We start from the raw sequence: 144,179 nt of genomic DNA, 5'->3' as shown, positions 1-144,179 counted from the left end.
CCTTAGATCGATCCGGTGTGCTTTGATCCGGGAGGAAACCGGGGATTTCACACAGTGATAGGATTTGTGCAATATATTTCTCAGTGTTGCTATATTTGTATTATTGGTGATTCTGCAGATCACCATACAATCAGATATAGTATCTGCATTATTTGGTGATACTGCAGATCACCAAATAATCAGAACTTTGTTATTGATGACACCAATCGTTACAATATCGTCCAAGTACACCAGAACGAACCGTCCCAGCACCTCTCTGAAGATCTCATTGACCAACTCCTGGAAGACAGCTGGAGCATTACACAACCCGAAGGGCATAACAAGGTACTCGTAGTGCCCGTCGGGTGTGTTAAACGCCGTCTTCCATTCGTCACCTTCCCTTATGCGTACCAGGTTGTATGCCCCTCTTAGATCAAGTTTAGAGAAGATACATGCATCCATAACCTGGGAGAACAAATCGTCAATCAAAGGGAGTATGTAACGATTTTTTATGGTAATTTTGTTCAGTTCTCGATAATCGATACGTGGGCGAAGCCCACCGTCCTTTTTCTGGACGAAAAAGAATCCTGCTCCGGCTGGAGACTTAGAAGGGCAAATGAACCTCTTGGCTAGGTTTTCTTTTATGTAATCTTGCATAGCAAGTTTTTCAGGACCGGAAAGGTTATACAAATGACCTCTAGGGGGCATACAACCTGGTCTTAATTCAATGGGACAATCAAAACTCCGGTGCGGAGGAAGTTTGTCTGCCGACTTGGGACAAAATACGTCAGCGAATTCCGCATATTGGGAGGGTAAGCCTTCCAACTGAACCTGGGTGGCAAAAATCGCAACTCTTTCTATGCAATGTTGATGGCAAAATGGAGACCAGCTTAACAACTGGCCAGAACTCCAATCTATCTGGGGAGAGTGTTTTTGTAGCCATGGCATCCCTAGAATCACGGTGGAAGTGGCCATCTTGAGTACAAAAAACTGTAAACTCTCTTTGTGTAATACTCCCACGTGACACCAGAGACTGGGTGTTTGTGAAAGGGCCTGTCTGCCCTGTAATGGTGAGTCGTCAACTGCTGTAACAAAATTTGCCTGTCTAAAGGAAGTAGAGGTATACCCCATTTCTTAACAAAATCATAATCAATAAAATTGGCGGCAGAACCTGAGTCTATAAATGCCTGGGTAGACAAAACTTGGTCTTCCCAGGTAATAGAACAAGGGACTAACAAACGATTATCGGTTAGAGGTAAAGCTGGCTCGCCTAGGGTAATACCTCTAGCTACACCTAGGCGGCAAAGTTTTCCAACTTCTTCGGGCAATTGTGTGCTACATGACCCTTTTCCGCACGGTATAAGCAGAGCCTCTCTGTTCGTCTCCGATTTTTCTCTGCCTCTGAAAGCTTTGAATGTCCGATCTGCATCGGCTCATCCTGAGGAGGAGAAGGAGAGGCGGTGGGAACGGATCCTCCGGAGTATCTACCGCGAGTTTGCTTCTGGTAGCGAAAGTGGCGATCAATCTTAACTGCTAATGAGATGGCCTCGTCAACGGTTTTAGGTTCCGGGTGACTCAGCATCACATCAGAGACGGGATCAGCCAAACCCAATAAAAAACTAATAAAGCAATGGGTCCCTATCTAGCCGACACAGACCACTTTCTGAATTCTGCGGCATAGGTTTCCACAGTGTTATGCCCCTGCCTGAGGGTCTTAAGCTTCCTTTCAGCAGTAACTGCAATGTCAGGATCGTCGTATATTATCGCCATGGCTTTGAAAAAATCCTGTACCGAAGACAAAGCCTCATGACCAGGGGGTAGACTATAAGGCCATGACTGAGAATCCCCTGATAACAGTGTCTTAATAAAAGTCACTCTCTGGCTCTCGGAACCAGAAAAAACGGGTCTTATTTCAAAATAAGAAAGACAGCAGTTCCTAAAATTCAGAAAATCAGATTTATGCTCGAAAATCTTTCGGGCATGGGCATTCTGGGTTCAACGACTTGAGGGGACTGCCCTGGTGCGCCCGCAGTCTCGAGGGTCCTCACAGCCTCAGACAGCTGGTTGATCTGAGCCTGTTGGTTATTGACCGTCTCGGTTAAAGTGTTAACCGCTGTGGTCAAGGCCTCAACCTGGCTGCACAAAGCATCCATAGACATATTGGTCTGTTGTTCAGTAACGATTGGTGTCAGCAATAACAAAGTTCTGATTATTTGGTGATCTGCAGTATCACCAAATAATGCAGATACTATATCTGATTATATGGTGATCTGCAGAATCACCAATAATACAAATATAGCAACACTGAGAAATACAGAGACCTTAGTCACACTTTATTGTACTGAGTGTAGTCATAAACAGATAATAAACAATATAATGCACAAATCCTATCACTGTGTGAAATCTCCGGTTTCCTCCCGGATCAAAGCACACCGGATATATCTAAGGTCTGAGCGCTAACACAATGTATTCGCAACAACAGACAGCGAGCTACTGGCAGCTCGCTGTCTTTATGCTGGCAGGGGACTCCCAGGCACGCCCCCGTCAGCCCGGCCAATCAGGGGCGAGGAGAGCTCCCTGTGACATCAGCCGACCCGCAGGTCAGCTGACGCGTCTCCGAGATGCGTAAAGGTCTCGCCGCTGGCCGCGCGTGCGCATAGCTCTGATGCTGTGCACGGGCGAGAGTCCCATGCGCGGCGTGCGCAGCTGAGCAGCGGGGATGGCGGCAGCCACACTGCTCTCCGTGACCGCCGTATCCCCGCCGCTCGTTACAAACAGTGAGTAGAGCTTAGAGAGCATAAAAAGCACACAAAAAATGAGAAACATGAAAAAAAACAATAATTACATCTCAATAATGAAAGATTTCTAAATAACAAAATATACTTATGCCTATAAAGACTAATATAGGCATAATATGAAAGAAAAGATGAATATCTAAAAAGGTGTAGCTACAACCCAATCCTAATCTCAACCCTGACCTTCGATGGAATTCAAATAAAGGTGAAAAATATTCTAAATAAATTCCGTACATAATAAGGAACCCTTAAGTAGTAAAAAATGAATGATTCAGAAAACATATGATAAAACATTTTTTTTATAAAAATACTAGCTGATTGCCCGGCGTTGCCCGGGAATGTATTTGGCTAGTGTTGGCTCCGCCCAGTTTTTCTAACCCTAACACACAATTACTCAATGACCAAGTTTGTGAGCTTTGCGGTCTTTGGAATCAATAATTTGCATTGAAATGAAAAAAAATCTAATTGGCTGTTTGTGGCTCCACCCCCTTTTCTGAATTTGAACCCCACTCACCCAATGACCAACTGTAGCAGGTTTGAGAACCCTGCCATTAACAGTGTAAGAATGGCTGCAGTATACTTTTTCCCAGTGAAATTTGTATTTGTCTCCGCCCACTAATGACCTGGAGCTGCCCGTGTATGTATTTGACCAGTTTTGGCTCTGCCCACTTTTTGTAACCCTAACGCACGAACACTCAATGACCACGTTTTTGAGCTTTGGGGTCTTTGGCATCAATAATTTGTATATTCCCATAGAAATTAAACAAATCAGATTGGCTGTTTGTGGCTGCGCCCCTCTCCAACATTTAAACCCCAGTCACCCAATGACCAACTGTAGCAGGTTTGAGGCATCTGCTATTAACAGTGTAAAAATGGCGGCAATTTAAATATTCCCCTTGAAAATCAACAGGTGAATTTTGATTGGCTATGATAGGCTCCACCCACTTCCCTGAATATTAATCTCAGTCACCCAGTGACCATCTTGGCAAAGTTTGAGATCCCTGCCATTAACAGTGTAAGAAGGGCTGCAGTTTACATTTTCCCAGTGAAATTTGTTTTTGGCTCCGCCCACTTTTTGTAACCTAGACACACAGTCACTCAATGACCATGTTTGTGAGCTTTGGGTCCTTGGCATCAATAATTTGTATTTTCCCAGTGAAATGAAACACATCTGATTGGCTGTTTGTGGCTCTATCCCAGGCATGGGCAAACTTGGCCCTCCAGCTGTTAAGGAACTACAAATCCCACAATGCATTTGTCTTAATGAGTCATGACTGTGGCTGTCAGACTCCTGCATGCATTGTGGGACTTGTAGTTCCTCAACAGCTGGAGGGCCAAGTTTGCCCATGCCTGCTCTATCCCCTTTTCTGAATTTGAACCCCAGTGACCCAATGACCAACTGTAGGTTTGAGGCTTGTGCCATTAACAGTGCAAGAATGACAGCGATTTTAATATTCCCCTTGAAAATCAACTGGTGAATTTTGATTGGCTTTTTTAGGCTCCACCCACTTATCTGTATAATAATCGGTGCCATTAACAGTGCAAGAATGGCAGCAATGTAAATATTCCCCCTGAAAATCAAAAGATGACTTTTGATTGGCTGCTGTACGCTCCACCCACTTTCCTGAATATTAATCCTAGTCACCCAGTGGCCAACTGTGTCAAGTTTGAGAACCCTGCCAATAACAGAATGGCTGAAATCAATCTAACAAACATGATTGGCTGTTTGTGGCTCTACCCCCTTTAGTGAATTTGGTCCCCAGTCACCCAATTACTGACTGTATCAGGTTTGCGGCCTCTGCCATGTAAGAATGGTAGCAATGTAAATATTCCCATGAAAATCAATAGGTGAATTTTGATTGGCTGTTGTAGGCTCCTCCCACTTTCCAAAATCTTAATCTCATTCACCCAATGACCAACTGTGCAAAGTTTGACAACCCTGCCATTAACATTGTAAGAATGGCTGCAGTTTATATTTTCCAGTGAAATTTGTTTTTAGCTCTGCCCACTTTTTGTAACTTTGACACACAGTCATCCAGTGACCAATTTTGTGAGCTTTCAGGTTCCTGGCATCAAAAATGTGTGAATGGAAGCAGTTTATCCAGCAAAGAAATCTGATTGGCTGTTTGTGGCCCCACCCCTTTAATTTGAACCCCAGTCACCCAATGACTGACTGCAGCAAGTCTGAAGCCTCTGCCATAAACAGTGTAAGAATGGCAGCAGTTTAAATATTCCCCTTTAAATGCAATAGGTGAATTTTGATTGGCTGTTGTAGGCTCCACCCACTTTCCTAAATCTTAATCTTATTCACCCAGTGACCAAGTGCGCCAAGTTTGAGAACCCTGCGATTAACAGTCTAAGAATGGCTGCAGTTTACATTTTCCCATTTAAAATGAACGGCTGAAATTTGATTGGCTGTTTTATGCTCCGCCCACTTTTCCTGGATTTGTAACCTCGGTCACCAAGTGACCAACTGTGCCAAGTGTGGGGACTCTGGCTTGATTACTGTGAGAATGGCAGCCTTTTACATTTTTTCCATTGACTTGAATGGGTGGAATCTGATTTGCTGTTTGTAGCTCCGCCCACGTGTGCAGGGGGGCCGCGAGACCCCCAGAACCTATCATCCCAGGTAGTAAGGGATCTGTGTACCAAGTTTCGTTCAAATCGGTCAAGGCTTTTTCGCGTGATCGCGGCACATACATACATACACACACACACACACACACACACACACACACACACACACACACACACACACACACACACACACACACACACACACACACACTGTACACACACACACACACACTGTACACACACACACACACACACTGTACACACACACACACACACACACACACACACACACACACACACACACACACACACACACACACATACACACACACACACACACACTGTACACACACACACACACACACACACATACATACATCCGATTTTATATATATAGATAATCAAAACAATAAAAAAGTATAAAAATGAAAAAAAAAATCCATGAGTAACTAACAAACAAGAATAGCATTTGTATTTTCTTGTAGGGGTCAAATGTGGCAGAAAGGAATTAAATACAGTCTTTACCTTAATGCAGGATATGCAAAGCCAGGAGCGCCAATAGGAGCTGCTCCCACTTGCCTCATGGTTGATATAGTTCAGGGACCATGATGACCTCTGACATCACTTCTGGTGGCAACTGGAAGTGCATCATCGGAATATGGCTGGAAATCCAAAAATATGTGGATACAAAGGAATGGTCTAAAATCCGAGGAATTGGCGGGCGTGTAGCCTGGGGTGGGCGGAAAAAATGGACGGAAGTCAGGGGGGTGGGCAGACGTGTATCTTGAGGTGGGAAAAAGATTATATTATGGGCAGAAGTGTATTTTGGGATGGGCGCAATGAGCAGAAGTGTGGGCACCAAGGAATTTGAGGGTGGAAATGCTGCCTAGGATGGTGGTGTATAGGTAAAACGTGCCATCCTAGATGGTGATGTATCAGCAAAGGTGTAAAGTGTAGTAGATGTGAGGGGTAGTAAAGTGCAATAGTGAAGTGGAAAAAATGTGACATGTGTAAGAAGTAGGGGAGGGGAGGGGAGGGTCCGAAATAAGGTCCACCTAGAATAGAGGGAGATTCAACCAACGTCCGGTCTCTGTAATGTGAAACCTAAAGTGTAAATAAATGAAGAAAAATAAAAAAGAATGATAAACATATTAATAAATAATTAGATATTAGTAGTAAAAATGCATGACAAATAATAAATAGGTCAAATACACAAAGGTGCCGGTTAAATATAAGCTAATTTTAGAAAACGTAGGCTATCAGAGATCAACAATAATAATGATCTTCTACTGTACTTCCAATTATTAATTATGTTCAGAGATATATATTGAAGGTACATTGAGACCTTCTGTTTGTTGTGGGTTCCTTAGAAGAAAGACCCAAAACTTTTCATGTGAATCATTCCACCAGGAAAACATTTCCACTATCAATCTCCATATAGTTACAAGTCATTTGAAACACTGTCCAGCTTTTTGAATAAGTCACTCCCGTGTTCCATGGGATGCAGTCCAGCACAAGAATACTTGCCACAGCCTCTAACTCCTCCTGCTATATCACACAGACGGGCCCATGGTAACGTCTGTCTGCCTAAAATTGTGTCTTTTTCATACAGTCTAAACTTTCCTCTGCGGGCGTCCCCACATAGCAGAACTCCATCCAACTCTCCGTTATGCTGAGATTAAGACCCACAGTTTGGTGTCTTTCGCAGGGCATGCGGGCGGCGGCTTTACAGACCAAACTTTATCAACGTATTTCATCAGTATTAACAAGGCTTCCTCAGGATTGTGTCTGTCATTGGAGTGACCTCTTGTGGATTTCTATTGGCATCACAAAATGAATATTTATTTCCATATTCCATAAAAATAAATTAAATCATCCAACACAAAATTATTGATTCAGCTTATCTATCCTATAGTTTTTAGTATTCACTGTCAGATTAAAGAGAAATGTGTTATAAAAAAACAGAATAGAATATTTCTTCTGGTTTTCATGTTAACAGTTTCTCTGTGATGCCAAAATCGACAACACTTCTGCCTCTTTCTTCATTTTTTCTTTAGCCCAACTCAGTTGGAGGGGGGAAGTGGGTTGGGCTGTAATTCAATTACCTTCTGGTCATAGTGTCAGTGTCTTATCTGAAATGGAAAGTTTCTGTTATTTGCAATTTTAGATAAGCTTGTTATTGTAGCTAAAAAAAATAATAAAGAAATAATCCCACAATACTGTAGGCACTGCACAGTTCACCAAAGGCTCACAGACCAGGTAAAAAATAGGGGGACATATAGGGACACATTTTAGAAAAAAATTTTTACATATATATTTGGGGCAATAACTATTTTTAGGCATTTTTTATTCTTTAAATTCCACATCACCATGGCTGTTTGGAACAGTATCTCCCTCAATGACATATCTACACATGCTACAATTTTGACTTTTGTACATGCCTTTCCTATGAATTATATTTAGTGGTTGTCTCTGAAATGTACTCTTAAAGTGAATGTTTACCATTATAAAAATAAAAACGTCAGATACTCACCTAAGGAGAGTCCTCGGTCCTAATGAGCCTTCCCTCTCCTCTCCCGGTGCCCGGTCCCGCGCAGGATCCCCCGTGACAGTATTCGACCAGTTCGGTCAAATACTGCCACTTCCGCAGCCGAAGGAAGCTTTCGGAAGCCTTCGGGAGCACTCGGGCTCCCGATGACGCGGCCGCTCCATACTACGCATGCGCAAGCGCCCTCTATGACGCACTCGCGCGTGCGTAGTATGGAGCAGCCCGCCTTCGGAAGCCCGAGTGCTCCCGAAGACCTCCGAAGTCCCTGCGGAGGCGGACGCGAACGGGGGATCCTGCGCGGGACCGGGCACCGGGAGAGGAGAGGGAAGGCTCATTAGGACCGAGCCTTCCCTCTCCTTAGGTGAGTATCTGACTTTTTGATTTTTAAATAGGTAACCACTGGCTTTAACTAATAAATCCAGAAAATGATTGCACCTCTGAGCCGCCAGATGTGGTTTGTCATCTATAATTTTAGCCATGGCCTCGTCCAAAGTCAAAATTCCCCATTTTTTGTTTCATGCTTCCATTAATTGATCCCAGTGATTGCCAAAACGTGTTATTAACCTCACTACATTCGGCTTTCCTTCTTGTAACTTTATCTTTTTCACCACAAGTCCCCCGTTTCTGTTTTTAAGCCCCATATATAGGTTTTTTAATTTATCATTCTGTAGGAGTATCCCCTAGCTTTCAACCTAATCCTTAATTGTGATGCTTCTTCTTTATACATTACAACTGTAGCACAATTTCTTCTTAATCTCAATGGGGACTGATTTTATCTGATAACCCATGTGGTGTTTAGTCGCATCGCATGCAGCAATGTATTTCCTGCAATTCTCTTTCTAAAACTGCGTCCCATTAGTTGCCTTCATTCCGAGTCCAGAAAGGGTATCCAACATTCATCAGCATTATATGTTACATTTACCACAGGTTTCAGCATATAAGATGCAAGTTTTCTTCACAAAAAGGGGACAAACAGGGGAAAGAAGGGGGCACATGGGGGACAGAAGGGGACACACTGGGGACACATGGGAAACAGAAGGGGACACACTGGGGACACATGGGAAACAGAAGGGGACACACTGGGGACACATGGGGACAGAAGGGGACACAGGAGGATACAATAATTGGGGGAGTACATAGTTACATAGTTATTTGGGTTGAAAAAAGACATACATCCATCGAGTTCAATCAGAACATCTACAGTACGCTCCTGGAACATGGACGCTCCAGTTTTAGTATATTATTTTCCTTGGTCTTTGCCCGCTATACCTAGTTACGTCTCACGTGTCGTCAATCTGTCTGAGAACGTGTGCAGTCCAGCTAGCTCCTGTCCTCACCTCCATCTTCAACAGGTCTCTAACAGAAGGCAAGATCCCCTCCTGCTTTAAGAGATCCACGATCATCTCAGTCCCCAAAAAACCGGGGAACACAGATCACAATAATTTCAGACCAGTAGCCCTAACTCCCACCATCATGAAGATCTTTGAGCGGCTCATTCTTGCCTCGCTGAAGCTATCCACGAACTCCCACCTGGACTCACATCAATTTGCCTACAGGGCCAATAGGTCGGTAGAGGACGCCATCAACAACAGTCTGGCATACATCACGGAGCACCTCGATAGACCTGACTCTTATGCTAGGCTCCTGTTCTTGGACTTCAGTTCTGCGTTCAATACCATCTGCCTAGACATCCTGCTTGCCAACCTTGCACAGCTGAGAGTAGCCCCCTACCTCTGCAGGTGGATTAGAGACTTCCTTTCAAACAGAGCGCAGAAAGTTAAGCTTGGCAATTGCTACTCCAGCGAGCGAACAACTAACACAGGAGCACCGCAGGGGTGTGTTTTGTCCCAGCTCCTGTTCTCATTATACACTAACAACTGCACCTCGACCGATGACTCTGTCAAGATCATTAAATTCGCAGATGACACAACAATCATTGGCCTCGTCAGCAGGAATAGCGAGCATGCCTATCGTTATGAGATAGACAGGATCTGCAACCGGTGCAAAGACAACAATCTCGTCCTCAATGCGGCAAAGACTGTTGAACTGATTGTGGACTATAGGAAGCGTCCGCCCCCCCTTCTTCCAGTTTACATTGGGGAGACCGAGGTCTCCAGGGTTCTGTGCGTTAGATTCCTCGGCACAACCATTACTAATGACCTAAGATGGTGGGAGAACTCCACTAAAATCCAAAAGAAGGCACAGCAACGGCTATTTTTCTTGCGCCAGCTGAAAAAATTCGGCATCCCGCGTGAACTGCTTAAGAGCTTTTACACGGCTACCGTGGAATCCATTCTGTGCTCCTCTCTCATCGTCTGGCATGCAGGGGCATCTGCCAGGGACAAGTACAAACTGCATAGAGTAATCAGCACCGCAGAAAAGATCATCGGAGTGCCCCTGCCGCCCCTCGATCTTCTCCACACTACCAGAATGAGGACAAGAGCCATCAAGATTTCGCAGGACCCCTCCCACCCCGGCAACCGCTTCTTCAAGCTTCTCCCACTGGGCCGCCGTTTCAGAGCCATCCCCTCCAGAACCACCAGACGCTGGAATACCTTCTTCCCTCAGGCGGTACACCTTCTGAACTCAACCTCGAGCCCCCATGACCAGTTCAGCCATCCCCTGGCCCTTGCCCTGATTGCATGTCCCCTAGGCTCTCCATGAGTTATTTTTGATGTAGTGCAATGCTATGTTGTATATGTTTGCTATGTTTGTATATGTTCGACTGCCATGCCATGTGTACCAAAAACAATTCCGGGTACGTCATTCCGCGTACTTGGCGAATAAAGCTGATTCTGATTCTGACATTCCGGAGTTTCCTATACGTCGAAAAAATATGGTGCATTTTTATTTATTTCTGTTTAATAATTTCTCAACAACCTGGTTAGGCTTTCTCTATCCCCCACACCATACCATGATGACATTATCCTTGAAACACAGCCAGAGGTGACCCCTTCCCCATATTCCCGCATGCCATACACCTCCTCCATCTTTTCCCCATTGTCCTAGGTGCAGACATGCGCAAGTAGGGGAAACGGGCAGCCCCCATGGCTACGCCTCGTAATTGCTGATAATATTGACCATCAAATTATCAAGTACTTCTTCCTCTTAACCATAATATGTGTCCAATCCCACCGCATGAGGTATTAAAGTAAATAATGATTCAAGATCCAGTGAAAATAAAAATTCTTGTAGCAATTCTATATTTTCAATTGATCTCAGCATTTGCATTGGGTCTCATACATATGAAGGGAGAGAGACCACTATAGGCTTTCATTTTTTATCGGCAAGTTGGGGTATTTTCTCAAGGGTTCTCTATTAGCTGAAATTTTGGGTCTTGCCGGGGGTTGACGATAAGCTTATGTGTTTTGGGTGATAATGTGGGAATATTATATTGTTTAACCTGTAAGAACAAATTCTTCTCCAGAATTACACCCTCCACATAACCCCAAGTTAACTTTGCATTGATATCTTCAACCAAATTCACAAAAGGATTCCCCAATACTCTTACATAACATTCTTGGCCAACAGTAGTCTTTCTACCTCCTGTACATAGTTTTCCGCTGTCAGCGGAAGTCATTCACTTCTTAATGACTTTTTTTAATTACAACATCATTCTTATTTTTAAGTTTTATCCATGCCAATGCTTGTTTTTTTGTCAAATTTTGTGACTATTGTTCCCTCTGATCATCTTTAAATCTTTTTTTGTTAATTCGACAAACACTGCAAAAGGAATAGAAAGAAGAATAACAAGAGACAGTGCAATAGAAAATCAAACAGTAAATAAAGAAAATAATCACCTTTTTGAGTTACAAATGGTATGGGAGGTACGTAGATGATCTGCTGTTGATATGGGGAGGTCCCCAAGATGTTCTGCCTGAGTTTTTGGCTTACTGTAATGATCATGCTCTCAGACTTTCCTTTACCATGTGCCACAGTTCTAACGAGATAGATTATCTCAATCTTACATTATGTGGCTCGGTAGCGGTAGAATTGAGACCAGAACATACAGGAAGACATGTGTGGTCAACTCACTTTTGTTGGCATGCAGCTGCCATTTAAAACACACCCTGAAGGCAATCCCGTTTGGGGGAAATTATTTGGGCAGCAAAAAACTGTTCAGATCCAGGTATGCTTGAACATGAACTGGATGCAGTGTAAAATAGACTTCTGGATAGAGGGTATCAAAAATATCATATGGAGAAAGCACGATTACAGGTCCTCGGTAGAAAACGTTGGCGTCTTTTAAGAGGTGGTTTTGACTGCAGACACACACAAAAAAGGGGTGTGACATTTGTCACAACTTATAGTTTGGAATTCAATAAAAGTATGGATTTTTTTTAGAAGTTTTTGCCTGTTCTGCATTAGGACCCCAAACTCCATGCAGTTCTTTCATAGGGTTGCAATTTTTCATCCTGTGTGGTCCGTACTCTTAGTACGAGCTTATCTCCTAGATTTTCAGAGTGGTAATAAACATATTCCAACCTGAGAGTAACTTCGGCGCCATCAGAAGATGGAGCTGAAGTTTCTTTTAAAACACTGTAATTCGACCGCCAGCAATAGCTGGAAGCTGAATTACATCATTCCCCACCATCCACCTGGACCTGGAGGGGGAATAGTAATTAACACCGCCGGGACTTGTGCAGGAGCAGGATAAGCCGTATATCGGCTCCTTTCAGCAGCTTTTGACACAGTAGATCATCCCTTACTCCTCCAGTCCCTCCAGTCCATGGGCATTCACGATCTCGCCCTGACCTGGCTTTTATCCTACCACTCCAACCGCTCCTTCACGACCGCCTTCAAAGAGCCCTCGTCCACCCCCAGCCACCTCTTGGTGGGAGTCACCCAAGGCTCGGTCCTTGGCCCCCTACTGTTCAACCTATCCTCCATTGGCAAGGTTATCTCCTCCATGGGTTTTAACTATCATCTGTATGCAGATGACACCCAGATCTACCTCCACACCCCTGACATATCCACCACTACCATGGACAAGGTCTCCTCCTGTCTATCAGCTATCTCCTCCTGGATGTCCGCTAGGTTCCTGAAACTAAATCTAGACAAAACGGAATTTATGATCTTCCCACCCTGGTCATCCATGAACCTCCCAGATGTGTATGTCACTGTTAACCACACTACCATTCGCCCTACCTCTCAAGCCCGCTGTCTGGGTGTCACCCTGTACTCTCCTTCACTCCCCACATCCACAAAGTCCTGCAACTTCCACCTTCGAAACATCTGTAAGATTCACCCTTTCCTGACCTCTGCCACCACCAAACTCCTCATCCATGCCCTCATAATTTCCCGCCTTGACTACTGCGATGCCCTTCTGTCTGGTCTCCCTATGACCCAAACAGCCCCACTGCAGTCCATCTTGAATGCGGCAGCCAGAATTATCCACTCCTCCCATCGCTCCACCAGGGCGACTCCCCTCCTTGAATATCTCCACTGGCGTCCTATCCAGTCCAGAATCAGATTCAAGATACTGTGTCTGACCTACAAATGTGTCCACAAAACCTGTCCAACCTGTCCAACCTACATTTCCGATCTTACTCAGAGGTACACACCTAGCCGCTCACTCCGCTCTTCCAATGAACTTCGCCTAACCGCCCGCCGCATCACCAAGTCCCATGCACGCCTCCAGGACTTCTCAAGAGCTGCTCCAACACTATGAAACTCCCTACCTCCACCCATTAGGGCAGCCCCCTCCTTCAACATCTTCAAGAAAGCCTTCAAAACTCACCTTTTCACTCTGGCCTACTACCCCTCTCAAGTGCTCTAAACCCACAGCTGAACTCTGGTCCCCTACCTTTCGTGTCCCTACCTCTCCCTCTAGATTGTAAGCCTTTGGGCAGGGTCCTCCTCATTTTGTGTCCTACCTGATCATGCACCTCCATTACTGTGCCCCCATGATATGCATCTGAGTGAACCTAACTTGCCTAATCTCCATGCTCCATCCAGTGACTAAGCATTACCTTGTACTCATACTGTGCTGTGTGACCTCCATGCTCCATCCAGTGACTAAGCATTACCTTGTACTCATACTGTGCTGTGTGATCTCCATGCTCCCATCCAGTGACTAAGCATTACCTTGTACTCATACTGTGCTGCGTGATCTCCATGCTCCATCCAGTGACTAAGCATTACCTTGTACTCATACTGTGCTGTGTGATCTCCATGCTCCATCCAGTGACTAAGCATTACCTTGTACTCATACTGTGCTGTGTGATCTCCATGCTCCATCCAGTGACTAAGCATTACCTTGTACTCATACTGTGCTGTGTGATCTCCATGCTCCCATCCAGTGACTAAGCATTACCTTGTACTCATACTGTGCTGTGTGATCTCCATGCTCCATCCAGTGACTAAGCATTACCTTGTACTCATACTGTGCTGTGTGATCTCCATGCTCCCATCCAGTGACTAAGCATTACCTTGTACTCATACTGTACTGTGTGATCTCCATGCTCCATCCAGTGACTAAGCATTACCTTGTACTCATACTGTGCTGTGTGATCTCCATGCTCCCATCCAGTGACTAAGCATTACCTTGTACTCATACTGTGCTGTGTGATCTCCATGCTCCATCCAGTGACTAAGCATTACCTTGTACTCATACTGTGCTGTGTGATCTCCATGCTCCATCCAGTGACTAAGCATTACCTGGTACTCATACTGTGCTGTGTGATCTCCATGCTCCATCCAGTGACTAAGCATTACCTTGTACTCATACTGTGCTGTGTGATCTCCATGCCCCATCCAATGACTAAGCATTACCTTGTACTCATACTGTGCTGTGTGATCTCCATGCCCCATCCAGTGACTAAGCATTACCTGGTACTCATACTGTGCTGTGTGATCTCCATGCTCCATCCAGTGACTAAGCATTACCTTGTACTCATACTGTGCTGTGTGATCTCCATGCCCCATCCAATGACTAAGCATTACCTTGTACTCATACTGTGCTGTGTGATCTCCATGCCCCATCCAGTGACTAAGCATTACCTGGTACTCATACTGTGCTGCATGACCTGGTCTTTCTTGTATTCCTGTATTGTCATATTGCTGTATCTCTCAGTGCTGGAACGCGGTGTGCTGGTTAGTGAGCCACATGCCCGCAGCCAGCACATGTGGCCCTTCCAGCACTTTGGGGGGCCCAGGACCCCCAGAAGCCATGGGCCCCTCACTGCAGTGTCAGTTGTCCCCCCCCCCCCCCTGATGGCTGCCCTGGCGGCGCCCAGTGAGTAACATGGGTGCCGTCAAAAGACGGAGCTCAAATTACTTTTAAAACACTGTAATTCAGCTGCCAGCAATAGCTGGAAGCTGAATTACATAATTCCCCACTATCCATGGCAGCCTGGAAGGGGGAATAGTAATTAGCACCGGATTTGTGCAGGAGCAGGGTAAGCCGTACATTGGCTTTATCCTGCGCCCAAGTCTCCCGGCGGCACATTCATAGGTATGCCATGGGAGTGACATTTACAACAAGCTGGCCAATGTTTCAAATGACTTGCAAGTATATGGTCAATGGAAGTATTTTTCTGGTGGAATGATGTTTTATGTCCTAAGCAAAGCAAAGGAGAATAAATATCTTGGAACCATTACGTTCTGGATCTTTTAGCCTAACCTGGAAAATAAGTTGCTCTATATTGGAACATAAGTCTAGTTTATGCGGTGCATAATGTTCATAACAATCCGAGACCAGGAACGTTCGAATTAGGGCCAGTACACTCCAAGTCTCAACTTTTTACAGGTGGGGAAGGTGCAATATTGGTGTTGCTTGAAATGGTTTTGTACACCAAAATATTAAGTGTATTTTGAGTAATGTTTGTTTCTTATGAATATGTTAAATAGCCGTGTGATGGATAGTATTGAAGGTTCATTTTTGATTACATAAGAACTGACAGCCAATAAAGCTCTAAAGTCATTTTTTAGATTACCAAGAAAAAAAAGAATTCAAAAGTGTTACTTGCCTACCGGTAATTTTCCTTTCCCGATGTCTACATGTCATCACACATCGGTAGTTGCCCTGCCCACTCTAAGGACCTTAGATACCATAAATGTTCCTACTTACCGTCCCCCTCCACCTCAGTCTAAGTAAGCCTCGACTTACTGAAGTGTATTGTGTATTGCGCAGGCCCAGTATGGTCTGTGGCTGTGCAGTACGGTTTTCTGACTTTAAAGTCTGAAATTGCAGAAGTGAACTGGAGGCGGGGCCGGAGTATCAGTGACTGGCTGCGCGGGCACAGGATGTCTGCGGGGGACCATTAGAAGCCCCGGGTAAGTTCAACTCATTTTCCCCCGACCCCCCTACAGTATTCCTTTAACTATAAAGTAATAAAGGGAGGGAGACAATATGATGTAAAATACAATCTTTACTTATTCACAACGGCCTGTTGCCCAAAACAGCTTTATTATATATATTGGCACATTAAACGTTTGGATCGTGGACCAGTTCGCCGCCTGACATATCTTGTCTGCTGGGACTCTGTTGAAAGATGCCCAAGTAGCCATACTGAGTGTGGAATGTGCGACACCTGTTGTGGAGGATCCAGGTTGATAGTCCTGTATGCTGTCTGTATTGTCTTCACAAGCCAAAACACTATGGTTCTTGCTAAAGCAATCTGGCCTCTCCTGTAACCTCTGGTATTACCCAAAGTCTAAAAGTCTTTAGTTCTTAATCAATAGTTAAACAATAGTTCTTAATCGCTTGAACCACATCTAAAGGGTTTATTTCTTGTGAATTCTCCTGTGTGAATGTAGGTAACGTCCAATCTTGATTAAGGTGATATGTAGGTTTTACCTTTAGAATGAACTGCTGCATCAATCTCAGAACTACCCTATCCGGGTAGAAGGTAAGGTAGGGTTCTTTACACCATAGCGCCGCCTGCAGTTTCGACACTCTTCTAGCCGAAGTTATGGCAACAAGGAACACTGTCCTCAGTGTCACATTCCAGACTGTACTGTCTTGCAGTGGGTGAAACAGATAGCTTGCCAACCCTTCTAGTACTAGTGGTAAGTCCCATTTAGGAAAGATAACCTTTCTGGGTGGTTTTCTTTTTTAATACTTCCTTTAGAAATTGTTTAACCAAAGGATGCAGAGCCCATGATGTTCCTGTCAGCACTGATGAAGCTGAGACATACATCTTTATCGTATGATAACCCAGTCCTTTAGTCAGCCCCCTCTCTAAGAAGTCTAACACTTGTTGAGGTTTAGCGCCTAAAGGTTCAAAAGTCGGGCAAATTCATCAAATCTCTTGTTCTTGGTTTCCTAGCACTGAGTATTGTGTTTATAACCTGAGAACATCCAGCTACTCTACTCCCCTTAAATTTCCAGGCCATTAGGTTCAGTTTTTGAGGGTTTGGGTGGTAAACTGTCCCCTGAGGTAAGAGATCCTTCTTGTACGGGAGAGGTAGTAATGACTGTAATTTAATTTCCCACAACAATGGAAACCACAGATGTCTCGGCCAATAGGAGATAATTGCTATCACTGTCACCCTCTCCTTGTAAAGTCTCAAAAATAGCTGATGTATCATTGGTACTGGGGGAAAGATGTAAGCCAGTTTTAAACTCCATTTCGCTGATAACGCATCCATTGCTGTTGCTTCCTTGCATTGGAAACTGGAGAAGAATTGGTTGGACTACATGTTGGACGGTGTAGCCATCAAGTCTATTTCCTGAAATCCTAGGTGACTGCAAATCCAGCTGTAAACTTCCTGACAGAGACTCCATTCATTGTTGAGTTTGTTTCTGTTCAAATAGTCTGAAATTACATTCTGTTTGCCAAGTTTATATACCGCCTTGATGTCCCAGATGTTTTCCTCTGCAAACTGGAAGATGTTTGCAGTCTCCTGTAGCAACCTTATGCTCCTCGTGCCTCCCCATCTACTTAGGGAGGATACAGCAGTCCTGTTGTCCATCCTCATAAGCACTGTCTTACCTTGACCAAGTGTTTGAATCTGACATGACTCTTAGCTGCAGGATGTTTGCTGGTGTGTAAGTTTGAGTGCCATTCCATCGGCCTTGTGCAGTGAGGCTCTCACAATGGACTCCCCAGCCTCAGAGACAGGCATCTGTGGTAATGGTGATCAAAGTGCCAGTTTGGATTAAATGATTCCTGGACAAGTTGTCTCTTGCAATCCAACATAAGACTGTTTTTCATTAAAGGTGTCAACTGTATGATCTGGTTCCAGTTCTCCTTGTCCCATTGAGAAAGGAAGCCCCACTGAAACGGTCTCACATGCCAAGGTGCCCAATGCACTATCTGTATAGTCGATGTTAGTGTCACCAGAAGACTGAGGGACTGCCTCGCTCGTAAAGTCCTCAATGACAGAACATACTGAACCTTTTGAATTATTGCCTCTAGCTTCTCTGGTGGCAGACTTACTGAATTCTCGTCAGTTTAAAAAAAGTGCTCTTAAGGATACCAGTAGGTTGCAACTGACTCTTTGTGTAGTTTATTTTCCACCCGAAATAAATGAGTGTCTCTAGGAGAATCTTCCTGTGTCCTATTAATGTCTTTCTGTCTGTAGCAAGCAGGAGTAGGTTGTCCAAGTAATGGAATACTCTCAGACCTTTCACTCGAAGTAGAGCCACCACTGCAAATAACACCTTCGTAAAGGTCCGAGGAGCTGTGCAAATTCCGAAAGACAGACAGGTAAACTAATAATGGTTCTGGCCTACTGCACACCTTACAAACATCTGGAACCTCGTAGGGATGGGAATATGCAAGTAGGCATCCTTGAGGTCCACAGAAAGCATCCAGTCTGACCTTCTTACCAACTATACAATTGACAGCAGGGCCTACATTTTGAAATTGCTGATTTGATGTCCTTGTTCAATCATAATGGGGAATAGAAACCTCTCTTGTCTTTCTTCTCTCGGTACTGAGACTATTGCTCTCTTCTGAAGAAGCACGTGTATATACTGTTCCAGTATCTGCGCCTTGTTTCTCATCATGGGTACACTTGTTGGAAGAAAACAATTTCTAGGTGGTCTGTTGAACTTCCAACAATGCACATGGGATACAGTTCTTATTACCCAAAAGTTGGGAATAACTTCCACCCACACATGTCTAAATTGTGCAAGCCTTCCCCTACTGGACAAGTCTGGACAGACCTACGGTCAAAAGGGCTTCTGCTGAGTGGAGGTGAAAGAAGCGGTCTTCTGCCCATTCATAAGTTGCAGGTTACTCTGGCTACTTTGACAATTTCTTCTGAATTCTCTACCAGGCTTATAAGATCTGGCTCACTTGAACTTGAACTGTTGGAATTGATTAACTTGTTGGGGGTTAGACCTCCTCAATCTCTTGTTTTGTGGTATCAGTCCTGACTACCCCATCACTCTTTGGATAGCACTATCCATCTCCTGTCCGAAAAGATACTTTCTGTCGTAAGGAATTTTGCAACAGTGTTGGCGGGACATTGGGTCTTCTGCCCATGCCTTCAACCATACGGCTCTCTTTAAGACCAGAGAGAAGGCCATAGCTCTTGCTCTAATGAGGTCTACCGCTGCTTCTGCCACATAATGTGCTGTTAAAGTCCTCAAGGGAGGAAATTATGGCCTCCTTGTCAGTGTCTGTATGGACCATCTCTTCAATGTTTGCAGTCCAGGCTCTTATGGCCTTTGCCACTGAAGTTAGTGCAATAGCTGGCCTAACTGCACTTCCTGTTATAGTATAAATCTTCTTTAGTTCTGAATCTAGCTTTCTGTCTCAAACATCCCTAAATGTTGCTGAATTCTCTTTGGGTAATGTTACAGGTCTTGTCAAACAAATAACTGAGGCATCCACTGTTGGTGGGTTATCAAGCGATCTTGCATCCTCTGACTCCAAAAGGATAAAGTTTCAGTATTCTATTGTTTAAAGGTGGTTTCTTTTCAAGTTCTTCCCATTCTTCTGTAATTACATCAACAATCTCCTCCATACGTGGGAATGTTGTGATCTTCTTCTTTAAATGAGCTCCTTATGCTTTTTAGAACTGGTTGCTGGTTCCTCTTCTTCCACTGTGTCCTGTTCAATAGCATCTTGTACTGCCCGCATGTATGGTTGGACCAGCGCAAAATCAAAACCTACTGCCAGATCCTCCATAGCTGCTGTAGTTGAAGGTTGTGACTGCTCCATTGCAGGAGTTCGTTGTGTAGGTAATGAAAATATAAAATCCTTCAATCATGCACTGCCCCTTTAGTCATCTGGGAAACATCGATCGTAGTCTGCTCAGATTCCTTTGCCATTTCTTTATAGCAGGCTCTGCAAATCGTCTTATTAGGTAATGCATCTCTTGCGCAGACCCAGCATCTTCTATGATGGCGATGGCATGATCTTGATCTGTCTCTTCTGTGAGATTCACTCCTGTTAGGTCTATGACGAGATGAAGAACTTCTCCTTCTTGAATGTGATCTTGACTTCTTGCGGTGTTTTCTAGGACTGTCCAAGATAAACCAAACTAAGGGCTGGTTCAGACGGACGTCTGCGTAGCGTCGCGTCTGGGGGCGTTGCGGCGGCTGCACGGTCAGGCTTTCAGTAGCCTTCGGTCGCGTCGTGATGCGGTTGCGTTTTTTTTTTTCCCGTAGGGGAACATTAGCCGTCGCGGTTGGCCGCTCCCTGGAAGCTACATGTTGCTTCCAGGGGCAGCCCGAACGCTTGCGAAAATCGTGACCCGAACGCCGCGTTCGGGTAAAAGCGCGCAAAAGCTTGGTGTAAACGCTCCCATTCACTTGAATGGGAGCGTTTACCGCGATGGTCCGAACGCTTGCGGTAAACGCTCCGCAAGCGTCCGTCTGAACCAGCCCTAAAGAGTTAGAAAAAAAAGTGCCTCATTAACATGGGCACCTCTCAACCCATACGCTGGTCTGCCTGTGGCACTAAGGAATCCAAAGCGGCAGCCAAAACAGCAGAAAGGAGAAAAAATAGACAGAATTTTAAAGCCAGTCTCCTTTAAGAACTCAAATCTATATATGTATAGCAAACAAAACATACCTACTTTCCGCCATCCTGTTTGAGGTCATTCTCTACTCAATCAAAGCTTTGTCAGGCACAGAATTGTCAGGTACACTCTGTTCAAAACATGGGATATTAGAACCAGCAATCACCAGACCGCGTCTGGTTTTTGAACTGTTAGCCCCCTTAATTTCCATCTCCCCGCTCGCTCTGCGTCTGCGCCAGTCCCTGCCAGCCAATCGGAAACAGGTGGAAGAATAGTGAGGTGCATAACATATATACTCCTCCCACCGCTGGAGGACGTGAGACGCCGACACAAGAGTAAGGATAAGCGCACACCAGCAGCAAAGAGCCATTAACTACCAAAACACCAGAAGCAAGGTATGAAAGATTCCACAGTGCCCAACAAAAACAGTCAGTACATTAAGGGCCCATTCACACTAGAAGCGCTTTTCTGAGCGTTTTGCATGAAATGTGTATACCATTTGTTTCACTAGCTGCACTGGAAATATTGTGTTTTTATCGCTAGATTAGCGTAGGGCTTCCCCAAGGGGGTACGTCACCTCCGGGGGGGTGGGTGGGAGTCTATTAGGTTATAATTTGTGCACATATTATCACTGAAGCTAACACCCCCCTTTGCCTGTAGTGAAAGCCAGGTGTGTATTTCAGTCCAGTAGTTATTGGAGCTCTGCACATTATGGCAGATAAATTATTCAGGTATAGGTGCACCCCACACTGAAGCTATGCTCCCACCCCCTCTTTGTGCCTGCAATGAGTGTTGGTGTGTACTTTAGTCCAGTAGTTATTCGAGCTTTGCACATCTATGCAAAAAAAATCATTCAGGTATGAGTTTTGAAAGCGCTGCCATTCCTCCTGCTGTATGAATTGAATGTAAGTATACTAGTGGCCAGCTGCATTCACTGCTTCAAAATCACTTCAAAAAGCTTTAGATTAGAATTAGTACACAATTTGCATCTGCTTTGCATTCAGGGCATGTATTTAGTTCCAGAGGGGCTCTGCATTGCCTCTGTAGGTTTGCAATCAGATGCATCCATGAGTGCTGTCGCCAGTCTGTGTTTGTGGTGTACACACACTGCCGCCGCCATCCTCCCTGGTTACAGCGTCCTCTGCACTTCCTGGTTACAGTGCCTCTATTGTGTGACATGACCCTGGTACATGTGCATAGCAGGTCACAGTATAGGCACTGTAACCAGGAAGTGCCAAGGACTCTGTAACCAGGGAGGATGGTGGAAACGCTTGTACACTGCAAGGCTGCAGTGTACATACAGAGACTATATCGAAGAGAATCGCAGTGGGTGCAGGGGAGGACTGGGACATTTTGGCCTGGGTGGAAAACCCAAACTAGAGGCCCGTGTTCATGGCAGCCTCAGCCCAAATGGCGTCACACACGCGTCCCACTTGCTATTTGCCGATAGTCACTTGGGGCGCCAATGCGGAAATACAGCAAGGACACTTGCAGGACAGCATTTGACACCCGGTGCTGGGTATTATACACCCCCCCCCCCCCCAAAAAAAAAGTAAAGGGGCAAAAAATGGGTGGTGCTATAACAGGCAAAAAAATGGCCGTGGCCATGACCGGATGAGGGCGGAGCTAACTGTAATTTAACGTGAGAGTGATATGGAGGCTGCCATATTTATTTCCTTTTAAACAATACTAGTTGCCCTGCTGATCTATTTGGCTGCAGTAGCGAACTGAATCACACCAGAAACAAGCATGCCTGTTCAGGGTCTATGGTTGAAAGAATTAGAGGCAGAGGACCAGCACGGCAGCCAGGCAACTGATATTGCTTAAAAGGAGATAAATATGGCAGCCTCAATATTATTCTCACCTCGGGTTCCCTTTAAAAGTGCAACGCAAAGACAGTGGACCCAAGTTTTGGTGACCCTTTCCCCAGAAAATTCACATACTTGTGCAGGTTTTCTCAAGAAAATAAACATAATGTGTGCAGATTTGCCCAGAGAATACGTTCAATCATGTCGGCAGATTTGCCCAGAAAATACATGCAATCATGTCGGCAGATTTTCCCAGAAAATACATGCAATCATGTCGGCAGATTTGCCCAGAAAATACATGGAATCATGTCGCCAGATTTGCCCAGAAAATACATGCAATCATGTCGGCAGATTTGCCCAGAAAATACATGCAATCATGTCGGCAGATTTGGCCAGAAAATACATGCAATCATGTCGGCAGATTTGCCCAGAAAATACATGCAATCATGTTGGCAGATTTGCCCAGAAAATACATGCAATCATGTTGGCAGATTTGCCCAGAAAATACATTCAAACGTGTGGCAGACCAGTCCAGAAAACACGTCAATCGCGTAGCAGACCTGGCCAGAACATAACCGCTACACCTGGCTGCTAATATAAATAAAAAAACAAACAAAAACATTTACTCACCTGCAGCAGAGCTCCTGTTCCGGCCTACGTCCGGTGCGCAGCACCCACGATGCTCTGCAGCCAGCAACTGAAACTCCCAAAGTCTCCAGAGCAGGGCTTCAGACATTTTACTATAGCCCTGCTCTGCCGCTGCGGTGAACTGACACGGCATCTATTAGATGCCGAAAGTCAGTTCACGCTGGGGGGTGCTTGGAGAATTTTAGGGGGTGCTTCAGCACCCAAAGCACCCCCCCCCCCCCCCGGTGCCACCACTGCCCCAAGTATAGGTAGCTAGCAGTTGCCCCCAGTATAGGTAGCTAGTTGCCCCCAGTGAAGGTAGTATAGTTGCCCCAATATAGCTAGTATAGTTGCCCCCAGGATAGGTAGCATAGCTGCTGCCCCCAGTGTAGCTAGTATAGTGGCCCCCGTACAGCTGCCCTCCAGTATAGGTAGTATAGTGGCCCACAGTTTAGATAGTATAGTTGCCCCCAGTGTAGCCTCCATTGTAGCTGGTATGGTGCCCCCCCCCAGTATAGGTAATATAGTGGCCCCCATAGTTGCCCCCAGTATAGCTAGTATAGTGACCCCCAGGCCCAGTGTAGCTAGTATAGTGGCCCCCCGTATAGTGGACCCAGTATAGCTAGTATAGTGGCCCCAAGTTTAGGTAGTATAGTGGCCCCCAGTTTAGGTAGTATAGTGGCCCCCCGTTTAGCTGCCCCCAGTATAGTGGCCCCCAGTTTAGGTAGTATAGTGGCCCCCAGTTTAGCTGCCCCCAGTATAGTGGCCCCCAGTTTAGGTAGTATAGTGGCCCCCCGTTTAGCTGCCCCCAGTATAGTGGCCCCAGTTTAGGTAGTATAGTGGCCCCCCGTTTAGCTGCCCCCAGTATAGTGGCCCCCAGTTTAGGTAGTATAGTGGACCCCAGTTTAGCTGCCCCCAGTATAGTGGCCCCCAGTTTAGGTAGTATAGTGGCCCCCAGTTTAGCTGCCCCCAGTTTAGGTAGTATAGTGGCCCCCAGTTTAGCTGCCCCCAGTATAGTGGCTCCCAGTTTAGGTAGTATAGTGGCCCCCAGTTTAGCTGCCCCCAGTATAGTGCCCCCCCTGTCCATGTAGCTAGAAGGAGGGGTGACAGCAGGGATAGCGGTGGGGAGGGGGGGACATATCTCCCCCCTCCCTCACCTGGGTCCCCTCCTTCTGCCTCTTCCCCCCCCCCCCCCAAAAATGTGGGCAGCGGGCAGCAAACAGGGCGAGCAGGCAGGCGCAGAGAATACTCAAGTTACTTCCGCGTATCAGCCTGGAACATGCGTCGCCGTCACGTGCCTCTACTGCGCCTCCAATGATTGGAGGCGCAGAAAGGCACGTGACGGCGACGCAGCTTTCCAGGCTGATACGCGGAAGTAACGTGAGTATTCTCCGCGCTCGCCTGCTCGCTGACCACTGCCCCGACCCGCTGCCCGCATTTTGAGGGGGGAGAAGAGAGGCAGAAGGAGGGGACCCAGGTGAGGGAGGGGGGGGAGATATGTCCCCCCTCCCCGCCGCTATCCCTGCTGTCACCCCTCCTCCTAGTGCTTCTCTTCCCCTCTTCAGTCCGGCATCTATGGGGGGTCGTGGCGACACCCCCCTGGCTGTCTGGCACCCGGTGCGCTGCGCCCCCCTGCGCCCTGTGGTAGAAACGACACTGTGCACAGGCATCGCCAATCGGGGGTCACCTAATGCATTTGACGGGATGACAGCCAGTGGTTTCCGTCATTCGTGATTATCGTATGCCGGTACCACTGTTCACCTGATCAACCACATCACCCTGAGCATCTCAGATTCAACCAATTTCCGCCCGTAATCTGTCAAATCGTCAATTGAGCATGCTTGTGGTGGCACCGACTTTCATCCAGTTCGATAGCAATTATCAAAACAGTTGATTGATCACCGAGTCCACAGATGTATGGCCACCTTTATTCCCCAAGGTTCAAAGCCCACACACACACACTTATGTCCAAAGAGGGACTATCCCTTAAAAAAATAGGGCAGTTGGGAGCTATGATTGTGAGAGAGAGGACAGAGTTTTTTTTTCTATGGACCCTCCAGGCAAGCCTCTGCTCTGCATTTTGCTGTTTACATTTACCAGCTTAAAGGGACTCCGAGCACCTCTCATGGGCATGCCTTTAAGACAGAAGACTTCCAATAAAGTCATGCTATGACCTCTCTGGAGGAGCCTCCTGCAATGGCCATGTGTGTCACTTCCTCTTCCTGCTTCATTCAGTGATGCACTTCTCTAACTGAGAAGACAGGGGTGACCCGGAAGTTATAACATAGCCAAGATGGCAGCTGCAATTTGAAATGGAACGAAAACTATTTGGTGTAGAATGGCATCAAATGAAAGAGGAGAGCACAAGCTACAGAATGGTATGCATCTTTAAGTACTTTGCAGTACTGGTCGGAGTCTTAAAGGCATGCCTATAAGAGGTGCTCGGAGTCCCTTTAACCCTCCTCTAATTGCTCTATAATTGCACTTTTATTTCCTTCAGCCAGCCTAGTGTTTCACCAGCCCTAATCATTTAATGAGAGGCAGCCTGGGGGGAAATCTACCCCCTTCCCCCCTGGCCAGTCCTCCCCTGAGTGGGTGGGACCCAGAAAAGCTTCATGATGGATGACGGGGCATACTTGGACTGCCACAGCGAGACGGAGGAGGAGAGGAGCGTGGCAGCAGGATCAAATGAAATGCAGTAGGGGTTAAGTGTAGTGTAGTAGGTGGTGACAGCAGCAGGGGTTAGTTAAAGGGGAACTTCATCCTAAACAAACATACTGTTATTAAGTTACATTAGTTATGTTAATTAGAATAGATTGGTAATATATTCTCTTACCCACCCTGTTTTAAAAGAACAGGCAAATGTTTGCGATTCATGGGGGCTGCCATCTTTGTCATGGGGGCAGCCATCTTTTTGGTTGAAAGAAGGTGACAGGGAGCATGAGACACAGTTCCAACTGTCCTGTGTCCTGATAACCCCTCCCAGCTGAACAAACTAGGCTTCAAATGTCAAATTCGAAATGTTAAAAAAAAAAAAAAATGCACCAAAACAGCAGAACGAGAACAACATCAGAAATCCCATCATGCTTTGCACGGCATAAGGGGAAAACTGCCCGGGCAGTTTTCTTCTGTGCAGCTAAAAATGAGGCTTGTATAAGAGAAACAAAGTTCTGTTGCTGTGAAACTGTTAAAGAAACACCAGGCCTTTTCAGTTCTGCTGAGTCGACTTTTAGTCCGGAGGCTCACTTTAAGTGTTGTGTAGTTTGTGGTGACAGCAATGGTTAGTGAAGTGTAGTGTAGTTGGTGGAAGCAGCAGGGGTTAGTAAAGTGTAATTGGCGAGGGCAGCAGGGGTAAGTGAAGAGTAATGTAGCAGGGGTTAGTAAAGTGTAGTGTGTGGAGGCAGCAGGGGGTAAGTGAAGTGTAGTGTAGTGTAGCAGGGTTAGTGTAGGTGGCCAGTGTAGCTTAAACAGAGACAGTTTAGAGGGGAAAAGTCCATAAGATACCCCTGCACCATAGACACACCTAGGTTTATTTTTTCTTGATTTTTGACCTCTAAACTAGGTGCGTTTTATATGCTGGAGCATCTTATATTCCGAAAAATGCTGTACATTAGTGATATATTTGCAGTAGACACCAGTTGCCTGGCATCCTGCTGATCTCTTTGGCTGCAGTAGTCTCTCAATCACACACCTGGAACAAGCATGCAGCTAATACAGACAATCAGGGGAGGACTGGGACCATTTGGCCTGGGGGTAAACACAAACCAGAGGCCCATTATCATGGCAGCCCCAGCCCAAATGACATCACACACGCACCCACGTCGTATATGCCAGTAGTCATGTGGAGCACCAATGCGGAAATACAGGCAACGGGTGCACATAATACATTTTGAGAGACAACGGCCGGGGTTTACGTCATGTCTATCATTCGTGGTTATCGCACCTGACAACCACATTGGCCCGAGATTTCCCAACATCTCAGATTGATACATTCAACCAATTTCCACCCAATTTTTTTTTTTATCCGATTCGATAATATCAAAACGGATGGTTGATCGTCTGTCAACAGATGTATGGCCACTTTAATTTTTCAAAGCTCATTCCTCCCCCCCACCCCACATACTCTTATGTCCTCCCCTTCGCCACCATCTCTACTAATCCCTCAAATATGCCCCTCTTCCACCTCGGATATCCCCTCTCCCATTACCAGACACATCCTTATTGACCTTCCTGTTGGCACAATGTTCCCTGCCTGGTTAATGCTAATTTCCAAAGTTTCAATACCCCTCCTTCCATCACTGTTCTCACTCCCCCCCAACATCCATGCCTTGCTTACCTGCTTTTAATTGGTGGTCAGTGGCAGTGAATCACTGCCTGCCCACGACCCACTTTACTATAGTATGAAACCCTATAGGCCACATCCATACTCAGTACTGCCAGGTGGAAAAGCCATTAGGAGTCGATCATAGTGAAAGAATCTGTCCGTAACAATTGATGCATGTATGGCCAGCTTTAGATTATGGTTTCTAACAACAAGATTGGAGAGAGGAGAGAGAAGGCAAAGCAGGTGGTTTTGGTGCACGGCGCTCAGCACCGGTTACCCAAATTAGGAGACCCATAGCAGCAATAATATGCTGCGCGGGGCGCGTAAGGGAAATTCGGGGCTCTGGTGATAGCCGTACCCCAAATTACACCTCCCTCAGAGTTGAGACGACTCGGAGGGGGAATAGTATTTAACACCGCCAGGGAGTTTAGTGGCAGCAGTTAGAGCCATCATTCGGCGCTCCTGGCACCCAACTTACCCGCAGCATACAAATACTAGGGGCTCAGACACACTATAAGCGCTTTTATTAGCCATCAGAACTTTCGGAGAGATTTTTAAAAAGGGCTTCCATTGACTTACATTAAAATCATGGTAAAATCATGATTGCGGTAAAATCGCTCAGAAAAGCGCTTATAGCGTGTCTGAGACCTTATGCAGAGAAGGGGAGAAACGGTGAGGAGAGAAAAGCTGAAAGAGAAGGAAGAAGATAGTTAAGTGACAAGACAATACGTTTTTTATAGCGCTGCGGAAGATGGTGGCGCTATATAAATACTAAATAATAATAATAATAATATCAATAATTTGCCTCACCAGGATTGCACTTTTATTTAGCTTTCCTGTATGACAAGAACACACAGCCAGCTCTAGGGAAAGAGGGAAACAAAGGTGAATGAAGGAGGCTGCTGCACACCAAGAGTGCTTCTGAGCGTTTTTCAAATCGACGGTGATTTGAAAAGCGCTTGGCTAATGTTACCCTATGACAGTGTTCTCACAGCAGCATTGTGATTTTTATTAAAAAAAAAAAAAAAAATCGCAAACACCCTGCATGTAGTATTTTTGGGAGCGATTCATTCAAAAATCGCTTCACAAAATCGCACTTGCAAATTGCTAGCGATTGCTATTGAGATTTTGGCGTGCACTAGCCCAGAGAGAGGAGGAGTGGAGAGAGACTGAGAATAGCCTGAGATGGAGCAGAGCTGTATTGCAGTCTCACATCACACAGAGGCTACTTGCCTATAATGACTCCTGTCCCCGCCAGTCTCGCACACAAGCCAGATAGCAGCTCTCCTGGAGTCCAGGGACTGTCAAAAACTTTTCAACTTGTTTAACGCCTTATCCACAAATGCAGTCATAACAATGGGGAGAAACAAGACAGATGTTTGCCCATGGACCCTCCAGGCAAGCTCTGCATCATGCTGTGTATATTTACCAGCTTGCCTGCCCTCTAATTGCACTTTTATCAGCTAGCCAAGTGTTTCACATTGTCTTACAACAACAAACCTGAATACACCAGACACTGCACCAGCCCTAAATCACTGAATGAAAGGCAGCCTGGGGGGAGATTGCTCCCCTTCCCCCCTGGCCAGTCCGCCCCTGCAGACAATCCAGAACACCTGATCTGCATGGTTGTTCAGGGTCTATGGCTAAAAGCTTTAGAGGCAGAGGATCAGCAAGACAGCCAGGCAACTGGTATTGTTTAAAGGGAAATAAATATGGCAGTCTTCATGTGCATCTCACGTCATGTGTCCTTTAAGAAAACTGTGATACAAAAGGAAAAAAAAGTAACCCATGCAAAAGAAAAATAGTCTGGGAAAGAAAATTTGAAGAGAAAACATAACAGGCCAATGGATGAGCACAAAATCCACCAGGAGTTAAGACACAAAGATCAGCATGTCATTCATTTAAATTAAACACCAAAAGAGCCACCTAAATAACATTGCCTAGGATGTAATCAACCACTAACATCAAAAGAGAAAAGCCATCCATATGGCAAACAATATGTAATCAATAACACAATTATCTCAAACTATCATAGAAATATAATCTTTATTAATGGAGAACAATACATATAAAAACAATTAAAAACACCAAGTTCAGCACATGTGGACAATATAATACACTGTAATATGAGTAGTAATACATAAATCTCACAATGATCAATACAAAAATATATATACACCTGGGGTCTAACGGAAAGAATATGGATATAATCACCTGGGCCACAAACACTAATGTCCTTAACAAACACACATAGGAAGTGATGACCTACTACAGGTAAATGGTGTAGAAAACTGTAGGTGTAATAAACATGTGTGGACAAGGAAGTTGGTGCCCAGCACCTCCGTAAAACTAATGCAATATGAAGACTATCTTACCAGAAAGACACCCCAGGAAATAAACGTCCACTGTGCTGTCCCTCACATGTATCGCAGCTGGACTGCTGCTTCTTCAGAGGAAGAAGCAGCAGTCCAGCTGCGATACATGTGAGGGACAGCACAGTGGACGTTTATTTCCTGGGGTGTCTTTCTGGTAAGATAGTCTTCATATTGCATTAGTTTTACGGAGGTGCTGGGCACCAACTTCCTTGTCCACACATGTTTATTACACCTACAGTTTTCTACACCATTTACCTGTAGTAGGTCATCACTTCCTATGTGTGTTTGTTAAGGACATTAGTGTTTGTGGCCCAGGTGATTATATCCATATTCTTTCCGTTAGACCCCAGGTGTATATATATTTTTGTATTGATCATTGTGAGATTTATGTATTACTACTCATATTACAGTGTATTATATTGTCCACATGTGCTGAACTTGGTGTTTTTAATTGTTTTTATATGTATTGTTCTCCATTAATAAAGATTATATTTCTATGATAGTTTGAGATAATTGTGTTATTGATTACATATTGTTTGCCACATGTCATTCATTTAGCCTGTGGGGAGAATAAGTACACATACTCACCCAACAGGAGGCTCTTTGGATCCACCCAGCTGAACGCATGATGTCTTGGTCTCCACCAGCTGTTCGCTCCCCAGTAGGGATGGCCCTGATTAGGAGAAGTCATGGAGAAGCATGCGATCAGTTTGATCAGCTGATAGATTTGTAAGCCTCTGATTTGCTGTGATGACTTCCTGGTGTAACATGATCAGGACCAGCAAATCAGGACCTTACAAATCTATCAGCTGATCAGACTGATCACATGCTTCTCCATAAGTCCTCCTAAGCAGGGCCATCCCTACTCCCCAGCACATTTCAGATTTGTGGCTTGCTGATAGCTATTGTTGTGCGAACACCTAGATGTTCGGGTTCGCGATGTTCGGGTGTTCGCGCCGAACTCCGAACATAATGGAAGTCAATGGGGACCCGAACTTTCGTGCTTTGTAAAGCTTCCTTACATGCTACATACCCCAAATTTGCAGGGTATGTGCACCTTGGGAGTGGGTACAAGAGGGAAAAAATATTGGAAAAAGAGCTTATACTTTGAGAAAATTGATTGTAAAGTTTCAAAGGAAAAACTGTCTTTTAAATGTGGAAAATGTCATGTTTCTTTGCACAGGTAACATGCTTTTTGTCGCCATGCAGTCATAAATGTAATACAGAGAAGAGGTTCCAGGAAAAGGGACCGGTAACGCTAACCCAGCACCAGCAGCAGCACACGTGATGGAACAGGAGGAGGAGGCGCAGGAGGAGAAGGCCACGCTTTTTGAGACACAACAACCCAGGCCTTGCATGAGGACAAGAAGCGTGCGGATAGCATGCTTTTTACCGCCATGCAGTCATAAATGTAATAAAGATGAGAGGTTCCATAAACAGGGACCGGCAACGCTAACCCAGCAGCAGCACACGTGATGGAACAGGAGGAGGCGCAGGAGGAGAAGGCCACGCTTTGAGACACAACAACCCAGGCCTTGCAGGACGACAAGAAGCGTGCGGATAGCATGCTTTTTACCGCTATGCAGTCATAAATGTAATAAAGATGAGAGGTTCCATAAACAGGGACCGGCAACGCTAACCCAGCAGCAGCACACGTGATGGAACAGGAGGAGGCGCAGGAGGAGAAGGCCACGCTTTCAGGTGCAACTCAGGCCTTGCATGAGGACAAGAAGCGTGCGGATAGCATGCTTTGTACCGCCATGCAGTCATAAATGTAATAAAGATAAGAGGTTCAATAAACAGGGACCGGGCGGCAACGCTAACCCAGCAGCAGCAGACGTGATGGAACAGGAGGCGGCGCAGGAGGAGAAGGCCACGCTTTCATGCGCAACTCAGGCCTTGCATGAGGACAAAAAAATGCGTGCGCAAAGCAATGCAATGAGTAGTTTTCAGGACACAATGGGCTATTCGGAGGAGCTATTCCCACCCCCACAATCTTCTACCTGTGAAAGGTCAATGGAACAGCCACAAATGTTGTGCCCGGATTCACAACCTTTTTCTGTGGAAAATGCACCTCGCACTGAAATGCAAGGCGAGGCCGAGGATGAACATGACGTCAACAACTCAACATGACGCAAAATGGGGGCGGAACAGAAAGCTGCTTTCAATGTTTTGAAGGCCTTAATTGCCTCTGGTGGCCAGTTAGATGCATCATTCATCACACCCAAATCCCAGAGCAATGTGTGCAGGAATTTGAATCGCAGGAGGTGCACCGAGATCATCTGGACAAGTGACCAAATGACAAGTGACAAAGTGACCAGTGACAAATGAGAGGTTGTTCTGGGGAGCTCTACTCCACTGCACACAGTCACATATGAGGAGAGGTCTCGTCGGGACTGCTGATCCTCCTCAGCTTGCTCAAAGCCTTGAGGGTTCCTGAAGATCCTCTGCTTGGAGTTCGCCGGGGTTCAGCTTGGTGTCGGGGTCGGCAGCGTCCTCCTCACTCCAATGTGGCAGATCTTCTGTTGAAGGAAAAAAAAAAGCAAACATTTTTTAAAGTCCAGTACCGCTTCTGAAGGACTCACCAAGAGATGCAGGAGCGCTTCAATGTAGCGCACCATCGCTCGCTGGGTGATGTCCCTCCCAACGCGCTGGAATTCTACGCTGCACATGTTAGCACGCTTTTGCGCAGTGCCGAGGCGCATTCCAGCAGCTAGCTACCAAGCTTCTGTGGATCTGATTGGGCCACCATGTTGGATCTCTGCCAAGTCCTCCAAAATTTTGAGCAATTCACGTTGCTTGTGACTGAGCAGTGACAACTCTACAGTCAGCATTACAATACCACTGCTGTGTTTACTGAAGAAATCAATGTTGAAGATGGAAACCGCTGGCATGATGCAAGTGGGGGAATCTGAAGATGAAAACGATCAGCGTGATGATACCAACATCAGGCAACCTGCCTCAGGAAACGCTGGTCCCAGCTATGACAAAGAACAGGACGAGGAACAGCTGGAGTTGGAGCAGGAATTGGATGCCCCCACTGCCGAGGGACAGAGCGGTGCACGTTGGACTTCCACAATTTAGCGGGAATGGACAGCAGAAGAGAAAGAAAGTGATGCTGGTGACGAATATGGTGCATCACAACAATCACAACGCTCACAAGAACATGAAGACAGAGGAGTCTGGCAGGATTCTCTGGCACACATGGCTCAATTCATGCTAGACTGCATTGAACGCGGCCCACGCATTATTCACTATTCATTATTATTCATTATTCTGGACAACACCAATTACTGGGTTTATACAAACACAATGTTAAAAAACTGATTGAAGAAAGTGTCAGACAGGTCAAAAATGGAACAATTCCAGCAGGCCCTTGAGGATGGAGACTTTAGAGAGGAGATTGACATCCTCCTCCTTCTCTAGCCAGTTGTACGTCGACAGACTGACTTCAGCAAACCCAGGAGGACCAGGAGGGCAGCAAAGAACACAAGCTGCTGCTAGTGCCCAAAAGGGAATGGTATTGGCAGTGTCCTTGGAGTGGGAACATTTTCTGACACCCATGCAGCAGCCCACAGAACAGCAATCGGGCAGTTCCACGTCCTCCAACACCAATGTGATCAGTGACTACATGTCAGATGGCGTAGCTGTGTTGAACAATCCATCTGCAGACAGACGGTGAGTGTGACAGCACAGAAGGACCATGGCAACTCACTCATAGTACCACAGTTTGATAGTGCTGCCCAAAAAATTATATGGATCCGTGGACCCGGGCAGTACTGGGAAGTGGGAACGCAGATTTTAGTACCTAAACACACGATACAACATGTTTTCCGGGGTCGGACTCTGAGGCACATACAGATGGTCCCGATCATCATACATCTCTTCTCCTGAGTCTGACCCACCCACCACCTCTGCCACCCCAACATCCCCAGACACAGGCCCCTCATCGTCCTCAACATTAACTTGGGATGCTGGCCTGAGCCCGACCTCCTCCTCCACATCAGGCCCCATCATCTCCTCAATGGCAGCCCTCAATAATCGCTCTGGCGCCGGACCGATGGACACAACGTTCTCCTCCGGGGAGGGCTGCTGCTGACCACTGGCTGCTGGGGTGGATGTTATAGCTTGCGTGGGGCGTTGGCTGTTGCTGTTGTTGGGAGTGCTGCTCACAGCGGAGGTCTCTGAGGAACTCATGGTGAGCTCATATAGTGGTTGACGTTGAGTGGAGTATTACTGATCCCAGCAATATACACACTGACTGGCAGAGTACGCAATGCTATATAGTGGTTGACGGTGAGGGAAGTACTACAGATCCCAGCAAAATACACAGTGACTGGCAGTACAATGGTATGGGTGGGTGAGCAGAGTACTACAGATCCCAGCAATGCTATATAGTAATGGGGTGACTGAGTGAGCGGCAGTGTACTACTGTTCCCAGCAGACACAGAGTGGCAGTAAACACAATGCTATATAGTGTGGCTGAGCGAGGTACACAGAGTGGCAGTAAACATAATGCTATATAGTGTGGCTGAGCGAGGTACACAGAGTGGCAGTAAACACAATGCTATATAGTGTGGCTGAGCGAGCGGTGTAGTACTGTTCCCAGCAGACACAGAGTGGCAGTAAACACAATGCTATATAGTGTGGCTGAGCGAGATACACAGAGTGGCAGTAAACAAAATGCTATATAGTGTGGCTGAGCGAGCGGTGTACTACTATTCCCAGCAGACACAGAGTGGCAATAAACAGAATGCTATATAGTGTGGCTGAGCGAGGTACACAGAGTGGCAGTAAACATAATGCTACATAGTGTGGCTGAGCGAGCGGTGTAGTACTGTTCCCAGCAGACACAGAGTGGCAGTAAACACAATGCTATATAGTGTGGCTGAGCGAGGTACACAGAGTGGCAGTAAACACAATGCTATATAGTGTGGGTGAGCTAGCGGTGTACTACTATTCCCAGCAGACACAAAGTGGCAGTAAACACAATGCTATATAGTGTGGCTGAGCGAGGTACAGAGAGTGGCAGTAAACAGAATGCTATATAGTGTGGCTGAGCGAGCGGTGTACTACTATTTCCAGCAGACACAGAGTGGCAGTAAACAGAATGCTATATAGTGTGGCTGAGCGAGGTACACAGAGTGGCAGTAAACACAATGCTATATAGTGTGGCTGAGCAAGCGGTGTGACCCTGGCTAGCGTGGCTGGAGCGCGAACTACCCTGCCTGCCTACCCAAAGCTAAACCCACAGACAAATGGCGGAGATATGACGTGACAGTTCGGCCAATCAGAGCGAGTTCGGGTCCGAACCACGTGACCCGTTCGGCCAATCACAGCGCTAGCCGAACGTTCGGCCATGCGCTCTTAGTTCGGCCATGTGGCCGAACGGTTTGGCCGAACACCATCAGGTGTTCGGCCGAACTCGAACATCACCCGAACAGGGTGATGTTCTGCAGAACCTGAACAGTGGCGAACACTGTTCCCCCAACACTACTGATAGCCCTTCTAGTTAGATTCATATGGTAGTCTGTAGTTGAATCACAAATGTGTTTGTTGGGAAGTTGTAAACGAGCAATGCAGCCAGAGGATGGGGAGAGATTGGGGGTTGTGTTCAAGGGTTGCCGGAGACCAGAGGCAGTGTAATTAGAATCAAGTGATTTCAGCAACATTTCAGCTACAGCCAATTTCATTTTCATCCCTGGGCGAGTATGGATAGAACAGCCGCACTAACTTCCACCCATACTGCAGTAAGATGCATCACACGTACTATCCCACTGCAATCCCCTTTGCTCCCTGGAGTTTTCCTAAAGGTGGCCACACATGATACAAATAAAATTATCCAATTTTACAGCAATTCAATAACACGATAAGCTGGACAGATTCATTCGAGAAATTGACCAAATTTCCCTTTTGTTTAAAAAAAAAAAAAAAAAAAGTAGATTGGGAGCAGCTGATTTTTCTGACCAACTTGTTTGGTAATTTGAATGGTGTATGACAGAATGTCAATTACTTTTCATAATTGGGTAAAAATGTTACAAATGTGTGAAACATTGTTCAGAAATTTCAACTGCTACAATTAAGAAAAATTGATTGTAATTCCCGAATTGAAAAGAAATATAAAAAAAATGTATTGTGTGTGGCCACCTTTAGACTGATAACCAATCCGAATGCGTTCCATGTTAAATCCACAAAAAGACAAAGAAAAACGGTGAAGAGTCTACAGTAAGAAGTTGTATTTTCCACAATTTCTCTGGGTCTGATGACTGACCCAATTTTTTTTTTTTTTTTTTAATTTTGACAAAAATGTATACATAACATAAGTTAAAACTGTAACTGAAAGTCATACTAAGCGCTATCCTCTAATAACTTTGCTTACTCTACAATAAAACAGAACAATTTTGTGCCGGGGGAACCTAAACTAAATCAGAGGAATAAAAAGTCTGCTTTACGATTAATCCAGAAAAGTTTCAGAAGAGGGGGAGGAGGGCTTCTTTAGGCGTCGCAGCACCTCCAAAGCCTGCTCACGCTCTTTCAGGACTTCTTTTAGGCGCTGGATTTTCTCATCTACGGTCGTTTCATCTGGGAATGCAGAGGACTCCATGTAAAACCTTGATCTTGGTAGGACAGCTTCGCTGAAATGTCCAGTGATGTCCTGCCCCATGTAGAAAGAGTCACTCTCTACAGGATCCGTGTACGCCTCTGCAGAGCTGTTCTGCACCAAGAGAGAAGTGCTGCCATTTTTGTTGGTCCCAGGCATCTCAGCAAATGTTGGAGAACTGCCGGAGAAGGACTCTGGAGCTGAGTAGTTCAGAATCCCATCTGCAACATTTCTCCTTTTTAAAGCTTCGCTCATTTCTGGATAAGAAGCCTTTCTTTTCAATGCAGCTTCAGCCTGTTTACAAAAAAGAAATTCAGTTATACTTTAAAGAGGAACTCCAATGAAAATAATGTATAAAAACAGTGCTTCATTTTTACAATAATTATGTATAAATTATTTAGTCAGCGTTTGCCCATTGTAAAATATTTTAAATCCCTGATTTACATTCTGACATTTATCACATGGTGACATTTTTACTGTTGGCAGGTGATGTAGCTGCTGCATGCTTTTTTGGCAGTTGGAAACAGCTGTAAACAGCTATTTCCCACAATGCAGCAAGGTTCACAGACAGGAAACTGCTAGGAGTACCACGGTCCTCAGAGTTTCTTGTGGGAGGGGTTTCACCACAATATCAGTCATACAGCACCCCCTGATGGTCTGTTTGTGAAAAGGAATAGATTTCTCATGGGAAAGGGGGTATTGGCTACTGATTGGGATAAAGTTCAATTCTTGGTCGGAGTGTCTTTTTAAGACAAACAGAAAAAAAAGGGCTTAGTTGGTACCAAAAAAACCTACCACAATGTGTCCATAAATACAAGTATTAAAATCTATCTCTAGACAAGAATCTACAAATAACAACCATCTTAGTAATTCGGGTTCTTGCTCAGTTGTTACCTTTGCAACATGTGAACTGAGGATTCTGCTGCTAAAAATCGTGTATAGAAATATGATAACATGGCCAGATGCTGAGCTAAGAGTCCATTTTAGGCCTTGCTGCTGCAGAAAATTGCAGCCTATAGCACAAAACCCCCACAGAAAATATGACTTTGTATATAAAAAAACAACAACAACAAAAAAACACTAGGGGAGGAGACTCACTAGTAAGCGTCATAAATTTATTAAAATATAACTTATTAGTTAAAGGACTTCCGAGGCCAAATTTAGAAAAAAAAAAAGTTAGATACCTGCATCAGTTTGGAAGACACGGAGGACGCCGTTCCCGCCGCTCAATAGCCCCCCGAATGTCTCTTGACCACACGGCCCGGGTCGGCTCTCCTGCCTGCACAAAGATGGCCGCCAGAGCTGGCCGCGGCTGCGCAATACGCATAGCCGCAAGTGCGGCTGCGCAGCTCTAGGTCCAACACCCCGATCCACGTTTCCTGTAGCGTGGAACGGGGGTTGGCCCTAGAGCTGCGCAGCCGCACTCGCGGCTATGCGGACTGCGCAGCCGCGGCCAGCTCCGGCGGCCATCTTTGTGCAGGCAGGAGAGCCGACCCAGGCCGTGCGGTCAGGAGCCGTTCGGGGGGCTATTAATTCAGTAGGAGACCTTTTGCAAGTCTCCCTTACACTGCTACTGCCAATAGAGCACGCCCTAGTGGCTGCTGCTCTGCTCTGGCGCTTTGAGTCCGCAAGGAGAAAAGCGCAATATAAATGTTATTTGTCTTGTCTTGTCTTGTCTATTAAGCGTCGGGGACCCGGTGGAACGGCGCAGATGGCATCCTCAGTGTCTTACAAACTGATGCAGGTATCTAACTTTTTTAATTTTTTTTTCTAAATTTGGCCTCGGAAGTCCTTTAAGGATAAAATGCATATACAGTACAGACCAAAAGTTTGGACACACCTCATTCAAAGAGTTTTCTTTATTTTCATGACATCCAAACTATGAATTAACACATGTGGAAGTACAGTACATAACCAAAAAGTGTGAAACAACTGAAAATATGTCATATTTTAGGTTCTTCAAAGTAGCCACCTTTTACTTTGATTACTGTTTTGCACACTGTTAGCGTTCTCTTGATGAGCTTCAAGAGGTAGTCACCTGAAATGGTTTTCACTTCACAGGTGTGCCCTGACAGTTTTAATAAGTGGGATTTCTTGCCTTATAAATGTGGTTGGGACGATCAGTTGCATTGTGGACAAGTCAGGTGGATACACAGCTGATAGTCCTACTGAATAGACTGTTAGAATTTGTATTATGGCAAGAAAAAAGCAGCTAAGTAAAGAAAAACGAGTGGCAATTAATACTTTAAGTAATGAAGGTCAGCCAGTCCGAAAAATTGGGAAAACTTTGAAAGTGTCCCCAAGTGCCTTCTCAAAAACCATCAAATGCTACAAAGAAACTGGCTCACATGCGGACCGGAAAGGAAGGAAAGGAAGACCAAGAGTCACCTCTGCTGCGGAGGATAAATTCATCTCAGTCACCAGCCTCAGAAATCGCAGGTTAACAGCAGCTCAGATTAGAGACCAGGTCAATGCCACACAGAGTTCTAGCAGCAGACACATCTGTAGAACAACTGTTAAGAGGAGACTGTGTGAATCAGGCAACAAGCAGAATAGACTTGTTTTGGCTAAAGAACACAAGGAATGGACATTAGACCAGTGGATATCTGTGCTTTGGTCTGATGAGTCCAAATTTGAGATTTTTGGTTCCAACCAGCGTGTCTTTGTTAGACGCAGAAAACGTGAATGGATGGTCTCTACATGCCTGGTTCCCACCGTGAAGCATGGAGGAGGAGGTATGATGGTGGGTGACACTGTTGGGGATTTATTCAAAGTTGAAGGCATACTGAACCAGCATGGCTACCACAGCAACTTGCAGCGGCATGCTATTCCATCCGGTTTGCGTTTAGTTGGACCATCTTTTTTTTTTTTTCAACAGGACAATGACCCCAAACACACCTCCAGGCTGTGTAAGGGCTATTTGACCAGGAAGAAGAGTGATGGGGTGCTGCCCCAGACCTGGCCTCCACAGTCACCAGAACTGAACCCAATCGAGATGGTTTGGGGTGAGCTGGACCGCAGAGTGAAGGCAAAAGGGAAAACAAGTGCTAAGCATCTCTGGGAACTCCTTCAAGACTGTTGGAAGACCATTTCAGGTGACTACCTCTTGAAGCTCATCAAGAGAATGCCAAGACTGTGCAAAGCAGTAATCAAAGCAAAAGGTGGCTACTTTGAAGAACCTAGAATATGACATATTTTCAGTTGTTTCACACTTTTTGGTTATGTACTATACTTCCACATATGTTAATTCATTGTTTGGATGCCTTCAGTGTGAATCTACAATGTCACAGACCGACGTAGATTCATATAGCTCTTAACTAAATGTGATATAACCCTAGTAGGTCTACATACCAAACACGGGTCCCACTGCATAATCCACATGAACCAGTACAGCTCTAGCACAAACACAAACTACGCATCCAAAAGTGACACTGCATGTTTTGCCCAAAGGGGAGCTTCATCGGGGATATAAAGTGCACAAAAAGTTCGGTGCATAAATTAATGCTCTACATTTAAATTGTGATTTATTTGATTGATTTTTTTAATCTATGCACTGGGCACTTTTTGCACTTTATACCCCAGATGATGAACACTTCGGGTGAAAAATGTAGGGTCACTTTTTGGGAGTTAGTTCATTTATATTTATGCGCTAGAGCCTTACTGGTCCATATAGCTTATGCAGTATAACCTGAGTTTGATATCTAGACATACTAGGGTTATAGCGCATTTAACAATATGTGCATCTAGGTCCATCTGTGATGTTCATATTTATATTTTTCCTTTACCAATAAAAGTTCTATTTTAACTAATTTGTGATACTTTCTAGGGTCATCTCCACCAACCTATAGCACAGGTAGTCTGTGGTGCAGTACGTAGACAGTCCTTAATGCTCCTCAGTTATTTTACAAGTTTCATTTATTTATTTAACATAAGTTAATCAAGAAGCTTCTAGATATATAAAAAGTCCTGCAATAAAGTGCTGAATAGGACTGTAAAGCAAATTTCCAGTTGTACTTTCAGGGTGTATTACAAAAAGATAAAAAGTTACTGTATATATCACAGCGGATATGCTGACTTGCGTGAAGTGTGTGTTGGCCTATCCGCAGGTGATATACAGCGGGTGTCGTGTGCGAGGGGGCCCCGATGCAGAGTGCACACTAGACAATGCTTCAGTAGGTAAAGCTTCCTTGTCCTTGCTGCAGCTTGCATCCTCTACTGTCCCGGGCAGCTTTCTGTACTCAACACTAGAGCTCCAGGCTCACTGCAGTCACATGACTGACTAGAGCTCTTATGGTAAGTTCAGAAGCTGCCCGGGACACTAGAGGATAAAAGCTGGAGCATGGGCAGCTAACCATACATGCTGAGGCACATTCCAATAGGTACTATGCAGCACCTGGCACGTTCCAATGTGTGCTCTGCATATGGGGGGCTATGGCACACTGGGAGGTTGGCCAATTGCTAGGTCATCAGTTTTGGCATATCTTTTAAGTCAAAACTGTGTACGTGGTGTGTGTGTGTGTGTGTGTGTGTGTGTGTGTGTGTGTGTGTGTGTGTGTGTGTGTGTGTATGGGAGAGCTTTTTACCTCTAATTATAATCCATCTACATCAGGAGATCCAATCTACAAAAGGCTACTAGTGAATGTACATTTCTACACTAGAAAGCTGACATTACAACATAATACTAATAATATTTGTATAGCACCTTTATCCTGTCGGACTCAAAGTGCTTTAACCACTTGACCACTGAGGGTTTTTTCACCTTGTGGACCAGAGCAATTTTCACCTGTCAGCGCTCCTCCCTGTCTTTCGCCAATAACTTAATTACTACTAATCACAGCGTAATGATCTACATCTTGTTTTTCTCGCCACCAATTAGGCTTTCTTTGGGAGGTACAGTATGCTAAGAATTATTTTATCCTAAATGCATTTTAACATGAATAATAAGAAAACATTTTTGAAAAAAATGCATTATTTCTCAGTTTTTGGCCATTATAGTGTTAAAATAAACCGTTCTACTGTGGATAAAAGCCACACATTTTATTTGCCCGTTTGTCCCGGTTATTGCAACGGTTAAAAAATTTCCTTAGTACAATGTATGGCGACAATATTTTATTTGGAAATAAAGGTGCATTTTTTCAGTTTTGCGTCCATCACTAATTACAAGCCCAAAAATAAAAAAAAAATTATTAGTAATATACCGCCTTGACATACATTTTAAAAAAGTTCAGTCCCTAAGGTAATTACTTTTTATTTTTTTGCACATTTTTCCCCCTATATATATATAAAAAAAAAAAAAAAGTTACTATCGGAGGGAAATAGTTAATTATAAAAGTCAGTGTGGGGATTTTTATTAAATAAAGAATTTTTGTGTAATTTACTATTTGGCCACCAGATGTCCTCAGTTATTATTTCAGATTCACTAACCTAAGCACGTGAATCGAAAGTAATGCATGGCAGTGTAACAACATGAAGATACAATGAATGCCGGCGTCTTGTAGATGCCGGAATTCACTGAATCAGGGACTTAGATTTATGAATGGGAATTGCGGTCCCATTCATTAATCTCCCCGCTAAGTGGTGGTAACGGCAGTGTGTGCGAACAGGAGCGAGCGTCGGCTGCACGCCGCTGCCAACTTGCTTTCACGGCCCTGGTGCATCCTGTAAACTTTGCAGGGTCGTGAATGTACTGCACGGCGTGCATCAAGTAGTTAAAGTTGCAGCCACTAGGGGCACGCTCATCACCCTGCAGGGTTCCTCTACTGTTCCCGGCAGCTTTCCGCACGGGCCACTAGAGCTCCAGGCCCGCTGCGGTCACATGACAGCACACGCCATGGCGCACTCTGCACCTGCCGGGACATTCAATTGCATGGGGGGAGGGTGTTGATGGGGGCACATGGGGGGAGTTGGAAAATTGGCAGATCATCGCTATTGGCCTATTTTTAAGGCCAAAAGTAAGTGTGTGTGTGTGTGTGTGTGTGTGTGTGTGTGTGTGTGTGTGTGTGTGTGTGTGTGTGTGTGTGTGTGTGTGTGTGTGTGTGTGTGTGTGTGTGTGTGTGTGTGTGTGTGTGTGTGTGTGTGTGTGTGTGTGTGTGTGTGTGTGTGTGTGTGTGTGTGTGTGTGATATCTGCCTTATCTGTGCTTATATATATTTAAGGTGGCCACACACACCATACAATTTTTTTTAATTCAATTTGAGCCTTCCGATCCAATTTTCTGATTGATTGGAAATGTTGATCATAATCTTAGAGGTACTACAAATGTATTTACTAGATTGCTGCAATTTTGGGATTAAAGATCGTAAACTCTGAAAAAAAATGGTTAGTTAGAAAAATCAAGCACATTTTTTGGAGTTGATACTTGTTTCAGTAATTACTTTATTTACTATGCATTTTTTTTCAGCTACGTTTGTTAGTTTCACTTTTAGGAATCGACATACATGCCTCATGACGGAGCAGTGCTTTTCAGCGCTGCTAGATTTGGGCGCAGCCGGCGCCTCCATAGACTACAATAGCAGCGCTCAGTGAGTAACGTCGGCTCCGTTAGAAGACGGCGCCGAGGTTGCTTAAAAGCATAATAATTCGGCCTCCAGCAATCGCTGGAAGCCGAATTATTTCATTCCCCCACTATCCATGTCGGCCTGGAGGGAGAATAGTAATTAAATCGACCCGGACTTGTGCAGAAGCAGGATCAGCCATATACCGGCTGTATCCTGCGCTCAAGTCTACCGGCGCCGATTTCAAATGTACTCGCCTCATGATTCGAGTCATGTTTCTTCATTCTAAGACACTTATTGGCTCAGGGAACACATGTTCCCCTTCACCAATCACTGACATTTAAATCACATCTTAAACAAGTGGCGGGCGCACACACAACCGCCGCAACACTGGACATGTATACATGTCCAGACTGATTGACCATGGCTCATGCTGTACACGGGTCAAGGTAGAATTAGGTGGTTAATGATTGTTTACATGCATATGTTGGATTATGCTAACCTGCACATCTTGCCCAAGCCCGAAGACCATGTTCCTTTCCTCAGTTATGGGTGTGGATCTTCTGGATGTGCTTGCCTGGAGGAGTGGGAGCCTCTTCAGGATAATCTTTTCTTTCTTACGCAAGCCAAATTCTCTCCTCAGAGTCCTGTCATCCTTTCTGATTCTTGCTGGTGTGTTTGTGACCTTCATGGTCTGGCCAGTCTGCACCTTGTCCTGCAGCTGTGAAACAGAAATAAAGTTAAACCGGGAAATCGCCCTACCATATAGCAAAGGCGCAGAAGTTTAAAAATCATCTGATGTGCCTAGAAAAAAAAAAAGAAGAGCAAGATACTTACCTCAGTAGTGGAAAGCATCTGGATAGATTAGAAGTTTCCTGGATCCTCATAAGTAGAGATGTTGCGAACTGTTCGCTCGGCGAACATCTCTGGGGCTTTTACTACTTCCGGGTCGCTCTGACCCGGAATAGTACGCCTGCGCTGCCCGGCGAAGCGCGTCCTAGATCGCGCTCCTGTTGCCGGGCACTCTCTGCGCATGTGCGTGACGTCGTTCATGACGTCACGCACATGCGCAGAGAGTGCCCGGCAACAGGAGCGCGATCTAGGACGCGCTTCGCCGGGCAGCGCAGGCGTACTACTCCGGGTCAGAGCGACCCGGAAGTAGTAAATGCCCCATGTATTCAGAGATGTTCGCCGGCGAACGGTTCGGGAACCGTTCGCTACATCTCTACTCATAAGCCCACCGTTTTAGTGCGGAGTCCTTCTACACTGAGTGTTTCAAAGGTTTCTTCTTGCCATGAGCATGGACAAGTGCATCTGGACTGGGCACAAGCAAGTAAGGTTTGCACATACCCGGTAGAACTAGGCACTCATGCATGGAGGACGAAGCCATGCACGAATGGCTTTGTATTACCGAGTATGAGTGGACCTTACTCATGCATGACCAATACGGATACACTTGTGCACAGCCAGGAGGATAGCTAGAAGATGAAGACAGATGGTGCGCTGGAACGCATAAGTTCTCAGGAAGGCTCTAGACTATTCCAAGTCTGACATATTGCACCCAACCTGAGCATAATTTCCCATCGATTTGTTACTGCAACATTTTTTGAGCCCTTAGGGCCATATGGAAATAAGAACGCAGCCAATGCTATAGACTACATCCACCTTCTCAGAAAATTGGACCATGATACTAGCGTAATCGAAGGTAAATGTATTGATATGGATGCTCCCATTCATCTCACTGAAGACCGCGGTGGACCCAAATGACAATTGGAAGCCGTTACATTCACCAAACAATTCACCATGGCCACAGTGAACCATAATTCAGGGCGTCTAACTGCCTGCAGACTGAACTGGAAAGCTAATTTTAATAATGTTAAAAAGGCACTATCAAAGAAACTGTCCTTCTGTAAACCCCTACCTATAAAGCTTTTAGCCAACAACAATAGAAAGCTTTTCAAATGTCTCTGATCACAGCCTGTGCGAGAAAAATTCTTTGTTTACAAGTTTTTATAACAGCTTGTGTCAGCATCGAAGCTAGAGCTGTACCATGTAGATAGGTTCCACTTCTCTGTCACTATTCACAGAGGAATGATTTACTGTTTGTTTCTGCCTTTCCCACACACACTGCTTTCTCACAGATCATATGAGAACAGCTGAGCGATTTCCAGGTACAGAGAAAGGATCTGAAGAAAAGGAGACTTACTGTATTCCTGTTTGTGCATGCTTACACCCCCTGATTTAGAATGAGTTCTTCCTGGCTGCAATTTCAGTTTACTTTATAGTGTGTAAGGTAGAGAGAGACACAGGGACAGTGGATGAGTTATTTACACACTATTTGAAGCTATATTTCTGCTTTCTATCATTCTGAAGAGATTCCAGTCACCGGATTACTGCTAGTGATGACTGTTTCTGTATGCTGGATGTGCTGAACACAGTCCTCCATAGAAATGCCCACAGTGAAAACTGTTCTCTGTAAATGTAATTTTCTTCATATAAATCATGAAAAGATGAAAAAAAGCCTTTGTACTGCTATTTGCTAGTAATTACTGGAAATATATGTGGCATTTAGAATGTAAGCTAATTTTGATAGTTGTCCTTTAAACTACAAAATAATTTGAGTTGAAGCTACTTGAAGACCACTGTTACAGCTCCAACAGATACCTTGCAAAAACCCAACATTATCACTGGCTGCATAGAAAATGGTCCTGCAGGCAAATAATTTGATCGTTTTACGCTTCTTTGGCTAATACTAATCACTTGGTAAAAACAAAACCCATGAAAATTGTAACTGTCCAATATCTACAGTTCTCAAGTGAATAGATATGCATAAATATCAACAAAAGAAAGTGAGATACCTGATCAGGTTTCCTGATTGAAGTAGAGTTCTGCGATGCCACAGCAGGGCTGGGTTTACTTGGTGGAATGTACAAAACGTCTGGAGGTCTCTGAATGACTCCAATTATATTTACATCATCATCATCGTCATCGTCATCATCAATATAAATTATCTCTGGTTCCTTCTTGATCAACTTAGAGGTCATGGAAGTAACTGCTTTCGCTGCACTTGCTGCAACCGTGCGAACAGGCAGCGGTGCTTTGGCTGCAACAATGTGAACAGGAGGAGCTTTAGCTGCAACAGTCAGAACAGGAGGTGCTTTAGCTGCAAAAGTCTGAACAGGCGCTGCCTTGATTACAACAGTCTGAAGAGGCTGTGCCTTGGCTGCAACAGTCTGAACAGGTGCTTTGGCTGCAACAGTCTGAACTGGCGGCGCCTTGGCTGCAACAGTCTGAATGGGTGGCGCCTTGGCTGCAACAGTCAGAACGGGTGGTGCCTTGGCTGCAACAGTCTGAACAGGCGGTGCCTTGGCTGCAACAGTCTGAACAGGTGGTGCCTTGGCTGCAACAGTCTGAACAGGCGGTGCCTTGGCTGCAACAGTCTGAACAGGCGGTGCACTGGTTGAAGCAGAGCGTGCAGATGGTGCATAGCCAGCACCGGAGTAAAGAGGCCGTGCAGTGCTTGGAATGGAATGAAAAGGTGGTGCAATACTTGCAGCAGAATGAACAGGTTGTGCACTAGTTGTTACAGCATAAGGAGGTGGTGCATAAGGAGGTGGTGCATAAGGAGGTGGTGCACTGCTGACAACAGACTGAACACGAGATGGACTGCTTGCAACAATGTTAGTTGATGGTGCACTGCTTACAACTGTATAAACAGGGGGTGCACTGCTAGCAACAGAAGGGACACTGCTTACAACAGAGTAAACAGGTGGTGGACGGCTTACAACAGAGTGACCAATTGGTACACCGCTTACAGCAGAGTAAGCACCGCTTGCAACAGAGTAAACAAGTGGCGCAGTACCCAAAAAAGAACCAACAAGTGATGCACTGCTTGCAATGGTCTGAACTGATGGGGTGCTACTAGGAGTCCCGGCTTGACTCGTGTTTTGTGATGCGTTACTTTTAGACAGAACTATTTCAACTACCTTATTTGATATGTCTTTACTTTGATTAGTCGATGTGAGAGGTTTCTCAGACACCTCTTGCTTAATGCCATCTGAGTTCCTCAATTCCGATCCTGGTTTCGTTAGAAGATAAATTTTATTGTTGCATAATACCAGAGCATTCTCCTTTAAATGCATCATACTTGAACTAGGAGAGCTGATCAAATTGATATCTTCAGTCTTTGTTCCCGCCATTATTTTAAGCAATTTTGATGCCGTGTCACTGGAGGACTTTACTGGAACAATACAAGATGAAGCCTCAGTGTTTTCATGCACAACCCATTTCATCGGACCCTTTGAAGGCTCTGTTCCGGTACTGGCCTTTGGTGATGCAATATATGGCAATAATGGGGTCAGTTTTGGTGTGGACACTGTAGTGGAGGGGGTAGCTTTAAGTGTTTTTACAGTATTTACTGGAGATACATATATGATCTTCGTTGAATCGTTACAGCTCACCTGGGGCAGAATCCTTTGCTGAATAGAAAAGGGCAGGGAAGAAGCAGGGACAGATTTAACCTCAGCATTAGCAGGTATCTGAAGACCATGTCCCGATGGTAGAAGTGGTACGGTCTTCACAGTAGATGCAGGCTTTGTGTTCACCATTATGAATGCTGGCGTCCCAGTTTGGGAGTTCGACGTTAAACCTAGTTGGGAATTATCCAGCAGAACAGCTCTACCCTGGGGTGCAGAAAGTGTGCTGTCAACACGGATAGTTTTTGAAACTTCGGTAGGACTTTTAGGTGTTGTAATGACGTAGCTTCCAGTTCCGAGCTGTTGTACTACCGGTGTACTCACTTGGGTAGTTAAAGGAATGTTTGGTATGGCTGAAGGCAGAGATAACCTGACCGGCTCCTGGACATTGAGTGTTGGTGTGTTAAGAATTACAGGCGAAGTGACCACAGAAGCTGAAGTATCCTTTGAGTTTAACACTGGGATGAGATTCAGAACATTTGTTCCTTGTTGCCCAGGACTTTGAATTACTTGATATAAGCACCCGGTAAGGCTGAAATGCAAAAGAAAAAAAATTAAGATCAGAAAAAAAAAATGTATTCAATAATTAACAAAAAAGTTGCATGCTTGATAAGTACATGGCATATTGTAATTTCACAGAAAGTTTCACTATGGTGTGACAACCAATTTTAATCGGTTTCAAATTTTAAGTAAAACTGCCAATCTGTAGTCAATGCATGGCCTCCAAATTCTTTCCTTTTTGGACAAAAACTAAAATACAGTACCATAAAACAGGACATGGATATGTATTCTCCACTGAATTCCTCTACCACTAGGAAGGTATTGTAAATTCTATTGGTTAAGTATTGGCAGGAGTTAGGTGAAGTACAGCCAACTTCTTAGTGTTAGAGATCCCGTGAAGTGATAATGATATGTTAGTTTTAAGAGTTTGTTAGAGAAAGACATGATGATAGATGCAAAATGAAGGCATGTGGGTGCAGGTGTAGGGGTTTAAAGAGGAGGTTATACTTATTAACAAGTACAGGCTATGGTTAGGCAGAAGAGAAAAGGTGGTTTGAATTATGGAAATGATAGGAAGAGGGGTTTTCAGGTTTAATCACAGAAGGAGATCCATTCTCAGGATATTGAAGTAATAAAAGTAATCCTTATATTTCTACTCTATCCAGGTCTCCAGATAGAATATACTGCCTACATCCTTTTTTTGAAATTGAACAAGGGATATTCTCAAAGCATTCATGATGATTAAGTATTACTGCTGGAATTTAACTTTTAGAGCAAAAAAATTCTTCCGTATAGTTGTGCACCTGTCCATATAAATTTGAGACCTCTTCTGTGATTATTTCTTGTCACGAGAGTTGAAGTCTTAAAAAAGCTCACATACCTACTTCCTGGGAAATAAAATGCCCCACCTCTTGTAGACACACGGCTTCTACTCTATTCTTGGAAACAGTTCAGCATCTATTACTCTTCTTACTTTGTGTGTCACATTGGTCCCACCTGCATGATCCTCCCCACATCAGATGACAGCACCAGTTGGTACCATAGTTCCAAGCACATTTGGCCCATGAAAGAGGTATTCTGTGCAATTTGTTTCTATACACGGTTTGTGTTCACTTATAAATTTGACAATTCGAATTTGCCTTGTTCAGCTTGGGCTTAAAAAAAAATGCCCATCTCAAGTAGAACTTTTTATGTTTTATTAAAACAAGAAAAAACAATAAGTCTTCTATTTACTGTAACCAGTCCCCAAATTCTAGTCTCAGAGCCAGGACTTTGAGTAAAGCTGCAGTTCTAAGTAATGGTTTGGATAGCTCTGGTTAAATTAAAGACTTGATTAGTAAACAAGCGTGTTACAAAGTGACAAATGCAAAAGTTAAATTACTTTTTGACATCATGACCTTTAAAATAGAAGAAATCAAAGTAATTTTGATATGTGCAAAATTCGGACATCCTTGTGAAAGCCAAGGTAAGGTTTAAAAGATGAGGAATCTTGCAGAGAGCCCAGCTCGAATGTGGACCAGAAAGGCAGATCCGCATATGACTGCATGGAACCAGCAGTATTGTGTGGCTTACACAGGAGTATAGAGCACACAATCTGCATGGTCAATAGAAAATCAGGAAGAAGGCCTACTTCAACCTCATCACAAAAGTCAACTCATGAGGCATGCAAAACCGCATCCAGGTAAGCCACAGGCCTTTGGAAACAAGTAAATATTGAAATATTTGGCCAGAATTACCAGTTTTTATTGGAAAAACAAAAAGCAGAAGCATTTTATTAAAAATACATTGCAAGCTGTTAAAACATGGAAATCCTATCCATTATACTTTGGAACTGTATGGCATCCAGTAGCATGTGAAAATGTTAAACAGTCAGGCAAGAAAGTGAAAATTGAACTGGGTGATGATATCTACAACAATACAATCTTACATATAACTCAAAATCCATCACCGAGTACACACCTCAAAACCTACCATGTGTTACATGTCCCTCAGACAGCACTCCGTGTTAATTGCTCTGACAGCTTGGGTTAGTCAAACTTAGTGTTGACAGTGTCTTTAGACCCACCTGCGCCTGATAGTCTTCCTGTTATCTTTAGATTTTCTGCATAAATTTTGTGGTAAAGTTACTATTCAGACTTAACAAGTGACCCCTTCAAAATATTTATGAGTGAGACACTCTTTATGGTGAGGCAGGAGGTGGTGTGTAGATGGCTTGTGCCTATAACCCCCCCCCCCCCACCACCACCATTTGCAAGCTGGATTAAGAGAATTGACAGCAGTCTGCCATACAGGAACTAGTCTACACTCACTGAGGACGTGTCTTAAAATTTCAACTTATCTGGGACAGGTGTAAAAAAAAAAAAAAAAAAAAAAAAAAAAAAAAATCGATAGGGACTACCCATCTGAGTTAATTATAATGAAAAGGGAGATGGAGCCAACCACAGGTTATTTTCCTGTTGAAGTCCAATTAGTACTTACAGTTGTACAACAAATGTTTGCCAAAATATATCTCTATTCAATTGCTTATCGTTTGGTCCTTTCCTCAGAGGTCAAATCCTCATATATTGACATAGTTAATAACAATATTGTGCACTGATCAGCCTATTCTTGCTGTAATATGTACGTAATTCAATGATTTTTGTAACGCTCATGTGTATTGTGTTTTCTTCAATAAAGCTTGATTTTTGTAAAAAAAAAAAAAAAAAAAAAAAAAAAAAGGGTGTGGGGGAATGTGTCAGAAACATGAATCTGGGTCAAAGTGAAGGAAATGTTCAGAATGTGGGAGAAAGATAGGATGAAAATCTTGTGTTGGACAGGCTATTAACAGTACTTGTGCAGAGTGTGAGAAAAAGGAATGGAGTGAAAAGAAACCTGAGTGTTGGGTAAATGGGAAATTGAACCAATGTGGTCCAAAACTTGGCACGTGAAGGTTCAGCGTGTGGGAAAAAAGGTAAGAGACAAAGTGATGCCCAAAGTACAAAAACTTGCATGTAAAGGCGTAAGGAGAGGGTGTCCCACACTGAGTGAGAATGAGTTCAGAGTGTGGGAAATGGTACAGGAGTGGTGGAAGCGGAAAATAGGTACCTAGTACTCCTATGTGGAGTATGGAAAGGAGAAACAGGAAAATAAATCCTGAAGTAAGGGAAGTGAACCTGATGGGAACGCGGGAAAAAAATATTCAGATGTGGGAAATGAGCATAGCAGTAAACAAACAACAACAACAAAAAAAACAAGTTTAAAAAAAAAAAAAAAGAGGCTTAGGAGAGGGCCCAATGCTGTCCATTTTCTTAAAAACTTATACATTTGTGTACAGAGCTCGGAATGAGTACAGTAGGGTCTCCGTAATCTGGCAGCAAAGGGGATTGGCTGATGCCGGATAAGTGTACTTTTTGGTAAAAACAGGCCAAAATAATACAGTACTAATCCCAGTCACCAACTGCACAAAAGTTTGAGAACCCTGCCATTAACAGTGCAAGAATGGCTGCAGTTTACATTTTCCCATTTATAAACGTGGTTGGTATTTACTGAGCCCACTTTTGTAACCATGACACACAGCCACTCAGTTCCCAAGTTTGTGAGCTTTGGAGTTCTTGGCATGAATATATGAGAATAGAAGCAGTTTATCAATCAAAAAAAAAAAAATGTGATTGGCTGTTTGTAGCTCTGCCCCCCTTACTGAATTTACACACTAGTTACCCAATGACCAACTGTAGCAGGTTTGAGGCCTCTGCCATTAACAGTGTAAAAATAGCAGCAATTTAATATTCCCCTAGAAAATCAATAGATGAATTCTGATTGGCTGTTGTAGGCTACACCCCTTTTTTGAATATTAATCCCAGTCACCCAGTGACTAACTGTGCAAAGTTTGAGAATCCTGTGATTAACAGTCTAAGAATGGCTGCAGTTTACATTTTCCCATTTACAATGAATGGCTGAAATTTGATTGGCTGTTATGCTCTGGCCACTTTCCCTGAATTTTAACCTCAGCTACCAAGTGACTAACTGTGCCAAGTTTGGGGACCCTGGCTTTATTACTGCGAGAATGTCAGCCTTCTAAATTTTCCTATTGGCGTCAATGGAATAAATTGGATTGGCGGTTTGTGGTTTCGTTTAGGTGTGCAGGGAGGGAACTGTATACTGTACCAAGTTTTGTTAAAATCGGTCAAGGCATTTTTGAGTGATGGCAGCACATACATACAAGTCCCCACACACTGTCTCATGCCTATTAGAACCCTGAATCACAGGGTCCTGAGTTAACAGGAAAATAAAAGTTTATATCGATTTACAAACATTTTCAATGAATGATCACTGCTATTGGCTGCAGCAGAGGCAATTCAAAAACAGGCACTTAGATTAGTGAATGGGAACATGTGTTCCCAAAGCCAATCACTGCTCTGCCGGGTGGCGTCGGGTGAGCGGGGCTCAATCACACTAATGTTTATTTACAGCCCTGGTTTGTAGACTGCAATTACGGATCTTGATTATGGTTATGAATAAAATTATGTTTTTTCCAAAATGTCACATTAAGATTTTGCTTAATAATTATCACGTAAAATTATGATGACGCAAATTCATGCTCAACATTACTCTCCCTCCTAGATCTGAATGAATTAAATATTCTTATTAAATACTTAGTTCTTTACATAGTTGAATGTGCTGACAATTAAATTACACAAAAAATTACAATGGAAATCAAATTTATCAACCCATGGAGGTCTGGATTTGGAGTAACACTCAAAATTAAAGGGGAAAAAACCCACTAAAGGCTGATCAAAATCAGATGTAATGCCCTTAAAACAAGACAAAATGAATTCCCCCCCCCCATACCCTCCTATGGACCATATATCCCAGCCCCCCATATTGTCCCTTACATCTTCCACACCCTAAGGACTACATACCCCAACCCCCTATACCTTTACCTTATTCCCATAACACCCTCCCCATGTTAATGCTTTGTTTTGCTTTGGCAATGCTAAATGTATTTGTTCCTGCCAATAGGGCTGTTTTGGATTTGGCTCAGTAGTGTGTGTGGCCTGCACGTGCCTGTATGACCTCCCTACAATGTCTGGGCATGCTCCTGATGAGGTGGCAGATGGTCTCCTGAGGGATCTCCACCCAGACCTGGACTAAAGCACCAACAAACTCCTGGACAGTCTGTGGTGCAACGTGGCGTTAGTGGATGGAGCGAGACATGTCTCAGATGTGTTCAATTGGATTCAGGTCTGGAGAATGGGAGGGCCAGTCAATGGAGTTACATTGTGTTGTTTAAGTGTCTTAATTTTTTTGAGCATTGTACTATGAAACATTTCTACCATGGTGCAGAAGTAAAATCTGTACACAAACACATGCCATTTGCCTGATTTTTCCATTTTCTCCTTTCCATATGGAAAATCTCAAAGTGGAAAGCATCCAACTGTTCCCTTGGTTAAAGGAATTACCCTATTGAAGAAAGTAATTGTAGTCAAGAGAGGTCCAGGTCAGAAGGCAGGCTGCAAGAATCAAACTAGTAACAGGCCACTACCCCCACTGCTATGTACCTGCTATTTTCCCCCACCGGAATAAAGGGATTTTAAAGAAGCGGTGCCTCGATCTTTGCCTTCTACTTCACTGGATAACAGGCCAGAGTTGGTCCATTTGAGAAAGGTTGTTTTCTCCTTTGGTGTCCATAATGGTCAATTCCTACTGTAATACTTTGGTAATCCACCTCTTCACTGTCCCACTGAGGCGAGTCTGACCAAGAGTGGGGAGTCTAAGTGACCAAGGTTCTTCGCTGTCTAGTGTCCCCCAGGTTGCACTCAAGGGAACTATAAAAGTGGTGGAGAGAATAGGCGACACCACGGTGAGGAGAGTAGTTGATGGAGGTCCGGGTCAGAAGGGAGGCTGCAAGTATCACGGGTAACAGGCCAAGACAGTTCAGATTGCAATCAATCTTGAGCAAGAAATATTTCAGGTTAGGGCAGGTGGCAGACAAACACAAAAACAGGCCGGGTCAATACCAAAAGATGCAGATCGAGAGTAGTCAAACAAGCCAGGTCAGGATCAATGGTCAAACAGAATATAAGTACTGGACTCAGTAACTAGCACCAAAAAGAACCAGCACCAAAAATCAGCACCAGGGCTCAGGGCAGGTTGCCTTTTATAGGTAAAGACTGACTGGCTTGGCATGCATTTCAAGAACTGCACATGCAGGGTTCTCCCCCAGGCTCATTTAGCTGGGTGCTCCACCCGGCTAGTTTTGGTGAGCACCCAGCTGTCATCAGCTTACCTCCTCCTCTGCTATAAGCAGAGTTGTGCAGAGAAGCATTCTCTCATCTCACCCCACCCGTCTACTTTTTCATGCCACCCGGCTGGAAAAACATTCTGGGGAGAACACTGACATGTACATATGACAAAGATAAATACAAGGTATGACATAAGGCAACGGGACGGATTCCCTCCGAGTTTCATTTTGTTCTCCTAGGTGATCAAGTTTAACTGAAATGTCCCATAACTGCTGCTCATGCATCTCTAATGCAAATAATTGCTTGAGAACCGCTAAATTAATGGCCTTCATCTCCCGAAACTCCATTGTTCTACATAGGGCCTCAACGGCCTCTTTTTTGGGTTCTATTTCCTGGGCCACTGCCTCCCTAATGGTGGTCTGCACTGTTGTAATCATTGCATTCTGGATGTCCTTGGAAAACTCTCCTAGAGTTTCTCTGAGTTTGCATTTATTTATAGAGTCACCAGAGTTCTTTTAAATGTACTACTTGTTTCCAGTGAGGATTTAATATCAAGTTCCCGATCACCACCTCCTCCATCATCCAATCCCATTTTCTTTTTCTTCAGTTCTTGTCCTACTTCTTATAAGTTTCCATTTCCTCTAACTACTGGGCTATTCATTTTGCAATAACATTTGTTTTTGGTAGTGAACATTCATCTCAGAAGGTATAATAGTGCCACATGCTCCTAAAATATTAGTATTTAGGGTTGCATATAATTTTGACCAATGGATCTGTTCTGCTCCCTCTTGTGATCTCTTAGGAGATTTGGCAGGTATATCAAATCTAAAGCCGAAGTTGGCAAGACCTCTTATATAAGGGGTGGTTACCCTTTACTCTTGGGAGTTCTCATAGTGGTTTGGACTTAAAGGGAACCAGAGATGAACGTTTCACACAAAATAAACATATCAGTTGATAGCTTGTAAGGAATAAATGCTCTACCTGATAATTTCGCCGCTCTGGTGGGCCTTTTTTAGTGTTTTTTATCCATTATTGCTCCAGGAAAAATCAAATATGGCCGTCGGCTCATATCCCTTCTCCTTCCGGGTTATGAGTTGTTCTGGATGTGCTGTCTAGGCTATATGAGACTATGCTGCTATCTAGGCTAAATGCAGCCTTTCATCTGTGTGCTTTCATTTTGGTATGATATCTGCCTGTAGGAAGTGTCTCATCGGAATGAAACTGCAGTCATCATCAGTATCTACAGTATGCAGACAGAGTGCACACAGGGATCATATTGCAGCCACAGAGCTTCTCTCTCAGCAGGAGCAGCCCCTCCCATGTCATCACAGCTCTCAGTATGCAAAGCAGGAAATCTAAGGCAGGAGGGGGAAGGCTTGGGCTTGAAAAGACTCCACAGAAGAGTGACTCAGCTATAATGATTCCAGGTCAAACCTCGACTGAATAGTCGGGGATTCTTATCACAGTTGCTAATAGACTAATTAAGCAGACAATGAAACCAAAAGCAGGGTAGGTGTTTACTGTCATGTTCCCACTGATAAATGTAATAAAATACATGAGGGTGCTTCTTCTCTGGTTCTCTTTAAGAAGTGTCAGTATAGTCTCAATCTTAAAAATCTGAATATAATAAAAGTTGCAAGGAGGAGAAAAGCAAATAAATAAATCACAGAAAGCAATGCAGTGTTCTCCCCAGACTCTTTTAGCCGGGTGCTCCACCCGGCTAGATTTGGTGACCACCCGGCTGTCATCGGCTCACCTCCTCACCTCCTCCTATGCTGTAAGCATAGTTGCCCCACATTTTCATCTCTCCCCACCCGGCTACTTTTTCATGCCACCCGGCTACTACTTCATGCCACCCAGCTGGAAAAAAATTCTGGGGAGAACACTGCAATGTATACAAATGTGCCCTACTGTCTTCCTCCTTTATGGTGTGGGAAGGGTGGAAAGTGAGACGGCAGCCAGATTTTTCTTCCTTTCTCTTCTGTTAGATTGACTGCAGATTGAGAAAGGCCAAAAAACAAAACAAAGAACAACAAGAGAGCAGGCCAAGGCTCAATCCAGAACCAATCTTCTCGTACTTTGTATACAACTATGAGCAGAGCTTATAAAGACATGCAAAAACTGTGGATATGGAGAAAGCTCCTAAGAGTTCCCTGGACTGCTTGAAGCTCTAACCAGACAATACTTAAAGAAATAAGATCAGTGTACACTAGAAGGGCTGATACTTCTATTAAAACTCATACTTTGGTCACATAAATGAGAAGACTGGATTCTTTGGAGAAATTCTTGATGCTTGGAAAAATTGAGGGCAAAAGAAAAAAAAAAAAAAAAAAAAAAAAAAAAAAAGGAGGACAGCCGAGGCTAAGATGTATAGATGGCTCCAGTTCTAACATGATGGGCATCTTATTCTTGAAGATCCTACTCCTCTGTTTAACTAAAAGCAAAGCCAAACTTAGGGTTAACCACCCTGGCGTTCTGATTATATCGCCAGGGTGGCTGCGGGAGGGTTTTTTTTGAATAAAAAAAAAACTATTTCATGCAGCCAACTGAAAGTTGGCTGCATGAAAGCCCACTAGAGGGCGCTCCGGAGGCGATCTTCCGATCGCCTCCGGCGCCCAGAATAAACAAGGAAGGCCGCAATAAGCGGCCTTCCTTGTTTTGCTTATATCGTCGCCATAGCGACGAGCGGAGTGACGTCATCGACGTCAGCCGACGTCCTGACGTCAGCCGCCTCCGATCCAGCCCTTAGCGCTGGCCGGAACTTTTTGTTCCGGCTACGCTGGGCTCAGGCGGCTGGGGGGACCCTCTTTCGCCGCTGCTCGCGGCGAATCGCCGCAGAGCGGCGGCGATCAGGCAGCACACGCGGCTGGCAAAGTGCCGGCTGCGTGTGCTGCTTTTTATTTGATTAAAATCGGCCCAGCAGGGCCTGAGCGGCGACCTCCGGCGGTGTTGGACGAGCTCAGCTCGTCCAGACCGCTCAGGTGGTTAAAAAAATTAAGTCGGCTGTAGGTTGGAGACAATTAGCGACATGTTGATACGATTGCTGCTCCTCAAGTCTCAATAAAAGTTTTAATACTTTTAGAGCTGTGTAAGCACATTGATGGGAGACAGCAGACCATTTTAATCTATTCTGGAGCAATAATGGAAATATATGGATCATTTTAGAAATTCTGCCCCTAGGGGCAGGCCTGCAGTGGCTTAGGTATGACAACGGATTTGTTCTGCTTTAAATGCCCACTCCTTGGTATAGAAACCTCATAGAATCGCCATTAAGGTGACCAGGTGGGGAATAGCTGAAATCATATGGGTCACCACAAACCTGAAAAAGCCCCAATAGCTATTGTTGAATTACCCCATGGGCGACAGAGATCAAGATACAAGATCATCAATGTCACTAGAGCAAATGTAGTTCCACAATCAGAAAAAGTAGATTAGGAGATGTTCTGAGAAGTAGATTAGGAGATGTTTTCAGAAATAAATAAATGAAGACGGCTGGTTGAGACAGACGCCCTCAAGCAGTAAAATATATATTGCAACCTGGAATCCTTTAGTACAAAAGTTTGGATGATTTTAGTAGATTTAAGTCAGTCTCAGCTCAATGAGGTTTCCATATGGCAGGTGGAGGATGACGCCTCAATAAAAAATTAATCAAATAATGCAGAGCTGTGGAGTCGGTACAAAAATCTTCCGACTCCAACTCAGACTCCTCGGTTCATGAAACCACGACTCCGACTCCAACTTCGGTTACTCAAAATGGCTCCGACTCCTTAGTCCAATACTGTGGATTTTATGCAAAAATCACCCGACTCCCCAGTTTATGAAATACACGACTCAGGCTCCAACTCCGACTCCAGGTGCCCAAAATTGCCCTCGACTCCGACTCCACAGCCCTGGAATAATGGCGACTAATTCACCATGTTGTTCTATCCAATCTCAATTTCCTTTCATTAGTCTGATGCAGTATAATACCATCCAGCTGTTGATTCACCAGTAATCAGTGATCAGCAATTTATTGCCATGACCCCTCACCTTGAAAATCAACTCATTTGCCGATTTCCCTTCTAGAGCATCCAAATAAACTTCTCCATGATACATCTTCTGGGGATGACTCTTACGAGCGACAATTTTGTATTTTGTTTCCTTGTATTAGCTAAATTACATTCTTCTCTTCAATTAGAGGAGAAACCAGACAAATACAAATATTTCTTCTTGTTTTTCATCAAGCCTTGATGAATGATCAACTTGGAGAAGTTTCAGCTGGTTCCAACTCAACTATGCATCTGTGACTTCTTCAATATTATGGATAAAGCTGCCTCTCCAGCACAGGCAAGGTTCACAGTCTGAAGCATTAAATCCCTTTTGTGTCTTCCAGATAGCAGAGGCAATTTCATGGTTAGGCGTTGAAGGGTGTAAATCTCATATTTAACTACATTCTGTGTAAAACACTTGGTTCACAATCGAAAGTAGAGTCATCTTCGTAGTCTAAGCCTAATTTCACACTGGGGCATTTTTACATGTAACGGATGTAATCATGAAATCTGTAGCATCTCAGCGCAACTGATGAAGTGTGAATTGACTTCATAGAGTTTGGCCTCGATTCATGAAAAGCAATGCGCTAAAAAAAAAAAAAAATCGTCGGGAAAATACCGCACTCGGTATTCTACCGGTCTGTGTGCTAATTCATAAGGGCTCTTTCACACTACAAGCAGTGATAAAAGGCTAAAACGCTGCATTTTGGCTGCAGGCGTTTTTAAGGCGTTTAACGCCAACACATTACTATCAATTGTAAAGAGAAACGCTGCGGTCAGCCCCAAAAAAGCTCCTGGGAGCGTTGAAACGCAACGCTCCAAAACGCTGTGTTAGATGTGAAAGGTAAAATGAAAGTCTATGGACTTTCATTTTACCTTAGAAAACGCCAACTTCGACTGTGGCGTTAAAACGCCAAAAAAGCCCTCTGGTGTGAAAGGGCCCTAAAGATTTCCCCAGCTGCCTTTGAAGGTCGGTAAATTACCGCAGCCCATTGAGCAGTAGAGTAGAGCAGTGTGACGATTCTCTCTTTTGCCCTGCACAAATGACTCAGACCGATGACTCGCACAGACTTTCCCTGTGTGGACAAATGACTCAGATGACTGAGACAGATGATTCGCAGACTTTCCCTTCCTGCTCAAATGGCTCACACAGACGGCTCTCTCCACGGATGACTCAAACAGACTTCGGCTCTCTCCACTTTGCATTCATCAGAGGTGTCGGTAACCTGTTAACGCCTCACCAGAGATGTCGGTAACTATCGGCAGGCTTACCGCTTGTTGCAGGCTTTATGAATTGACATTTGCGGACAATTTACTGACATGTGTTGGAGGTAACTACAGCCAAGTCGGTAATGTCAGCTTTTCATGTGGTAACAGCCTTTATGAACTGACACATTTCTAAGTGGTCGGGAAACTCTGTTGTTTTCAGCATTACCACATGAGGTAATGCTTTATGAATTGAGGCCTTTGTATTGTACCATGAAACAATGCGCAAACCCGTGTCCATTACAACGCAATGTACTATGTTTGTGTGAAAGTACCCTAAAATACAATTTTCATATTGATTTAACAGAAGGTTGTTCTCACCCAGGCAAAGGATACGGTTACAATAGCTTACATTGAAAGACACAGAGACTGTTCTGTAAAGTAATGAGAACAACTTGTGTTCCCAAATTCATCCCCAACTAAGGAACCGAAATTCAAATCTAAAATGCAGAAGTGTTAGACTCGTCTTGATGAAAAAATATTTTTTGTGTTGGATATCTAACATAACTGTTGAAGAATATACAGTATTTCAGGTGGCTTTGCCCCTTTCAGGATCAGAAATTTGGTGTCCTGAGGAGGCGTGGATACACATGTCAACAGAGTCAGCTTCTGTGCTCTGTTAAAGTATTCATGAGGCAACCTAAGAAAGAAAAAGTTTTAGTCAACTGACTTCTTCCAGCCCTAGAAGTCTATCAGGTCCCATGCAGAAGTTCTGCTGAACTCCAGGCCACAGCTGTCCCACCCATAAGATCACAACCTGCAGCTGGGTCGTAGTCTTCTGTGGAGGTGCGCCTCTTGTGTTCGCACTCCTGGTAAAGTTTCTGAACTGGGCAAGTGCAGAGCACTCCCAACCACAGAAGCACAATCACAAAAAGGCATAGTGCGCCCATGCAGAAGACCATGTCCCAGCCGCAAGTCACTATCTTACGTAGGGGACAGTGGCGACTTGGAGAGCAGTGGAACTGCAGCGTAGGGCTTGATAGACTTCCTGGGGCTAGAAGAAGCCCCTGGTGAGTAAAACATTTATTTCTTAGGTCACCTCATGTATCCTTTAATCATAATAGTTCCAATTGGTTTAGAGTGTTGAAATCCACCTGTGTTTTCATACGCAAGATCAGGAATTTGTTTCACTTCACTTTCAGTATTCTCAACAATAAACCTAAGTGACAAAGTCAAAACCGGCATTTCTGTATGAAACCCTTCCCTGCAATTTCCCTAAACCTTTAACTTTTTTAAAAGACTTAGTTGCCAGATTATTTTGGTAAACCTTCTATACCGGCCTTTAGGCCTTTGGTTACAGGGCTGTGGAGTCGGAGCAATTTTGGGTACCTGTAGTCGGTAGTTTCATGAACTTAGTATTATACTAAGAAGTCGGAGTTGAGGAGTCAGAGCCATTTTGGGTATATGGAGTCGGGATTGGTGGTTTCGTAAACGGAAGAGTCTGAGTCGCATAACTTCTTTTTTGTGTAGTTGGAGTCAAAGCAATTTTGGGGTATATGGAGTCAGTGGTTTCATAAACTGTGAAGTCGGAGTCAGATTAATTTTGTACCGGCTCCACAGCCCCATTTGGTTATCTGCACTCTCTAGATTGCGGATGTCGAGCTCCAGTTGTCAAATGCTGTATTCATGCCAGTGTATAAGATGGACTAAGAAATGGGGAAATGTATTATGCTTGTTAAACCACACCTTTCTCGATTCAGTCCCATCAACCAGTTTGAGCTGTGCCAAACATGTATGGGGACTTGACATCTCTGCTCTAGATGGCAGGTTGCCTCATCTTCTATATATTGTTTATACCTAGACAAACTACTATACACTGGCCAAAGCCATCGAAATTTGATGCCCTGGTGTCTGAAAGGTAAATTGTTTAAGCTGCCCTTATAATGGGACTGAAGCTTCTGGAAGGGTGACAAACCATCTACTAGCAAGTTGTTTTGCTTACTAGTATGAGCTCATCAATCCATTTTCTGCTATGGCCCATGAAGAATTTATTTTTAGTCTTGTCCGGTCTAAAGAACTAATACCTGCATTCTCAAAGGTCAAGTCTCTTCATGTTCTGGATAATGCTTAAAGCTAATGGGAACCGGGTTAAAAAAAAAAAAAGTCAGATACTCACCTAAGGAGAGGGAGGCTCTAGGTCCCATAAAGCACTCCCTCTCCTCTCCCAGTGCCCGCTGCTGTCCTGGCTCCCCTGTAGCGGTATTAGTCCGTTTCGGTCAAATACCGCTGTCTCCCGGCTGAAGGTAAGCTTTAGAGATGCTTCGGGAGCCTGAGTGCTCCCGAAGATGGACCGCTCTACACTGCGCATGCGCGCGCCCTCAATGACGCGTTCGCGCCGCCTGCCTTCGGGAGGACTCGGCTCCCGAACACTTCCGAAGTCCCCTCGGCGTGGGACGAGAATGGAGGAGCCAGCGCAGCACCGGGGCCATCGTGAGAGGAGAGGGATGGCTCATTAGGACCGAGTAAACTTCTGATATAGTAAATTACTCCGGAGTTTACCATAATTCAGGGCTGTGGAGTTGGTACAAAAATCATCCGACTCCTCAGTTTGTGAAACCATTGACTCTGACTCCAGATACCCAACACTGCTCCGACTCCATAGACTAATTTTCACAAAGGCTGTGGATTTGGTTCAAAATTCATCTGACTCCAACTCCTCAGTTTATTATTGAAACCACCGACTCCAACTCCAGATACCTAAAATTGCTCAGACTCCTCGACTCCACAGCCCTGAAGGGATTCTAGTGTACACTATTAGGCCCCTTTTACACTTAATCAGTTGCTCTCAGTTAAAATGGAAAGAAAACTGATTTTCAAAGTAAGTCCCATGTTTTCTTATGGCACCTTTCGCACTTAACGCGTTTTAACTGAAATCTTCCCAATGCACTGCTATGGATAAACCGCCTACCAACGCGCACTAACGCATACCAACTGATTAAGTGTAAAAGGGGCCTTACCATATTCTTGGTTGTAAAGAAGCATTGTTCATGCTATGCCAAAAAGCTGTCCTTCAGTCAATACTGACTTATGTATGCAGGTTTGTAAGCAAATGTATGCAGTTTAAGAATAAGCCAACCAAATGCAACAGTGGGTGCATGGGATTGGTCCATGTCAGGCTGCAAACCTTTGCTTAAACTTAGGGGGAAAAAACAAAAAAAAAATCTGCTTTGACTTCAAAGTATTTGTGTCATATTGACAATACCAGGTTTTCCCTGAAAATCTGAAGTCAGAATGTAGTAGGGACATTAGATGACGAACCATGAATTGAGGAAGTTACGTTTTCAATGTTGACACAATAAATGCGTTGCTACAATATAAAAAGTGTGCAACAATAACAGGACCACCGATTGCGAGAGACATAGAAGGTAGAACTGCTGAAATAACTGCCACCTTCTTAGTTAACACCTGTGGGTTTCCAATCCACCTGTGGGTTTCCAATCCCTGCCATTGACAGAAGTCGGGAGTGTGTACGAGGCTTGAGGCTCACTCAATTAAATGCTCAATTTCTCAACCACTATAAATCTACTCAGTACAAGTACTAATACTATCAAAGACAGGACTAAACACTGGAGTGTGTGGGACACAGAACCAACATTAAAGAGCCCTGATGTTTTGGTGAATGGTGGAACATAAAAACCACCAAAATGGTTCCAACTTTCAGTGAGTCCAGTGGTAAGATTCCAAATCTTCAGGCCCCTGGTGTGATAAAGGACTACTTTCTACTCCTACTCTAAAGAAAACATCATACATGGAGATGTCACATAAACAAAAAGGAAGAGAACAAACAAAAATACCAAAGCAAGAATGGAATTAAACCACTGACATTCCTAAGAGTTGCAATAAACCCAGTCGAAGATTCCAACCCCCAAAACCACCCACAGTTGATGTTATTTTACCACTAGGTTCTAGTCCATGTGAGCTGCACCGGGTAGGTGGAGGTACTTACCTTTGATTGGCTGTGAGTGCTTGATTTGGGGTCAGAACAAGATTCTGTAAGTTAGACATTGATTGTCTCGACGAAGAATGGAAAAACTCTGAATAATAACCAAATCCTAACACAGTAAAATGCTGACCCTGGCAGGCCTGTGCATCTAGGGCACCCCCTGGCCTGACCTGGTGCCCCCCTGTAACCACAATCTACTGCCCAACACTGATGAAAAACCCCTCTGTAAGAAATATGCAGCTACCCCAACCCTTACCCAACTACTCCAGAGTTAGAATAGTGTACCCAGCAGAAAATATGAGGTTATTTAAACTTCACCTGGCCAATCTACAAATACATAGGCGCCTTCTGCAGGAAGTGTGAGGTAATAACTTCCCTTGGCCAATCCAGAAATAAATGGGCACCCTCTGCAGGTAGAGTGAGGTAATTACAAATTTCCTCGTCCAATCCACAGATAAGTGGGCGCCCCCTGTTGGAAATATAAGGCTATTGCATCTTCACCTGGACAATCTACAAATAAATGGGCGTCCCCTGCAGGAATTGTGAGGTAATTACCACTTTCCCTGGTCAATCTAGAGATAAATGGGCGCCCCTGCAGGAATTGTGAGGTAATTATCACTTTCCTTGGCTAACCCTTAAATAAATGGCCGCCCCCTGCAGGAATTGTGAGGTAATTACCACTTCCCTTGGCCAATCTAAAGATAAATGGGCGCCCCCAGCAGGAATTGTGAGGTAATTACCACTTCCCTTGGCCAATCTAGAGATAAATGGGCGCCCCCTGCAGGAATTGCGATGTAATTACCACTTCCCTTGGCAGGACATATGGGAATACCTCACCCAATCCTCAGGTACACCTATGACCTCCCCATCTATTGCTGAGGTATAATGGCGGCACCAGAGCTCCCTCTATCCCACCACAGCTTCAGTGTGAGGTAACACAGCGTCCCCTGTGGTGTCCCGCCCCTTCCTGCGGTAACTCCCCGCCCCCCTCCTGACGCTGCAGGCCCTGTGGTGTCCCGCGATCGGCCCCGCCCCCTCCTCACACTGCAGGCCCCGCTGTGGTGAAGCGTGACGCCCGCCTCGCGCTGTTCCCGCTCAGCTGTGAGGCGCGTGTGTGACAGACAGAGAGCGTCTCGCGGCCGCAGCGTCTCCTCACTGATAGCCCGTCCGCGCGACTCCGCCACTCCCGCCCCCCTCTCTGCTAATCAGCGCATCCCAATCACCACCAACGCTGCTTGCTCGGACTCGCCTCTTCCGCGCGCCTGCCCCGCCCCCTCACCTTCTCTCATTGGCCGCTGGAGGATCGCCGAGAGGTCCGCTGCCAAATAAGATGAGACTGGCGTAGACGCGCCCCTTTTCCCCGCCCCTCCGCTGCTCTCATTGGCCGCTGGAGGATCGCCGAGAGGTCCGCCGCCCAATGAGACGAGACTGAGGTAGACGCGCCCCTTTTCCCCGCCCCTCAGCTGCTCTCATTGGCCGCCGGGAGATCGCTGAGCCAATAAGACGAGCGGCGCGTGGCGTGTTTCCTGCGGCGCGTGACGTCCCGGGGGGTGTGGCCGAGCGCGGCTTCCGGCTGCGAGCCTCGATGTGGATTTACGTCGAAAGTAGACACATTTTGAGGAATGCAAAATGGCCGGACGGCGCGGGGTAAAGCGAGGCGGGGATGATGTGTTTATTCAGCCTAGATTTAGTAGCGTTATTCTATAGCGTGCCCAGCAGGGTCAGGCCTAACAGAAGTGTTCTGCACAATTTATTATATGAAAGGATATGTATTATTATTAGTGCCATCAAGATATCTTTTTGTATCATTGATCCCATATATGTTAATTTAGCATTAGTACAAAAATAATACAAATTTTAGGAATACAATATATATATATATATATATATATATATATATATATATATATATATATATATATATATATATATATATATATATATAATGTTTAGATCTGTATCTATCTATCTATATATATATATATATATATATATATATATATATATATATATATATAGTTTTGTCTTTTTAACAAAAACTATCACAATTTCATGATATATATGTGTAAACTAGAAATGATTATTTCTTATAGCCTTATTATGTACTATGGTTTACATATATTCATAGTGTAAAAATGCATAGCTCCCAACTGTCCCTCTTTCATCCTCATTTGTCCCTCTTTCAGGACTTTGTCCCTCTTTCTATTATATATATAGATATATATATATATTTCTATACTACAAATGTGTTTGACTCTAAACTGTATTCCCATCCTTTAAATTGATATAATACTAATTTTAACTAACATGTTACTATGAAGGGAAATTAATCAGGATAGAAAGGACCAGTGTGGTTTGCAGTATAAAACATATTTTTATTATGAAATCTTTATGGTATGCGTGACTAGGGGCGTGGTGGAGGTTTGACCAGGGGCGTGGCTTGCGCGTCCCTTTTTCTCATCTCAAAAGTTGGATGGTATGCAAATAAACAGAGGCACTGTCAATGTTACTAAGTGGAAATATATTTCCTGGACAGAGATGGCGGCATACCTCTGGGTTAGGCTCCACCTCCGACCCCAATAGGACAGCTTGCTTATAAAATCAAAACCCCGCCTCCCCCCGCCATTCTCTTTTTCTGTCCTCTCATGGACAGGTTTGCTTTTTTTTCTCTCTCTGTTTTATTTTTATTCTGCCATTTTTGTTCCTTTGTTTGAATTTTTGTTGGCAGTTTGACGGGTTCAGCCTCTCCCGTTAGGCGGTACGCATTGCGGCCTCTAAATGGGGCTTAACCTGCTGGGCGGTCTGGACGAGCTCAGCTCGTCCAGTACCGCCGGAGCCTGCCGCTCAGGCCCTGCTGGGCCGATTTGGCTCAAATAAAAAGCAGCACACGCAGCCGGCACTTTGCCAGCCGCGTGTGCTGCCTGATCGCCGCCGCTCTGCGGCGATCCGCCGCGAGCAGCGGCGAAAGAGGGTCCCCCCAGCCGCCTGAGCCCAGCGTAGCCGGAACAAAAAGTTCCGGCCAGCGCTAAGGGCTGGATCGGAGGCGGCTGACGTCAGGACGTCGGCTGACGTCGATGACGTCACTCCGCTCGTCGCTATGGCGACGATGTAAGCAAAACAAGGAAGGCTGCTCATTGCGGCCTTCCTTGTTTATTCTGGGCGCCGGAGGCGATCGGAAGAACGCCTCCGGAGCGCCCTCTAGTGGGCTTTCATGCAGCCAACTTTCAGTTGGCTGCATGAAATAGTTTTTTTTTTATTAAAAAAAAACCCTCCCGCAGCCTCCCTGGCGATCCTAATAGAACGCCAGGCAGGTTAAATATGCAAGGGTAAATCCCTTTGTTGCCGCCCCCTGTGTGCTGTGAGTCTTACCCAGCGTCCGGACGAGAGTGGCTGCTATCTTCCGCCCTCTCTCCTTTGATTTCCGGACTGTCTCCTTTGATTTCCGGACTGGGTCAGATGACGTCATAGGATCTTGCGAGATCCGGGCGGCCATTTAGCTGGAACACAATACCGGAAGCATTTTGCAGGACGCCAGAGCGGGTGCAGTGGGCTTGCTGCGGTACCGCTTTTCGTCTATCCCAGGCTACTGTTGGATTGCCAGGCAGGAGGACCACCCGGTTCAAGTTGGGGAACGGCAAGGTATTTCAGCAGTGACTGCAGGAGCAGGTGATATGTTTTTATACCTTTTTGACTTATCTGATTACTATTGTTTGCCTTTTTTAAGATGGAAGGTGCGGATAAACATCCCTCAAGTATACAGATGAGGTAATGAGTGATTATTTAATCACTCTTGATTTGATGGCACAGCACCAGGGTGTATATTTAAAGTTGATTGCACGGGCTTAAAAGAGGGCTATTTCTCCCATCAGTAGGAGTGGATGTTTTTAGTGGAACATATCTTTTTGTGTTTCCACAGTCCGCATGATGGAGAAGGGAGGAGTACGGAGTCTAAAGGGCACCAATCCTCTGGTAAACTTCGATCCCCTTCGAGGTCAAACCGAGATGAAATATCATCTAGAAGAGTTTCGCCCAGAAGACAGAGCAAGACATCTGATAAAAGACAGTCGCCTAAAGAGCGCCAGTCTAGGAGACGATCTCCCAGCAGGAGCAGATCTCCCAGGAGATATTATTCAAGCAGATATTATAGCTCTCGCAGGAGTAGGTCCCCACAGCGCAGGCACCATTCTAAGGACAGGAGAGCTCCTTATAGAAATGGTTCACCAGAATACAGAGCTCGCAAGCATAGATCAAGTAGACGTTCTAACAGTCCTTATGAGAGACGAAGATCTTCTCCGGGACCAAGCAAAGAGCAAAGATATTCTCAGCCAGAAAGATCATGCTGCTGGTGATGTGGGCAACCGGCAATGCCGGACAAAATGGTATGCGAGGCCTGCTTTATGGAGCTGGGCAAAGAAAAGGAGACAGACAATCAGCAAGTGATGATGTTTATACAGCAGGCAGTTCAAGAATCGTTTGAAAAGTTGGCTGCTACACAAGCACCTGCAATTAATCCACAGAGTCAGGCAGAGGAAGCCTGACCTCTGCGGGTCTTCCACCGTTAGGCTTTGACTTCGCACTAATTCCAGCTTTTGTATCTGAAGTGAAGTCAGCAATAGGATGGGAAGAGGAAAAAGGAGCGGCACAAGAACCGGACAAATATTATCCTCACCTAGACAAGCAGCCAAACAACTTTCCCTTTATGAAAGTGATTAAGGATATCTTTCATAAAGATTGGAGTAAAGTGGAACAGAAGCCGTCGTTGGCGAATAGATTCACAAAGCTTTATCCCTTCAATAAGGAAGATGTTAAGATAATGGAGTCTCCGCCAGTGATAGACGCTTCAGTAATGAGATTAGCCAGGCACGTTACTCTTCCTATGGACAATGCAGTTTCGTTCAGCAACCCTCTAGATAGAAAGATTGATACGGATTTAAAGAAAGCTTTTCTGGCAGCTGGGGCCGCCTGTAGACCAGCAGTGGCATTGACTTCCTTGGCAAAGGCGGCGAAGGTGTGGATAGATATCGAAACCGCTTTGAATTCTGACACTGACAGAAGTGAAATTATAAAGGCATTAGATGAGCTGAAGTTGACCAGTGAATTAATGGGAGAGGCCGCTATCGACACCATCAGATCATCGGCAAGGGCAATGCTCCATACTGTGACAGCAAAGAGGGCTCTTTGGTTAAAGCCGTGGTCGGCGGACCAATCGTCTCGAAATAATTGGTGCAAAATTCCGTTTGATGGAAAACACCTATTTGGTCCTGAAATGGATGGCGCAATAGCGAAAGTTACTGGAGGAAAGTCCGGATTGTTGCCACAGGACAGAAGAACCAAGCCCTTTCGTCAACAGTCGAATACAAAACCATCGACAAGCAGGTTTCAGCAGGCGAGATCTTATAAGCCAGGAAAGCAGTTCAACAGAAACTGGAAAGGTTCATAGTCATCCTTTCTCAAGTCAGGAAAGCCTAAGTCAACTCTTAGTTCCGGACAAAATCAGAAACCGATTCTGAAGGTGCGTCCACCCGGTCTATGCCTGTAGGAGCAAGATTGCAATACTTCTGGAGAGTCTGGGTGGAGTCGATAGAAGATACTTGGGTGCACAGGACTCTAAGAAAAGGACATTCGTGGAAATTCAAGAGAACTCCACCAAAGAAAAAATGTATAGAAACAAAATTACCAAAGAACAGGCTGAAGGGGAAAGTGTTGATGGACTATATAGACTCATTAGCCCAAGTGAGAGCAATAATTCCAGTGCCCCTCAAGGAGAAGTTTTCAGGAATTTACTCACCTTTGTTCGTAGTTCCAAAAAATTCAGGAGGATGGAGGCCGGTATTGGATCTGAAAATTCTAAACAAACACATAAAGATCCGTCACTTCAGGATGGAGTCAGTGCAAACCATAATAAAATTGGTGAGAATGGACGATTGGATGACGACCATCGATCTGTCAGACGCTTATCTTCACATACCAATAAAAGACAGTTTTCAAAAATTCTCAGATTCTCAATCAAAGATCAACACTGGCAGTTCCGGAGTCTTACTTTCGGTCTGTCAACGGCTCCAAGGACGTTTTCCAAAGTTCTTCTTCCAGCAATTGCCTCATTAGGACGCAGAGGACTGAGGGTATTTCACTATATGGACGACATTCTGCTAGTTCATCAAGATCGTTTAGTCTTACTACAGCATCAGAAGATTCTAGTGGAGGAGTTGCAGAGACTAGGTTGGATGATAAACTTTCAAAAGAGCCAACTGAGACCGTCTCAAGACATGATTTTCCTGGAAGCCAGGTTTATTACCAGGGAGAACAAGATATGCCTCCCAGACCAGAAGATAGTGATGATTCAGCAAAGGGTCAGAGCATCCTTAACCCAGAGGGTAGTATTAGCCAAGCAGTGTCTAAGTCTCCTAGGAATCTTTTCATCGGCAATACCGATGGTGAAATGGGCACATTGGCACATGAGGGTGTTTCAGATCTTCTTCCTCAGGTCATGGAACAAGAGGAACCTATTTCAAAGGTTTGTTCTACCCCTGAGGGTAAGGAACTCTCTGTGGTGGTGGACACTCTCGACCCACCTCAAGTCGTGTCACTAGATCCAACAGCAGATTCTGGTAGTGATAACCACAGATGCAAGTCTGGGGAGCCCACTGCAAGAGATTTTGCATACAAGAGAAGTGGAGAGTCCCTCTAGTAAAAGTCTCTTCAAATCTCCTGGAACTAAAGGCAGCCTTTTTAGCTTTAAGGGCTTTCAGTCATCTGATCCAAGGGAAAGTAGTACTTCTCCAGATAGACAATACTACAGCGGTATCCTATATCAGGAGGCAAGGGGGTACAAGGAGTCAGTCCCTCTTAGAAGTGACAGCCTACGTCATGGATTGGGCTCAGAAGAACTTGTCAGATTTGACAGCAGTATATCTACCAGGGAAACAGAATATCCTAGCGGATCAGCTGAGCAGACACTTCTCCAGTATCCACGAATGGTCACTGAACCAGAAGGTATTCCAGCAACTTGTTCAAAAGTGGGGATCCCCACAGGTAGACTTATTTGCTTCAGTCAAGAACTCGAAAGTAACCAGGTTCTATTCACGCCTTCACCATCCAGAGGCTTTAGGGACAGACTGTTTGTTGCACCCGTGGACATTCAATCTCGGATATGCCTTTCCACCGTTTCCAATGATAACAAAATTCTTGCAGAAGTTAGCAATGGAATCATGCACGATCATTGCTATTGTGCCCTACTGGCCGAGAAGACCATGGTTCACACTACTATTGGAACTGAGTATGGAAGAACCATGGAGCCTTCCAACGATTCCAGACCTGCTCTCTCAGGGCAACCTGCTGTGTCCAAATGTCAACAGCCTCAGTTTAACGGCATGGAAGTTGAATGGGAGAAATATAGGACCCTTGGATGTTCTGAGGAAGTGATTAGTACTCTGTTGCAGGCAAGAAAAAGATCTACGAATTCAACATACCACAGAATCTGGGAGAGATTTGCAGTATTTGCTGCCACAGAACGTTTTAATATATTGATGCCTGATGTCCATCATATTCTAAACTTTCTACAAACAGCAGTGGACAAGCAGTTAAGTTTATCAGCAGTCAAGGTTCAGGTCTCTGCTTTATCTGCCTTAACGAACGAAAGATGGGCCTTGAATCCGTTGGTGATAAAGTTCATACAAGGAGTTCAGAAGATTAGGCCCCCGAGAAAGCCTTTCTTTCCCCAGTGGGATTTGTCTGTCGTGTTGCAAGTTTTATCAGAGCCTCCGTTTCATCCTGTGGAGTCTGCTTCCCTGTGGAATATAACTTTGAAAACTATTTTCTTAGTAGCCATAGCTTCGGCAAAACTTGTTTCAGATCTGCAAGCGCTGGGATGTTCGCAAAACTTGCTTCAGTTTTTCCCAGATAGTGGTAATCCGACGGGTTATTGATTATATCCCAAAGGTCGCTAGTTCCTTCCACATAAATCAAGAATTGACTTTGCCAACATTCCCATTGGAGCATGAGTGTCACCCTGTAGATGTAGGGAGAAGCATAAAAGCTTACTTAGACAATATAGCTTCTTTCAGGTCAACAGATCGTCTGTTTGTGAATGTTCAAGGTGCAAAGAAGGGATCCTCAGTAACGGCCAGAACTATTGCTAATTGGCTAGTCAGGTTGATTCAGCAAAGTTACAAAAGTAAGGGTTTAGAAGTTCCAGTAGAGGTTCATGCACATTCGACCAGAGAGATGGCTGCCTCTTGGGCTTCGTTCACTAAAGTCTCGGTTGATACAATTTGTAAGGCCACAAGTTGGTCATCTCCACATACTTTCTTATCCCATTACCATGTTGATCCTGCTTCTTTGACTACATTAAGTTTTGGAAAAGCTGTTCTGTCGGCAGTTGTAAAATAAAATATGTTGTGTTTTGCATTTCCCTCCCTCGTGTTGTGATTTTTTATGTCCCAGAGGTATGCCGCCATCTCTGTCCAGGAAACAGGAAAATTGAATACTCCACCTTCCGGTAATTTTCCTTTCCTGGAACAGAAGATGGCGGCATACGAATCCCACCCTCCGGTCCATTCGAGGACTGATTTTCATGAGAATGGCGGGGGGAGGCGGGGTTTTGATTTTATAAGCAAGCTGTCCTATTGGGGTCAGGGGGTGGAGCCTAACCCAGAGGTATGCCGCCATCTTCTGTTCCAGGAAAGGAAAATTACCGGAAGGTGAGTATTCAATTTTCCTGTTTAACCACTTTGTCCTCCTTGACGTATAAAAACGTCAAGGAGGACAGGCGCGCTCCCGCGGCCGATCGCGCGCGTGCACGCGCACTCCCGGCCGCGGAGTCGGTAGCCACGGAATCAATGTATCGGGCTGGGGAGCCCGATCATTGATTCCTCTCCCCCGCTGAAAAAGCGACAGCTTCTCTCGGAAGCTTCGCTCTTTCTGAAGCTGTGTCCCTCTAAGCGTACATTGTACGCTTAGAGTGACGTCATGTAAAAAAAATCGAGATTGCCATCTTGTGGCCAAAAAGTAAAACTACATGTAAATGCCCAAAAACATTACAATACACCAATATTTCCCCAAATAAAACACTTTTAAAACCCACCCTCCCAAAAATGCCCACATAAAATGTTTAATAAAAATAAAAAAAAATAAAAAAATTATTATAAAAAAACAAAAACACATAAATATTTACCTAAGGGTCTAAACTTTTTAAATATCTATGTAAAGATGAAATATTTCTCTCCATTTTTTTTTTACAAGCTTGTAAATAGTGATGTATGCAAAACGGAAAAAATGCTCTTTTATTTCCAAATAAAATATTGTCGCGATACATTGTGATAGGGACATAATTTAAATGGTGAAATAACCGTGACAAATGGGCAATAACAATATGTGGGTTTTAATTATGGAGGCATGTATTATTTTAAAACTATAATGGCCGAAAACTGACAAATAATGAATTTTTTCATTTTTTTTCTTATTCTTCCTGTTAAAATGCATTTACAGTAAAGTGGCTCTTAGCAAAATGTACCCCCCAAAGAAAGCCTAATTGGTGGTGGAAAAAACAAGATATAGATCAGTTCATTGTGATAAGTAGTGATAAAGTTATAGGCTAATGAATGGGAGGTGAACATTGCTCGGATGCATAAGCTGAAAACGACTGAGATGTTAAGTGGTTAAAGTGGACCTGAACTCTTGCACAGGACAGAAGGGAAATATAGAGAAACACACCCTGCATGCGTTTTTAATAGTTTAGCCTGTTAATTCCCCCTTTTCTGTGTCTAATCACTAGTTGTAATTTGATCCCTCAGCTTTGTCAGCTGACTTCCACAGCACAGAGGCTAATTTGAAAGCACAGGATGTTAACAATATGTCTGCTTCCATGAAAGCAGGAAGTAGACACCCTGCAGATATATTGCAGGATTTGTAACAGCTGTAACAAATGTTTTTCTTTAAAGGTTTTTATGTAATTGCATATCTTTTATAGCAGAGAAGAGTGGTGTAGCAATAGGGGTCGCAGAGTTCTCGACTGCACCGGGCCCTTGGGCCAGAGGAAACCCATAGGGCTCTCCCTCAGTCACAGTATTAGCTCTTATTGGTCCTGTGCTGGTAATGATCACTTCTATAAATGCTTTGAATGATAAAAATCATTAACAAGCTGCTCCCCATCCCCTTACTGCATTTCTGACACTGTGGTTGTCCTTGGCAGGTTTTGGTGCACGGTATCAGTTGTATACACTCACCTAAAGGATTATTAGGAACCCCATACTAATACAGTGTTTGACCCCCTTTCACCTTCAGAACTGCCTTAATTCTACGTGGCATTGATTCAACAAGGTGCTGAAAGCATTCTTTAGAAATGTTGGGCCATATTGATAGGATAGCATCTTGCAGTTGATGTAGATTTGTAGGATGCACATACAGGGCACAAAGCTCCCGTTCCATAACCTCCCAAATATGCTCTATTGGGTTGAGATCTGGTGACTGTGGGGGCCTTTTTAGTATTTTCCTGCTGGAAGTAGCCATAAGAGGATGGGTACACAGTGGTCATGAAGGAATGTACATGGTTAGAAACAATGCTCAGGTAGTCTGTGGCATTTAAACGATGCCTAATTGGCACTAAGAGTCCTAAAGTCTGCCAAGAAAATATCCCCCACACCATTACACCAGTGGTAACAAGGCATGATGGATCCATCTTCTCATTCTGTTTACACCCAATTCTGACTGTATCGAGACTCATCAGACCAGGCAACATTTTTCCAGTCTTCAACTGTCCAATTTTGGCGAGCTCGTGCAAGTTATAGCCTCTTTTTCCTATTTGTAGTGGAGATGAGTGGTACCCGGTGGGGTCTTCTGCTGTTGTAGCCCATCCGCATCAAGGTTGTACGTGTTGTGGCCTCACAAATGCTTTGCTGAATACCTTGGTTGTAATGAGTGGTTATTTCAGTCAACATTGCTCTTCTTCTATTAACTTGAATCAGTTGGCCCATTCTCCTCTGACCTCTAGCATCAACAAGGCATTTTCGCCCACAGGACTGCCGCTTACTGCATGGTCTGGTGGGGTCTTCTGCTGTTGTAGAGCACATCCGCCTCAAGGTTGTACGTGTTGTGGCTTCACATGCTTTGCTGCATACCTCGGTTGTAATGAGTGGTTATTTCAGTCAACGTTGCTCTTCTATTAGCTTGAATCAGTTGTCCCATTCTCCTCTAACCTCTAGCATCAACAAGACATTTTTGCCCACAGGACTGCCCCATACTTGATGATTTTCCCTTTTTCACACCATTCTTTGTAAACCCTAGAAATGGTCGTACATGAAAATCCCAGTAACTGAGCAGATTGTGAAATACTCAGACTGGCCCGTCTGGCACCAACAACTATGACACGCTCAAGTTTTGCTTAAATCACCTGACTTTTCCATTCTGACATTCAGTTTGGAGTTCAGGAGATTGTCTTGACCAGGACCACACCCCTAAATGCATTGAAGCAACTGCCATGGTATTGGTTGATTAGATAATTGCATTAATGAAAAATTGAACAGGTGTTCCTAATAATCCTTTAGGTGAGTGTATAGTGATTGCAATGAGTGTTCAAACCTTTTGAATCAAAAAAATATTCAGTAGTCGCTACATTCCTGTCTAACTACTGTCCCATCTCACTTCTTCCCTTTGCATCCAAAGTGCTGGAACGACACATCTATTCGGAACTGCCTGAATTTCTCTCAACAAACTCCTCATTAGATCCCCTCTAGTCTGGCTTGTGCTCTTATCGTTCAACTGAAACAGTCCTTACTAAAGTTGCAAATTAACTCTTTGCAAAAGCCAAAGGGCAATTTTCTGTATGAATACTTCTTGACCCTTCCTCTGCCTTTGACTCCCTCATCACTGGGTATCAAGGACTTAGCACATTCTTGGATTTACTCCTCCCTGTCTGGACATTCTTTCACTGTTTCCTACTCCAGTACTAACTACTCTCCATTTTCACTGTCTTTTGGTGTACCACAAGGCTCTGTTCTTGGACCTCTTCTGGCCTTGGACAATTAATATGCTCTTTTGGTGTTCAGTATCATCTCTACACTGGTAACACCCAAAATCTGTCTCTCAGTTCCACTCCTGACCTCTCTACACTATTATGTTGAGTCCTTAACTGTCTATCTGCTGTTCCTGCATTCATTATAGGTGTTTACGAAAACTTAACTTGAGTAAAATGGATATTGTGATAATTACACCTTCTCTCTCTGCTCCTCAAAGTATAGCTACCATTTCTGGACTCTGAACTCTCATTTAAACCACATATTAACAACCTCCTGCTCCATTCATCTAAGAAAATCTACAGAATTTGTCCCTTCCTTACACATAGGTTATTAAATTGCTTGTACATGCTTTAAAGGATACCTTAGTCCATCTTAAAATGCAGGGCTTTAGAGTCAGAGTTGGAGCAATTTTGGGTACTTGGAGTCGGAGTTGGGACTCTGTGGTTTCATAAACTGAGTCAGAGTTGGATGATTTTTGAACCAAATCTGCAGCCCTTGTAAGTATTAGACTTTGGAGTCAGAGCCATTTTGGGTACCTGAAGTCGAGTTGAAGTCGGTGGTTTCATAAACTGAGGAGTCTGAGTTGGAGTCGGGATGATTATTGTACCAACTCCCCAGCCGTGTTAAAATGTAAAAATGGAGGGAGCAGGAATGTGTAGGCCTACCGCTCCGAACCTACTTCCGGGTTGGGAGGGTCGGTGAAGACTTCACAGGCGCTGCCTGGCGACAAGTGTCCTTCATCATGCACCTGCGTCTGGGAGTGCTTTGCACATGTGCACTGAGTCACAACTAAGTACAGCGCATGCGCAGAGCGCTGCTGGCCATGTGCAGCCTTCGAACTCCCCCCTGCCCCCCCCCATTTTTAAATTTTAAGATGGACTAAGGAATCCTTTAATCATTTCCTGTCTTGACTACTATAACATTCTACTCTGCAGCCTACCATAAAACAGATTGGCACCTCTTCAGTCCTTTTTTTTCCTGAAGTCCAAGATCAATTCCACTGTTTTTGCCGCATTAGGGAGGAGCTTTGTTGACCTCGCACCATATCTTGCTGTGATAGTCATATTCTCCCTTCCTGCCGATGTGATCGATGATGGTTGTATCGTCCGCGAACTTGATGACCTTAACGGAGTTGGCAGATGATGTACAGTTATTTGTGTACAGCGAGAACAGGTTTGGGGACAGAACACACCCCTGTGGTGCTCCTGTGTTAGTAGTTCTCACACTGGAGAAGCAGTTACAAAGCTTGACCTGTTGCATCCTATTGGAGAGGAAGTCCTTGACCCTCGTGCAAAGTGTGGTGTCATCTCCGACATGTGCCAGGTTGTCAATCAGGACTGTCCGGGCAAATCGTTTTGAATGCAGAGCTAAAGTCCAATTACAGGATCCTGACGTAGAAGTCTGGTCTGTTGAGGTTGTCCGTAATGTACACCAGACTGATGTTGATGGCCTCGTCTATGGACCTTTTAGCTCTGTACACAAACTGATGTGGATCAAGAAGGGAGTTGGTGGAACACTTCAGGTGGGCGAGAACCAGTCATTCAGATTGTCATGATGGTGGGGTGAGGGCCACAAATCCTGAAGTTGTGTTGCACAGCTTTTTTGGGACTGGTACGATTATGGACCTTTTGAGACCGGAGGGGACTTTGCCTTCCATCAGCGTCCTATTGTATAGGGAGGTGAGTACAGGGGCTAGCTGGTCAGCGCAGGTTCTCAGGCCAGTTGGTGACACACCGTCAGGACTGGCCGCTTTCCTGGGATTGAGGTGACAGAGTACGTCTGTTTCCTGGACGGCTACGAGCACTAGGTCATCGTGGATCTTTGGTGGGGAGGGCATTATCGAAGGTGCTGGGTCCGCAAGCTGCTTGGGGTGGTGCTCGAACCTGCAGTAGAACTCGTTGAGTTCCTCGGCCAGTGTGGTTCTGGGGGTTGAAAGCAGAGGAGATGGTTTGAAGTTTGTTGATGCTCTAAGGCCTTTCCACACCTCGCGTGGGTTGTTTAACTGGAGGAAGTGCCCCAGCTTGTCGGAGTAGGCCCTCTTTTCAGCACGCAATTTATGGTTAAGGTCGTTCTTTGCCTCCCTGAACTCCTTGAGTTTCCGGAGCAGCTTACTATTGAACCACAGCTTGTTATTGGGGAAGACCTTGAAGAACTTTGATGGGACACAAAACTTGCAAAAACTGATGTAGGAGGTGATGTTCTCCAACCATATCTCCATGGAGGGTGCCTGCAGGACTGACCAGTCAGTGCAGTCAAAGCAGGCCTGTAGCTCCAACTTTGCCTCGGCCATCCAGCTTTTGACAGTCTTGACTGCAGGCTTTGTAGTTTCAAGGTGCCATCTATAGGTGTCATGCTACAAGCCTAGAAATCCTCAAATACACCCTTAAAGCTGTCTATAACCCCATATAAAAACAGAAAGATAAAAAACATATCAGCTGATTAAAGTGTGGTAGATGGGATGTAGGCCATTTTAATTAAATGTGTTTTGAGGGCTTGCTTGAAGGTGTTGAAGGAAGGAGCGAGTCTGAGAGTGGGTGGGAGGGAGTTCCATAGGGTGGGGGCGGCTCTTGAGAAGTCATGTAGGCATGCATGGAAGTGAAAAATGCGTGGGGAAATCAGGCTGAGATCATTGGAGGACCGGAGGGGTTGGGCAGATCAGAAATGTAGGTTAGGCAGGTCTTGTGTACATATTTTTAGGTAAGGCACAGAATCTTAAATCTGATCCTGAAGCAGATGGGGAACCAGTGTAGGGCTTCATGGTAGGGAGAAGTGAAAGCAAAGTGGGTTGAAGCAAGGATGTGTCTAGCTGCTGCATTTAGGACTGATTGAAGGGGTGCAATGCGTTTCAAGGGGAGGCCAGACAGTAGGGCATGGATGAGAAGCTTGGTAGTGTCTGGGGTAAGATATGGGCGGATTTTGGAGATGTTGCGAAGGTGGAAATTGCAGGCTCTAGTAACATTTTTGAACAGCAGTCCTGGCCTCCTCCCTCCATGCAGAGTTGCAGGCGATAAGCGGGGCTTAAACCCTGTACTCGCCGCTTCCTGTGTTGCGTCTCCATGACAACAGGACGTCGCATGAATTGTGAGCCCTGATGACACGGCAGGTTCGATCCCCTGATGGGCTTCCAAGCGGCAGAACATGTGGCAATCCAGGCAGGACATAGAAGATGCAGGATGCTCTACAGAGGCACACAGACTTCTTTGAGCGGGGTGCAGCAGAGTGAGTCTGCCCGGTAGTGATCAAGCACGCTGGCATCCGTGATTGAGGGGGACAGAGTGAGTCTGGCTTGGAGAAGGATGGAGGGAGTCTGCCGGGGAGCTGGGCATAATGGGAGGATGAGGGTCATTTGTAAAGTCACCTGGTGGCTTCCTGGATCACCCACTCCCTGTATCAGTAAACCCCCTACAAAGCACCCTGCACATCCCTATTATGAGAGAAAGGTGTCACTTCTGATTTCTTCATCGAGCTTGGTAAATGTGCCGATTAGTGTAGTGGGGGTAGTGTATTTTAACTGGGGTGCAGTCAGGGTTACTGTAGCTGAGGGGCAGTGGGGATTAGAGTAGCAGGAGGGCAGTCCAGAGTTAATGTAGCGGTGGGTAGTCAGGGTTACTGTAGCAGGTGGAGCAGCGGGGATTAGTGTAGGTGGGGATTACTGTAACTGAAGGGCAGCAGGGGTTAGTGTAGTTTAGCTGGGCATTGTAGCTTAGACAGCTTGGTGGGAAAAACTTTATAAGACACCCTGCACCATATACACACCAGGCTTGGTTAGATTTTTTTTCCTTTCCCCTGGTTTATGTTCTCTAAACCTAGGTCCGCCTTATGGTCAGGTGCATCTTATTGTCCGACAAGTATGGTAATTCATGTCTCTGCCCCTTTATCGCAATTGCATGTAGTTTGTGACTTTTATATCACAATTACCATATATTCCGGCGTGTAAAACTGGCCGTATAAGACGACCCCCCAACTTTTCCAGTTAAAATATACATTTTGGGTTATACTTGCCATATAAGACTACCCGTCTTGACTGTTGGACATTTGTATACTGTATTGTATGTACTGGTGCTATACTGTGTACACAGATACAGATACTTACTTGTGGTGCTTTACTGCATGTGGTACCCAGTATACAACAACCAGCCAATCATGGCAAGCGATGTACCTTACTGGCGATTTGCTGGTTGTAGTATACAAAGCCTTCCTAGTGAGGTGCCCCCTCACCTTGTCATCATGACCTTCTTTACAGGAATCCTGCTGGCTGAATTTTCTTCTACCTTACTTGTACAGCACCGCCCTTGCTGCATTCATACGGTCGCCGCCTATGGTGGGGATGCGGTTGTGGACGTTTTTGAGCTCCTCCCACCATATTCGGCAACTGCCAATTCTCCAGTCCGGCTCAGAAGTTTCAGCACCTGCCCTATAAGACGACATCCGGCGCATAAGATGGCCACTGAATTTTGAGAAGATTTTCCTGGGTTAAAAAGTAGTCTTATACGCCAGAATATACAATATATAGTCTAATAACAGGTAGTGGTTTGAGAGAGATCTAGTTTAGCTAGTAAACAAGTACTTTACAAACTTCAGTTCATTGCATACAGTATTTTTCGCCATATAAGACGCACCCAGGTTTAGAGGGCAAAAATCAGGGGAAAAAAATAATCGAAACCTGGTCTGGAGCGTCTATATATCAGGAGCGTCTTGTACATGTTCTCCCCCAAATGGTGTCCTCCTATGTTCCTCATGTGTCCTCTTGTATGCCCCATGTCTCTCCTGTATGCCCCACGTCTCCTCCCTGTGTCCTCTGGTGTGACCCCCCTTGTCCTGCCATGTCCTGGACTCCCCCCTGTGTCCTCCTGTCAGCCCCCTGTGTCCTCCTGTCAGCCCCCTGTGTCCTCCTGTCAGCCCCCTGTGTCCTCCTTGTTAGCCCCCTGTGTCCTCCTTGTTAGCCCCCTGTGTCCTCCTGTCAGCCCCCTGTGTCCTCCTTGTTAACCCCCTGTGTCCTCCTTGTTAGCCCCCTGTGTCCTCCTTGTTAGCCCCCTGTGTCCTCCTTGTTAGCCCCCTGTGTCCTCCTTGTTAGCCCCCTGTGTCCTCCTGTTAGCCCCCTGTGTCCTGTCAGCCCCCGTCCTCCTGTCAGCCCCTGTGTCCCCGCTGTACCTGGCTCGTGTCCCCGCTGTGCCTGGCTCGTGTCCCTGCCTGCGTCTCTTCCCTCCCCCTTGTGTCTCTGTGGTCCCCCAAATGCAAACAGTGGCAGCAGCTTACCTCCTCCATCCTGCCCGCGGCGATTGAAGACATCTGGCTTCTCCGTGTGGCTTCCTCTAGTGTCGGGCTTCTAATGACGCGTCATTGATGAGTTTTTTTTCCTCACTAAATAATAAAAACCATCATTTAAAACTGCATTTTTGTGTTCAATTATGTTAGCTTTGACTAATAGTTAACGGTTTTTGATGAACAGAAACATTTAAGTGTGACAAACATGCAAAAGAATAAGAAATCAGGAAGGGGGCAAATAGTTTTTCACATCACTGTAGTTAAAACCTGGGGCTGCTAGCCCATAAATGGGCTACACGTTTTAGGTGAGCCGTGATGGAGAGGTCTCTGTTTGCCGCTGGAGCTGCTGTTTGAGTTGATCCATGTTCCTGCTGCTGTTATTGATTCAGGGGGAGCAGAGAAAGACGAGGGGGGGGAGTGAGTGTGTGACAGAAGGGGACACGTGGGACAATACAGGGCAGTGTTCTCCCCAGAATTTTTTTCCAACTGGGTGGCATGAAAATTTAGCCGGGTGGCATAAAAAAGTAGCCGGGTGGGGCAATATGAGAGAATGCAGGGCCGGTGCCTTTCTGCACAATTCTGCTTGCAGCATAGGAGGAGGTGAGCCGATGACAGCCGGGTGCTCACCAAAAAAGAGCCTGGGGAGAACACTGCAGGGAGTCCCCGTCATCGCAGCAGTTGGTAGGCGTTCGTAAGTTGGGGACTCCCTGTATTTGAAATATAATATGCAGGTGCCTTTTTCTCTCTTTCTGGTGGATAAACAGTGTGTCTTTTAATCCGAATAATATGTTGATTGAAAACAATATTTCCAGGACGTCTCAGGACAGCAACCCTGAGACTTGTCTCCTTCCATTTTAGATTGGACAGGACGCTAGTTAAAAAATTAACATAATGAGATTAGGCAGGAACAGGCAGCATATATAAGACAGCATTCCCTTACCCTCCTCAGTTGTTTTCCTGTCCAGCAGGATGCTGGTTCGCTGGAGGGGCTGGCTACCCATGAGGGAACTTCAGGAGCCGCGGCTGCCACGCTTTCCGACTTGCGCTGGTCAGTTGGAGCCATGCGCGGACGCTGGCCGCACGCATCTGCCTCTCCCTGCATTGTGCGCTGAAGACTGGAGGTCTTCCGTAGACGGACTTCCGCCGGAAGGACGCACGCATCACATGACGGAGTCATGTGATCGGCTGAGAGGAAGGAGGAAGCCAGCCTGGCGTGCGCTGCAGCGGACATTCACCGCTATAGAGCTAGGGCTCCGAATCAAGGCGGAAACGGCGCGGATCAGGTAAAAGACCTCAGGTGCATAACCTGAGTTTGGGCGGAGCACCACAGAGTGCTATTTAAGATGGCATCATGGTCATTTTTTCTATTAGGCTGACCATGGAAACACCCGCAGGCTCTTGCTCCCAGGGCTCTGAGGAGACAAGCTCCACTCCCTCTCTGGTATGTGTCACATTGGTTATTTGACTTAATACCTGAATTGTGTGTATATTCATTGTTTGAGGGAGGTTCAGGCTTTAGCTATTTCCTTTGTCTGTGTTTTTCAGCCAAAGAATGTAAAGTCGGATTCAAGGCACAAACAGGATAGGCCTACCAAGTCTGATAAAACTGATAAGCCTGATAAAATGACTACTTCTGAAACTAAGTCTGTACCTAAGTCAAAGAAGTGTGCAGTATGTAATACTCGTATGCCGGACTCAGCTAAGCATCTGTGTCAGTCTTGCACGGAAAAGGTGGTTAAGGACGAGTCACCCACTCTGTTAAAAGACCTTATGGGTTGGATGAGATCAGAGATGTCATCTGCTATTCAGGAGATTAAGAGATCAGCCATAAATCCTGATGTGCCCCCGAGTACACCTCCTGTTACTCTACCTTCCGATGCCCCTATTGCTGGTACTTCCCAGTCCCCTATCAGACCACCTAAGAGAAGGAGGATTGAGATAGACTCAGAAAGGTCAGAGGGGTCAGAAGGTGAAATAGACATTTCCTCCCTTGAAGAATTACCCCAATCAGAAATTGATGCATCCGAGAGTAAAAATGTAAAACCATTAAAGTTTGCTTTTTCCACTGACTTTATGAAAGAACTAATTGAAGCAATGCATTGTGCAATGGGTATTACTAAAGAACAAAAGTCTTTGTCACCTCTAGACCAGATGTACGAAAGTCTTTCAGATACACAGTCATCTTTTATCCCTGTTCATTCCAGTCTAAAAGACATTATAAAGAAAGAGTGGGATAATCCGGAAAATAGGGCTTTTTGGCCTAAATCCCTGGCAAAAAGATATCCCTATAGCCCGGAAGATCAGAAATTCTGGGGTCACTCTCCAAAACTAGATCCAGCCTTGTCCAGGGTCTCTAGAAGGTCTGAGCTTCAGTTTGAAGATTTTGGCAACCTGAGAGATCCCATAGATAAGAAAATGGACAACATTTTAAGACGGGGGTGGGAAGCGGTCACTTTGAATTTCAAACCATCTGTAGCCTCCACTGCAGTTTCTAGATCTTTAAAGATCTGGTTGACTGAATTACAGACCCAGATCGCTACTGGAACCCCTAGAGAAGAGATCCTTAACTCCTTTCCTAAGATTCTGCATGCCACTAACTACCTAACTGATGCAGCAGACGATTCAGTCCGCCTTACTGCCAGAGCTTCTGCTTTAGTGAACACAGCCAGACGAGGCATTTGGGTCAAAACCTGGCAGGGAGACACATCATCAAAATCTAAGCTATGTGGAGTTCCCTGTGAGGGCAACCTCCTCTTTGGTTCTAAGCTAGACGAGATTTTAGAAAGATCCTCAGACAGGAAAAAGAACTTTCCCGTTAGAAGACGTAACTTTAGGGCAAACCGTTCCTTTCGTGACCAGGGCAAAACGGAGACAGAGAATAGATCAGCTCCCAGAAGGAGATGGCCCCCCAATAGATCTCACCGTGCAAAGCCCGGCATACCCTATACCCCGGCCAACCAACAGCCTAAACAATGACGCCAGGATTCCGGTGGGAGGCAGGGTATCTCACTTTTTCGAACACTGGCAGGAACTTTTTCACAACAGATGGCTATTAAACATCATTCTCCAGGGGTACAAGATAGAGTTTTCATACCCTCCACCAAGCCAATTTTTCGTAACTCCCCCTCCAAGAGATCAGGTTCAAAATCAGGTCCTACAGACAGAGGTAGGATCACTGTTATCCAAGAGAGTCATCCGACAGGTTCCCAAATGTCAGGAGGGTCAAGGTTTTTACTCCCCGGTGTTCCTAGTAAAGAAGCCACAAGGAAGTTATCGATTCATCCTCAACTTGAAACATTTAAACAAAGCAGTCCGATACAGAAAATTCCGGATGGACAACATCCGCTCAGTCATAAATCTTCTGCAGGAAAATTGCTTTCTAGCATCCCTGGATCTAAAAGACGCCTATCTCCATCTGCCTATCCATCTAGAATCCCAGTGCTACCTGAGGTTTGCAGTGGTGTTTCAAGGAGAGGTAAGACATTTTCAATTTAATTCTCTCCCTTTTGGTATTTCATCTGCTCCTTGGCTCTTTACGAAAGTTATGGCAGAAGTCTTGGCAGTGCTTAGGCTTAGATCTGTGCAAGTGATTGCTTATTTGGATGACTTACTTATCTGGGGTCCATCTTTTGTTTCAGTAAATCTCCAGGTGGAGTTGACTATTGACTTCCTTATCAGTTTGGGGTGGTTGATTAATTGGGAGAAGTCATCCCTACTACCCAGACAATACATGGAATTCTTGGGGTTTGATATATGTTCTGTCAGTAAAAGACTGTATCTACCATCACGGAAATCCTCGCTGATGTTAAATTCTGTTCTTTCTTTTCAGAGTTCAGTCTCCATCACTCTGAGAAAGGCTATGGCTGTATTGGGTACCATGACAGCATCCTTCCCAGCGATACAATGGGGTCAGTTGCATTCCAGAACCTTACAGAACTGGATACTATCGAAATGGGACAGAAGCCTGAAGTCTTTGGACAAGAGAGTGACAATTCCCTGGAGAGTGAAACAGTCTCTAGACTGGTGGTCAGATCAGGAACATCTGAATGCAGGGAATCTCTGGGAATTCCCTCAGCAGTCTCTGATCACAACAGACGCGAGTTCCTGGGGATGGGGAGCTTATCTGGAGCAACTACCGGCTCAGGGTCATTGGTCTACACTAATTCAAAGCAGATCATCGAACTACAGAGAACTACGGGCTGTTTGGGAAGCTCTTCAGACCTTCTCCCTACTTATACATCAACATCATGTTGTAATCAGGACAGACAACAACACGGTAGTGGCCTACCTCAACCGTCAAGGGGGGACAAGGAGCAGATCTTTGTGGAGTCTAACCTCGAAGATTCTTTGCTGGGCGGAAAAGAAATTAAAGTCCTTGAAAGCGGTTCATCTGAAGGGGGCTCTAAATTGCGTTGCAGATTATCTAAGCCGAAAGATGATCTATCAAGACGAATGGTCTCTAAACGACCAAGTATTCAGGCAGATCTCTCAGTGATGGGGAACACCAGAGGTGGACATGTTCGCAAGAAGGAACAATGCCAAATGTCCTCGATTTGCCTCCCTGTGTCCACAGGACAATCCCTGGGTCCTGGACGCCTTTTCAGTCAATTGGAACAAGCATCATCTTTACCTTTTTCCTCCCTTGGGACTGATTTCAAAGGTACTGAGCAAGATTCAACGAGACCAGGCCCAAGCAATCTTGGTAGTACCATTCTGGCCCAAGAGATCCTGGTTTGCTCTGCTACAAAGTTTAGCCTCAGATCACCTGATCCTGCCGGATCGACCGGACTTGTTGAGCCAGGGTCCGGTTCTGCATCACAATCCAGGAATCCTTCACCTTTCTGCCTGGAGCCTGAGTGGCAACTATTAAAGAGGAAAGGATTCTCTAGCAGGTTGTCGGAGACACTTATCCAGAGCAGGAAGAAAGTGACAAGACAGATTTACGCTAAAGCATGGAATACCTATAGCAACTGGTGTACATCTACATCTAAAGATCCAATCCTCTCTTCTTCAGTGCTGGAGTTCTTGCAGGAGAGATTCCAAAAAGGCCTGAGCTCTAGTACTCTGAAGGTTCAGACCGCGGCATTGAGTGTTTTCTTAGAGAGAAGATTGGCGGAGGAGGAATACGTTGTCCGTTTTTTTAGGGCACTAAAAAGACTAAGACCTGCAGTACAGATAAAAGTACCTACTTGGGACTTGAACACAGTATTGCAGGCTCTATGTGAAGCTCCTTTCGAACCAATCTCGGAAATCTCAAAGAAACATCTCACCTTGAAAATGGCTTTTCTTCTAGCCATAACTTCTGCACGAAGAGTGGGAGAATTACAGGCGTTATCAGTCAATGAACCATACTGTACCATTTCAGAAGACAGAGTAACTCTTCGCCTAGATATCTCTTTTCTACCCAAGATTGTATCCAAATTTCATACATCTCAGGAGATCCTATTACCAACCTTCTGTAGTAACCCATCAAATCAGAAAGAGGAAAAGATGCACTGTCTCGATGTGAGGAGGTGTTTAATACAGTACATTCAACAATCTAAATCTTGGAGGAAATCCAACGCTTTGTTGATTCTCTTTGCTGGTAAAGGCCGTGGCAGACAGGCCTCTAAATCATCCATAGCAAGATGGATCAGACAGGCCATTGCATTATCCTATATCCAACAGGGAAAGCAATTATCTGGACCAGTGAAAGCACATTCAACTAGAGCTGTGTTAACATCATGGGCAGAGAGGGCAGGAGCTACTATAGAGCAGATATGTAAAGCGGCTACCTGGTCAAGCCACAATACGTTCGTTAAACATTATAGACTGGACTTATCATCCAATTCTGATTTATGTTTTGGTAGACGTGTGTTGCAGGCTGTTATCCCTCCCTAATAAAGTTTCTTGTTTATCTTCTCAGGGTTGCTGTCCTGAGACGTCCTGGAAAGACAAACTTACTTGTGGTAACGTCTTTTCCAGGAGTCGGAAGGGCAGCACCCTTGCTACCCACCCGAATAAAAGAAATTTGTTGAAGCATCATTCTGTGTGGAGTCTTTTTTATTACTGAGGAGGGTAAGGGAATGCTGTCTTATATATGCTGCCTGTTCCTGCCTAATCTCATTATGTTAATTTTTTAACTAGCGTCCTGTCCAATCTAAAATGGAAGGAGACAAGTCTCAGGGTTGCTGTCCTTCCGACTCCTGGAAAAGACGTTACCACAAGTAAGTTTGTCTTTTTTTCCTATATCATTACTGATTTGTAATAGAAAATAAATGTATTCCTACATCACTTCAGCAACTAATGCTTCAGTTTTGGAACTGTCATTTCAGGAAGAGGGAAGTCAGAGCACTTCAAGTAAATGGCCCCACATCAAGACAAGTCTCACTGATTTTAAAGATGAGAAGGTAGGTTAATAACAAGTATAGTTTGTTAAAAAATAATTTGTAAGTAAACCTGTGAGATTCAAAAATAAATGAGTAAATTTAGTCAGAGTGAAGCCTCTGGTTTTATCCGACTCTTCCCTTGTCTTCCTCCAATTTGCCGTTCCATGTTAACACCCTCGAAGCACAGCCCCAATGCACAGTAACATAGACCCACTGTGGATTGCTTGGATGTATTTTCATTAAAAACAACGTTTAAAGGGGCACGATAGTGAAAAATTATGCTATTCCCTTATCTCCAGCATCAGTTGTTTAATATTGACAGCTGGGCAGAGGGGAGAGAGGCTCCAGCCTCAAGGCGCAGTGTAGGAGGGGCCGCAGGGCCGAGGCAAAGGCGAGAGAGGCTCCAGCCTCAGGGCGCAGTGTAGGAGGGGGCGCAGGGCCGAGGCAGAGGCGAGAGGCTGAAGCCTCAGGGCACAGTGTAGGAGGGGGCACAGGGCGGGGCCGGGCAGAGGCGAGAGAGGCTCCAGCCTCAGGGCGCAGTGTAGTAGGGGGTGCACAACTCACTCCGCTATCATTCCCCTATTGTGTTTGAAGCAGATCGAAATATGAAAAGGGGATTCATGACAGTGACTGCAAGCCAGATAACTAGAGATTAAGGTGTTAGGAGCCCTGGGGCACCTCTTAGTCTAAAAGCAATTGGTGTGTGACGTCTGGGGTGGGAGGGATGGAGGGGGTGCACTTTGGTGTCTCAGCCTTGGGTGCTGGAGGACCTTGTCCCAGCTCTGATTGATAGCATAATTTTCTCCATAGAGCATGTGTTTAAAATATACCTTCTAACAGCACTTCTAGACTGTACACATCTGACCTGTGCAATTACATCAGCTGGTTCTGACGGGGGATGTGACAGGGATTGCCTGTTATCTGCTCTATGCCTTCCATTTCTTGGACACAGCTGATTTATTACTCAGCTTACTCAGTGTTGTTGCAGACCTCTGACGTACCTAAATAAACAGGCTCTAACTATTGTGAAGCTGGCAGGAATAGAACCTGTTTATACAGAGCAACCAGGCAGATCGGGGTGACCCAAACCATTAAGAATGTATAGGGGGTTACTTTTCCGCTGTGAGAATTCTGAAACACCGTGTGTGAGCCTAATGAATCAGCACTGCAGAGGAGACACGGCAGGTTGACTGCAGTGATCGGAGAGCAGGTAACAGCCAGGTCCCTGTCACTGCCCCTTTAAATATTACCCTAGTCCAGTACAACCTCTGAATATTTCAGTATCTTGACCTGGTTCCCCTCTTCCTCAGTTTTTACGCCCAAAGTTCAACTAATTATATATGAAAAGATCATGTCGGATAAGTTTAGGTGGCTGACCTACTCTTTGTTGTACGTGTGACCATGCTGATTCGGCACAAGTATGACTGCGGCTGAAAAGTAAGTTCAAAGTAAATGTTTGGAACTGGCAACATGATACTAAGCTTACTCACCTACACTCCGCCAAGCACAGGAAGGCCACTGTGCAGTAAGGGCAGAGCATACGCTCAGTGAATATGCGTTCCAGTCAGTAAGGATAAGTCCTGCATCCCCTGGGCCATCCAAATGCTGTATTCAGGGCAGTTTCTAGGCTAAATTGCACTCAGGTCGAGGGTGTACAAATCGTCCCCCCATGGATACAGGTATAGGTGCCCGCAGTATAGGTTGGCCAGCTATGGGCCCCCCCAGTATAGGTACCCTGGCATAATTGCCCCAGTATAGGTTAGCTGCGTAGGTGCCTCCGGTAGAGGGTATCCCGTATTGTTGCCACCTAGGTTAGATAGGTAGGTGCCCCCAGTTTAGGTTAGCTGGGTAGGTGCCTCCATTATAGATGGCCAGTATAGGTTAGATAGGTAGGTTCCCCCAGTATAGGTTAGATGGGTAGGTGCCCACAGCATATCTTATTTTATTTTTATTCTTTCAAGTTAGTATTACATTTTTTATTTTTTTCCTAAATTCACAAGTTCCGTTTTTTTTTTTTTTTGTAAATGGAAGGAACTGTCATTGTTCATAGTTTATACCTGAAATAGTACTATTTCTGCAGACATGAAAAATACAATGTTTCAACATACTAATATATGAGCCAGAGTAGCATAAACCATATCTATTTTTTCATATTTAAGTATTCTTTTATGACGCAAAACATTTTATGTGACCTAACAATTGGCCTTCATTATCTATTAGATGAAAAAACTTATGGAGGACTACTGGAGTCGTTTTCCACCCTTAGACCAAGATCCCAGTTTCTATGAGAAACCAAGATTGGCCACTACTAAGAAAATGGAGAATCGAAAATTGGAAAAAAATGACAACAATCCAGAAGCAACTGTAGCATTTGATTGGTGCAAATGTGGAAACTGCATGCAAATGCCAACACTACGAGAATCTCAATGCTGCAATCAAATAGAGGCAATATGTCAAAAATTTAAGGAAGACATCACTTGCGTCACCCAAATTCCATATTTCAGCAACACTTTTGTCAATACAGAAGCTGTTGAAAATTTCTTCCGCTTTCATCCGAATGTCACAGAACACCCTGATGAAAGACTGTACAACCGGTAAATATTTTGTTATAAGTGTAGAGGTAATACTTGGTATAATAATAGGGACTGCCTGAATTATTTCACCTCTATACACTGTTGCTCCTCGGTTCTCCACTGTGCCCCACAGCCTTGCAGAGCTCACCCCGCAGCAGGGAAGCCGGAAAAAAGGGTGCTGGCTGAGGGGGGACGAAAAGGGTGCCACCATAGACTTTAATGCAATACGGCGTTAATACGGCGAGAAAAGCAGAAAAAAAGACGCCGTGATAAATATCGTTAACATTGTTTTTGAAGTATGTTATCGTTTTAGAAGCTTGCTATGTTTCTATGTGTGACAGGGTATTTCTGCAGGGGGAGTGGTTAGTATTAGGCAACACAAGGGGGGTGGTTAGGGTTAGGCATCACCGGGTTGTTAGGGTTAGGCTCCACCAGGTAAGTGGCTAGTTCTAGGCACCACCTGGAGAGGGTTCTGTTTGAGAGTAGGGTTTGGTTAAGCTGTATTGTTTAATTACGTAATGCTTTTTAACGTTATCTTTTTGTTATTTCCCGTCTGTTTTTACAACGGTATTTATCGTTTAACCTAGTTTGACAACGTTTTTATAAGATTTCGTTATCCACCATCGCCATTTCGTTATCCAGTCAGGCCCTTTTTTCACGTCGTCCTTTTTTCATGCACGCAGCAGTAGTGGTGAACACTCCATCCTTCCATAGCCTAGTACACTCCATCTATCCACTCCTCCTGCCCCCTCTAGTGCACGTCATCTCTTAATTTATGAAAAATGTCCTGCACGGGAGAAAGCAGGTGGCAGATAAAGGACGACAGCCAGTGTAGGACTCGTTTTGGAGGTGAGTTCTGTATTGTTTCTGGTTGCATGTGCTAGGACAGGGCTGAAGTTAGAAGCTGCTCCTTCAGACCTCCTCAATGAACCATCTTTGCGATGGGATCAGGCCATTTTTGTTGGCTGCTCATTTGTATGTCCAGCCTTCAGACTTCAGGGAATTCAAGGAACACTCCAGCTTTAAATTTCAGGTTGGAGTGAGCATATGAGTTCTCCCACGATGCATCAATGCTGAATATGCAAATTATCCCCTGTTGTCCCCTAAGTTAGCCACACCTCCAGAATTGATTGGTGGTTCTGAAGGTGTGGCTAACTTAGGGGACAACAGGGAATAATTTGCATATTCAGCAATAATACAACAGAGAAAACCCTAAAAATCGCCCATTTGGAGATGGACTATTGCAAAACTTAACATTTTTCAGATTTTAAATGGTATATTTTTTCTAGAGTGGTCTTTTTAGTACAACTTAATTTACTTAAAAAAAATAATAGAAGGGAACCCCGATCCGCCCCTCAGCGCTGCCTGGCACTGATTGGCTAGGCTGCGCAGGGGTCTGGGGCGGGGGGGGGGGGGCGCTCGGCACGGCGGGTAGCGGCGGCGATCGCGTACTACATGCAGCTAGCAAAGTGCTAGCTGCGTGTAGGAAAAAAAATTTATGCAAATCGGCCCAGTGGGACCTGAGAAATCCTCCTGCGCAGGTTACCCCGAGCTGAGCTCGGGATAACCGGCAAGGAGGTTAAGGGGTGAGGGGTCTGAGGTGCTGCTCTCCTGCAACATAGAGTTTATGATATGCGACATCTTGAACTGACAATCCCCTTCTGTTGGCATATGAGCTTTCGGCAATTAATATGCAAGTGCTATAATGTGGACAAAAACATTTTATACTGGTATGAGGCTAATTACATTTAATACTTAAACTTTCTCAACATATATAAAACGTGAGAACTCAGAATTTACGATGCCTCTGTGACAGTTTGACTCCCAAGTCTGTGAGGATTGTGTAAACAAGGAGTCTTATCTCAGCTGACAACCTCTAACCACATTTAGATGTTCTGTTTCACTTAAGGCATGTATTTATGCTTGAAAAAAATGTATCTCCTTTTGATGTTGCATGTATACAGCTGTCTGTTACCATCAGCTTGTAAGCATAAAGAATTTTAAGCCCGACGAAGTGTTAACAGCCGAAAGCTTGCGTACTCTTTTCAGTTAGCCAATAAATTATATCATCCTGATTCAAAACGTCTTGCTTTTACTGATGGCTAACATGGTACAATACCCTACTGCTACTATAATGCATGCAGGGAGATATTTCCATGGATCCAACATGCATTGTATTTCTAACACATTCTCTCAGGAAAGTACAAACAGAATCTGATGTCCAATTAAAAATGAAGGATATCATAAGGGCTGCTTCTCAACTTCCTCTTTCTCAAATGGCACAAACCATTGGAAAGCTCCCTTATGGTTCAGCATGTTATGACACAAATATTTGAATCTAATTGGTAATTTGTATTTTTTTTTAATTATTTTTTCTATAGGAAACTTCGACAGACAGCCTATCGAGCGTTCACGGTGTGGCTTTACGGGTATTTGGGCAAACGACGAAAGAGGGCCATTCCATCCTGTGTTGTGAAGAGAATTCGAGAAACCTTTCCAGACCCTGAACACCTGTATAAAGGATTTATTTTTCCACCGGAGTATGACGCTTCTGAAATGATAGATCTATAAATTTTAGTAGTTTACTATGAAAACATTTTTTTTATTGCTTTTCAGTAGAAATTATATAAAAATCTGTTTGATTACTCAAAATTTCTACATTTTTATGTTTACCTTTTATTAAATGTTCTTCCAAATTCTTCTGTCAGTATTGCATGCATTCAGATCTGATTTGGAACAAATGTCTAGAACAGGGGTCTCAAACTCGCGGGCCATTTGCGGCCCTCGATACAATATTTTGTGGCCCTCATCGGCAAAAGCTTCCTTATAGTTCGCTTCAGTGCTCCCAAGTAATCCGCCGCATCCCCGCCGCTAAACGAGGGCTGCAGAGCCCCCAAATCGCCCGGGGGGAAATCCGCCGGCATTTCCTGGAAGGGGCAGAGCTTTCAGCTTCAGCTCTGCCTCTCCTGACGTCAATCGCCGCACGGATCTCCGCCTCTCCCCGCCCCTCTCTGTGAAGGAAGAGTGAGAGGGGCAGGCAGAGGTGGCGATGCGCCGCGATTGTGAAATTCCTTATGCGGCCCAGCCTCATCCTGACTTTGCCTCCTGCGACCCCCCCCCAGGTAAATTGAGTTTGAGACCCCTGGTCTAGAAGAAGTGAAATAAACAGATTTTACTCATATTAGGTGTAGAAACTAGCAAAAATGTGTTAAGCTGTGAGGCTTCTCTGTAGTGCTCACAAAACTACTGCTATCAAAAACAGGTAAGCCCCAGTTAATGAATGAGATGGAAAGGTTCACTTTTCATCAGATTTAGTTTGTAAGTTGGCATAAAATTCCACCTATTTTCCCTATTCATCATTTGTGCTTTTCTTAGCCTCCATTGTGACCCTCTGTGACATGTGGCGCCTCTGTATCCCTGTAAGCAACATCTATTAACCTGTGCCTCCCCTGTGTATCTTTCCTTTCATGTTATGCCTTCATTTTCAAAAATTGTCCAATTCTATATTATTTCAGCCCCCTCTGTATCTCTATGACACCCCCCCCCCCCTGCCAGAGTCTGGGTTGTTTCAGTCTGGTCCCCCGTGCTTCCAATGGGTCACTACTACTCTGTGGAACAAAAGTCCCTCTATCTGAAATCACTGTTCACCAGTTCCACCTTCCATGGCCCTGTACTTATTTTAACCCTCATTTATTTGACCTCTGTAATCCTGAGTGCCATATACTTTATACTTTAGCTGGTGATATTACCATATTTTTCGGCATATAAGATGCAATTTTTGCCTACAAAAAATGGGATAAAGTCAATTTATGATCTGTGAGATGCATGGACTCTTCAACTTTCGAACTTCTGCTGATAAGAAAAGCCGCAACGTTGGACACTCCATGTATTGTCCCCCTGTAACCTCCTCTGCTCCACTCACTGGTCTCCTACGCTCCTGGGCCCATAAGCAATTAACTTTTTCAGTTTTCTCCTAGGAGATATTTTTTTCATCTTCTATTTAACCACTTGAGGACCCACCCTTTACCCCCCCCCCCCTTAAGGACCAGCGCTGATTTTTGTGATCTGTGCTGGGTGGGCTCTGCAGCCCCCAGCACAGATCAGCTGGCATGCAGAGCGATCAGATCGCCCCCCTTTTTTCCCCCCTATGGGGATGATGTGCAGGGGGGATCTGATCGCTCCTGCTGGTGGCATGTTGCGGGGGGTGCACCTCAAAGCCCCCCCTCCGCGGCGACATTCCCCCCTCCCTCTCCTACCTGCTCCCCCGGGAGATCTGGGCTGCACAGGACGTTATCCGTCCTGTGCAGCCTGTGACAGGATGTCCGCTGTCACATGGCGGCAATCCCCGGCCGCTGATTGGCCGGGAATCACCGATCTGCCGCAGCAGCGCCGTACAATGTAAACAAAGGAGACATACGTCTCCTGCGTTTACATTTAGTCTGCGAGCCGCAATCAGCGGCTTGCAGGCTATTCACGGAGACCTGCTCCGTGATCCGACAGGAAACGGCCGCTCGCGCGAGCTGCCTTTCCTGATTAATTAGGGAGGCACCTCCAGCTACCACTTTGCCACCGCACGGTATGAGTGTGCGGTCGGCAAGTGGTTAAAATAACTTTTTAGCAATCTGCAATTGAAAAAGTACCAAAAAGTAGGTGTAAAGTAGTATTAAAATTATTTTGAGCATTTTCTCAGAATTGTACTGACAATTTTGAAAATATCACCTAGAAGAAAAAGCTAATTGCATATGGGTCCATGTGTGTAAATACATATAGTGGCCGCACCACAGCCAGCGGCTCCAGGGTCGATTGCAGACCTCTGCTCTCCTGCACCACACCATTACTGTCGGCTTTTGCTGATGACAAGGTTATCAGAAGCCAAAACTAGAGAAGCCGTGCAGGAGATAAATGGTCTGCAATTGACCCAGACGTCACTGGATGAGGTTAGAAATGCTGCCGCCATTTGTATTTATTCATGTGGAGCAGAGGAGACCAGGCAAGGCTGCAGAGTAGGACATGGGAAAAGAGGGGGACACACAGGGCAAAAGAGGACTTAGTGGAATACACAGGTGGAACAGTAATAGAGGGAAAAGCTCTACCATATGCTCCTGTAACATGCACGCCCCAGATAAACTCTCTCTCTATATATATATATATATATATACACACTAGCTGATGACCCGGCGTTGCCTGGGTATGTATTTGGCTGGTGTTGGCTCCACCCACTTTTTCTAACCCTTACACACAATTACTCATTAGCAAGGCTTGAGGAATCTGCTATTAACAGTGTAACAATGGTAGCAATTTAAATATTCCGTTTGAAAACCAACAGGTGAATTTTGATTGGCTATTATAAGATCCACCCACTTCTCTTAATATTAATCTCAGTCGCCCAGAGACCATCTGGGCAAAGTTTGAGAACCCTGCTATTAACAGTGTAAGAATGGCTGCAGTTTATATTTTCCCAGTGAAACTTGTTTTTGGCTCCGCCCACTTTTTGTACACAAACTAACTCAATGACCACGATTGTGAGCTTTGGGGTCCTTGGCTTCAATAATTTGTATTTTCCCAGTGAAATGAACCAAATTGAATTGGCTGTTTGTGGCTCCGCCCCTTTTTCTGAATTTGACCCATTTGAATCACAGTGACCCAATGACCAACTGTAGCAGGTTTGAGGCTTGTGCCATTAAGGCTGGTTTCACAGTGGGACGTTAAAGTCCCACGTTACAGCAGCCAGTAACACAGCCTAACTCACAGCAAGGATAAATCAATGGGCTGTTCACAGTGCCCACGTTGCGTTACATAGTAACGCAGCACGTTTAAACAAAGTGCTGCATGCTGTACGTCAAACTAGGCTAAGCCACGTTAGACTGTTTTCACATGCTCAGTAATGTTGGAGGAGGAGGTCTTCCCTCCTCCTCAGCGGCCAGCCACATGGCTAATTAATATTCACTGCACTGTGGTGACGTAACCTGGACTTGTAGTGTTGTCCGGAACATGAACGTATCGTTCATTTGATCTGGATCTTTTTTGTGAGTCGAATCATCCGGATCATCACAATGAAAGATTCGGTTCACAGTGGATGTCTGTCTGGAAGAAACAGGAACATACAGAATGCACAGTGCAGGGAAAGTCCTGTCCTGCTAGTCATTTCACCCTGTCTGCATCCCTAGTAAAATGTTTCGGTTCAAAGATCCAGATCTTTTCAATGATCCGATTCAAATGATCCGAATCCTTAAAAAGATCCGGACTTCCTATCACTAACCTGGAGTGGCTGCTTTGAGAGCTGCATAACGCGGCTCAATCTGACGTCCAACTTCAACACCACCATGCGTTGCGTTAGGGGCACGTTATGCGACCATAACGTCCCCTAAAACGCAACGTCTTGGTGGGAAAGTAACCTGACAGTGCAATAATGGCAGCAATTTACATTTTCACCTTGAAAAGCAACAGGTGAATTTTGATTGGCCTTTTCAGCTCCACCCACTTTTCTGAATATTAATTCCAGTCATCCAGTGACCAACTGTGTCAAGTCTGGGAACCCTGCCATTAACAATGTAAGAATGGTTGCAGTTTAAATTTTCCAATTCAAAAAGTTAGTTGTTTTTTGGCTCCGCCCACTATTTCTAACCTTGACATACAGTCACTCAATGACCAAGTTTATGAGCTTTGGGGTCCTTGGCATCAATAAGTTGCATTTTCCCATTGAAATTAAACAAATCTGATTGGCTGTGGCCCGACCCTCTTTTCAGAATTTAAACCCCAGTCTGCCAGTGACTGACTGTACCAGATTTGAGGCCTCTGCTCTTAAGAGTGAAAGAATGGCAGCAATGTAAATATTCCCCTTGAAAATCAATCAGTGAATTTCGATTGGCTGCTGTAGGCTCCACCCACTTTCTGGAATAATCCCAGTCATCCAATGACCATCTGAGTCAAGTTTGAGAACCCTGCCAATAACAGAATGCCTGAAATCAATCTACCAAATCTGATTGTCTGTTTGTGGCTCCACCCCCTTTAATTAATTTGAACCCCAGTCACCCAGTGACTGACTGTATTAGGTTTGAGGTTTGTGCCATTAACAGTGCAAGAATGTCAGCAATTTTAATATTCACTTTGAAAATCAATGGCAAATTTTGATTGGCTTTTTTAGGCTCCACCCACTTTTCTGAATATGAATCCCAGTCACCCACTGACCAACTGTGCAGAGTTTGAGAACTTACATTAACAGTGTAAGAATGGCTGCAGTTTATATTTTTCCCAGTGAAATGTGTTTTTGGCTCCGCCCACTTTTTGTAACCTTGACACACAGTCACTCAATGGCCAAGTGTGTGAGCTTTCGGGTTCCTGGCATCAAAAATGTGTGAATGGAAGCAGTTTATCCACCAAGGAAATCTGATTGGCTGTTTGTGGCCCTGCCCCTTTAGTGAATTTGTACCTCAGTCACCCAATGACCGATTGTAGCAAGTTTGAAGCCTCTGCCATTAACAGTGTAAGAATGGCAGCAGTTTAAATATTCCCCTTGAAAATCAATAGATGCATTTTGATTGGCTGTTGTAGGCTCCACCCACTTTCCTGAATATTAACCTCATTTATCCAGTGACCAAGTGTGCCAAGTTTGAAAACCCTGCGATTAACAGTCTAAGAATGGCTGCAGTTTTCTAATTTTTGATCTCTAAACCTGGGTACATCTTATATTATAGAACCTATTATATGCCAAAAAAACTAGAGTTGTCACCTCCTGTGCTCTGACAATTAAAAAAAGGTAAATTAGGGTCAGCTGGAACTGTGCTGTTAACATTCAGCATATGTCTAGTGACTTGTTTGTCCCTCAGACTCATTCCTGTGATAGCATCTTCTGCATTTTTAAATATAGTAATTTATGTGTGATGCATTACCGAGAGCATGGAACGTTATGACTCTATCTGAAAGCAGACTCTATCTGAAAGCAGACTCTATCTGAAAGCAGACTCTATCTGAAAGCAGAACTTTATATACTGAGCTTTACACATCATTATGACACTGGTGCAGCACAGAAGGTGGGCGTTTGGGAGGTCATGATGAGTGGCAGTGTAAGGAGTTTGAAACATAACTTTCAAACTTCCCAAAATGTTCTGACAAATTAGTTAATCAAAAGGAGAGTATTATATTTTTCATCTGTTCATTAAATTTGAGGAATATCTGTAATTCGGAATACTGAAGTTAAATAATATCGTTTACACATTGAATTAAAAAAAAATATAGTGAACGCCCAGTTAGACTTACCGGTAGATGGTATTTCTACAAATCCTTCAGGATGGGCTAACCTGAGAGAGATTTAAAGATGCCTGTGGGAAACAGTCAGTCATTTTCAATCCAGCTCCGGCGGCCATATTAGGAGAGGAAGGGGAGCCCGACCCCATCTGTGGGGTCGGGAGCGGCACGGGGGGCTATCACACTGCGGGGACCCGGCGGAACTGCACGGAGGACGCAGATGGCGTCCTCCATGCATTTAAAAGTGATTAAGGTCTCTTTTTTAACGTATTTGGGCTCGTAAGTCCTTTAAGTATATTAAGTCATCAAGCAATGCCACCATCGTTAAACGTTTTCATATTCGCACTTTCCCCTGATAAGTCTGCAAATGTCTGGTCCACTTCCAGCACCTAGCCAACCGATGTCAGGCTGTATGGCTGTATGGTTCCCTTCCTTATACACTATCTCCAACACTTACAGCACAGAGTGGGCGGACTGTTTACTTTGGCCCGTGCCTACACTAGCTTCCGTGAACACCACTGTGCACAAAGGAATGGCCGCCACTAGCCAATGCTAGAATCCCTTGATTCCTTCCAGCAGGTAATACCTGGCCATGCCACCATGCCGACCGGAGTTTTCCCTTATATAATGCACGTGAGGCGCATGCAATTGTACCAAAACCACCCGGCATGCCACTTACTTCTGAAGATCCCAGCAGTCTGAGGGTACCAATGATGTATTCCCTATGGGAAACACAGAATAACTGATGTAGTCATGGATAGGAGGGTATACAGTATATGGTGGAATGGTCTGAATGGACATAACTGTAACATCCCTTGATTCCACTGCATGCAGCTGAATGGGAAGATTCAGCTGTCATATGAAGGGACACAGGACAGGAGGGGGACACAGAGGGAACAGGAGGAGACATGAGGAACTGGAGGAGACATGGGGGTCCATGAGGGGACACAGCAGGAGAAGATATGGGACAGGAGGGGGTCACAGGGAAATGAGTGGATACAGGGGGACATAAGGGGGCAAATGGCCCAGTGCAACACACAGGAGGACAGAAGGGGACACGGGGAGCAAAGAAGGCCATGAGGGACACATGGCGGACAGAAGGAGACCCAGGAGGACAATGATTGTGGGAGAACATCTATAATAAGCTCCTGGAATATGGAGACACTAAGTTTAGTATATTTTTTCTCCTAGTTTTAGCACTTTAAACTTAGGTGCGTTTTATATTCTGGAACATTTTATATTCCAAAAATCTACGTGTAGATGTATTTCACAATATTTTTACAATCTGATTACCTCTATAATTTTATTTCATCTATATTTTCTGATGTAAAAAAACCGAATGCAGACCAACATTGGAAAACAACTAAAATGATTAAAGAAAAAAATGTAACATGACTGATATGCATAAACAAAATTTAAATATTAGCTTTTAAGTTCCAAGAGCCAAAATTGGTGATAACACATACCTCATTATAATATTTCTCTGTTCCAGTTGTTTTCAAACAAATATAAACAGTAAGATAATTCTTTCCTGCAAAACAAATAGGTACAATTTCTAAGGTTACCGTAGTGCTTTATCGACTCTTCTTCAAAAATACATTTTGTTATAAAATACAATGTTAAAATTGCAATCTCACCTTTGCAAGGAAGTTCACAAACGAGATTACTTGCCTCCAGAAAGAATGTCTGAAATTCAAACTAAAAACAATAACGTGTTAGCAACAAATATAACTATAAAATGACAGCTACTAATATGTTAACATATAATCAAATAAATTCACTCACCACTGGCTGCCTTCGAGGTGGGAAATCAGATTGTAAATTCTTCAACAGCTTCCACTCCTTTATCTCCCTGTGTCCCACTCCTGTCCCTCTGCGTCCCCTTCTGCCCCATGTCTTGTCCTGTGTCCCCTCATGGACCCCCGGTGTCTCTTCCAATTCATCCTGTGTCTTGTCTGGTCTGAGTTCTCGAGCGATGTTTTTTGGGTGTTTATGTCTTTTCAATGCCCAAGTTGTGCTGAGACTGCCATCAATGATGCGTAACATGTTGATCATCATTGGATTCACGTATTCTTTAGACATGGGCTTGTATTTTTTGCGAACAATCCATGCCTTTCTTCCACGCAGATATTCAAGTTCAGTCTGGTCAGCACCCAGCTCAAAAGTACCAGTCCTTGGTTTCTTTATTTTCACCTGTTCACGCTTCACATTATTGTTATGATCCAAAATGGCCAACTTGGTCTTTGCCTCCATGGTATCGAACCCATAATGGATCCTCTCGGGCCAATATTTCAAAACCAGGCTATGAAAAGTTTCCAATCTTCCTGTCTTACAGAAGCCAGTTAAATGAGAAATGTCTTAAAAAACTCCCTGGACTTGGCCAAATCTGATAAAGCTTCAAAAGCTGGTTATCCCCTCAGCATCCATGCTCTCTTTGCCGTCAATTCTTGAAGTGGCTGATGTTCGCATGCTTGAGTTTTGCCGTCCTCTACCCAGGAATGTTCGTTCACCACATGGTGTAGCATGGACTCCCATTTTTTTAGGAAACTGTCTGGGTTTCCACGTCCTGCTACACCGATATAAATGGTTCAAAATTGGTCCAATCCACGCCTTCAGATCCTTACAATTGTGTCTTATGATAACAATTTTTTCTTGAAGGATTTGGCAAAGTGCCAGAGGTCAAATTGGTGGTTGATGTCTTCATACTTTGTTGACATACATTTACGAATTCCTGTATGCCTATCGGTGCCCATGACGCAGATGTCCAAATTCATCTTCAATCTGTCCAGACATTTTTCAAATGCTAATGTCTCCATTGTCACAGAGGAGTTGGTTTCGGAGACCTGGACCATCTCAAAGTCACACATTTAAGATGACTTAAAATCCATAAAACTGTAGGTGCAATATTTGGCATTAAATCCTAGGGAGTCACATTGACCATCACCACATAAGAAAAGAGTGTTGTCACTGACAAAACTTTCTCTTTCCTTTAGCCAATGGTGGTAAATTCCTGGAAAAATAATTTTGATATTTACTAAAAGGTGTACATGTAAAACATTGGCATTCCCAAAAAATCGAACATATGCTTAATTTTTGTATAACTTGCCCCACATTCCGCAATACTTGCACCAAGGAGGATGTCTCCAGCTGCGTAGTTCTTACAACAGGGTTGGCTTTCCCATAGGTTACAGTAGTGTCCATCCTCTCATGTGGAGTGCACAATAAGTAGGGGAGCCATCACCTGTTTTGTCAGCGTAGTTATCTTGCTGAAACAATCTTTAAGGGGACAAAACTTCTGTTTTAAATGGGTGTCCAATGCAGAATCGAAAACGATACATTTGTGTAAAGGTACTGTGTAGCGACTCAATTGTCCGATTATACGGTGATCTGCAGAATCCCCAATAATGCGGACTCTATACCAGATTATGTGGTGACCTGCAGAATCACCAATAATACTAGTATAGCAGAGATGCTTGGTGCTTGGTGCTAATGTGGTGCTTGGTGCAACAGTAGTACTGATAGGCTTGGCTGTACCTCTCCAGAGGAGCTGGAGGGCCCTAACAGTACAGAGCCCCTCACCAGAGACAAGGGCCCTCTGGTGAGAGTAGAGGGGTCAGACTAATCGAGTTGGCAACAGAGAGGTAAGTATTGGTACAAAATCGTAAGGCAAGAGAGTAATCGGTAATCAGGCAAAGGTTCAGCAACAGAGAGGTAAGTATCGGTACAAAATCGTAAGGCAAGAGGGTAATCGGTAACCAGGCAATAGGTTCAGCAACAGATAAGGCAGATAAGCAGAAGTACAGAGTCAGAAAGCAGGATCAGAGTCAGAGTTTAGCCAAGAATCATACACAGGAAATCAAATACAATATAAGCAATGTCCTAGTCTTGGTGTGAAGTCCTTAGCATCAACACCAGGGATCTAGTCTAAGGTCTGAGCGCTAGCACACGAGGTATTCACGACAGCAGACGAGGAGCAAATGGCAACCAGCTCCTTTTATGCTGGGAGCGCTTCTGCAGCGCCGCCCAGCCAATCCGGCAGCTAGCTGGAGTCAGCTGACCGGCGAGTCAGCTGACTCTCCATCTAGCTGCATAAAGGTCCTGCCGCCGGGCACGCGCACGCGTAGCCCGTGCCCTGTGTGCGGCCAAAGGACCTGTCCGTGACAGCGAGGCGGGGAGTGGGACCGCCGCCGGCTGACATGCGGAGGCGACGGACATGCCGCTCTCCGCCGCGGCGGCATCCCCGCCGCATGTTACAGTACCCCCCCCCTTGAGGAGTGGACTCCGGACACTTCCTACAAGGCTTCTCGGGATGTGCCTTATGAAAGTTTTGTCTTAACTCCTCAGCATGGAGACGATGACTCGGCACCCAAGATCTTTCCTCCGGCCCATAACCCTTCCAATGAACCAGGTATTGTACAGAATTCTGTACAAAACGAGAATCCAAAATCCTTACGATCTCATATTCTGGTTGGTCATCGACCATTACCGGGGGGAGAGGAACTCACATGCACTGCAGGTTTCAATAAAGAAACATGAAACGACCTTACCCCTCTCATACTAGCAGGGAGGTCAATTACATATGTGACTGCATTAATCTTTCTGGACACTGGGTACGGGCCAATAAATGGAGGACCCAACTTCGGTGACAGTTGCTTTAACGCTAAATACCGAGTGGACACCCAAACCATGTCCCCTGGTGAAAAGTTCCACTCTATAGATCGCCCCTTGCCTGTTTTTTTTGTGTCTGAAATGCCCTACCCTGGTTGTCTTTGACCAACCTCCAAATCTCTTTTAAGGCCTTTTGCCAATCTTCCAAGGCCGGGAAAGGAGTTGAAACCACGGATAGTGGAGCAAACTTAGGAGATTTTCCTGACACTACCTGAAACGGAGAAAACCCAGTGGAAGAGCTTTTCAGGTTATTGTGTGCAAATTCCGCAAACGGCAAGAATTTGACCCAATCCGGCTGAGCGTCGGCCACATAACACTTGAGGAATTGCTTCAAGGACTGATTGACTCTCTCTGTCTGCCCATTGGTCTGTGGGTGGTAGCCCAAAGAGAACGAAAGGTTCATGCCCAACTGGCGACAAAATGCCCTCCAAAACTTCGAAACAAACTGGACTCCCCTATCTGACACCACATTCTCCGGAATGCCATGCAGCCGGAAAACGTGCCGAACAAAGAGATCAGCCAACTCTTGAGCTGAGGGGAGTCCTTTTAACGGAATAAAATGAGCCATCTTACTGAACCTATCGACTACCCCCCAAATGACCGTTTTCCCCTCAGACCTGGGGAGTTCACCCACAAAATCCATGGACAAGTGGGTCCAAGGTTCGTTTGGAACTGGCAGGGGTTGTAGTGTACCCATTGATGCCTGACAAGAGGGCTTACTTTTGGCACAAACAGCACACTCCCTCACAAACTCCTTACAGTCCAGTGCCAGGGAAGGCCACCACACACACCTGGCTAGCAAATCCTGAGTTCGGGCAGCCCCAGGATGCCCAGCATTCTTATGGGAGTGAAAGAGTTGAAGGAGTTGGAGGCGCAAAGGAAGCGGTACAAACATTACCCCTGCAGGTTTCCCTTCAGGGATATCTTGTTGATAATCACTCAGAATAGTGGCCCAGTTCTCCCAGGTGTCAGTAACTGCTAAAACCACCCTTTCAGGTAGTATGGTCTCTGAAGTCTCGGGTTCGAAGCATCTAGATAAGGCGTCAGCTTTGACATTCTTGCTGCCTGGCGTATATGTAATAATAAATTTGAACCTAGAGAAAAATAAAGACCAGCGGGCCTGTCGGGGACTGAGCCTCTTGGCCCCTTCAATGTACTCTAAGTTCTTGTGGTCTGTGTAAACCGTGATAGTATGTTCTGCCCCTTCCAGCCAGTGACGCCACTCTTCAAAGGCCAACTTAATAGCCAGCAGCTCCCGATTGCCAATATCGTAGTTTCTCTCCGCAGGAGAGAATCTACGGGAGAAAAAGGCACATGGGTGCAGTTTACCCTGCGAACCTGAACGCTGAGACAATACAGCTCCAACCCCAATCTCTGATGCATCCACCTCCAGAATGAAAGGAAGAGTGACATTTACATGTCTCAGGATTGGTGGGGAACAAAATAATTTTTTCAGAGTGGCAAAGGCTACCTGTGCCTCTGGCGTCCGAAGGTGAGGATCAGCCCCCTTTTTGGTAAGACTGGTAAGGGGAGCTACCATCGAGGAAAATCCTTTGACAAAACCAAGAAATCTTTGGAGTGCCTTCAATCCTACAGGTTGAGGCCACTCCAAGACGGCTGAGACCTTTTCTGGATCCATCGAGAGACCAGCAGTAGAAATAATGTAACCCAGAAAAGGAACCTTAGTGACCTCAAAGAGGCATTTCTCAAGTTTTGCGTACAGCGAATTCTGTCTCAGTTTCCTTAACACGAATTTCACATGTTTACGATGCTCGGTAAGGTTTGGAGAAAAGATCAATATGTCGTCAAGATAAACCAAGACGAATTTTCCCAATACCTCCCTAAAAACCTTGTTAATCAATTCCTGGAAGACAGCAGGGGCGTTACACAACCCGAAGGGCATAACCAAATATTCGTAATGCCCGTCGGGCGTGTTGAAGGCCGTCTTCCACTCATCACCGTCTCTGATGCGTACCAGGTTGTATGCCCCACGCAAGTCTAACTTGGAAAAAATACTGGCGTTGGTTATTTGAGAGAACAGATCGTCTATCAGAGGCAAAGGATAGCGATTCTTTATTGTGATCTTGTTTAGACCTCGATAATCAGAACCCAGCCCCAGCCGGTGACCAGGAAGGATGGATAAAACCTTTGGCCAGGTTTTCCTTTATGTACTCCTGCATGGCCAGCTTTTCAGGTCCTGACAAATTATAAAGATGACCTCTGGGGGGCATACAACCAGATCTTAAATCTATGGGGCAATCAAAACTCCGATGAGGTGGGAGTTTATCCGCGGACTTGGGACAGAACACATCAGCAAACTCTGCGTATTGCATAGGTACTCCTTTAACCTCTACCTTGGTGGCATGAATAGCAACCCTCTCTAAACAATGATGATGGCAGTGGTTTGACCAGCTCAGTAGCTGACCTGAGGCCCAGTCTATCTGAGGTGAGTGGAGTTGCAACCAGGGCATCCCGAGAATAATAGTAGAGGTTGCCATTCGCAGTACGAGGAACTGTAATTTTTCCTTATGTAAAACCCCTATAGTACATAACAATACCGGGGTCTGTGAGAGGGGCTGTCTGTATTGCAATGGAGAGTCATCAACTGCAGTGACTACTTGTCGGTCTAACGAATGTAACGGAATTCCCAATCTTTTTACGAACTCGTAGTCAATAAAATTGGCCGTCGAGCCAGAGTCCACGAAGGCCTCAGTGCACGCGGCCCGGTCTTCCCAAGAAATAGAACAAGGTAGGAGTGAACGATTATTGTTTAGAGGTAAAGTCTGCTCGCCTAGGGTACTACCTCCAACTACTCCTAGGCGGCAGAGTTTCCCGACTTCTTGGGGCAATTTTGTACAATGTGACCCTCCTCTGCACAATACAGACAAAGCTTCTCAGACCTTCTGCGATCCTTCTCTGCTTGTGACAAGCGGGAATGTCCGATCTGCATCGGCTCATCTGTTGATGTGGAAGGGGAGGAGGAAGCGTAAGAAACAGACCTTACTGCATTCTTCCCACGAGTTTGCCATTGATATCGTAGCCGGCGATCAACTCACACAGCCAGCGAAATAGCATCATCGATTGATTTAGGTTCAGGGTGTCCCAACATTAGCTCAGAGACTGCATCTGACAGGCCAGAAAGGAAGCAATCTAATAAAGCATAAGACCCCCCACCTAGCCGACACAGCCCACTTTCTAAATTCACCTGCATAAATCTCTACTGAATTCCGTCCCTGCTTGAGAGCCTTGAGTTTCCTCTCAGCAGTGATCGAAACGTCCGGATCGTCATATATGATGGCCATTGCTTTGAAGAATTCCTGAACTGAGGACAGGGCCTCATCTCCAGGAGGAAGGCTATATGCCCAGGTTTGCGAGTCTCCTGATAACAAGGTCTTTATAAAAGTCACCCTTTGTTGCTCTGAACCTGACAAATTAGGCCTTAACTTGAAATAGGACAGTACTCGATTTCGAAAGTTTTGAAAATCAGACCTGTGCCCTGAAAACTTCTCAGGTACCGACATGTGAAGGTCTATGACTGAGGGGGATCGCATTGCGTTGATGGCCGTTTGGAGGACCTGAACTGACCCTGACAATTGAGTGATCTGGGTCTGTTGAGTATTAACCACCCCAATGAGATTATTTACTGAAGTGGCTAAGGCCTCCACCTGGTTGCGCAGTGCGTCCATAATGTGGTCTGCTGTTCTGTAAAGGTACTGTGTAGCGACTCAATTGTCCGATTATACGGTGATCTGCAGAATCACCAATAATGCGGACTCTATACCAGATTATGTGGTGACCTGCAGAATCACCAATAATACTAGTATAGCAGAGAGATACAATAATGTGGTGCTTGGTGCAACAGTAGTACTGATAGGCTTGGCTGTACCTCTCCAGAGGAGCTGGAGGGCCCTAACAGTACAGAGCCCCTCACCAGAGACAAGGGCCCTCTGGTGAGAGTAGAGGGGTCAGACTAATCGAGTTGGCAACAGAGAGGTAAGTATTGGTACAAAATCGTAAGGCAAGAGAGTAATCGGTAATCAGGCAAAGGTTCAGCAACAGAGAGGTAAGTATCGGTACAAAATCGTAAGGCAAGAGGGTAATCGGTAATCAGGCAAAAGGTTCAGCAACAGATAAGGCAGATAAGCAGAAGTACAGAGTCAGAAAGCAGGATCAGAGTCAGAGTTTAGCCAAGAATCATACACAGGAAATCAAATACAATATAAGCAATGTCCTAGTCTTGGTGTGAAGTCCTTAGCATCAACACCAGGGATCTAGTCTAAGGTCTGAGCGCTAGCACACGAGGTATTCACGACAGCAGACGAGGAGCAACTGGCAACCAGCTCCTTTTATGCTGGGAGCGCTTCTGCAGCGCCACCCAGCCGCCCAGCCAATCCGGCAGCTAGCTGGAGTCAGCTGACCGGCGAGTCAGCTGACTCTCCGTCTAGCTGCATAAAGGTCCTGCCGCCGGGCGCGCGCACGCGTAGCCCATGCCCTGTGTGCGGCCGAAGGACCTGTCCGTGACAGCGAGGCGGGGACCGCCGCTGGCTGACATGCGGAGGCGGCGGACATGCCGCTCTCCGCCACGGCGGCATCCCCGCCGCATGTTACAATTTTATTTCATGAACTCGTTTTTTAGAGCTTAAAGGTGGAGTTTTTTGGTTCTGTTCGTGATTTGGTGATGGAGTAAGATCAAGGGTGAGCTCACTTTCATCTGACTAATACGTAGAATCTAGAATTTAAATCTCTGGTAATGTTGGATCCACACATTCATCTAGTTCAAATTCAACCACCCCATTCTCTTCCAATTTGTCTTTGCTTCCAGGCGATACTGTAGCCTCAATCATGGATGAAATTGGTGAAAAGTGTAACGACTGTCTTATTTTCTTGGTGATTTTAATAGGAGTTGACTGTTTTTCTGGATTATGTTGATAACTATGATTCATTTGGCTGCTTCTGCTGGTTTCAATATCAAATGGAACTTCCTCCTCCGCAGCTTTGAGTACTTTCAGGACATTCTCTTCCTGTGGGGGAGGAGGAGGTCAACTTCAATTTCTCCGGTCTGTGTAAAGGTTTTGACGGTAGAAAATTGTTCAATTATGCATCTACAGCCACAAGTAGAACATCCTCTTCCAGTCTATTATTCAGAATTAAGTGCCTTGTCTGTACTTATCTTCAGATATTCCAATATTCTTTAGCCAGAATTCAATCATGTTGGCATTCTGTGTAAATGTATGTAGTGTAATGTCTTGATGTTTGCGTTTAGTGGAATGTGGATAACATAATACATAGCAATTTGGAATTTCTTTAAAATAAAAATAAAAATGAGAAATTAGATTTCATAATAAATATAGTAAACCTATGTAGATATTGCAATAATCTCAAGTAAACTTTTTTCACAGTGTCAATATGGTGGTTTTTTTGTGTATAGAAATCTGAGTAAATATATGGATTGGAATAAGGCTGTTACAATAATAAATTCTGGAATAAGTAAAATAATGTATATGCAAACTGCGCCTGCCCGTAATGACTATCTGAAAAAAGGGTTAAGCCTTGATATCATACATTGATGAATCCTATACTGCCCAAATATGCAATGTTAAAAAGTACATATGACCCAACACACGAGTATGCGCTATCAAAAATAGTCCAGCAATAGACAATGTGAAGTGATGTATGTCAGCGCTCCTTCTCTTCAGACTCTGTGCTCTATAAAACACAAACAAATACACTGCACATAGTGCATTACTGCCAGTCAATAATTCCCAAACTTTGTGAATCCTTATAAAAAAACACCCGGGGTGACAAGTGGTGCCTCCGTGCCAAGCCCAGTGAATAATGCCAAACTGCTCACCAGATGGTTGCCACCTCAGACAACAGGTGGATCTAGCGTTTCGGTATATAAACCAGGCAAGCAGCTCTCCAATAAAATTCAGAATCTTTAATCCAGATCAAGCTTGCAAAACACAAATAAAACTCTCATAGTGTAACACATAAAATCAATGTACTTCAGCCTGCGCCTATAAAGCGCACTTACGTGGCAAGGTGATTTTTAGGCATATCGGGCTCAAGGCCCAGTGGTGACACTCCTCTCCGGGTGGACTCGGCGTCCCGTAGTTCCCCCTCGGCGTGTCCGCTCACAATTTCCGTATAGTCAATGCGGCTGGCTAGCACTTCCGTATCCCGTGACGTCAGACGCACCTGGCTCCGCCCTACGCGTTTCGTCCGTGCGGACTCATCAGGGGCTGACGTCACAGGTGCGGCCGACGTCCTTTGTAGCTCCAGTACTCCTCCCCTCACAAGCATCATCATTAGTTGTGCGCCGTCTGGAACGCACGTCGCAAGATCATGCGTCCCATCAGCCTTAATGAGCACAGCGCCCTCTAGCTACTTTGCCTTTAATTTTCTTTGGCCTAATTGGCTGTGCTACCTTTCTGCCACCATCTAGTGGACTTTTATTATATTGCACCTATGCTAGTGGATCTAGGACTAAATATAAAATGCAGAATAAAATATGAAATATAAATTACTCGATTTTTTATACATCAATATTAAAACTTGATACTGTTAGGAATTATGCATTGCCTTCTCCTGCCTGCTGGTGGCAGCTTTTACTTGGAGAACTTTGGACTTTCACTGTGCCACCAGCAGAGGGCTTTGTGGACATTTAGCAGCCTTGAAGTTCCACCTTCCACCAGCAGGTGGCTGTGTGCTGCCTGTACTAAGGAACTGCAGTTCTGTGTCTGCCCTGCAGAGGCCTCTATGGGACTTTGGTTAATTACCACCAGCTGCATCTTGCTTCTATTTAAGACTGCCTCTTCCTCCAAGCAATTGCCAGAACGTCTATGTCTGTAGGTCTGAGTTCCTGGTCACTCCTGTATCTGAGTCCTGTTCCTTGTAACCTATTCCTTGTTGTAACCTGTTCCTTGATCTGATTTCCTGTTGCTGAACCTTGCTAGTCCTGACTTTGCCTCTGCTCATTCCTTTGTACCTCGATATATCTGAATTACCGCTGCTGACCCTGATATGTGTTTTGACCTGTCTTTGCCTGCTCCTTTTGATACCGCGTTATTGTATATAATTGCTTGTACATATATATCTCGTGCACACCGTTTGTAAATAGATAGTTAGGTGTTATATATATATTGTCACTGCTTCCCGGGTTATTTGTGTATATATTGTGTGCTGTGCATATGTGGTATGATATTTACATTCACGCTTGTATGTATGCTTGCATTATTGCATTTGCAATAAAACATTATTTTTGCACCTTAATTCCTGGTTCCAGTGTCTGTATACTGCAAACTGTGGTCAAACCCTGTTTCTCCGTTCAGGGCCGTGACAGTACGTTCTGGCCATATATACACTGACCACTGCAGCTATACTGCACACTGATACCTGGCTGTTCTGTCCAAAAATGGATCTGCAACAAATTGATTATTATGCATTGCTTGCTGATGAGGATGAAGCTGAGTGTCGTGCAGTTTTTGCTGATTTCTCTAAAGTTGAATTGCAGCAGATGATTAGCCAGACATATAGTTATGTCAAATTAGGAATAATTCGTACAGAAGATATTGAAAATTTAGCCAGGATCTGGAATGATCTTGCATACCCCAAAATGACAAATATTTGCATGCAACCTGATTCTGACCAAGGTATAGTCAGTGATTATGATTCACCGTTTGACAATTATGCCATAGAAGCCCTGATTAACTTGTTTGAGGATGACAGGGAATATTTTCTTGATCATTACTCAAACAAAGGTAAACAGACCGTGCAGGCTTGCATAGATTCCCTCCAGTCCCTGATCACTCAGGGAATATGCAAGTATGGGAAAGCCTCCCTTTTGCTAAATGCATGGCAGAGAATTATCTCTGCAGGTTCCACAGCTCCTGCCTTACCTGTTATAAGTCCTGCCCAGGTTGATTTTACTTCTGAACAAGTTAACATGTACTATAGTTATTTGAAGAGAGACAGAAAAGCATTTTTTGACTTTTACATTAAGCAAAGCTTTGCATTTGTTTCTGGATGTAAATGTGCGGTTGAGAGTCTATTGTCTGACAGAAGATGTAAGCCTGAGTCAGGCCATGCTTTAATCAATGCATATTCAGAAATCTTGTCATTATGCACACCTCCTGTTAACCCTCTGAATGCCACTCACTCCCAGCCCACTGCAGTTAAAGAGCTGCAAAGTCAGTCTCCCAGCAAAGAAGAATTTAATTTTATTTTTGACTCTGAACTGATTGATGATTTGTTTGATTTTCTGAGAAAGGATAGAGAAGGATTTATTAAGTATTACTGTGACAAAAGTGAAGGTTTTGTGTCTGCCTGTGTTCGTGCAACTGAGTCATTGATGCTGCATAAGCTCTGTAAGCGTGAATTTGCTTCTATGTTGATTACTGCCTGGCGTGAAATCCTTTCTTCCTGTTTCCACTCTCCTCCTTCTGCTCATTCTCCATGTATCTCTTCTTGTGTCCAGAACTCAGAACCTGCAATAGTTAAAAAACCTGTAAAATCAGCAACATTACAAACCGCTATCAGATCCACACCTTGGTCCTGGCAGTATCCAGTTATATCAAGAGAACCTGCTGTTCCAGTTTCCAGAGTGGTCACCAAAACCAGACGCAAATACTTTCCTACAGCTTCCATTACTCCAGTCATCTCACCTTCCGTGCAGCCTCCAGTCATCTCACCTTCCGTGCAGCCTCCAGTCATCTCGCCTTCCGTGCAGCCTCCAGTCATCTCGCCTTCCGTGCAGCCTCCAGTCATCTCGCCTTCCGTGCAGCCTCCAGTCATCTCGCCTTCCGTGCAGCCTCCAGTCATCTCGCCTTCCGTGCAGCCTCCAGTCATCTCGCCTCCTGTGCAGCCTCCAGTCATCTCGCCTCCTGTGCAGCCTCCAGTCATCTCGCCTCCTGTGCAGCCTCCAGTCATCTCGCCTCCTGAGCAGCCTCCAGTCATCTCGCCTCCTGTGCAGCCTCCAGTCATCTCGCCTCCTGTGCAGCCTCCATCCAACTCCTGTTTGGTGCAGCCTCCAGCTAATGTTCCTGTGACACTTGTTATACAGACTCTTGCCTTCCTCTCACAACTCTTGCAGACTTTGTATGCTCCAGAATCCAGTCCCGCCGTTTGTTTGTCTACCATGCCTTGCCTCCAACCTGCAGAGACTTTGCCTCCGTCTCCAGAGCCTTGTGCTCAGTCTGCAAAACCTTATTTCCAACCTACAGAGACTTCAAAACAGCTTGCAGAATCCTGCTCACAGTCTGCAGAGCTTGCAGAATCCTGCTCACAGTCTGCAGAACTTTGCATCCAGTCTGCAGATCCCTGTTCCCAGTCTGCAGAATATTGCTTCCAGCCTGCAGAGACTCTGTCTTCATCTGCAGAGCCTTGCCTCCAGTCTGCAGAGACTTCAAATCAACCTGCAGAATCCTGCTCGAAGTCTGCAGAGCTTTGCATCCAGTCTGCAGAACCTTGTTCCCAGTCTGCAGAATATTGCCTCCAGCCTGCAGGGACTTTGCCTCAGTCTGCAGAACCTCACTTCCAGCCTGCAGAGACTTTGATCCAATTTGCAAAAGTTTGCATCCAGTCTGCAGAAACCTGCACCCAGCCTGCAGAATGTAGTCCTCAGTCTGCAGAATCACGCTCTCTGCTGGTAGAGACTTTGCCTCAAGATACAGAAACCTGCATACAGCCTACAGAACCTAGTATCTTGCCCACACCGTTTCAGTTCCAGCTCGCACAGTCTCAGTGCCAGCTCACACAAACTGTATCAGGGTCTCAGCCAAAGGTCCAGTCAAGTGCTCAGCCAACGGTTCAGCCATGCGCTCAGCCAACGGCCCAGCCAAATGCTAAGCCAAAGGTCCAGATCCATGAAGTTATGCAATCTGCTGCCCAGCCTCCACAGATTTCTGCTGCTGCCCAGCCTCTACAGACTTCTGCTGCTGCCCAGCCTCCACAGACTTCTGCTGCTTCCCAGCCTCCACAGACTTCTGCTGCTGCCCAGCCTCCACAGACTTCTGCTGCTGCCCAGCCTCCACAGACTTCTGCTGCTGCCCAGCCTCCACAGACTTCTGCTGCTGCCCAGCCTCCACAGACTTCTGCTGCTGCCCAGCCTCCACAGACTTCTGCTGCTGCCCAGCCTCCACAGACTTCTGCTGCTGCCCAGCCTCCACAGACTTCTGCTGCTGCCCAGCCTCCACAGACTTCTGCTGCTGCCCAGCCTCCACAGACTTCTGCTGCTGCCCAGCCTCCACAGACTTCTGCTGCTGCCCAGCCTCCACAGACTTCTGCTGCTGCCCAGCCTCCACAGACTTCTGCTGCTGCCCAGCCTCCACAGACTTCTGCTGCTGCCCAGCCTCCACAGACTTCTGCTGCTGCCCAGCCTCCACAGACTTCTGCTGCTGCCCAGCCTCCACAGACTTCTGCTGCTGCCCAGCCTCCACAGACTTCTGCTGCTGCCCAGCCTCCACAGACTTCTGCTGCTGCCCAGCCTCCACAGACTTCTGCTGCTGCCCAGCCTCCACAGCCTTCTGCTGCTGCCCAGCCTCCACAGCCTTCTGCTGCTGCCCAGCCTCCACAGACTTCTGCTGCTGCCCAGCCTCCACAGACTTCTGCTGCTGCCCAGCCTCCACAGACTTCTGCTGCTGCCCAGCCTCCACAGACTTCTGCTGCTGCCCAGCCTCCACAGACTTCTGCTGCTGCCCAGCCTCCACAGACTTCTGCTGCTGCCCAGCCTCCACAGACTTCTGCTGCTGCCCAGCCTCCACAGACTTCTGCTGCTGCCCAGCCTCCACAGACTTCTGCTGCTTCCCAGCCTCCACAGACTTCTGCTGCTTCCCAGCCTCCACAGACTTCTGCTGCTGCCCAGCCTCCACAGACTTCTGCTGCTGCCCAGCCTCCACAGACTTCTGCTGCTGCCCAGCCTCCACAGACTTCTGCTGCTGCCCAGCCTCCACAGACTTCTGCTGCTGCCCAGCCTCCACAGACTTCTGCTGCTGCCCAGCCTCCACAGACTTCTGCTGCTGCCCAGCCTCCACAGACTTCTGCTGCTGCCCAGCCTCCACAGATTTCTGCTCCTGCTCAGCCTGATGCTCCTGTCCTGCCTGATATCTGCCAGTCTCCTGCCAAGCCTGTTGGTACCTGCCAGTTTCCCGTCCGGCCTCCTGCTCAGCCTAGTGATCCTGTCCGGCCTCCTGCTCAGCCTATTGATCCTGTCCAGCCTCTTGCTCAGCCTGGTGATCCTGTCCAGTTTCTTGCTCAGTCTGATGATTCTCTCCAGCCTCCTGCTCAGCCTGATGATCCTCTCCAGTCTCCTGTCAAGCCTGGTGATGCATGCCAGTCTCCTGCCAAGCCTGTTGGTGCCTGCCAGTCTCCTGTTCAGGCTGATCTTGCCCAGTTTCCTGCCAAGCCTGATGATCCTGTCCAGTCTCCTGTCCAGCCTGATACCTGCCAGTACGCCACTTTTCCTGAAACCTGCCAACCTGATACCTTGTTTGATGGTTTCCAGTCTATGTTCCAATTTCCTGGGATTCTGCTCACAGTCCAAAAGATGCTGGTCTGGCTTTGGGTGGCATTGTTGCCCACCAAGGTTGGCATTTTGCTGTCTACTTCATTATTTATTACTTTCTGGGTCCTGCTTGACATTGTACAGGTTCTCGCCCGACTTGCCTTCCTGCTCGAAGATTTACCATTTTTATCACAGCAGCCTCAGGTTTCTAAATGTATGTATTTTCCCTCCCTGCCCGCCCTGCCTTGGCATCTGCAACCCACCTGGCCAAGGTATTTGTTGCCTGCCTTTCTATGGGACCCTGGTGGGGATTTTCTAAAGACATTGTGGAGCGTCCTGAGGCCGCTCCTTCAGGGGGGGGGGTAATGTTAGGAATTATGCATTGCCTTCTCCTGCCTGCTGGTGGCAGCTTTTACTTGGAGAACTTTGGACTTTCACTGTGCCACCAGCAGAGGGCTTTGTGGACATTTAGCAGCCTTGAAGTTCCACCTTCCACCAGCAGGTGGCTGTGTGCTGCCTGTACTAAGGAACTGCAGTTCTGTGTCTGCCCTGCAGAGGCCTCTATGGGACTTTGGTTAATTACCACCAGCTGCATCTTGCTTCTATTTAAAGAGACACTGAAGCGAGACTAAATCTCGCTTCAGGTCTTATATATAGCAGGGGCACGTGTGCCCCTGCTAAAACGCCGCTATCCCGCGGCTTAACGGGGGTCCCTTCACCCCCAACCCACCCCCCGCAAACCTGGGTCGGAAAAAGGTCGCTGGAGCTGATCTTCCTGGAGGCAGGGCTAACGGCTGCAGCCCTGCCTCCAGTCGCGTCTATCAGACGCGCATCGCCGCCTCTCCCCCGCCCCTCTCAGTGAAGGAAGACTGAGAGGGGCGGGGGAGAGGCGGAGGTACGCGTCTGACAGACGCGCATGGGGCAGGGCTGCGGCGGTTAGCCCTGCCCCAACCAGGAAGCGCTCCCCCGCTGCTCGGAGGGGGTTTGGGGGGACAGGGACCCCCGTTAAGCCGCGCTATAGCGGCGTTTTAGCAGGGGCACGCATGCCCCTGCTAGCTATGAGGTCTGAAGCGAGATCTATTCTCGCTTCAGACTCTCTTTAAGACTGCCTCTTCCTCCAAGCAATTGCCAGAACGTCTATGTCTGTAGGTCTGAGTTCCTGGTTACTCCTGTATGTGAGTCCTGTTCCTTGTAACCTATTCCTTGTAACCTGTTCCTTGATCTGATTTCCTGTTGCTGAACCTTGCTAGTCCTGACTTTGCCTCTGCTCATTCCTTTGTACCTCGATATATCTGAATTACCGCTGCTGACCCTGATATGTGTTTTGACCTGTCTTTGCCTGCTCCTATTGATACCGCGTTATTGTATATAATTGCTTGTACATATATATCTCATGCACACCGTTTGTAAATAGATAGTTAGATAGTTAGGTGTTATATATATTTTGTCACTGCTTCCCGGGTTATTTGTGTATATATTGTGTACCGTGCATATGTGGTATGATATTTGCATTCACGCTTGTATGTGTGCTTGCATTATTGCATTTGCAATAAAACATTATTTTTGCACCTTAATTCCTGGTTCCAGTGTCTGTATACTGCAAACTGTGGTCAAACCCTGTTTCTCCGTTCAGGGCCGTAACAGATACTGGCTACTGATTGAATAAAATATATGGCCATATCTTCCCGGAAAATAAATGTTACCTAGTAATTAATGTGTTAAACACTGTTTCAAAAAGAGGTTGTGACACAATTATTTCTCCAATTCACCCCTATCATGCTAGTCTACCCTCATATTAAGGCTGATGTGACCAGCATGAGCCAAGGAGTCACCTCTGAACATTGAGTGAGAATACACCATACTGCTCTGTATCCCATATAGTGCATGATGACTTACATAGATCATTTTTATACATCCGTAAACATATTTGTGTCCCAGACTTGGCCTCTGTTCACATACCCAGCCCCTATTTCAGGAGCGGGTCTACAGAGGGAGAATAATGTTGGCCCATCAATTAATTCATTGCATAGGTATGTGCCCCTCCGCTACCCCCCTGTGATTTGTGTGCCTACACCCCTTATTAGTCGTGTGTCTACACGGCAAACAAAATTCTCAACACTCCAGTTTCATAATGTGCAGGTTGGACTCAGGTTGTCCCTATGCTTCACTTTCTGTATGACTGCCTACAGTGGCTTTATTTCAGATATCATTAGTGATAAAACAGTTGAGGTCGAATTCTACATTCAGACCCCTCGGGGTTAAGGACTGTAACTGATACCCTCTGCCTGTGATATGTCTCTGACCAGAATTGATCCTCTCCATTTTTTATTGTGTGCCTCCACTCCCATGAATCTCAAACCACTGGGATCACAATTGTGGACCAGTCTGAAATGGTTTGACACATTATGTGTCTTTAAGCCCTTATGGATATTGGCTATATGTTCTCCAATTCTTGTATGGAGTTTTTTTGTGGTCCTTCCCACATATTCCAAATTGCAGGGACACCATAATACATAGATGACCCCTATGCTGTTGCAAGTAATACATTGCTTAATGTCTTGTTGTTTGCCGGTGTTCCTGGATTGAATTATGGACCCCCTTTGGGTTTTAGCCTCCCGGCATCCCCTGCACCCCCGGCAGGGGAAAAAACCCTTTTGGCCCAAAAGGTCTGTAGACCTGATCTGGGGGGGGGGGGGGGGGGGGGGGGGGGGGGGTTGATGTAGCTGGATACCAGCTGTGATCTCAAATTTGAGGCTTTTCTATATATAAAACTTGGTTTTACTGGTACTGCTCTGGTTAGTGTCCTGTCCAATTTCAAAATGTTCCAATGCTTTTTTATTATACGTTCAATTTCCTTATGTTGACCGTTGTAGTCAAACAACATGTCAAATTCTCTATTCTTCTCATTTCCTTTGGTACGGTTCAGTAAGAGGCTATTTCTATCCATAGAGGCTATGTGATGAACCTGATCTTGCAATGCCAACTCATCATAGCCCCTATCTTTAAACCTCTTTACCAATGTCTGGCTTTGCTCTTTGAATGTTTCCACTTCAGAACAATTATGCCTGATCCGCATAAACTGGCCTTTAGGAATTTTATCCAGCCATTTTTTGTGATGGCAGCTGTTTTTTGGAATATAACCATTTCTATCTGTGGGTTTGAAAAAGGTTTTTGTATTCAAACTTCTACCTTCCTTTATAATTACCAAGTCCAAAAATTCCACTTGTGTTTGATCCTGCTGAAACGTGATGTTTATGGGTTCCCAGTGACTATTAGCTTTTACACAAAAAGTGTTCAGCTGATCAACTGGGCCCCTCCAAATAAAAAACAAATCATCAATAAATCTGTTCCAGCTGATTATGTTTTCTGCCCCGGGTATCTCCAAAATTTCACTTTCCCACTCTCCCATATAAATATTAGCGACCGATGGGGCAAACTTAGCCCCCATCGCGCATCCAGTTACCTGTAAATAGTATTTGCTTTCATACCAGAAATAGTTGTGACGTAATGCATAGCCCCCATCGCGCATCCAGTTACCTGTAAATAGTATTTGCTTTCATACCAGAAATAGTTGTGACGTAATGCATAGTCTAACAGCTGTAATATAAATTGGATTTGCTCTCTTTTTAATTCTGTTTTTTGTTCAAGACCCTCTTTAACCGCCTCCATTCCCTCAACATGCGGGATTACTGTGTAAAGGGATGTAACGTCCCCTGTTACTAAAATATCGGTGTCCTTTATCTCCAATTGCTGTATTTTCTGTAAAAGATGTTTTGTATCTTTAAGGAGATAGGGTAAGGAACTTACGGCTTTCTGTAAAAAGATGTCTATATACTCCCCTGTCCTTTGTGTGAGGGACCCCACCCCACTGACTATGGGTCTGCCGGGAGGATTTTCCATATTTTTATGAATCTTCGGATTATAATATATGACCGGTATCCGGGGGTTTGTGGGCAGTAGGTAACATAATTCACTGGTTGAGATGATAGTATCTTTTTCACCTTGTACTAATATTTCTTTTAATTCTTTCTTGTATTGCACCGTAGGATTCTTGGTCAATATTTTATACGTGTCTTTATCATTCAAAAGTCTATTCATCTCAGTCATATATTGTTGCCTATTGAGCACCACTAACCCACCCTCCTTGTCAGCAGGTTTTAAAATTAGGTCTTTATTCTCGACCAATTCTCCTATTTGTTTATTGATAAATTTGCTGTTCTTCTGTGCTTTCACTTCCAATCTGTCTAAATCTTGTAAGACTGCTTTTTTGAAAGTCTCGATAGTGTCCTCTTTGGAGCAGTCCTGTGGATTAAATAATGACCTATTCTTTAGGCCGGTGTGCACATAATTCTGGGGGGCGGAGTTAATTCTAGTTGTTGGTCCTCCTTTATTGAGAAAATACTTTTTTTGATTTAATCTTCTGATATATTTATTTATGTCAAGATATGTGCCGAATTTATTGAGTTTCTTAGGGGGAGCATAATTGAGACCTTTATCCAATAATTTGAGCTGCTGATTTGTCAGCGGAATTCCGCTCAAATTGAAGATCCCCTCTCCCCCTATTTGCGTCTTCTTTTGTTGTTTTCTTCGGCCTCCCCTAACTCCTCTCCTGTTCTTTTTTCTCCTCCCCTCCAGTCCTCGTCCTGATATATGGGTGGGTGTTTCCAATGGTATCTCTGGTCTAGCCCTAAAAAACGCCCCCTCCAGACGATCCAGCCTCTTTTGTTTCCTCTTTATCAGGATTTTCAGCAAATCTACCCCACTCTTATTTAGAAACTCCCCCATTTCCTTGTCGTTTTCCTCATTATTTTCCCCATCATTTATTAAGATGTCCCATCTGTATCTCCTAGGCACTATGTCCTCCTCTATGTATCTCCCCCAAATGGCAACATCCCACCAGGCTATCTGTTCTTTGAGCATTAAATTGTGTAATAGCCTTCAGATATTCCAATATTCTTTAGCCAGAATTCAATCATGTTGGCATTCTGTGTAAATGTATGTAGTGTAATGTCTTGATGTTTGCGTTTAGTGGAATGTGGATAACATAATACATAGCAATTTGGGATTTCTTTAAAATAAAAATAAAAATGAGAAATTAGATTTCATAATAAATATAGTAAACCTATGTAGATATTGCAATAATCTCAAGTAAACTTTTTTCACAGTGTCAATATGGAGGTTTTTTTTGTGTATAGAAATCTGAGTAAATATATGGATTGGAATAAGGCTGTTACAATAATAAATTCTGGAATAAGTAAAATGCTGTGAAAACATTATGGATAATATACTGTATATATGCATATTTATACAAATTCAGTTGCTGGGACTTGAGGACTGAGCTAACTATAGCCAGAAGTTTACTATAAACTCAGATTTTTAGAGAGAGCAAGACAGACAGAGAGATTGTTTCTAAGTTAGACCAGAAAAATTCCTCAAAAATAAAATAAACCACTTACTCAGAAAGCAGGGTTTTCACCAGCTGTAACTTTTAAAGGGACTCCGAGCAGTGCAGAAACTATGGAAAGATGCATATCATTTTAAAGCTCTCTTTCTCCTCTTTCCAATGATATATAAACCGCCACCCTATGCCTTTTTAGTTTTCGCTATTTTTGCGATTGAATTTACCGCGGCAAACACAGGGCGACTTTTTCTCAAAGTCAGCAGTTCCATTCAGCAGAAAAAGTCGGCCTGTGTAATACAAGTAACTATGGAAAGATGGATATCATTTTAAAGCTCTCTTTCTCCTCTTTCTGACGACACCTAAATCGTCGCCCTACACCTTTTAGTTAGCAATTTCAATCGCGAAAATAGCGAAAACTAAAAGGCGTAGGGCGGCGGTTTAAATATCTATGGAAAGAGAAGAAAGAGAGCTTTAAAATGATATGCATCTTTCCATAGTTTCTTCACTGCTCGAAGTCCCCTTAAAGGGAACCCGAGTGAGAGAGATATGGAGGCTGCCAGAAATAGTATATTTCCTTGTTAACACTGCCAGTTACCTTGTGTAACGATCGGTGTAACACAGAGAGAGTATGATTACCGGTGATCTGTAGTATCACCGAGAATGCAGATATATACCAGATTATTGATGATCTGCAGTATCACCGATAATCAGATATATCTCAAACCTCTGGACCCCTGAGTGACAAGCGAGTGTTTGGTGCAACAGTAATACTTTGAGGACTGCACCTCAGGAGCAGGTACAGAAGCAGTAAGGAGTACTGCACAAATACAAGTTCCTTCCGTTAGCCTGGACTCTCCCGAGGGAGGAGTCAGGCTGAGAGTGGGAAGGACAGAACGTGAGTGACACCAATGTGGAGTGTCACTGACAGCTCTTTGAACTATCTCTAACAGGGAAGATAGTTCTCGAGGTCGGGCAGGCCAGGTCGTTAACACACAGACAGATAAGGTACAGAATCAGGAGACAGATGCAGAGTCTAAAGGCAAGCAGAGTTTGGCAACAGAGTATCAGAATGGCAAAGGTACAAAATCAGAGATCAGAAGGATGGTCAGGGAAGCAGAAGGTCATAACAAATAATCAACAATGCCTAAGCTAAGGTGTCCATGCACGCTAGTCGCCATGTTGGACGCGGAATCAGCCGCCTCACTCTGAGTACTTGCGGCGGCTTTTCCGCGTTTTCTCACAGTACCCCCCCCCCCCTGAGGAGTGGACTCCGGACAGCTCCTACCAGGTTTCTCAGGATACAAAGCGTGGAACTCCCTTCTCAATTTGTCCGCATGCATGCGACATTCAGGTACCCGTGTTCTTTCCTCAATACCATACCCTTTCCAGTGAACTAGATACTGTACTGAGTTCTGTACTAAACGTGAGTCTAAAATCTTTTCTACTTCGTACTCAGGTTGGTCATCTACCATCACGGGAGGAGGAGGAGTGGCGCCTACATGGACTGCTGGTTTCAGCAGGGATACATGAAAGGATCTAACCCCACGCATGCTGGCAGGAAGATCAATGGCATAAGTAACATTGTTGATCTTCCTGGTAACTGGAAAAGGACCCACAAATCTGGGACCCAACTTGGGCGAGGGTTGTTTCAGGGCCAAATGACGGGTGGACACCCAGACCAAATCTTTTGGTCGGAACTTCCACTCTAAAGAACGTCTTTTGTCAGCTTGACCTTTCTGACTTTGAAAAGCTCTTTCCAAATTATTCTTCACAATCCCCAATTGTCCCTAAATGATTTTTGCCAAGCCTCCAGAGCTGGAAACGGAGTGGAAGCTACTGGCAATGGGGAAAACTTGGGCAACTTTCCAGTTACCACCTGAAATGGCGAAAATCCAGAGGAAGAGATTTTCAAATTATTGTGCGCAAATTCTGCGAACGGCAAGAACTTGACCCAATCATTTTGCACATCCACAACATAACATCTTAAAAACTGTTCTAATGACTGATTCACTCGCTCAGTCTGACCATTGGTCTGTGGGTGGCAGCCCGATGAAAATGACAGTTCCATGCCCATTTGATGACAAAATGCCCTCCAAAATCTAGAAATAAATTGGACTCCCGGATCTGACACTATGTTTTCCGGAATACCATGTAGTCGGAAAACGTGGATGATGAAAAGATCGGCCAGTTCCTGGGCCGAGGGGAGTCCTTTCAAGGGCACAAAATGGGCCATTTTACTGAAGCGGTCGACTACCACCCAAATGACCGACATGCCCTCAGACTTCGGAAGTTCCCCCACAAAATCCATGGACAAGTGGGTCCATGGTTCACTCGGGGTGGGTAAAGGCTGCAATGTTCCCACAGGTGCCAGACGGGAGGGTTTACTTTTTGCACATACCGCACACTCTCTTACATACTCCTTGAAGTCTGTTGCCAATGAAGGCCACCAAGCACACCTCGCAACCAAATCCTGTGTTCTGAAGGCCCCAGGATGTCCAGCATTCTTGTGTGAGTGGAACATTTGCAATATTTGGAGGCGAAAAGGTAGTGGCACAAACATAACCCCCTCCGGCTTTCCCTCAGGAACATCCTGTTGAAAAGGGCCCAAAGTCTCCCTCCAGTCTTTCCAAGTTTCCGTGACTGCCAACACAACCTTCTGTGGAATAATAGTCTCTGGGTCTGAGGGCTGTGCTGTCTCTGGCTCAAAGCATGTAGACAGGGCATCTGCCTTAACATTTTTACTACCGGGAGTGCACGTAATTATAAACCTAAATCTCGAGAAAAACAAAGACCACCGAGCCTGACGGGGGCTCAATCTCTTAGCCCCCTCAATGTATTCTAAATTTTTGTGATCTGTGTAAACCGTAATAGTATGTTCTGCCCCTTCTAGCCAATGGCGCCACTCTTCAAAGGACAATTTAATCGCTAGAAGTTCCCTGCTGCCTATATCGTAGTTTTTCTCTGCTGGTGAAAATCTACGAGAAAAATAGGCACACGGGTGTAATCTTCCCTGAAACCCAGAACGCTGAGACAGCACAGCCCCTACTCCAACCTCTGAGGCGTCTACCTCAACAATGAAGGGGAAAGAGGTGTCTACGTGTCTCAGAATGGGTGCAGAACAGAACAGCTCTTTTAAAGTGGAGAAAGCAACCAGAGCCTCTGGGGACCAGTGTTTAGTATCTGCCCCTTTTTTAGTGAGACTGGTAAGGGGTGCTATGACAGTGGAATATCCCTTTATGAACCTTCTATAGTAATTAGCAAATCCTAAAAATCTCTGAAGGGATTTCAGGCCCACTGGCTGAGGCCACTCTAACACAGCAGAGACCTTAGCAGGGTCCATAGAAAGACCCGAGGTGGAAATTATGTACCCCAGAAAAGCGACAGAAGTTTTCTCAAAGATGCATTTCTCCAATTTGGCGTAAAGCATGTTCAGTCTTAGCTTATTCAGCACAAACTTGACGTGTGTCCTGTGCTCGGAGAGGTTGTTTGAGAAAATAAGTATATCATCTAGGTATACTAGAACAAATTTACCCAACACCTCCCTGAATACCTCATTAATTAGTTCTTGAAAAACGGCCGAGGCGTTACACAGCCCGAAGGGCATCACCAGGTACTCGTAATCCCCATCGGGCGTGTTAAAGGCCGTTTTCCATTCATCGCCCTTTCTAATTCGCACCAGGTTGTATGCCCCCCGCAAATCCAATTTCGAGAAGATCTTAGCGTTGGTGACCTGCGTGAATAAATCGTCTATCAAAGGTAATGGATAGCGATTTTTTACTGTAATCTTGTTCAAACCTCGGTAATCAATGCACGGCCGTAGGCCTCCGTCTTTCTTCTTAACAAAAAAGAAACCTGCTCCAGTAGGCGACCGGGAAGGGTGAATGAACCCTTTGGCTACATTTTCACGAATGTACTCCTGCATGGCCACTTTTTCTGGCCCAGACAAATTGTAGAGATGACCTCTAGGGGGCATACAACCAGATCGGAGTTCAATAGGACAATCGAAAGGGCGATGTGGAGGTAACTTATCAGCGGCTTTAGGACAAAACACATCCGAAAACTCAGAATATTGTTCTGGTACTCCCTCCACATGAATCCTGGTCTGACCCAAGGCCACCTTCACCAAACAGTGATGGAAACAATGGGCTGACCAGCTCGTTAGCTGACCAGTGGCCCAATTTATCTGAGGGGAGTGAAGGTGTAGCCATGTCATGCCAAGGATGACTGTGGAGGTTGTCATGTGCAACACAAAAAACTGCAACTTCTCTCTATGCAGCGCCCCTATAGTGACTTCCACCTCTGGTGTCTGAGACAGAGGACGGTTACGTTGCAGGGGGGAGTCATCCACTGCCGCAACCTGGATGGGTGGTTTTACCGGGGTGAGAGGAATACCCAATTTTTTAGCAAATTTGTAATCCATGAAATTAGCTGCCGAGGCTGAATCAACAAAGGCCTCAGAGGCTTCAGATTTATTCTCCCATGTAATCGTACAAGGAAGAAGTAATCGTTTATCTTCTAGGGGTAAAAATTGTACGCCTAGGATATTACCCCCAACTACTCCTAGGCAGTAGCGTTTCCCGACTTTTTTGGGCAATTCCGTACTCTATGACCCCCCTCGGCACAATACAGACACAACTGTTCCGAAATCCTGCGTCTCCGCTCCACTTGGGACAATCTTGACTGACCAATCTGCATTGGCTCGGGTGGAGGTGAAACGGGAGGAGGTGGAGTCACAGGAGGCGCAGCGTAGGACACCATCTTTACCTGATTTCTACCCCGAGTCTGCCTTTGATAGCGTAACCTACGGTCGATCTTAATGGCCGAAGAGATGGCCTCATCAACCGTTTTAGGTTCGGGCTGACTTAACATAAGGTCAGAGACTTCATCTGATAATCCTGATAAGAAACAATCTAAATGGGCATAGGTGTCCCACCTGGCTGAGACTGACCACCTCCTAAATTCAGGTGCATACTCCTCGACCGGACACTTGCCTTGACGTAACAACTTGAGCTTCCGCTCAGAAGTCGAGGCAATGTCTAGGTCGTCGTAAATTATTGCCATAGCTTTTAAAAATTCGTCTATGGAGGTTAAGGCTGAATCTCCGGCGGGTAGACTGTACGCCCAAGTTTGGGAATTGCCTGATAACAAAGTCTTAATAAATGTGACCCTTTGGGCCATAGTTCCTGAGGATCTAGGTCTCAACTCAAAGTACGATAACACTCTACTTTTAAAATTTTGAAAGTCAGATCTGTGACCAGAAAATTTCTCAGGTACAAGCATGCGTATGTCAGAGACTCAGAGCTAGGAGGGGATCGCACCTCATCCACGGCCGTCTGGAGGGTTTGTAAAGAACCAGACAAGGCGTCAATCATTGTCTTGTGACTACCCAGCACTTGGTTGATGTTATCCACAAGGTGGCAAGTGTGCCCAGACGGTCAGTGTGTGCGTCCATTTGCATTTTTTGGTCTGGCGTTCTGTAACGATCGGTGTAACACAGAGAGGGTCTGATTACCGGTGATCTGCAGTATCACCGAGAATGCAGATATATACTAGATTATTGATGATCTGCAGTATCACCGATAATCAGATATATCTCAAACCTCTGGACCCCTGAGTGACAAGCGAGTGTTTGGTGCAACAGTAATACTTTGAGGACTGCACCTCAGGAGCAGGTTCAGAAGCAGTAAGGAGTACTGCACAAATACAAGTTCCTTCCGTTAGCCTGGACTCTCCCGAGGGAGGAGTCAGGCTGAGAGTGGGAAGGACAGAACGTGAGTGACACCAATGTGGAGTGTCACTGACAGCTCTTTGAACTATCTCTAACAGGGAAGATAGTTCTCGAGATCGGGCAGGCCAGGTCGTTAACACACAGACAGATAAGGTACAGAATCAGGAGACAGATGCAGAGTCTAAAGGCAAGCAGAGTTTGGCAACAGAGTATCAGAATGGCAAAGGTACAAAATCAGAGATCAGAAGGATGGTCAGGGAAGCAGAAGGTCATAACAAATAATCAACAATGCCTAAGCTAAGGTGTCCATGCACGCTAGTCGCCATGTTGGACGCGGAATCAGCCGCCTCACTCTAAATACTTGCGGCGGCTTTTCCGCGTTTTCTCACAGTACCCCCCCCCCTGAGGAGTGGACTTCGGACAGCTCCTACCAGGTTTCTCAGGATACAAAGCGTGGAACTCCCTTCTCAATTTGTCCGCATGCATGCGACATTCAGGTACCCGTGTTCTTTCCTCAATACCATACCCTTTCCAGTGAACTAGATACTGTACTGAGTTCTGTACTAAACGTGAGTCTAAAATCTTTTCTACTTCGTACTCAGGTTGGTCATCTACCATCACGGGAGGAGGAGGAGTGGCGCCTACATGGACTGCTGGTTTCAGCAGGGATACATGAAAGGATCTAACCCCACGCATGCTGGCAGGAAGATCAATGGCATAAGTAACATTGTTGATCTTCCTGGTAACTGGAAAAGGACCCACAAATCTGGGACCCAACTTGGGCGAGGGTTGTTTCAGGGCCAAATGACGGGTGGACACCCAGACCAAATCTTTTGGTCGGAACTTCCACTCTAAAGAACGTCTTTTGTCAGCTTGACCTTTCTGACTTTGAAAAGCTCTTTCCAAATTATTCTTCACAATCCCCAATTGTCTCTAAATGATTTTTGCCAAGCCTCCAGAGCTGGAAACGGAGTGGAAGCTACTGGCAATGGGGAAAACTTGGGCAACTTTCCAGTTACCACCTGAAATGGCGAAAATCCAGAGGAAGAGATTTTCAAATTATTGTGCGCAAATTCTGCGAACGGCAAGAACTTGACCCAATCATTTTGCACATCCGCAACATAACATCTTAAAAACTGTTCTAATGACTGATTCACTCGCTCAGTCTGACCATTGGTCTGTGGGTGGCAGCCCGATGAAAATGACAGTTCCATGCCCATTTGATGACAAAATGCCCTCCAAAATCTAGAAATAAATTGGACTCCCCGATCTGACACTATGTTTTCCGGAATACCATGTAGTCGGAAAACGTGGATGATGAAAAGATCGGCCAGTTCCTGGGCCGAGGGGAGTCCTTTCAAGGGCACAAAATGGGCCATTTTACTGAAGCGGTCGACTACCACCCAAATGACCGACATGCCCTCAGACTTCGGAAGTTCCCCCACAAAATCCATGGACAAGTGGATCCACGGTTCACTCAGGGTGGGCAAAGGCTGCAACGTTCCTTCAGGTGCCAGACGGGAGGGTTTACTTTTTGCACATACCGCACACTCTCTTACATACTCCTTGAAGTCTGTTGCCAATGAAGGCCACCAAGCACACCTCGCAACCAAATCCTGTGTTCTGAAGGCCCCAGGATGTCCAGCATTCTTGTGTGAGTGGAACATTTGCAATATTTGGAGGCGAAAAGGTAGTGGCACAAACATAACCCCCTCCGGCTTTCCCTCTGGAACATCCTGTTGAAAAGGGCCCAAAGTCTCCCTCCAGTCTTTCCAAGTTTCCGTGACTGCCAACACAACCTTCTGTGGAATAATAGTCTCTGGGTCTGAGGGCTGTGCTGTCTCTGGCTCAAAGCATCTAGACAGGGCATCTGCCTTAACATTTTTACTACCGGGAGTGCACGTAATTATAAACCTAAATCTCGAGAAAAACAAAGACCACCGAGCCTGACGGGGGCTCAATCTCTTAGCCCCCTCAATGTATTCTAAATTTTTGTGATCTGTGTAAACCGTAATAGTATGTTCTGCCCCTTCTAGCCAATGGCGCCACTCTTCAAAGGCCAAATTAATCGCTAGAAGTTCCCTGTTGCCTATATCGTAGTTTTTCTCTGCTGGTTAAAATCTACGAGAAAAATAGGCACACGGGTGTAATCTTCCCTGAAACCCAGAACGCTGAGACAGCACAGCCCCTACTCCAACCTCTGAGGCGTCTACCTCAACAATGAAGGGGAAAGAGGTGTCTACGTGTCTCAGAATGGGTGCAGAACAGAACAGCTCTTTTAAAGTGGAGAAAGCAACCAGAGCCTCTGGGGACCAGTGTTTAGTATCTGCCCCTTTTTTAGTGAGACTGGTAAGGGGTGCTATGACAGTGGAATATCCCTTTATGAACCTTCTATAGTAATTAGCAAATCCTAAAAATCTCTGAAGGGATTTCAGGCCCACTGGCTGAGGCCACTCTAACACAGCAGAGACCTTAGCAGGGTCCATAGAAAGACCCGAGGTGGAAATTATGTACCCCAGAAAAGCGACAGAAGTTTTCTCAAAGATGCATTTCTCCAATTTGGCATAAAGCATGTTCAGTCTTAGCTTATTCAGCACAAACTTGACGTGTGTCCTGTGCTCGGAGAGGTTGTTTGAGAAAATAAGTATATCATCTAGGTATACTAGAACAAATTTACCCAACACCTCCCTGAATACCTCATTAATTAGTTCTTGAAAAACGGCCGGGGCGTTACACAGACCGAAGGGCATCACCAGGTACTCGTAATCCCCATCGGGCGTGTTAAAGGCCGTTTTCCATTCATCGCCCTTTCTAATTCGCACCAGGTTGTATGCCCCCCGCAAATCCAATTTTGAGAAGATCTTAGCGTTGGTGACCTGCGTGAATAAATCGTCTATCAAAGGTAATGGATAGCGATTTTTTACTGTAATCTTGTTCAGACCTCGGTAATCAATGCACGGCCGTAGGCCTCCGTCTTTCTTCTTAACAAAAAAGAAACCTGCTCCAGCAGGCGACCGGGAAGGGTGAATGAACCCTTTGGCTACATTTTCACGAATGTACTCCTGCATGGCCACTTTTTCTGGCCCAGACAAATTGTAGAGATGACCTCTAGGGGGCATACAACCAGATCAGAGATCAATAGGACAATCGAAAGGGCGATGTGGAGGTAACTTATCAGCGGCTTTAGGACAAAACACATCCGAAAACTCAGAATATTGTTCTGGTACTCCCTCCACATGAATCCTGGTCTGACCCAAGGCCACCTTCACCAAACAGTGATGGAAACAATGGGCTGACCAGCTCGTTAGCTGACCAGTGGCCCAATTTATCTGAGGGGAGTGAAGGTGTAGCCATGTCATGCCAAGGATGACTGTGGAGGTTGTCATGTGCAACACAAAAAACTGCAACTTCTCTCTATGCAGCGCCCCTATAGTGACTTCCACCTCTGGTGTCTGAGACAGAGGACGGTTACGTTGCAGGGGGGAGTCATCCACTGCCGTAACCTGGATGGGTGGTTTTACCGGGGTGAGAGGAATACCCAATTTTTTAGCAAATTCGTAATCCATGAAATTAGCTGCCGAGCCTGAATCAACAAAGGCCTCAGAGGCTTCAGATTTATTCTCCCATGTAATCGTACAAGGGAGAAGTAAACGTTTATCTTCTAGGGATAAAAATTGTACGCCTAGGATATTACCCCCAACTACTCCTAGGCAGTAGCGTTTCCCGACTTTTTTGGGCAATTCCGTACTCTATGACCCCCCTCGGCACAATACAGACACAACTGTTCCGAAATCCTGCGTCTCCGCTCCACTTGGGACAATCTTGACCGACCAATCTGCATTGGCTCGGGTGGAGGTGAAACGGGAGGAGGTGGAGTCACAGGAGGCGCAGCGTAGGACACCATCTTTACCTGATTTCTACCCCGAGTCTGCCTTTGATAGCGTAACCTACGGTCGATCTTAATGGCCGAAGAGATGGCCTCATCAACGGTTTTAGGTTCGGGCTGACTTAACATAAGGTCAGAGACTTCATCTGAGAATCCTGATAAGAAACAGTCTAAAAGGGCATAGGTGTCCCACCTGGCTGAGACTGACCACCTCCTAAATTCAGCTGCATACTCCTCGACCGGACTCTTGCCTTGACGTAACAACTTGAGCTTCCTCTCAGAAGTCGAGGCAATGTCTAGGTCGTCGTAAATTATTGCCATAGCTTTAAAAAATTTGTCTATGGAGGTTAAGGCTGAATCTCCGGCAGGTAGACTGTACGCCCAAGTTTGAGAATCGCCTGATAACAAAGTCTTAATAAATGTGACCCTTTGGGCCATAGTTCCTGAGGATCTAGGTCTCAACTCAAAGTACGATAACACTCTACTTCTAAAATTTCGAAAGTCAGATCTGTGACCAGAAAATTTCTCAGGTACAAGCATGCGTATGTCAGAGCTAGGAGGGGATCGCACCTCATCCACGGCCGTCTGGAGGGTTTGTAAAGAACCAGACAAGGCGTCAATCATTGTCTTGTGACTACCCAGCACTTGGTTGATGTTATCCACAAGGTGGCAAGTGCGCCCAGACGGTCAGTGTGTGCGTCCATTTGCATTTTTTGGTCTGGCGTTCTGTAACGATCGGTGTAACACAGAGAGGGTCTGATTACCGGTGATCTGCAGTATCACCGAGAATGCAGATATATACTAGATTATTGATGATCTGCAGTATCACCGATAATCAGATATATCTCAAACCTCTGGACACCTGAGTGACAAGCGAGTGTTTGGTGCAACAGTAATACTTTGAGGACTGCACCTCAGGAGCAGGTACAGAAGCAGTAAGGAGTACTGCACAAATACAAGTTCCTTCCGTTAGCCTGGACTCTCCCGAGGGAGGAGTCAGGCTGAGAGTGGGAAGGACAGAACGTGAGTGACACCAATGTGGAGTGTCACTGACAGCTCTTTGAACTATCTCTAACAGGGAAGATAGTTCTCGAGGTCGGGCAGGCCAGGTCGTTAACACACAGACAGATAAGGTACAGAATCAGGAGACAGATGCAGAGTCTAAAGGCAAGCAGAGTTTGGCAACAATGTATCAGAATGGCAAAGGTACAAAATCAGAGATCAGAAGGATGGTCAGGGAAGCAGAAGGTCATAACAAATAATCAACAATGCCTAAGCTAAGGTGTGAGTTCCTTGGCCGTCAACACCTTGGAAACTGATCTAGATATGAACACAGATAATAACAGATTTCCTAGACTAAGGTGTGAGATCCTTGGCCGTCAACACCTTGGAAACTGGTCTAGATATGAACACAGATAATAACAGATTTCCTAGACTAAGGTGTGAGATCCTTGGCCGTCAACACCTTGGAAACTGGTCTAGATATGAACACAGATAATAACAGAATTCCTAGACTAAGGTGTGAGATCCTTGGCCATCAACACCTTGGAAACTGGTCTAATAAACACAGATACTGACAAGGTCTGAGTGCTACCACGTAGTGATCGCAACGCCAGACACCAGAGAAATGACCAGCACCCAGTATATATACCATAGCGCTCTCCAGCGCCTCCCCTAAGTGCTGGACCAATGGGAACTGTTGAAAATGTCAGCTGACTCTCTTCTGGCTGTCATATAAACTCTACCTCTCAACGCGCGCGCGCGTCCTTCTAAACCTGTGTGGACTATCAGTCCTAGCCGCACCAGACATGTCTTGCAATGTAACTGCCGGTTTGAACGCGGGGGCAGCCGCACCGCCATCCGAGCATGTGGCGGTTTCCCAGCGTTCAGCCACACTGTCAGCATCAGGCCCATGCGCACAGACTGCCGCGTCGGACGCGGATTCCGCTGCCCTGTCCACAGGGCATGCGGCGGTTTCTCCGCGCTCCGCCCGGCCAGTGGGCGCGTGCCCATGCACGCTAGTCGCCATGTTGGACGCGGAATCAGCCGCCTCACTCTGAGTACTTGCGGCGGCTTTTCCGCGTTTTCTCACACCTTGCAGCCCTGTTGATATTCTGGCATAAGTAGTGTGAGTCAAAACCCTGAAACAAGCATATGGCTTACCCAGTAAAACCTGAGTCAACCTACCCAATCTTTTGCATGCTTGTTCAGGGTCTATGGCTAAAAGTATTAGAGACATCGGGTTAGGAGGACTGCCAGGCAACTGGTATTGTTTAACCCCCTTGGCGGTAATCCCCGGCTTCTCCCTCCCCGACTGACGGAGTCCCCATTACCACTCTGATCTTCCCGGGGACCCGGCAGCCAATTAACTTGAAAGATTGGCGGTGATGCGGCGTTATGTCGGGGGCAGTGTGGGGTCACATGGGCGGGAGGAAAAAAAAATTAAACGCTTCAGATTGGGCCAAAATAGCATTGTATTGGATACAATGGGATTTGTATCCAATGTAATGTTGCCTTTTGCTTCCTGATTGGCTGAGAGATCTGGAAGGTCTATGAAATGGTGGTGGACAATTTCCCGACAACTTATATTCCAGAGAGGGTCATAAGTGTGGACGAGAACCTGATGGCGTATAAGGGGAGGATGAGTTGGCACAATATATCGCTTCCAAGCGGGCCCGCTTTGGGATGAAGTCCTACACGCTGTGTGAGTACGGTAGCGTGTACATTTGGAACACCGTGTTGTACATCGGAAAGGGAACCAAATTCAACCCCCAGTTCAGCGACTCTGGAGTGGCGACCTCTTCGGTACTGTCCATTGTTGAGCCATTACTGGACAAAGGCAACTGGGTCACCACAGATAATTTTTGTAGCTCCCCTGAGCTCTTTGTGGTCCTTATCAAGCACAGGACTGATGCCTACGGCATCGTTAGGCTTCACAGATGGGAGATGCCATCAGCATTTGGGAAGCAGAAGCTGAAGCCTGGAGACAGGCTTGACAGAAGGGAAAGATGCTGGCACTCTGCTGACGGGATAAAAAAGATGTCTCTCTCCTCTCCACAGTGCATGACACCTCCACTGTCCCCACAAGAACGAGAAGAGGAAAGGACATCGTCAAACCGCAGGTCATCATCGACTACAATTGCACAATGGGTGGAGTGGACAGAGCGGACCAGGTGATGACCTTCTACCCCGCCGTCAGAAAACAACAAAATAAGTACTACAAAAAAATATTTAGGCATTTCCTGGAGCAAAGAAGCGAAGTGACAGGCCACTTACTCATGCAGACTTTGTATGGAAAATGTGCAAATCCATCTGCTTGAGGTACCAAACTGCAGCAGATGACAGAGTGGGGCGTTGTACCTCCTACATTGTCAAACCAGAGTGACTCACTGGCCGTCACTTCCTAGAATTCATACCCCCCACTCCCAAAAAATCACACTGTGCAGGACGTGTTGTTTGCTCCTCTAAAACAGATGAGAAAGGGGAAAAAGTCAGGAAGGAGTCATGCATCTACTGCCCTGACTGTAATGTTGGACTCTGCAGTTCCCTACTTTAAAATCTATCATACACGGGAGGTGTACTAGATATACATGTACAGTATAGACCAAAAGTTTGGACACACCTTCTCATTCAAATAGTTTTCTTTATTTTCATGACTATGAATATTGTAGATTCACACTGAAGGCATCCAAACTATGAATTAACGCATGTGGAAGTATAGTACATAACCAAAAGGTGTGAAACAACTGAAAATATGTCATATTCTAGGTTCTTGAAAGCAGCCACCTTTTGCTTTGATTACTGCTTTGCACACTCTTGGCATTCTCTTGATGAGCTTCAAGAGGTAGTCATCTGAAATGGTTTTCACTTCACAGGTGCGCCCTGTCAGGTTTAATAAGTGGGATTTCTTGCCTTATAAATGTGGTTGGGACCATCAGTTGCATTGTGGAGAAGTCAGGTGTATACACAGCTGATAGTCCTACTGAATAGACTGTTAGAATTTGTATTATGGCAAGAGAAAAGCTGCTAAGTAAAGACAAATGAGTGGCCATCATTACTTTAAGAAATGGAGGTCAGTCAGTCCGAAAAATTGGGAAACTTTGAAAGTGTCCGCGAGTATAGTATCAAAACCATCAAAGCTCACATGCGGACCACCCCAGGAAAGGAAGACCAAGAATCACCTCTGCTGCGGAGGATAAGTTCATCCGAGGCAAAAGCCTCAGAAATTGCAGGTTAACAGCAGCTCAGATTAGAGACCAGGTCAATGCCACATAGAGTTCTAGCAGCAGACACATCTCTAAAACAACTGTTAAAAGGAGACTGTGCAAATCAGGCCTTCAAGGTAGAATATCTGCTAGGAAACCACTGCTAAGGACAGGCAACAAGCAGAAGAGACTTGTTTGGGCTAAAGAACACAAGGAATGGATATTAGACCAGTGGAAATCTGTGCTTTGGTCTGATGAGTCCAAATTTGAGATTTTTGGTTCCAACTACCGTGTCTTTGTGTGACGCAGAAAGGTTAACGGATGGTCTCTACATGCCTGGTTCCCACCGTGAAGCATGGAGGAGGAGGTGTGATGGTGTGGGGGTGCTTTGCTGGTGACACTGTTGGGGATTTATTCAAAATTGAAGGCATACTGAACCAGCATGGCTACCACAGCATCTTGCAGTGGCATGCTATTCCATCCGGTTTGGGTTTAGTTGGACCATCATTTATTTTTCAACAGGACAATGACCCCAAATACACCTCCAGGCTGTGTAAGGCTATTTAACCAGGAAGGAGAGTGATGGAGTGCTGCGCCAGATGACCTGGCCTCCACAGTCACCAGACCTGAACCCAATCAAGATGGTTTGGGGTGAGCTGGACCGCAGAGTGAAGGCAAAAGGGCCAACAAGTGCTAAGCATCTCTGGGAACTTCTTCAAGACTGTTGGAAGACCATTTCAGGTGACTACCTCTTGAATCTCATCAAGAGAATGCCAAGAGTGTACAAAGCAGTAATCAAAGCAAAAGGTGGCTGTGATGAATAGCGGAAAAGCCGCCGCGTGTTCTGACAGTAAGGCGGCTGATTCCGCGTCTGATGCGGCGGTTTGTCCGCGTCAGCATGCGACTGGAACTGAAGGTACACATGGGAAGAATGGCGTGGGGGCCGCCGCGTGTTCTGGCGGCAAGGCGGCGGATTCCGCGTCCAGTGCGGCGGTTTCCCCACAGCAACATGCGTCTGGGTTGTCTGGACCTAGTAGTGCACACAGATGGAGAGCTACGCGCGCGTGCGCTGCAAGACAGGCTCTTTATACCAATAGGAGGAAGATCAGCTGATCAGGGCGGTCAGCTGATTCCTGCTCAGTTAGTGATTGGTTGATGGGAGCTGGGCGGCGCTGTGGGGCGCTTTACTATATATATCTCTTGCTGTTCAGTTGCTGGTTGTCTGGCGTTGCGAATACTTATGTGTTAGCACTCAGACCTTAGTCAGATCCTTCAGTGTGGTGGAACCAGGAGGTGCTGGGAAACCACACCACAGTTACTGTATATCATCTGTGTTATTCTCTAGCATAGTTCCAGGGTGTTGAGATCAAGGCCCTCACACCCCAGACTAGGAATACTGTATATCATCTGTGTATTCTCTAGCATAGTTCCAGGGTGTTGAGATCAAGGCCCTCACACCCCAGACTAGGAATACTGTATATCATCTGTGTTATTCTCTAGCATAGCTCCAGGGTGTGAGATCATGGCTCTCACACCTCAGACTAGACTTTATTCTGATTTCTGTTATGACCTATTGCTTTCCTGACTACTCTTCTGATCTCTGATTTGGTACTTTGCATATCTGATATACTGTTGCCGACCCAGCCTGTCCGACCTTCTGGCTGTAACCCTCCATAGGGGTTCCAGCCTTCCTGCAGGGCTCCCCTGCTCCTCTGTGGGGACACTGCTCCTTAGCAGTCAGGGACTCCCTCAACTGGTGTCCTTGACTGCAGTAGAGTCTTCTCTACTTATTGGACTACCTGCTACTCCGGTGGTCCAAAGATACTGTTGCACCAAAACACTCACACACTCAGGTGTCTAGAGGTTAGACATATCTGATTATTGGCGATTCTGCAGATCCTCAATAATCAGGTATATCTGTATTCTTGGGGATACTGCAGATCGCCAAGAATCAGATTCTCTCTCTGGTTGCTGACACCTATCGTTACAGAACGCCAGACCAAAACAATATGGACGCACTTAGCACTCGTCTGGACACACTCACCACTTCGGTGGAAAATCTCATCAGAGTGATGGATGGTCAGCAGGCCCAGATCTGGGTCACTACAAGTCCTTCAGACGACTGTCAATTCAGTGCGATCCCCTCCAGTCACAGACTTGAGAATGTCTGTACCTGAAAAGTTTTCTGGCCATAGATCTGACTTTCAGAATTTTAAGAATCGTGTGATGTCATATTTTTAGCTAAGGCCTAATTTGTCAGTGACAGAGGCACAGAGAATCACTTTTATTAAGACTTTACTCTCAGGAGATGCTCAAACCTGGGCGTATACAAGCTATCAGAACAAGTCTATTGTCTCTAATGTCAACATACAAATACTCATCAAAGGACCTTTTCTCTGCCTGCCCTCCAAAGAATCAATTACAAATTAACACCTCACTATCTCTCCTTTTAAAATCCTTTGGGTTACTCAGGAAACGCAGAAGGGGGCGGAGAGGTAGTGGATCCAAAAATAAACACCAGGGAAGCAACACCAGGCAAAGGATAACAAGTTTGACAGTGAAGCCTAAAAATCATCCCCAGCAAAGCTCAATCACAGCCACACTCTGCAACGCCAGATCGATAAATAATAAGACTGCAACTATACATGACCTAATAGAGCTCTCTGATTTGACCTTTTTGACAGAGACCTGGCTTGGGAAGCATGCAGGCCCAACTCTTGAAGCAACCGTGCCGACCAATTATTCAGTTTTGCACTGTGAGAGACAAGTCCGCAAGGGTGGGGGGGTTGCCATATGCTTCAGATCCTCTTTGAACATAAGGCCCCTGCCCATAGGCCCCACTGAAACCTTTGAATGTATTGCAGCCCAACTGTCAGCAGAAGTAAACATCAACATATTGCTCATATACCGCCCCCCAAAAAATGGTCCAGCCTTTCTTAAGGAAATATCTGAACTCTTATCCTGCCTAACAGTGGAACACCCTAGATGGATCATCCTGGGAGACTTCAATGCATGGGTGGAGGATCACGACTCCCACCTAGGAAGTGAACTACTTCTCATAATGAATGAACTGGGTCTCTCTCAGGCTGTCAACCTCCCCACCCACAAGAAAGGGCACACCCTGGATCTTATATTTCATTCCGGACTTTTAATATCACACATGGATATAAACCCAGTGGTATGGTCAGACCACCACACCATCCACTTCTCTCTGACAGCACCAGCGATAAAACATAGAGGGAAAGAACTCATAAAATACCGTTCACTGAAAGATGTCTCACCCCAGCACGTTCAGAATACCCTCAACTTCGACGCATTAACCAATCATTGTGCAGACCCAGACTCCATGGCCCTGATGTACAACCATGCAGTGTAATCTGCCTATGACGCCCTTGCTCCAGTTCGCATTAAACGGTCTACACCACTTCACCATGCACGGTGGTTTGACAGCTCACTAAAGGACATGAAGAAAGAAGTGCGCAGACTAGAAAGGAAGTGGCGAAAATCCCAGAATTCAAAAGATAAACACACCCTTGTCTCTCACCTGGAAAACTACCAAAATGCGATCACCAAGAAAAAATCCCTCTACCTATCACAGGAGATCGCAAAGGCCGCCAACAGACCAGCCCAACTATTCCGCACAGTTGATAGACTGTGTAATCCATCCTGTCTAAAACCTACTATAACTCCCTCAAAGGAGCTATGTGAGAAATTTGCTTGCTACTTTGCTGACAAAGTATCCTCTATTCGGTCTCTCATTCAATCCACAGCACCCAAGACTCATGCAACTCCTGGAAATAGCTGCAAAAACAACCTAACACCCTGGACTGACTTCAAAAGTATTAGTGAGGAAGAGATCTCAGACATCCTCCGTCGCCTCCGCCAGACAACCTGCGACCTGGACCCTGGACCAACTAAACATATGCTGAAATGCCCTGACCTGCTTGGTCCAGCATTTCACAAAATAGTAAATTGCTCTCTGCAAGCAGGGAGGTTTCCTACCTCTCTAAAAGAAGGAATCATCAAGCCCCTTCTTAAAAAACCTTCCATGGATCCAGATGCTATGAGCAGCTACAGACCTGTCTCCAACCTCCCCTTCTTAGGTAAAGTTATTGAAAAGGCTGTCTATCTGCAACTTGAAACCAGGCTGTCAGTAAACAACACCCTGGACCCTCTACAATCTGGCTTTAAGAAACACCACAGCTGTGAAACAGCCCTCATCCAAGTCTGCAACGATCTGCTCATGGCAAGGGACAGAGGGGAATGCTCCATCCTAATCCTGTTGGATCTCTCAGCGGCTTTTGATACAGTTGACCATGAAATCCTGCTTAACAGACTGCAGGAGTACTGTGGCATCAGTGGATCAGTCCTCCAGTGGTTCAGAACACAGAGAGTATCCCTAGGACCTATAATGTCCAAACCTGCACCTCTACAATTCGGAGTGCCACAAGGATCAATCCTATCCCCTCTGTTTGCAATCTACATGTTGCCACTCGGCACACTTATCCAACGACATGGCCTGAAGTACCACTGCTACGCCGATGACACACAGCTATACCTGTCCTTCAAACCTGGTGGAACAGACCCTACCCCAAAAATAAACTCTTGCTTAGCTGAGCTACAGGCATGGATGAATGATAACTGGTTGAAACTGAATGCTGACAAAACTGAGGTCCTGTTTGTCCAAGGCCAGTGCCCGCCATCAAAACAGCTCTATCCTAAAGCAACACCAATCAGGATTGGGAATTCAGACATAAACAGCTCCAACCTTGTGCGCAGCCTTGGCGTACTAATCGATGGGGAATTGAGTTTCAGAAACCAAATTTCATCTGTAGTTAAATCCTCCTTCTTTCATCTGAAGAACATTGCAAAGATTAAACATCTGATTCCCCCAGAGGATCTTCCAACCCTAGTCCACGCCTTCATCACATCACGACTGGACTACTGCAATGCCCTTTATGTTGGCCTCCCCAAAAAGGACCTGCGTCGCCTGCAATTAGTGCAGAATTCTGCTGCCAGATTGCTAACAAACCAGCCTCGCCACTGTCACATTACACCGATCCTTCGCTCACTGCACTGGCTACCAGTAGAATGGAGAATACTCTTCAAGATTGGACTGCTGACATTCAAATCCCTGCACAGTCTGGGCCCTGGATACATGAAGGACTTGCTAAAGCTGCACCACACCTCTCACAACCTCAGATCAGCAAGTTCTGTAAACTTGGTCACTCCCAGAGTGCACCTCAAAAAATCTGGAGATAGAGCCTTCTGCCATGCTGCCCCTACTCTCTGGAACTCCCTACCACACCCAGTAAAGACAGCACCATCCCTGGAGCTATTCAAATCCAGACTGAAAAGCCACCTGTTTAGCATGGCATTTCCAGACTTATAAAATTTCTTCCTCTGTACCACGATGTTCTGAGCCATGCTTATGCGCTTTGAGTCCCACGGGAGAAAAGCGCTTTACAAATGTTATTTGTTGTTGTTGTTGTTGTTGTTGTTGTATAATTTACCCACAGGGCATGAAGCAACTAGGTCAGTTGAAGAATTCTTCAAGTCCTTGGCCATAATTTATGATGACCCAGACATTGCGTCTACCTCTGAGCGGAAACTAAAGACCTTGCGTCAAGGCAAGGATCCAGTGGAGGTTTATGCAGCAGAGTTCAGGAAATGGTCAGTGTCGGCTAGGTGGGGGGCTTTTGCACTACTGGATTGTTTCCAGGGCCGGCCCGCTCATGAGGCGGGGTGAAACTTTTGCCTCAGGCGGCAAATTTCCAGGGGCGGCACCCGTCCGTCCGTGGGTGCGGGGAGCCGGCCTGCCGAGCTGGAGGGGTAGCTGGCAGGACGGGGGTATTGGGCCAGCGGCGGGGAGGGGGGTCGGACCCCCCCTCCCTCGCCTGGGTCCCCCGTCCTCCGCTTCCCTCCAGCCTAAATAGAAGCAGCCGTATATGTAAGAGGCACGGGCGGGGAGACACTCACCTCCTCCTCGCTCCAGCGTGCGCTCCACTGACATCACTTCCTGCAACGCTGCAGGAAGTGATGTCAGTGGAGCGCATGCTGGGAAGAGGTGAGTGTCCTCCCCGCCCGTGCCTCTTACATATACGGCTGCGTCTATTTAGGCTGGAGGGGAGCGGAGGACGGGGGACCCAGGCGAGGGAGGGGGGGTCCGACCCCCCTCCCCGCCGCTGGCCCAATACCCCCGTCCTGCCAGCTACCCCTCCAGCTCGGCGGCCCCCCAGAGCGGCCCCCCCGAGGGGGGGGGGGGGGGGGCGGCGGTGGCAATTTTTTTTTAAAAATTTGCCTCAGGCGGCAAAAAGTCTAGGGCCGGCCCTGATTGTTTCTTATCAGGGTTATCAGACGCAGTTTCTGGACTGATGTTGGGATACCCTGAACCTAAAACACTTGAGGAAGCAATCTCTCTGGCAGTACGTTTTGATCGTCGGTTACGATACCAAAAGCAAACCCGTGGTAGGGACAGGGTTAGATATGTCTCTTATGCCACTACTCCACCTGCCTCACCGCCACCTGAGCCAATGCAAATTGGTCACTCCAAATAACCCGTTCAGAGAGTTTTCATAGGAAAACTGAGCAGCTTTGTCTATACTGTGCAGAGGAGGGTCATATGGTGCGGAATTGTCCCAAGAAGTCGGGAAACGCTGCCGCCTAGGTGTAGTCAGAGGTAATACCCTGGGCGCGCAGTCTTTACCTCTACATAACGATCTTGTTCGGTCACATGGGAGGGTCAGACTGCTTTCACGGAAGCATTTATTGATTCTGGTTCAGCAGCTAATTTTATCGATTACGAGTTTGCAAAGAAATTGGGTATACCCATACTTCCCTTGAATCAACCAATCTTGGTCACTGTGGTAGATGACTCTCCTCTGCAGAGTAAACACCCCTTGTCCCGGACTCCTAATGTGCATCTCAAGGTTGGGGTATTAAATGGGGAGAGTCTGCAATTTCTGGTCTTGCATATGGCAACCTCTACCGTCATTCTTGGCATGCCCTGGTTACAAATCCACTCACCTCAGATAGACTGGGTTTCCGGTCAGCTAACGAGCTGGTCATCCCATTGTAATCATCATTGTTTAGCGAAAGTAACCATGGGTAATACCAACATTCAGGTTGAAGGTGTGCCGAAACAATACGCAGAGTTTGCAGATGTTTTTTGCCCAAAGTCTGCAGACAAACTTCCCCCTCATTGTGCCTTTGATTGTCCTATCGATCTGAGATCTGGTTGTATGCCGCCCAGGGGTCATCTTTATAACCTTTCTGGGCCGGAGAAACTAGCTATGCAGGAATATATCAGGGAAAACTTGGCGAAAGGGTTCATACGTCCCTCTCGGTCACCAGCAGGGGCAGGGTTTTTTTTGTCAAAAAGAAGGACGGAGGTCTCCGTCCTTGTATTGATTACAGAGGGCTGAATAAGATCACTGTGAAAAACCGCTACCCTTTGCCATTAATTGACGATTTATTCACACAGGTGACTAACGCCAAGATCTTTTCCAAGCTAGATCTCAGGGGTGCATACAATCTGGTTTGCATCAGAGATGGTGACGAATGGAAGACGGCCTTTAACACACCCGATGGGCATTACGAATACCTGGTGATGCCCTTCGGGTTGTGTAATGCGCCGGCCGTCTTCCAGGAGTTAATTAATGAGGTGTTCAGGGAAGTATTGGGGAAGTTTGTTCTGGTTTACTTGGACGATATACTGATCTTTTCATCCAATCTTGCTGAACATCGCAGGCATGTCAGATGGGTTTTGGCGAGGATACGTCAGAATCAGTTGTATGCCAAACTAGAGAAATGCCTCTTTGAGGTAGAGTCAGTAGCCTTTCTAGGTTACATCATCTCCACTTCTGGTCTCTCGATGGACCCAGGGAAGGTCTCTGCTGTCCTGGAGTTGCCTCAGCCCGTGGGGCTGAAGGCACTCCAGAGGTTCCTGGGGTTTGCCAATTACTACAGAAGGTTTATTAAGGGCTACTCTACCATCATCTCTCCTCTCACCAGTCTCACCAAGAAAGGGGCGGATACTCATCATTGGTCACCTGAGGCTCATACGGCCTTCTCGACTTTAAAGAAACTGTTTTGTTTTACCCCAATACTGAGGCATGTTGATGTCGCCTTTCCTTTCATCGTGGAGGTTGATGCCTCAGAGGTGGGGGTAGGAGCGGTGTTGTCACAGAGGTCAGGATTGCAGGGCAAGCTACACCCATGTGCTTACTTTTCTCGCAGATTTTCACCTGCCGAGAAAAAATATCACATAGGCAACCGGGAGCTCCTGGCCATCAAATTAGCTTTTGAGGAATGGCGACACTGGCTGGAGGGTGCAGAACATATCATCACGGTTTACACAGACCACAAGAATTTGGAGTATATCGAGGGGGCTAAGAGACTCAGCCCTCGCCAGGCCCGGTGGTCCCTGTTTTTTGCAAGATTTAGAATTATAATCACATATACTCCCGGAAGTAAGAATATCAAGGCCGATGCGCTCTCTAGGTGTTTTGAGCCCGAGTCAGTGCAGCCCGCTACTCCGGAGACTATCCTGCCTCCAAAGGTAATCCTGGCCGCCACTGAGACTTGGAGAGATTGGTCGACCACTTTGAGTCCTTACCAACAGGATGTTCCAGAGGGGAAGCCAGAGGGGGTTATGTTTGTGCCACTGCCTTTCCGTTTACAAATTCTGCAGTTTTTCCATTCTCACAAGAATGCCGGTCATCCTGGAGCCACCAGAACTCAGGATCTACTGGCTAGGTGTGCCTGGTGGCCTAGTTTAGCTTCTGATTGTAAGGAATTTGTAAGAGAGTGCACAACCTGTGCGAGAAGTAAGCCCTCTCGTCAGGCTCCCATGGGCACGTTACAGTCCTTACCAGTCCCCAGTGAACCCTGGACTCATATTTCCATGGATTTTGTGGGTGAACTCCCTCGGTCTGAGGGCAAGTCGGTCATCTGGGTGGTAGTGGATCGTTTCAGTAAGATGGCACACTTTGTCCCTCTAAAAGGACTCCCCTCGGCCCAGAAATTGGCTGATCCTTCATCCAGCACATCTTCCGGCTGCATGGCATTCCGGAAAATGTAGTGTCAGATCGGGGAGTCCAATTTGTTTCAAAGTTTTGGAGGGCCTTTTGCCATCAATTAGACATGGAACTCGCATTCTCATCAGGCTACCACCCTCAGACCAACGGCCAGACCGAGAGAGTTAACCAATCTCTGGAACAGTTTCTCAGGTGCTATGTTGCTGATGCACAAACTGATTGGGTAAAGTTTTTGCCATTCGCAGAGTTTGCGCACAACAATCTGAAGAGCTCTTCTTCTGGGTATTCCCCTTTTCAAGTGGTGTCAGGTAGATCACCTAAGTTTGCTCCCCTGCCAGTCGCGTCAACTCCGTTTCCAGCTCTGGAGGACTGGCAGAGGGCCCTGAAAGAGATTTGGGGAATGGTTAAGAGGAACCTAGGGAAAGCTTTCCAAACCCAGAAGAAGCAGGCAGATAAACATCGGTCCGTAGAGTGGAGATTCTCCCCAGGAGATCTGGTGTGGGTTTCTGCTCGTCATTTGGCCTTGAAACAATTGTCACCCAAGCTAGGTCCTAAATTAATAGGACCATTTCCAGTGGCCAAGAAGATCAATAATGTCACATATGCTGTTGATCTCCCAGCCAGTATGAAAGGTGTGAGATCATTCCATGTGTCCCTGTTGAAACCAGCTGTACAGGTGGACTCCTCTCCCCCCCCCCCCCCCCTGTGTTGGTGCATGACCAACCAGAGTATGAGATTGAAAAGATTCTGGATTCTCGCCTGGTGCAGAATTCCGTGCAATATCTGGTCCACTGGAAGGGATATGGCATAGAAGAGAGATCTTGGGTGCCAGATTGCCGCATGCATGCTGAGGATTTGAAGAAAGAGTTCCATAACTTACATCCTGGGAAGCCTGGTGGAAAGTGTCCGGAGTTCACTCCTCGGGGGGTACTGTGATGAATAGCGGAAAAGCCGCTGCGTGTTCTGACAGTAAGGCGGCTGATTCCGCGTCTGATGCAGCGGTTTGTCCGCGTCAGCATGCGGCTGGAACTGAAGGTACACATGGGAAGAATGGCGTGGGGGCCGCCGCGTGTTCTGCCGGCAAGGCGGCGGATTCCGCATCCAGTGCGGCGGTTTCCCCGCAGCAACATGCGTCTGGGTTGTCTGGACCTAGTAGTGCACACAGATGGAGAGCTACGCGCGCGCGCGCTGCAAGACGGGCTCTTTATACCAATAGGAGGAAGATCAGCTGATCAGGGCGGTCAGCTGATTCCTGCTCAGTTAGTGATTGGTTGATGGGAGCTGGGCGGCGCTGTGGGGCGCTTTACTATATATATCTCTTGCTGTTCAGTTGCTGGTTGTCTGGCGTTGCGAATACTTATGTGTTAGCACTCAGACCTTAGTCAGATCCTTCAGTGTGGTGGAACCAGGAGGTCCTGGGAATCCACACTTAGCTAGTTACTGTATATCATCTGTGTTATTCTCTAGCATAGTTCCAGGGTGTTGAGATCAAGGCCCTCACACCCCAGACTAGGAATACTGTATATCATCTGTGTATTCTCTAGCATAGTTCCAGGGTGTTGAGATCAAGGCCCTCACACCCCAGACTAGGAATACTGTATATCATCTGTGTTATTCTCTAGCATAGCTCCAGGGTGTTGAGATCAAGGCCCTCACACCCCAGACTAGGAATACTGTATATCATCTGTGTTATTCTCTAGCATAGCTCCAGGGTGTGAGATCAAGGCTCTCACACCTCAGACTAGACTTTATTCTGATTTATGTTATGATCTATTGCTTTCCTGACTACTCTTCTGATCTCTGATTTGGT

General features: G+C 45.5%; 2 protein-coding genes across 5 annotated transcripts; one reads left to right on the top strand and one right to left on the bottom strand.

Annotated features, from left to right (window-relative positions):
* Positions 1–36,168: 36,168 nt before the first annotated feature.
* LRIF1 (ligand dependent nuclear receptor interacting factor 1) lies at positions 36,169–64,474 on the bottom strand. The gene is made up of 4 exons (XM_068266530.1): positions 63,486–64,474; positions 45,907–48,055; positions 43,551–43,769; positions 36,169–36,849 (listed from the first exon to the last, which is right to left on the bottom strand). The coding sequence occupies exons 1-4, from the start codon at positions 63,542–63,544 to the stop codon at positions 36,409–36,411; spliced, it is 2,868 nt and encodes a 955-aa protein (XP_068122631.1). The 5' UTR covers positions 63,545–64,474; the 3' UTR covers positions 36,169–36,408.
* Positions 64,475–64,670: 196 nt separating this feature from the next.
* Positions 64,671–92,351, top strand: LOC137545372 (P2X purinoceptor 7-like). Of its 4 annotated transcripts, none has more exons than XM_068266534.1 (4): positions 64,671–64,795; positions 87,073–87,147; positions 89,347–89,720; positions 92,081–92,351. In XM_068266534.1, exons 3-4 carry the CDS (start codon positions 89,347–89,349, stop codon positions 92,268–92,270), a joined length of 564 nt encoding a protein of 187 aa, XP_068122635.1. In that variant the 5' UTR covers positions 64,671–64,795; positions 87,073–87,147; the 3' UTR covers positions 92,271–92,351. The 4 variants fall into 4 exon arrangements, with proteins under 4 accessions (XP_068122635.1, XP_068122634.1, XP_068122633.1 ...); XM_068266533.1 differs by having other exon boundaries at positions 64,671–64,887; XM_068266532.1 differs by having other exon boundaries at positions 64,671–64,915.
* The last annotated feature ends 51,828 nt before the right edge of the window (positions 92,352–144,179 follow it).

The sequence above is a fragment of the Hyperolius riggenbachi genome, chromosome 2, assembly GCF_040937935.1.
Source record: "Hyperolius riggenbachi isolate aHypRig1 chromosome 2, aHypRig1.pri, whole genome shotgun sequence".
NCBI classification, from domain to species: domain Eukaryota; kingdom Metazoa; phylum Chordata; class Amphibia; order Anura; family Hyperoliidae; genus Hyperolius; species Hyperolius riggenbachi.
The sequence above is the reverse complement of the archived record's forward strand: the minus strand, read 5'-3'. Positions and strand labels throughout refer to the sequence as shown.

Bases quoted from the DNA above. Each gene is read 5' to 3' on its own strand.
- LRIF1 (XM_068266530.1), bottom strand. From the start codon at position 63,544: ATGTCTAACTTACAGAATCTTGTTCTGACCCCAAATCAAGCACTCACA. The intron at 43,770-45,906 runs GTATCTCACTTT...TCTGTTTCACAG, and splicing joins CAATCAGGAAACCTGATCAG to CTGCAGGACAAGGTGCAGAC. The intron at 36,850-43,550 runs GTTAGCATAATC...TTTTGTAAACAG, and splicing joins GGCTTGGGCAAGATGTGCAG to GCTGAAGCTGCATTGAAAAG.
- LOC137545372 (XM_068266531.1), top strand. The intron at 87,148-89,346 runs GTAGGTTAATAA...ATTATCTATTAG, and splicing joins CTGATTTTAAAGATGAGAAG to ATGAAAAAACTTATGGAGGA. The intron at 89,721-92,080 runs GTAAATATTTTG...TTTTTTCTATAG, and splicing joins GATGAAAGACTGTACAACCG to GAAACTTCGACAGACAGCCT.